Source organism: Sciurus carolinensis, chromosome 2 (genome assembly GCF_902686445.1).
Source record: "Sciurus carolinensis chromosome 2, mSciCar1.2, whole genome shotgun sequence".
In the NCBI taxonomy this organism is placed as follows: domain Eukaryota; kingdom Metazoa; phylum Chordata; class Mammalia; order Rodentia; family Sciuridae; genus Sciurus; species Sciurus carolinensis.
The window spans coordinates 9,279,675-9,423,853 of NC_062214.1; the positions used below are offsets into that span (position 1 = coordinate 9,279,675).

At 46.1% G+C, this 144,179-nt stretch overlaps 1 protein-coding gene across 2 annotated transcripts; it reads left to right on the plus strand.

The window, feature by feature from the left end:
• The first annotated feature begins 28,185 nt into the window (after positions 1 to 28,185).
• Positions 28,186 to 108,087, plus strand: Zfp64 (ZFP64 zinc finger protein). 2 transcript variants are annotated; one of them, XM_047541502.1, is made up of 9 exons: positions 28,186 to 28,359; positions 31,118 to 31,354; positions 45,074 to 45,235; positions 46,280 to 46,342; positions 49,305 to 49,556; positions 100,007 to 100,156; positions 100,632 to 100,694; positions 103,845 to 104,096; positions 106,899 to 108,087. In XM_047541502.1, exons 1-9 carry the CDS (start codon positions 28,314 to 28,316, stop codon positions 107,606 to 107,608), a joined length of 1,935 nt encoding a protein of 644 aa, XP_047397458.1. In that variant the 5' UTR covers positions 28,186 to 28,313; the 3' UTR covers positions 107,609 to 108,087. The 2 variants fall into 2 exon arrangements, with proteins under 2 accessions (XP_047397458.1, XP_047397459.1); XM_047541503.1 differs by lacking the exons at positions 100,007 to 100,156; positions 100,632 to 100,694; positions 103,845 to 104,096; positions 106,899 to 108,087 and adding an exon at positions 55,002 to 58,358 and having other exon boundaries at positions 49,305 to 49,576.
• The last annotated feature ends 36,092 nt before the right edge of the window (positions 108,088 to 144,179 follow it).

The following is a 144,179-nucleotide window of genomic DNA, read 5'->3' on the forward strand; positions in this document are numbered from 1 at the left end:
CCTGACATTGGACTCAGGGCAACACCAGCATTCTGGATCACAACTCTGTGTGGGGCACCAGGCCAGATTCTCACCTGCGTGTGCACCCACCACACTCTGCCTCTGGATGGGGGACAGCGACATGCTGAACAACGGGTCCCTGCTATGGCCTCCCACTCCCTCTAAGGCTCTGTCCACTCAACAGGCAATCCTCTGGGTGCCCTCACTTGACCTTCAGCAAGAGCTTCGAAGGCCATTGCTCCTCACGCCAACCAGCCTTTCTAACTGATGTCTTCACCTCCTGTTTCACACGGTGACAGTGACATAACTTAAGGGTCTTAAGCCTTGCATGAACAAGAACGCTCTTCTGCCTGGCTCTGTTCCCCCTTGGTGTGGAAGGCAGAGATAAGGTCAACATACTAGGAATGCCACTGTCACCCCCCTACAGAGTCACCACTTAAAGAGGAGACAGTGTTGGGAGATATGATGTTCCACACGTATGCTCTGAAGTTCCAAGTGGTCAGTTTAACAAGCCTGGGAAACAAGTAGCTGTTCCTGCCTTCCTGCATACACTAGGCCCATTCCTTTGTGGCCACCATGGAAGAAGCACAGACACAGTCTTTGAGAGTCAGGGGGAGCCAGAGTCACGTGGGCCCAACGAATGAAGCAGCCTCAGGCCTGCAGGTGAGGAGGCATGGGCACCAGGGACACGCAGGTCTATAGTCTTAGTAGAACCAGGTTCCAGAGAGCATGGCAGCCGAGGAACCACAGTGCCGCTGTCTTGTTCCCCTGGTGGGAGACATGGAATTAGCACAAGTCAGTCATTGGAGGAGAGATGCTTCTAGACCTCGGTAGGAGCCAGTTTACATCAGGCACTAATGCAGAATCTGTGCAGGCTCCGGTTGAACCATAAACGAACTCCTCACTAGCTCTTCTTTTCTTCCATGAATCACCACACCTCATACAGGCCCATGAGTTTTGTAGTATATGTTTCTAATCAAATTGCTTATATAGACAAGAATCCTGCCAAAAGCACCCCACAATCCCCAGGGGTTCCCTGATGAACACTATACAAATGGATTCTAATTTCTCAAGAAGTTGACTGTCAGGAAAATGCATTTGAAAGGATACTGATGTAATGACCCCAGAGTTAGCCTAGTGGTCCAGCCATCCCCAGTGCTAGACATAAAGTCAAAGCAAATGAAATCAGTGTGTCAAAGACACAGCTGAACTCTGTGTTCACTGCAGTATTATCCACAATAGCCAAGATATGGAATCAACCAAAGTGCCCATCGACAGATAAATAGGTTTCTAAAAATGTGATAAATGCACACACAGGAATATTATTCAACATCTGAGAAGGAAATCCTGCCATTTGTAGCCACATGAACGAATCGTATTTTAAGTGAAATGAACCAACACAGAAAGAAAAGTGCCACATGATCTTATTTATATATGGAATCTTAAAAAATTGGATTTAGAAGTAAAGAGGAGCTGGGTGCAGGGCCTCACACCTTTAATCCCAGTGACTCAGGAGGCTGAAGCAGGAGGATCACAAATTCCAGGCCTGTCTCAGCAATTTAAAGAAACCCTTCTCTCTAAAGAAAAAGGGCTGGGGATGTAACTCAGTGGTAAAGTGGCCCTGGGTTCAATCCCTAGTATGAAAGAGAGAGAGAGAGAGAGAGAGAGAGAGAGAGAGAGAGAGAGAGAGAAGGAAAGAAAGAAAGAAAGAAAGAAAGAAAGAAAGAAAGAAAGAAAGAAAGAAAGAAAGAAAGAAAGAAAGAAAGAAACAGGAAGATGTGGGATTATCAGGCGGGGAAGGAGAGATGTTGGTCAAAGAATAGTTTCAGACAGAGGAATAAGTTTGGGAAATATACAGTTCAACATGGTAGTTTTAGATAATAACAATTTATTATATTCCTGAAAATTGATTCCCTGAGAGTATATTTTAAGTATTTTACCACAAACATAGAGAAAAGCATGTGAAGTAATGCATATGTTAATTAGCTGGAATTAGACATCCCACAAAGCATACATATTTCAAAACAACATGTGGTACATCATAAATATATACAATTTTTATTTGTCAACTTAAAAAATAAATTAAAAATTAAAGCTGTGATCAATTTTGCCATGGCGACTTCAGACACATTCTCCATTTTTCTTGGTTCCTATTTTACCCTTCTGTTTTCATATGTCCTACTCGACATCAACCATTCCCAAAGGGGCTGGTTCCCAGATGTGTTTGGAGGGGACTCCAGGCTGGCTGGGTCTGGCTGAAGGAAGCATATGGGTCTCCACCCCTGACCTGCTGATCCACCTTGTCCTCTCCGAGGATGTCCCTGAGATCTGGGATTTAGGAGATCCCAGGAAGCCCTGGCAGCCAGGGAGAGGGGCAGCCCTGGCTCTGCAGCTGCTTCCCTGCAGGGCTTCGCACAACTTCCAGAATTAGGACAGGAAAATGTGCTCAATTGAAAATGTTTCAATATGTACCAAATCCAACATTTTTCAACCATTTATGGCAAAATGATGAATGAGGAAATCCATGAGCTTCATGATTTGCTTGTGAAATTACTGATGACATCAAAAAACTCAGCCTTTTAGAGTTACTTTATACTAGGTAGAGGGGAGTGAAGGGAGGGGAAGGGGCTGGGGAAGGAAGGATAGTGGAGGGAAACAGACGTTATTACCTCGAGTACATGTCTGACTGTATGACCAATGGGATCCTGCAACATGTACAATCAGGAAAATGAGAGACTACACTCTATTTATGTATGATCTATCAAAATGCATAAATGCATTCTACTGTCATGTACAATTAGAACAAATAAAATTTATTTTTTTTAAAAAAAAGACTAAACCTTTTAAAAGTAAAACTAGTAGATCCTTAGTAAGGATAAATGTGGGGTGTGGCTATCTAGTTGAGAAAGGAAATCTTACTTAAACTAATTGATTTAAATTAGAATTACATGACCTGAAGGTCCAAGAACCCAAAATTTACCAAATGTTTCCATTAATACCTTGGTCATTATGGGGGAAAAAAAAAAAAAATATATATATATATATATATGTATGTATGTATATGTAGTTCCTCAAGAGGAAATGCTTCCAAAATAAATTCAAATAATAATGTTTTAATGTTTCAAAGATACAACCAAGAATTCAAGAGTCACATAGAAAATACTTGACTTTTTTTAAAAATCCATTCCAGAAAAAAAAAATCCCTTTGGCACAAATAGAAAGATTAAGCAATATTAGTAGGTTGTTTCTATATGCTGCTTTTACTTTTCTACCAAAAATAAATGTGTGTGTGTGTGTGTGTGTGTCAGGCAAATTAAACTGCATAATGCTGAAATCATGTGCCACAATATGCCTGGAAGAGACGTTTGAAGATAAGTAAATGAATAAGCTAAGACAGATCTGTGATTTGTTGAGAAGAGAGGGAGAGAAGAAAAAGAAGAAGAGGAAGAGGAGGGGAAGAGGAAAGGCAGGAGGAGGGAAGTGAGAAGAAAAAACTGACAGATTTTTTTCATACTAAAAGAACAAATTTACACACTCAAAAATTCCTATTTGGTTGTGCCGTAAACATTAAAACCAAACCATAGGAAGTCGCCTCTGACACTTTTGTATTTATCTGATTGACAATCTTTGACTAATCCATAAAAACACCAGCTGAATTTCAAAATGATTCAGCATTGCATGGGGCGAAACTGTACCTGGACTTACCACTTTAAATTATGTGATATGTTACTACCAGTAAAATTGTATCCAATACATGTGTCTAATTTTCACCTACACTGCTAGAAAATAATAGGTAACAAAAGCTTTTAAGAAATACACATTTGTATGAGTTCCATTTTCTTTTCTCGTTATCTATTGATACTATGTCTGGTGCTCTAATGCTGGTGGTTGTCTTGAGGACACAAATTACACAGAAACTCACTATTTTCCCCAAATCTGACCCATCATTCAAATTCCAAAGCAAAGAAAAAGTTGCTCTAAATTAATTTTCAACCTTCTGCTCATTTAAAAGTAAGCAATAGACCTCCAGCAAGAGAAAAATACACTGTATCCTTTGCATAGTTATTTGCAAATATTGTGTGAGTGGGGGCAGGGAGCTGGACAGCACTGGTTTTTAAGTCCAGATCAATAAACATCACCCAGCATAAAAACCACATCACTTCATCTATAATGCTGGGACTTGCCCTAGAATAAGATTTGTGGAGCAAAATCTCCACAAAGAACATTACCACGGGTAGAATTTGGTGTGTACGAGTTAATAAATTTTTTTCAGACCAGCCCTTAGGATTTCTCTTCCATCTGAATTTTGGTTTTGTTTTCTCTCTGTCCCTCCCTCATGGGGTCGGACCTGGAAATAGCATCACTCTTGAGCTCGTTAGTTTGATAAACTGACCTAAGTGTGCAGCGACAGTGGGTACCCCCTGCTCAGGAGCACTTATGAGCCTCCAGGGAATTCTGAAAAACACCAGCAAGTGTTTAGGTACTGAATCACAGCCAAGTATTCTGAATCTTTAATTTTTTTTTTCTATGAGGATGTCAGCATTAAAATATAGAACATGCTTCTCCTGCTTGGTTTCCATTACTTGCAAAGCATTCAGGAGCTGCTAGGCTAGATCTGGCCATCCCAGGCAAGAGAGCTCGCTACCCTCCAAGGGGCATGAGCGGTGCCTCTGCTGGTCTTCTTTTACATTTTCGACCCAACCATATAATAAAAATGACGAAATACTAAACCCAGGTGCCGGCTCCTAAATCCATCATGTTTTGCATCGTATTTTTCTACACGGTGTTCTCACCTTTGGTGCTGAGATAATGCATGTTGAAATCAATTTCCAGAGATAACCACTCTGTTTTCAGCGATGACACATCTATCATCCAATAACCAGGCAATTATGACATGGCAAACCTAAGGAATCAATGATTTGTTTTAAAGGTGGTTTAGGTTATGTTAAAAATTAAAGTTCACACAAAGGCAAAAAAATAAATAAATAAAAATAAAAAGACTAAAACCAGGAAATAATGTCTGTATAAGTAAGAATTTAAAACTTAAATTTGGGTAAGGGTGACTCTTTTGTTGGCTAATGTTTGCTTTTAATCAAGCATGTTTATTATTTATACTGGGATACTTCAGATAGCTGTTAGGGAGAAAGAGAGATTACAACTATATTGTCTCCAATCTTAACCTTACCTCTCTTTGTTTACCATCTGCCCCAGTCTTTTTAAACAAATCACACCGGCAACTTCACATTCAGATATTTATCCATTTATAAATAAGGAAAACTATAAGTACAAAGATGTTGAATGTACCTAGATGTGACATTAACGAATTGGAGACAACTGTCTATCTGCAGGGAATGGCTAATACATTCTGTTAGAGTCATATAATGAGGATATAGAATGTTTTGCAGTCATTGTGAAAAATTGGTAGATCTGCATATGCTGAGGTGCAAGCTTACCAAGGGGACACATCGCTGAGTGGAGAAAGCATTCACATTCAGAAAATAGAGGAGGATTTCATGTATAAATAAGTATCCATAGACACATGTGAGCATTACTTGCATTTTTTATAACAGGAATGCATTTATTTACTCTCCATATTTTAAATGATTCTTTAAGGGATCCAGATGTGTACCAAACAAGGTGTTAATAGTTACTGTGCTGAGCAGGTGTACAAAAAGAATATTCATTCTTTACTCATATCTGTATCACTTTCTAAACCAAAGAGCCTACGTTACTATAAACAATACTCATTTTGTCTCTATACTGTTTTAACAGAGAATGAAAAAATAGCATTCACATGAGGTGCAGAACTATAATGCAAAAAAATATATATATAGGGGATGGGAGGAGAAAATGACAAAAATATCTACTTTTAAAAATGCGTAATAATATTAATGCCATCCAACATGGCAAAAAAGGGTCTCTAAAATATTTCAGCTGATGGTGGGAACAGAACTTGGCACAACCGTCCTAAAGAGCACTTCTGCATCGCTCACCTTGAGTTTCACGCACGCTCGTGTCCCAGAATCAAATATTTTCACTTCTAGAAATTTAGCCTAAAAACAGAAGGATCACAAGTTCAAGGCCAGCCTCAGCAACTGAGCAAGGCCCTCAGCAATTCAGCAAGACCCTGTCTCAAAACAAAAATATTTCAAAAGGCTGGGGATGTGGCTCAGTGGCTAAGTGCCCCTGGGCTCAATCCCCAGTGCCAAATGCGCGCACACACACACACACACACACACATTTAGCCTAAGAAAAGGGTGATGATCATAGTACCACTAAAAACACAGCGGGCAGCAACCTAGACACTGGTGGGCGAGGACCCTACAACTGGAGTATTGTTCTGTGACTCACTGGTTCCACATTGCTCCCAGGGCTTACCCGAGGCCCACTCCCACTCCCTTGCTAACACCCCCATGGGGCATGGCCCACTGTTCACCTTTACAGGTAAAAAAGCAGAGACTGGAGAGGTTTCTGTAACTTGTCCAACATCCAGGGGTGGTAAGGAGTAGGGCAGAGCGCAAACCCTGGCAGTCAGGGCCAAACCTGCGTTCTTTTCTCTTCCACTTAAACCACTTCTTTGAGGCTTGACTGACATAGAAAAAGCTGCTCATGTTCAATGTTTACAGCTGTGTGTTTGGGGGTGAGTATACACCCTTGAGAACCACCACCACCTGCAAGGCCATGAATGAACACATTACCTCCCAAAGTCTCCTCCTGCCCCACTTATTATTATTCAATATTTTTATTTTTTGGTTTTTTGGGTTTTCACTTGCAATGAGAACACATAGTATAAAACCCACTCTTGGCAATTTTCAATATACACTGCAGGACTGTTAACTAAGGTTCTATACTGTATAATACCTCTCCAGAGCTTTTTTATCTTGCATTAAGAAACTTTCCATTTTCTTCTCCCCTCAGCCCCTTACAAACACCACCCTACTCTCTACCTCTACAAGTCTGATTCTTTTAGATTCCATGTATAAGTGAGGTCATTGGTATGTGTCTTTCAATGTCTACAAAACCTACTTTGTTAAACACTGACCTATGTTCATAGAACAGAATTCAACATAGCCGCTAAAGATCATTGGCTGTTACTGACCCAGGAAAGCAGTCATGACTTCTGGTTACATAGAAATAATGAATGCAACACAATATATCTATCATGATGATTCATTGGTAGTGGATACTAACTTGGAAACAGAGAATTTCCTAGAGTTAATAATTTCCTAAAATTATGATCAGAATTAGACATAGAAGTTATCTTAATTATTCTACGCATGTTTAAAAACATAATAATATAAGCAAAAAATGGACTATGCAAATTGCATATGTTGCAAAATAAGATCTCTAATTTTGGGGTCCCAAATCAGCATGCCAATGGGCCTTTCCAATTGATATCTTCCTCTGCCTCCTCTGCCTCCCTGTCTCTCTCTCTCTCTCTCTCTCTCTCTCTCTCTCTCTCTCTCTGACTCTCTCAGGTAAGCAGAGATGAAGTAAAAATACATAAAAATAGTATTGAGCATCCTCCAAAAGTTGGGATTTAAGAGTAATTTTAATGTTTTCATTATACCTGGAAAATATTTTCCAAATTTTTTCAATACAAATGTAGGAACTTTTAATATAAGAAAGATGTTCATATTAATAGTTTAACAGAAATATTAAATTTTCAAACCACTTGAATCTTAGATACGGGACTTAGAGCTTGGACCCAATCCACCATTTCCCCACCCACATATGATGGATGAATATAATTTCCACTTCAGTGGATTCTCCTGCCCCAGCAATGCCACTGAGCACAGAGTTTGGGCATTGAGAGTCCCTAATCCCCAGGCACCCTGCTCCTGCTACCCTTGACTTAGTGAAGTCCCTAATACCTGACACTGTGAATTCCTGGGCCATGCTGGGTCTCAACCTCTGAACCACCAGAATGCTCCCCCTGGGCCAGAACAGCTTGTTTTATACATCATTGTATACACAGTGTGTTACACAGAGTGGGAACTCAATAAAATGGCATCTCACATGACAAAGAGGTTGAGGGTGTGGCTCGGTGGTGGAGTGCTTGCCTAGTATGTGCGAAGCACTGGGTTCCATCTCAGTACAACTGAGAATAAGGAGGAGGAGGAGCAGGAGGAGAAAATTAAGACAGATAGAAGAATTAGAAAACTTAGGTAAGGAAAAGGAAATAGATGACTAACCCACAATCCCAGCACTCATAGTACGGACTGTGAGGACTACACTTAATAACATCATCTTGCATTTGGAATTTTTGGTAAATGAGATTGAGCTGCTCTTGCTGCATTCACACCAAAAGGAAGGGCAACTCTGAGATGATGGATGTGTCAATTTGCCTCATTATAGTAACTACTTTACATGACTCTTATAACATCATTGAATACTTTATTACGACATTTGTGTTTAAAAAATAAGTGATGAGGAAGGCGAAACAATCTCCTCGTCTCAACCCACAAAGCTAAGCTCCGCCCACAGCAAGAAGCACCGCCCAGAGGCCGAGGGCTTGACCCTACAGTCTTTGAAATCGGAAAAGCTGTCATTTCAAAGAAATACTTGAAAAGAGATCTGAACTCACACCCCAGCATGCCTCGCCTCCCCACGCAGACCAACGTTCATCAGGAGTCCACAGCTTCCTTAACTGGCAAACATTTCCTTGTTTTCAGCAGCTCCACTCCTAGGAAGAGGCCTAGCGGGCGTGTGAAGGTGTACCTTCAAGAGTGATGGAGACCCACCACCTCTTACAGCAAAGCACTGAAGACAACAGAGTGCCATCCGTCATGGTTGGTCACATCCCCGGGCTACACCCTGGCCATGAACCACGCTGTGGTCGGGTTCTTTAATAAAGGAATCTGCCTCTGCGGTTGCACACACCACCTTATCCACCCACCCTAGTCCCGAATCCTGCATTCTGGGAGGGGAAGTGGGGGAGGAGAAGGAGCAGAGGAGGGAGAGGGAGAGGAAGCTGCTGAGAGAATGAGAGAGGCAAAGGAAGACAGAGAAAACCCGGGACCCAGAGGCTGGTCCTGGCCTGAGAGAGAACAGCCAGAGAACTCCCCAAGGACTACCCTGCTAAGGGCGGCAGACTGTGAGCCCGCAGGGGACTAGTGAGCCACCCCAGGAGCATGCCTGGGTCGGTGGGTTCTGCAAACGGCCCATTTACCAGCTCTGATAACCCTGCACTTCCTAGAACTTTGTAAAATCACACCAAATTTTGTGCAGTGTGATTTCTTACCAAGCGGCAATAGAAAGGGACTGGGGAGTTAAACTGGGGAGTCAACGTGCTGCAGGCTCCACCCAAATTCCACTTACCCTCCCTGTGCTCTTCAATGAATCCACCTCTCATGAAGGGCGACTGCGAAAGCACCGCATGTGAAAATGTCTGTCTGTAAACGTTGCAAACTAAGGGCAACTATGAGAGAAACAGTCAGCGCATCTCCTCAAATATCATCCGAGAGGATCGCAGAAGAGCATCCCCAAAAATGTTCGGCCAAAATGGGGATGGAGTCTCTGAGATGTCTATTTAAAACAACATTGAAAGAATGAAAAGAAACAGATGCACTTTGGGTTTTAGCTGGATAGATATCCTGGCAAACAAAATTCAAAGATGGTACAATCCTTCTGGTGCAGGGGTGAAAACCTACCAAAAAATGCACACTGTTTTCACATACAATATTGACAGCTTTTGCACGTGGACACTTGCTAGTCATTGATGCATCACCTGAGATAGAGAATGGAATTTCCTCAGACTTGTTGGTCACCATGTTTTGTGAAGAGAAAACTCCCAAGTAACACATCTCAAAAGACAAATAAACTTCACTCCAGAGGCTGAGCATCAGCTCTAACAAGATGCTTAGTATTTCCCGCACACATCCCAAAAATTAATAATCATACACATTAGAAAGGAAGCAGACAAATTACTATTTTGACATAATTAATTTGACATTTTTTCGTTGTTATAAAATTATTATTGTCACATAGTCATACTTTAATGTGCACATGTCAATAAGGCAGGCCAAGGATGGGGATCTTTAAATAGTTTCCAAAAGGAACACAATTAATTTTATGATTGTTGCATAAACATTGCATTAAGTGTCAAAGTAACACATCAGAGGAATTCAAATGGCTTCATGAAATCGAAGGGAAGGAGAATCATAATTACATATATCAGAGAATGATTGACTCTTCTTTTTAACAGCATTTCTTTGCTGAAGATTAATGAACATTGTTTTTTTACTAGAAGGTTCCAAAATGTGCACTATTGTTGGGACTGGAGATAAACATGACTCTATTTTAATAGTTTTATGTTTATTTTTATATATCTTGGAAAGAATCTTAGCATATCAAGCCTGAGATGCCACCAATTTTGTTGTTTGTGATGAACTTTTGTCTGAAGAGAAGTTCCTATAAGTAAAATTGTGCCTAAGTCTTGGTGCAAGCATTATACAGATGATAGACAATGCCATTACACTGCCATATCCCAGTGGGTCCCTTTCCCGTTCTGCCCACAGACCCCTGGAGTGTTCTGATTCCCAACAACCAAGTACATCTGGTTCTCTCTCCATATCCAGCTGCTGAAGCCAGTTTTTCCAGGTGTCAGGGAGACACCCCTTATAACCAATGCCCTTATCTAGTGACTAATGGGTAGAAGGGTAGGAGCCAGCACTATCCATAGGAATAAAGTACCATTTATTTGGAATCTAGTAACTAGATTTTAAAAAAATAAAAATAAAAAATAAAAGGTGAAATAATTTTGATTATACATTTTATTTTGCCCATGGCAATTCAAGTATTATCATTTCAACATGTAATCAGTTTTTTAAATTACCATTTGACATGGCCTTTGTACTAAGTTTTCAAAATCCAGTGTGTACTTCACACTTATCAGCATATGACTTTGGACTTGGTGCATTTTAAGGACTTTATGGCCACATCTCTCTAGGGACTGCAATCTTAAATAGCACAATTCTAGATGACTGCTATGGGACCAACATGTCCCTCGCCTACCTCATACATGGAAGCCCTAATCCCCGGTGCAATGGTGTTCAGTGACGAGGGCTTCCAGAAGTAATTAGGTCATAAGGATGGGGTCCTCGTGAATGAAAGAGTGTCTTTATAGGGAAGCACAAGGAGAATGATCTCTCTCTGCCATATGAGTAGACAGGAAGAGGACTTTCTCCAGCCACCAAGTGGACCAGCACATGGATCTTGGATTTCCCTGACTCCAGATCTGTAAGGAGTAGGTTTTCTATTGCCTAAGGCCCCCAGTCAGTGGCATTTTTGTTAGAACAGCCCAAATTGTGGCCCACGCTGTCTCAGCTCCCCGGAGCTCACCCTCCACAGGACTCAGCTTGGTACAATACCTTTGCTTGACCTGTCACAAATCCCTACTCCACTGGCTTCCCTGGCATCGTATCCTAATCACTTTTGCCACTCTTGTCTCTACCTCTGCCTCTGAGAAATCCAAACCAAGATGGCGCCTGGAAAAAAGAGACAAGAAAGTGGTGTACACCACTAATCCCTGCAGCCTGCACAGCTAAGGCAAGAGGATGGCAAGTCCAAGACCAGCCTGGGCAACTTCGCAGGGCCCCGTCCTAAAATAAATTTTAAAAAAAAAATTTAAGGGCTGGGGAGATAGCTCAGCTGGTAGAGTGCTTGCCTCGAAAGCTCAAGGCCCTGAGTTCAATCCCCAGTACCGCAAAAAAAAAATAAATAAAATAAAATAATAAAAAAAATTTAAGGTCTGGGGATGTAGCTCAGGACCCCGCTGGGTTCAGTCCCCAGTACCAAGGGAAAAAAAGAAAAGTTGAAGTAATAAGCAAGCAACCAAACAAAGAAATGTCTGTTTCAGTACTGCTTTATCAACACATGTGGATGAAGGAAGACTACCTTGAAAATTACTTTGGTACTCACCGACATCTGATTCAACCCTTTTGCCATGTGTATCTGCGAACTTGACCTATAATTGGAATTATCAAAGCTTGTCATGTACATAGGCAAACATGCATAATGAATACCACTATGGTGTAAAATTACAATGCATCAGTAAAAAAAATAACTCTAAAACTATGTTAATGTATACAAAATATAAAACAAGGTAACTGGTGATGTCAATGACATAAATTGGGGGGGAGATGTAGAGTTTGAGTATGTAATTGAATTTGAATTGCTACGAGTTTAAAATAGAGAGTTAAAACTATAAGATGTTTGATGTAACTCCCATGGAAACCACAAAGAAAATAACTATCAAAGATATACAAAATAAAATGAGAAAATAATTAAAGTATCTCTCTAGAAAAAAAAATTAAGGAAAAAAACCACAAAGGCAGGCAACAAGAGAGGAAAAGAAAAGCAAATTGACAAGAAACACATAAAAACAATTTTAAGCACAGCAGTAATAAGTCCTTCCCTCTTAGAATTATTTGTTAGTTTCATTTTATTTTTTGTGGTGTTAGGGATTGAACATACTAGGCATGTGCTCTACCACTTAGCTACACCCTTGCCCCAATAATTACTTTAAATGCAAATGAACTGACCTCCCCAATCAGAAAGATGTAGACTGGCCAAATACATTAGAAAAAATAAATAAAAATAAGATCAGACTATGTCATCTATGAGAAACTCACTCTAGATATAAGAATATACATGGGCTGAGAGCGAAATGATAGGGAAATGTACTTCAAGCCAATGGAAACCCAGAGAGCAAGAGAGCCACACTTTTACAAGATGAAGTCAGAAACTGTCCTAAAGGTAAGGATTTTCCATAAGAGTCAGCTTATCAAGAAGAGGTAACAAGTACATGTAGGGGCATGAACCTCCAGACATATACAGCAAACATGGACAGAATGGAAGGGAGAAATAGTAACACAACAGTCGATTCCAATGCCTGACTTTCAACAACACACAGATCAGCCAGATGGACAAGGAGACAGAGGACTTGAACAACACCCTAGACCCACCCGACCTCACAGACGTATTGAAACGTTCTCCAATAGATCCACATGAGACCACAAAACAGTTTTAACAGATTCAAGAAGAATGAAAATCATATCAAGAATGCTTCCAACCACAATGAAAGAAACTAGAAATCAATAGCAAATGGAAAACTGGAAAATTAACAATATGTGGAGATTAAACAACACACGCTTGAACAACCAAAGGGTTAAAGAAGAAACACAAGGGGAAATTTTTAAAATCTTGATGCAAATGAAACAGAGCAGCCTACCAAAACTTACCAGCTGCCGCAAAAGTAATACCAAGAGGGAAGCTAAACACCTACATTTAAAATAAGAAGGAAGATTTCAAATCAACAAACTAATTTCACACCTCAAGGAACGAGGAGGAAAAGCGATCTATACCCAAAGTCAGCAGAAGAAAGGAAATAAAAAGGATTCAAGTAGAAATAAACAAAATAAAGAATAGGAAAAGATCAATGAAAATAAGAGTCGATTTTTCTTAAGAGACTAACAAAATCAACAAACCATTAGACTGTGAAAAAAGGAAGGAGATTCAAATAACCAAAATCACAAAAAAGAGGAGACACTACAATTGAGGCCACAGAAGTGAAAAGGATCCTAAGGTGTTACTAGGAACAACTACATCCAAGAAGTTGAACGGCCTAGAGGAAATGGAGAAATTACTAGAAACAGACAACATATTCATGCTGTCTTCAGTTTCCTAAGTGAGTGTGACCCAAATGTAGGGTGCCCTGGAGTCAGCAAAGGAGTTCATTGAAAATGCCAAACTGGGGTCTCTCTCTCGCACTTTCCACTCCAACATCGCATCAGTCAGGGTTCTAGAGGAATGGAACCAATAGAATATATGAGTGCATATAATTATGACCTGTATACATAGGCTTATGTATCCACACGTAGTACATTGTGTGTGCATTCAAATATGAAGGGGGATTTATTAGATTGGCTTAAGCCATCAGAGGTGGCATAATCCCACCATGGCGGTCTACTGACTGGAGAGCCTGGGAATCCAGTGGCTGCTCAATCCAAGAAGCTCAATCCAAGAACCTCAGAACAAGAGCCACCAATGATGCAGCCCCAGTTCAAGACTGAAAACCTGGGAGCTCTGGTTTCTCTGCTTTGTTCCTCAGGGGCCCCCAGTCTATGGGACAATGATACCCATGCTTAGGGCAAGTCTGTCCTCTCTCGGTTTGGGGTCCCATGTGGTGATCATCTCTGGACACCTCCATTATTTCAATGGACAAGAGATTCTTAAACTATAAATCATTTGTTCTCAACCAGAGGTAATTTTTCCCCACAGGAGACATTTGAAAATGTTCAAAGACATCTTTGGTTGTCACCAGTGCAGGGACGGGTGTTCCTCCTGGTATCTATTGGTAGAAATCAGGAATGTAGCCAAACATCCCACAGTGTGCTGAATAGCCCCCACGACAAAAAGCTACCCAGCCCCAAGTGTCAATGGTGCCGAGACCAAGAAACCAAGCGTCCCCTAAGGCTGCCGTGACAAAGGACCACTCACTGGGAAGCTCTCAACAACGGAAATGCATTCTCTGCAGTTCTGGAGGCCAGAAATCCACGGCCACAGAGCCTGCAGGGCTGGGCTTCCTCTGCAGGCTGGAAGGCAGTCAGTTCCTGGCTCTTTCTCAGCTCCTGCTGTAGCGGGCACCTTTGACTAGCTTATAGCAATGGTACCCCAATTTTTGCCTCTCCTCACAGCTTTCTCCTTGTGCATCTGTCTCTTCTCCCCTTCCTGTAAGGACACAAATCATACTGAAGGACCCACCCTACTCCAGCATAACTTTATCATAACTTACTCCTCCGTTACATGTTGAAAGACCCTAAGCTATGAAATTTTGGAAATGTAACATATATTTTTTGGGGGGACCACAACAGAAACTATATCCCAAACTAAGTTATTTGCATGTCTCCTTATGCATGTCCTGGGTAGCAGATATGAGGGGGAAAAAATAGAGAATGAATATATGGAACTTAAATCAGTAATGAGCTGCGGTGGGACCTACCTGTGATCTTCTACTGGTCGAGTCCTTTCTTTTTCCCTTTCCACTCCAGACCTGTTCAACTAACCCCATAGACTAAATCCATCTTAAAAAAAAAAAAAAAAAAAAAAAAAAAAAAACCTGAGCCAAATATACTAGGACACAAGACTGAAGAATAATGGCACCTTGGAGTGCTAGATTTGTTTTTTGGGATTAAAAAAAAAGTTGCGTATCTGCCAACAACAAAACTGAAGAGCAAAATTGCTGGAAAAATCAAAAAGGAAGCCGGTTGTGATGTTTCAACGAGGAAATCATCTTTGCACAAAGAGACTGGAGTCAGTGGCTGTCTGGCAGGACTTGGTGCCACCTTTGACTTTCTCTGCGGCTACAGGAGGCCTGCCCAGCCTTTAATGTCCTATCGTCAGACATAAATGCTGACCCAACAAGATCTTTGTTTCTCATACTTTGAGTGGATTTCGGTTATGTTAACAGGAGTTTGGGGACTTGAATACATTTCAAAAACCATATAAGTGATCCTGATACAATAAAAGCTTGCTTTAATTCAGGCCACGGGCTTCACCCTGAGTTATTTATTAAGTTAGTGAGTTATTCAAGCCTTCTCCACACCAAACTTTTTATTTCCCTTTGTGTCCCAAAGCAGAGGGAGGGATATTAGTTTCCTCTGGCTGCTGCAACAAATTACCACAAACTTAGTGACTTGAAGCAACACAAATTTATTATCATACAGCCCTAGAGTCAGAAGTCCTAAATCAGTCTCACGGGGTTCAATTCAAGGTGTGAGCAGGCCTGGTTCCCTGTGGAGAGGTTAGAACCAGCCCCGAGGAGCATCTAAAGAACAGAAACACTCATCAATCAGGAATATTGAAACAGATGTGCAAATAGGTGTGCATTCTACCCGACAGCTGCTGTAACAAATTACTACAGGTTCAGTGGCTCAAGACACTCTGAGACTGATCATCTTACACTATGGAGCTTGGAAGTTCCAAAACCAAGGATGGGAGGGTTGGCATCCTCCCCAGGGCGCCAGAGGAATCTGCCTTTGCCTTTGCAACTTCTAGAGGTCGCTCACCTTCCCTGGTTCTTGGCTCCTTTCTCTACCTTCACATCCAGCAAGGCAGCGTCTCCAAATCTCTCTCTCCCTCCTGCTCCCTCCTTGTCCTCTGCTTCAGTCTTGCCATCACGCTCATCACTCTCTGACTCTGACTCTCCTTCCTCTCTCTTTGGCTTCAAGGACTCTCTTGAGGACCTTGGGCCCACCTGGGTAATCCAGGATGACCTCCCCATCCCAAGATCCTTAACCACATCTGCCTGGTGCCTTTGCCATATGAGATAACATATTCTTAGGTTCCCGGAAACAGGGCCCAGACATCTTTGAGAGGAAGGGCTTTATTCTGACAATCACAGGACAGAAGATGGGAAAGAGAAAACCTTTGTGCCACTAATGTGAGTCAGAGGAAGAGGTGAGTGTAGATCTCCACTGACACGCTTCCCCCCGTCAGAACCCTGCAGCTCACCTTCACAGAGCCCAGCTCTCCGGGTTCCATTTATACACCTTCCCCTGGGGAAATCCTTTTTAATTGTTTTAATTGTTTTCTTTTAATTTTATTTTTCAATTTAAAATACAAATAACTTGCCCCTTTTCTCTGGGCATACAGTTCTATGACTTGCCATGCACACAGAGATTTGGGCCACCACCACCGCTACCATCAGGACACAAAACAGTTCATCCTCCCAGGAAGCTCCCTCGGGCAACCCTCCCCCACCCTGCATGGGGCAACCTTCCATCTGTTCTCTGTCACTGCGGTCTATTCATTTTGAGAATGTCAATATAAAACCTCTCAAAGTCAGATGCTGAAGGCACATGTCTTAGGCTGGGTGTCCTAGAAGCAGGGCCTGAAGTGGAAGTGACTTACTGAGGGAGGGCTGCCAATCAGAGGGGGGAGGGGGTGAGTGAGGACAGCCAGATGGCGCAGAAGTGAAAGACTGGGCGAGGCTGTGGCCTTGGCCCGACTCTGGCTGCAGCTGATGCCCAGGAACTGCAGAACCCAAACGGACCAGTCATTCCTGCACCCAGGGAGTCGTGCGCCCGGGTAGCACAGACTGATGCCGTGGATGGGGAGGGCCATGGAGGGTCCCTTCCAAAAGACTGGGTGCAGCTACGACGACCTGGTATCCGGGAGACGAAGCTCTAGCCTGCCCAGAGGACTTGGAGGCTCCAGCAGGCAAGGAGCAGTTCAGCTCAAACTCCACGCCAGTCCCTGGGAGCCTCCCAAAGGCACACTCCTGCCCGCCCCGAGGGTTGATTCAGTGGATGGAAAGTGAACGTGTGTATTCTTTGGATTCTCATTTGCTCTGGTCCTAACACCCCACAAGTTCTTGTTACCGAGTTCAATAAAATCTTTAATGTATGTTCACTTTTTTATCTGAAGTTAATGATTTTGTCTTTTCTTTTTTTTAATTGTCTTTTGACACTGGAAAGTAGAGAAACAAGTGGCAAATGAAGCAGCAGATCCAACCAAACTGAATCCTAAGCTGCCAGTGAGAAAAGCCAACCTGCAGCACCTTAGAAATGTCTGGAATGACTGGCCCCAGAGAACTCTGCAAGTAAAGGCAAAAGTGAGGCAAGGAATCGTGTGAAAAGTCTGAAGAGTCAGATGCCAGATTTCCTCCCTCTTCTGCCTTTTGGGCACCCAGATCTGACCTGTCCGATGACCACACTTTGTTCTTCGGAGAAGAGAAAACGGAGCGTCTCTAGACAGTGTGTCAGGTTGGGGGGTCTCAAGAGGTGAATGGGGGAAGTTACATACCAAGGCCGAACCTCCCATTTCCTCCCCTACTGTTATGGTTTGGATGTGAGGTGTCCCCCAAAAGCTCACAGGTGAGACAAGGCCAGAAGGTTCAGAAGGGAAATGACTGAGGTAACTGAAGGCTCGTAGGCCGTGGCTGGAGGTGGGTTCCTGGAAGCGTGGCTTTGGGGTAGATATTCTGTATCTGGTGAGTAGAGTCAGTCTCTCTCTCTCTCTCTCTCTCTCTCTCTCTCTCTCTCTCTCTCTCTTTCTCTCTCCTTCCTGATCATCATGCGGGCTGCTTCCCTCCACCACACTCTTCCTCCATGATGTTCTGCCTCACCTTGAGCCCCGAGGAATGGAGCCTGCTCTCTGTGGATTGAGACCTCTGAAGCTGTGAGCCCCCAGATGAACGTTTCCTCCTCTGTGATTGTTGTGGTCAGATCTTTTAGTCACAGTGGCGAAATAGCTGACTAAAACCCCTACCTTGTTCCAAAGGAGCCTGCAGGAAGGACTGGATCCTCCACGTAGGTGAGTGGACAAGTGTTCTCCGGGAAGTCTGCCCAGTGTAGAAAAAGGAGAAGGAAATACACACAAGTCTGGGGGTGGCCGGGACACAGTCAGTCAGGTCAGTCTCCACTGATGCCCAGGCTTGACACAAAGGCACCCCACTGCGATCTCAGAGCTGTCAATCAACCCTCTCATACCCCTTCCTGAAGACTGGACAGCCAAGGGGCATGAGACCATTCAGAAAATCTGAAAGGCAAAGACACAAGGCAGGTCACAGGGAGGAGGCTAAAACCAGAGAGGAGAAAGAAACCCCCTCCCCCCAAACATTAACAACCTCAGACAGAGAAAACTGTCCCCCTTCCCACAAAATATGAATGAGCCCCTAATTTCTTTAAAACTGCAAATAGCAGAAGAGTTCTGGAAATTAAAAATATGAGAGCTGAAATGAAAAACTGGAACTCTTGGAAGATGCAGTTTAGGAAGCTTTCCATCAAGTAAGCAAAAAAAACCACGATATGAAAACTAGAGAGAAATAAATGATCGGTTGAAAAGTGAGAAGACCACTTGAAAAGTGAGCGATCCGATTCCAAACACCAGGAGGTTCAGAAAGAGCACAGTGAAGTCACTAGTGAAAAAAAAAAAAAAAAAGCAAACACCCCAGAATCAGAGGACTTGAGCTGGTGGGGCTCCTCTGAGCACCCCATGCAATGGGGAAATAGATCCAACATAACATCACTGTTCAACTTCAGATTCCTAAGGGACAAGGAAACCCAGCTAAAAGCTGCAAAGAACAGAGTGATCTGAACAGCATCAAGCTAATACCAGCACTGTGAGAGACTCAGGGTCAGTGGAACCACCTCTGAGGGACAGTCACAGTCAGTTCTCCCTATTCACTGAGTTCAGCATTTGAAAATTTGCCTATTTACTAAAATTTATTTCACCAGGCAAGGTGGTGGACACCTGTAATCCCAGCAGCTCGGGAAGCTGAGGCAGAGGATCATGAATTCAAAGCCAGCCTTAGTCACTTAGTGAGGCCCTAAGCAACTCAGTGAGACCCTGTCTCTAAATCAAATAAAAGAAAGATCTGGGGATGTGGCTCAGTGGTTGAGGGCCCCTGGGTTTAATCCCCAGTACCAAAAAAGGAAAATTATTTATAACCCCCAAAACAATACTCTTGACCCTTTTGTGGACAAGTGCAGAGCAGCATAAGTTTTGAATTTCCCAAAGCACATATTCCCAGGTCAGGCCCGACGAGGAGATGCTCCAGCCTCTTGCTCAGGCTCATTGTGTAAGCAAGGGTCCTCTAGGTGGTCGTTTAGTGCTGCTTTTTTTGGTTTTTGTGCTTTCATTGGTGAGCTCACTGTTTAAAAGGACTCCCAAGCTTAACCTGAAGTGTTGTCTGGTGTTCCTACGTGCAAGAAACCTGGCCTTGGGATTAACCTCTTTCAGGTGTGAGTTAGTGTTGTTGAAGACAAGTCCAATGTTAATGAAGCAACAACATATATTAATAAACGAGATGTCTTCAAATAGACGCGCACATAAAGCAAAGTTCTATACTAATCGTTTGATGAAAATGTTGTGGCCAGTGTGCACCGGAGCCTAATTCTGTGTTTTCCCCAGGGACCGTGGTTCAGTATTTAATTCAGTGTTCATGATGGCTTTTAGAACATGAGAATCAACACTGCATCTAACCTAGATGTTTTTGGTTATGGTTTTTTTTTTTAATTTTTTTAGATGTTGATAGACCTTTATTTTATTTGTTTTCTTATATGAGGTGCTGAGAATCGAACCCAGTGCCTCACACATGCTAGGCAAGTGCTCTGCCACTGAGCCACAACCCCAGCCCTCGGTTATGTTTTTAATCTATAATATGAGAACTTTTTTCTTTCACTGTATAGTCCTATGAATTTTAACACAGGTAAGATCGCATAACCTCCCCTGCAATCAGGCTATAGAACATTCCATCACCCCCAAAAGCCCCTCCAGCTGTCCTTTTGCAATCAAGCCCCGCTTCACCTCGAACCTGGCAACCACTGACCTGTTCTCCGTCACTGTCATTCTGGTCTCTAGAGAATGTCATATAAATGCATAGAGTATGCAACCTTTGGAAACTGGCTCTTTTTATCAATACAATGTCTTTGAGCTTCATCCAAGTTTGGACATAGCCTATTTCTTTCTACAGCCTAGAATTTTAAATGCAAATTATCAAAAGTATAAAGATATACATGTGACATCTTAAAACATGCTTCACTTGCACTTTATCACAATAGTCTACTACATCAGGAAGGGAATAACCCACGAAGGTGAAGACACAGGGTCTATAAAACCAGGCACCCGGCTTGAGGGAGAAACATAAGAAAACCAGAATGACAAGGGAGACAGCATTGGGGACAGTCGCTGCTCAGCGACTCCAATCCAGACTGAAGAATCTTCTTCAGTTGACACAAAATCAGTGGAGATGGCTGTATCTGAAGACATTGAGGGAAGACTTACACAATCAGTGGTGAATAATTCAGATGTGTTTATACGTAGAAAAATAAGCAGGCAAACAAAGGGAAATGTTTTTAATGCTAATGAAAACAAAAAGTTGTGCAGAAAAGTAATCAGGACACACCATGGCTCAGCCGTGGACAGTGTTTACATGATGTAAACATTGAGTATTTGCTCAGACATCATTACCCTGTGATTCCTTTGGAGCAGGAGAAACAGGTGAGAAGACCTCTTGTTTTCATAACAAGCCTCGTAGAGTAATTCCTGAACCGTGTGCCCTTCTAATGTAGATAAAATCGAAACAAAATTTAAAATTTTAACATGAAGTATTTTTTTTTGTAAATCAGAGCTAAGAAAGACATAAAGAGCCATTTCCGAAGGTATCATGCCTAAAGTCACGTCTAAGATTAAAACCATACATTCCCTTCTTGATAAGAAGCCAGTTCAAATTTAGGTTCCTCTCCTTAGCAACCAAAAGAATCCTGACAAAAACAGTAAGCGTGGACCCTCCATACTAAAAAGCACTTACTTAGGTCCTCCACTGAACAACACTGCTCTCCATTGCTGCATCCATTGCTCTGTTGAACAGTACGGAACTGCAAGGGCTGGGTCTGGCCAAAGGTGCTCCACCAAGTACCTGTCCATTTCAGCAAGGCTCGCTGCTAGGTACAAGGACTGAGGGGAGTAGGCCTGCTGGAGGGTTTGTGCTCCAGTTGCGCATGGAACATGGCATGGATTAGGGGTCTTGCCAGAATTCCTGGTTGTTTTCCCAGTTTCTATCTTCATATAAACCTATGTGTTTCTGTGCTTTCCCATCTAGGCCTTTTTAATGGCTTCAAGCTTCAGGAAATTCACCTAACCATGGAGAGTTTCATCATTATTGTGAAATATATGATATTGCATCTATAAATCTGATTGGACTTGCAAGCCATCCACATTATCATGAGACATTTCAATATTTGTCAATGAAAGAAAAGGAAATGTTGCTCACAGAGTACTTATATGAAAGGTTAGTGTTGAAATTTTCTGAAAGTTTATCTTAATAATTTGTCTACTATTTTTATATAGCCTCCTTGTACCAACATGCTTTTCATGAATAGTGCTTATCAAACATGTGAGAAGATCATCAATTTTAAAAAAGCCTAAACACAAAGTGCAAGTAGCTACTTTAATCGTAAAATCTGACTCAAAGAAAACTGCATTCGTGGAAGCCAGCTCAAGTTTCTCATATGAAAGTCTGGCATTTTGTAACTATACCGTCATTTGCCCTAGTGTGCTGTACGGTCAGTATCATTTTATCATTTGTCCCAGTGTGGAAGTATTGGGGATAACCAGCTTAAATCATAAGGACATCTTTTATGCTATTTAATCAAAGTCAGGAGGCAGACAGTGGTGGTTTGGCTCAATAGCTCAGCATTATCAGCATGAACCCAGCTTCTCTTCATCTTTGTTCTACACTCACTTAGGTATCCCAGCTTCCTCCCCAAACTTGCCACAAAGTTCCACAAGATGGCGGCTGTAGCCCTGAAACCAGTCCATTCATTCAAAGGCCAGGGCAGAGAGGATGGAGGTAGGAAAGAAGGTAGAACAGGACTTTCTTCTCACATTTTTCTTTCTTTCCAGGAAGGAAATTTTTTCTCAGAAGCCTCCAAGAGATTTCCTCTAAGTCTCATTAAACAGAACTTGGTCACGTGATCTTCCACTGGTAGAACAATCCTTGACAAAAGTAAATGAGATTTTCCTGTCTAGACGGAGACTGGGCACAGCCTCAGAAAAAATTAGCCTTGACCAATGTAACCAGTGCAGGGCCCTCAGTAGCCAGGCCTGTCCAGCTACTGGAAGGTCAGAGGGCGTTGGTGTCTGAAGGCACCCTGAAAAAAAGCTCTCTTGTATCCAAAGGTGTCTTCACTGAATCAGGCCAACAAGTCAAATGCAAAGATACACTGTGGTAAGCACTAGAACACAGCCAGACCTGGGCATCTAGGGAGGCGATCCTAAACCAACCTAGGAGATCCGGAAAGAGGTCTTCATGTGGGAGTTCTGGAGCTCAATGGAAAAAGTAGAAGAGATCCTGGGAAATCAGGTAGGAAACAGAATTTTAGATGGGAAACAAGGACAGAATGTACATGGGACAGAAGCCGAGAGGAGCGTCAAGGAATTCAGTCTGGTAGGAGGGATCTGCTATGCCTGGATCACATCACTGCCTTTGAGACGACTGGGATGGAGGGCTGCAATAAACATGTGGAATATGGGGGAACCAATCCTCACAGGAAGACCCAGGAAGAAAGGAGGTTAGCCAAGATCTCCTCATGATATGTCATCTGAGCAAGAGAGCCTTCCATGACAGAGACAACCAACAGAACCACCTGTCCATCAGCATTCGTCCCACCCCACCATACAATTGTTGCTGCTAAGCTTCCACCTAGGGGCCACCCTCCTCGGCCCTGCCCCCTTGCATTCCGCAGGACCTTGTGACTGGATTCTGCCAGGGGCAGGGAGTAAATTCAGGAAGCAAGTCATCTTCTCAGGCCCAACCTGGGGGAAAGGCAGAGGCCCAGGCAGAAGGGTCCCAGGCTCCTGAGGGAGAACCTCGTGCTGATTCAAAGACAGACCTCAGACTGCTGAGAATGAGAAAGAAGATTCTAGACTTTCAGCCCCCCTCTTTGGATATTTTTTATTTTAGTAGCCAGCTTGGTCCTGACTGAACTATTTCTCAGGACGTTTTAATGAAAATCAGGATTATCAAAACAAGTGCGAGAGGGACACCTTCAAAATGGATTGTGAATTTGGATGAATAAAGAGCCTCTAAGAGTAAATCACCAAGATTTGACCCAGCAATCCTACTTTAGGAAATTAGGATCCAGATACACTCTAACGTACAAATACAGATACAGATATAAATCTAGATATTAATTGCACCTGCATTCGTAATAACAGAAAAACTGGAAACAAGTGTTCCCTCATAGGGATTGCTTAAGTAAACGCCCATATATGTTTTATATACAGTAGAAAGCTGGACTCTTCCTAAATCCAGGAGGCAAATCTACAAGCACTTGTAAGGAGTATTTTCCAAGACACGTTGTTATGCAAGAAAGCGAGGTGTGGGATGCTGATTGCATCCCAGTGAGGTATTTAAGAAGAAAGGAAGAATGTGCATCTGCCATGTGGGTAAGAAAGTTTTTAGAGAACACCCAGGAAACTGATAGCAGTAGTTGTTTCCTGAAAGGGAAACAGGGTGCTGGGAAGGTTGAAGAGGCACCCACTTTTCACTGTACACCCTTTGTATCATTTGGGTGTTTCTGTGTTTGTGCCTTAATAATATAAAAGAAAAAATCAGGCCTGTGCATGCTGGTTCACAGGGAGTTAAATGAGTGAGGATAATATTAAATCACAGGTGTGCCACCTCAGTGAGGAGCCAGGCCAGACTCCAAGCCAATGCTCATCAAAATAATTAGTTGTGTACCCTCCTCTTATTGCCCAACAGGTTCAGTCTTGATCGTATCCCATGACAGAGGGTTTAGTACTTACTTTTAGTGTTTCTTCATCGACGTCGATGTTTATGTAGAGGATTAAAGGCAGTTGCTAAACATGGTTAGAGAATCCATTTTGCAAAAGAAATCCCCCCTGGTCCCCTTCCAAGATTTTAGATCAGGATTTAATGAAGTCAGGAGGAGCCCACTGGAGTCACCTGAGGTGTGGCCCCACACTGTGTGTGCCTGGACCACAGTACATCTGGGTGGTGCCCAAGCATGTGCGGCCTCAGCAAGTTCCCTCAGAGAGTCCGAGGTGCTCCCCAGGTAAGAATCACCTGCAGAGGGATCAGGAAAGCAAGAATGAAATTATATACTCCATACAACTTGGTCCAACTGTGTCTGTCAGGGTCCAGACAGAGCAAAAGAAGCAACTTTGGGACTTCAGCAAATGTAACACAGAGCACTTGATACCCAGGTAGTAAAAGCTGAGAAGCCAAGTGAGATAGTTAGAACTTACGGAAGCCACTGCCTTCTCTGCCCCTGGGGTGGGGTAGGGGGAACAAAGGGAAGGGTGATGTTTCCAGACACACACACCAGGGACCGGTCACTAGCAGAAGATGACACCTTTAGGCCCATTGTGGGACCTGGTGCTATGAAGGAGACAGAGCCACTGCCACTAAAATCCCAGGAGGATAGGCTGGGAATACTCTGACTTCTTCCTTCTATCCATTAACCAGAACTAACAGGAAGCTAGAAGTTCCAGAAGCCTGGAAAGCAGACACAAGGTTAGGCATCCCCAATGTCCCCAACTTGTCCAGCTGAGTAGAGAGTCAACAAACTCTAGGACCCCTAGTCCTTGATTTTCATTGAAACCTGATAAGTTTTGAGTAGAGAGACTGTTGACACGCATATTTTTACGAATGCAAAGCCCTGGGTTAGTCATTATTGCTAACCTTTTTCTAAAAAATAAGGGAAGTCTAAAAATACCAGTTATCATTACAGTTAAATGGAATTCATAATTTTTCTGTATTCTGATATCATATTATGTTTTTGTCTGTGCTTTTACTGAAAAGGGAAACACTTTCCTGAACAAAGGTTTACTTTCTTAGAATCTTCCAAAGCCACCTTGGCACTCCTTAGTCACTCCATCATCCATCCATCCATCCCTGCCTTACTACATACCAGGCGATGTTATAGATACTGGTACACAAGGAAGAAAACAAGCAAGATTTCCTGCCGTGAGAACTTCAGTGTTAGCGAACAACGAATGATTGCTACAGGAAAGCACATTTGTTAATATGCTTATCATGGAAAAAAACTGGCCCTTTGATAAACTATTTTATTCAAAGGATTTCTTTGCTCACAAAACTTATAATAGTTAACTCAGGCGATATGTTCACATTATTTTTGTTATTATAGACATTGCCAGAAAACAAAAAGTGGTGTATTCTCTTAATGATTTAAGAAAACATCTGGAAATCTCCTGCCAGACATTATTTTAAGCAAGGAAATAATTCTAATAGATTGGTCACCTTAGTTAGATACCTTGGGCTCAGTTGGTAGAGTGCTTGCCTTGCATGCACAAGGCCCTGGGTTCAATCCCCAGCACCGCAAAAAAAAGTTAGGTGCCTTAGTTAGATACTGTAAGAAAGGCTCTGTGGAGAGTCCCAGGAAAGAACAGCTTAGATGAAAGACTCTCCGGGAAAGTGCATTGCCTTTGACTCTGCCCCATGCAGTGGCTCTGTTCAGGAAGACCTGGACTTGTCCAGTAGCAAGGAGATGGCAGAGCGCCTGAGCAATGCAGGGGAGAGAGGTAAGATTCACAGTGGGACTGAAGGGCAACCACCGGTGACATCCGGCTCCTGCCGGCCACCAGTTCCTGGGGCTCCAGTTGCCCCACGCACACCTGCCTGCCTCCTCCCAGCTCTTTACTCAAACATGACCTGCTCTCCAGGTCTTCCTCCACCAGCCCCCAGCTCCAGCGCAGCCCTATCCAAGGTCTTTGGAGATTTTATCAAGATCAAGAAATGGCACTGCTGATCGGATTACAGTCACGTGTTACTTAAGGACAGGGATGTGTCCTGTAAAGGACTTGATTAGGCAATTTTGTCATTGTGACTGTCACAGAGTATACTCACACGCTGAGGTGTTGGAGATCAACCAGGGGATGCAGCCTTCCAGGACTAATGAGACTATACACAACATGACAGACTGTTCTGCAGTAAACTTCATCTCATAAGTAGAGGGAGTCCTCTCTAAAATGACAGGTTAAAAGTCTAACAAATGTGCAAACCATTAACAAAACTTTTCTGATCATTATCAAGTATTAGATACTGTACATAATTGTACGTGGGAGGCTGGACTGTAGCTCAGTGGTAGAGTGCTCGCCTAGCACGTGCAAGACCCAGCACTGAAAAAAAAAAAACCAATTTCCATAATTGTATGTGCAACACTTTTATACAATGTCAGCCAGTAGGTTATTTATACCAGACACATGAAGATGGGCAGTTCTGAAGTCACTAGGCAGTAGGAATTTTTCAGCTTCATTATGACCAGTGTCATAATGGTCACTGACTGGACTTCAGTGGACCTTGGCCCTGACCTCCAGTCACCTGGAGGGCTTGTCCCTCCAAAGCGTTTCTGATTCAGTAGGTCCCAGGGCAGGCAGTGCATCTGTTTGGAGGGCTGATGTACCTCCACGCCCCGCACTCAGCCTAGCACACTGTGAACACATGTGAATAAACCATTGCTGGAGAGATAAGCAAACTCCTAAAGGAAGCAGCAGGGGAATTCCAGTAGTGACCAAGACTGATTTATTGAGAGCCTACTATGGTCAAGCACTAGGCCAAGTCAGTCATCCCGGCACATGAGTTTGTTTGCTTTTAATCCTTACTTCATGGGAACTTATTAAAAGTAAGGCAATGGAGGAAATACATTGTTTGAATGTCATGGGAAGACGGAGATACTAAGACACACACTATGTGACAAGTGATAAGTTCTAAGAAGAAAAAGTAGACAGCGGGGAGCCCTGGAGCGGGCGGGCCGAGGAGGGCGGGTTGCTGGACTAGCAGGGGCCAGACAGGCAGAACTCCCTGAGACCCGGACTGGGATCAGGACCCGCAGGGGTGAGGGCGGCGTGGCTGCTGGGCTGGGGAGCCGATTATAACTTCGGCAGGGAGAAAGTGGGCTGGAGGAGAGTCGTGAGAGAGAAAGTCGGGCGGGTGCAGACACATCAGACAGCGCAGTGTCCCCAGAGTGTGGACACCTGCCCACATCGGGGACCTCACCTGGGAAGTTAGAAATGCTCGTTCTCGGGCCCGCCCTCGGACCTACTGAATCAGAAACGCTTTGGAGGGACAAGCCCTCCAGGCGACTGTGATGGGCGATAAAGTTGGATGGCCCTAGAGTAGGGGATCGTCTGCGTCAGGACCCGAGTCACCACCTCTTATCGCCCACCTCGTCGCGGTCCTCTTGACTGTACCAGCTGGGAGGGGGACCCACCCAGGGCTTTGATGATCTGCCCAGAGCCACTGCTCTGCCAGGGTTCCTCCGGGACCCGCCACCCCGCGCCCCCATCCCATGTGCAGCGTGCAGCCGTCTCCCGCCAGCCACCCGGCCGATCGGGACAGCGCGGCCGCACCGCTGCTCAGGGGCCAGACGCCCGGGGCAGCAGGTGCAAAGGCGCCCGGAGCCGCGGAGAGCAGTGGCGTCCGGCGAGAACCGCAGGGAGCGACCGGTCCTCCGGCGGCCGCCTGCCCAGCCTGACGCGCGCAGCCACCCAGAACCCCGGGGGCTCCCGCGGCGCGGGCTCGGATGGGCCGCCGCTTCCCCGGGGAGCGCTGATGCAGAGCCAGGTTGGGGCGGCCGGCCGGGCCAGCGCCCTCTAGGCAGCGGAAGTGGAGCTTGCTTTACATCCGTCCTCCCCGCCTCGCAGAGTTGGGAGAGGAAGGCTGGGGGGGTGTGGAAAAATAAAAGGAAAAGTCCTGGCACCATGTAGAGCAGCGCCCCCCGCCCTGGCACCGCGGCCGGCCGGGGACGCCCCCGTCTGCGGCCATGAACGCGAGCGGCGAGGGCGAGAGCTTCCCCGGCTCGGTGCAAAGTAAGTGCTTTTCCGGGCGCTGTGCGCGCTCCAGGGCCCAGTGCGCGCTCCAGGGCCCGGGCCCAAGCACGTCTGCGACGCAGCCAGCAGGCCCGGGGCCCCGAAATCGGGGTGACGGCGGCGAGCCGCATCTTGGGGAGCGGGCGGGCGCGGCGCAGGGGGCGCCCGAGGGGGCCGGGGTGGGGGCGCGCCCGAGCCGGCGCCAGCTTGGGGAGCCCTGCAGCGCCCCGAGACCCGGGAAGCCGGCGTGGGGGAGGGCTCGCGGCGCGGACAGTCGCCCGCTGGGGCACTCGCGCCCAGCCAGGCGGAGTTTGGGACCGGGGGGAGGCAGAGGGAAACCCGGGTAACCAGGGCAACCCTGATGGGGAAACTTCTGCCCCGGTGGCTCGAATTTGGATTCCGGGAATTGGAGAATCTCACGAGGTCTTGCCGGCGCATGGCAAAGCCTTTTCCACATTAAAGGTGGGGATTTGAATGGGAAATGGGGCCGTGGGTCCCTCTCTTTGAGTGTGGGGTTCCTCTGTATGAGCCTGATGAGGACGTCGACCTTTTTCGAGTCTCTGGTATCGCCCGGGGCTTTGTTTCCCAAAGTGTGGTCGGGGGCTGAGCTCAAACCAACCACCTGGGAGCGAGAGTGCATATTTAAAAACCGAGCTTTCTGCGCCCCACCCAGCTGATCTCGGGGTGGGGCCAGTGATCTGCGGTCCTTACCAGCTGTCTGGGTGACTCTGAAGCACAGGAAGTTTGAGAACCCTGGCGCAGGGGTTTGCAGACACCTGGCACATAGTAAGTGCTCAACTTGCTAGCCGTTACTGTTGACGCTTGGAGACATTGACTCTCAAACTTGGCCGGGTGTTCCCTGCATAATTTATGAAAAGCACAGATTTCCCTGAACCCCAGCCTCTCACTCCCAGACCATTATAACTCAGTGTCTCCTAGGTGGGGTTCAGCTATGTCCATGTTTGAAGAGTAATAACCCCACCAGGTAGCATGCTTTGGGGGAACGGGTGCGGGCCGTTTACCGCCGTTTACCAACACCATCTCATTTAGTCTTCCCAACAACCCTAGTAAGTAGAAAGCTCTCTTCTCCACATTTTGCAGATGAGAAAAGCCAAGCCCAAAGTCACTTTGGTAAGTGACAGTATCAAGATTCTAATGAATCTAGTTCATTACTTGTGCACATCCACATATCAGCAACATTGGTGGTAAAACTCCTTCATCCTGGGTATCAGCCCTACTCCATCACTAAGGAACTCTCTGCAGTGCAAGTCACTATATTTTTCCATTCCTTGTTCACCTGTTAGTCCCATGCAGGTGACTCAGTAGCTGCAGGAGACGGTTTCCTTCCTCCAGCCACTGATTTCAAAGGACTTCATAGGGCCCTCTGCAAGATGACTGATACCACCGTGCTCAGCAGTCTCTGGCCTGAGCAAGTCAACCAAATTGTATCTCTGCACAGAGACCCATTGTCTTAGACATGGAGAAAAGTAGACATCATGTAAATATCCTCAAATTTTTCGGAAAATTATACTGTTTGGATATCAATCATCTATGCACAAAGGTAGTCTTGTAGTATTTAAGTTGGGAAAAGTGAAAATAATGCAATATCTTTTCATTGCAGAGATTATATAATGCACAGGCACCATAAAATTATGTGTTACCATTCAATAATTATACCTATAAGGAGGTTTTTATGATAAAGCACTATGTTTATGCAATATCATGTGGGAGAACGATTAGTTCTATTGTACATCACAATCATGTGCAATTTTAAATTGTAAAGAAAATAAATAGAGAATGTATTTGTAATTTTCATGGGTGGTACAAATGGAAAAAATATGCTTCTTTATGTTTCTTCCAAATTTTCTTTTATAAACATGAGTTTTCTCATAAAGAATTTTTTAAATAAAAATTGACATTCTCTTATTAGAGACATCATATTATTTAACAAGTATTTAGGTAGTGTTTTCAAATATAGTGCCATTATTCTGCGATAAGTGCTTTGCAAATATTAACACAGTATTAACTGTTGGTGTCATTACTGTAAAGAAGTAATGTCCCTGTCAGTTAGGAATGAATTTTGGCTACAAGTAACAGAAACTTGAACTGTACTGTACTAGCCTAATAAGTAAGTCAGGAATTAGTTGATTCTAGGATCAAATTAGGGGCTCAGTGAAGTAAGGGCCAGAATCAGTAAGAAACTTAGCATTTTCCTCATAGTTACCAGATGGCTGCAGAAGCCCCAACTGCACATCTACATTAAAAGCCAAAAAAGAGGGAGCTTCTCCAACTCTTTCCGCACCTTTTTGTCATGAATGCTAACTTTTTCCCAGAAACTCTTCCAACAGTGTGCTGGAAGGGCTCACACATTTGTAGGGGACCAAGATTATTTAGGCTAATGGTTCTTATGGCAGTGGTTGCTTGGATATGTGAGGGGATTGATTTTCAAAATAACCTTTTAGTTGGGGTAGAAGATGTCTGCAGCTTCCTGCCAAGTGAAAGGCAGCCTTGCACATCAAAGAACTTTCTTGCAGAAAGGCGCTCCTGGCAGCAGTGTATCCTGAGCCATCACTTGGATCTGGGTAACTGCTGCCGGGACAGCTGGGATTCGGTGTGCAAGAAAGAAGGGTTTGCGGGTATTGGCCTGGCAACTAGCCATGTCTGCCATCCTGCCCTTTTTCCTACCAGGAATCAGGTTTTGCCATGTAACTCGAAGCTGTTTGGAATTAATCTATGACTTTCCCCTTGTCCCATGAAGTTCCAGGCAGCACAGCGGTGCTAGTTGAGCTGACTCCCGACATCCACATCTGCGGCATCTGCAAGCAGCAGTTTAACAACCTAGATGCCTTTGTAGCTCACAAGCAGAGTGGCTGCCAGCTGACCAGCGCGGCGGGAACAGCCCCCAGCACAGTCCAGTTTGTGGAGGAAACAGTGCCTGCTACCCAGACTCAGACCACCACCAGAACCATCACTTCAGAGACCCAGACGATCACAGGTACAGCTGGGGGGCTCTGGGTTAGGGGTGGCCTGGCTACCTCCCAGATACCTTCCTGGAACTTGTTAAAAATACCTTTCTGGGGCCCAACCCCCTAGGGTTGTAGATTCATTATTTTTAACAAGCTCCACTGGGAAGCCAGCTGCCCAGCCAGGTTTGGGAGCTGCTAGGTTAAAACAGTAAGTGTTAGCACTTAGAAATGTTGTCGTGTGTTAAGCAGGACAGACAAAAACCAGGTTTCAAAAACAAAACTCTATACTAAGAAAAAAGTACTTGCCAGAAATATGTCGCAGTATAAGTGGTTGTCTTAGATGGTGGGCGTTCATGTATGAGCCCTGAGTTTGCTTTACTTGAGTGCTTTACTGTTTGTTTGTTTGTTTTAAATATACAAACAGGCATCGATCTAGGAAAACAGAAAAGCCCATCCCTGCCCTCCATTGTGTCCACTCTGCCAAAACAAACTACAGACAGGTTAAAAATTTAAGTATATGAAATGAAGCCAGGCACAGTGGCACACGCCTATAATCCCAGCAGCTCAGGAGTCTGAGGCAGGAGGATCCCAAGTTCAAAGCCAGCCTCAGCAACTTAGCAAGGCCCCCAAGCAACTCAACAAGACCCTGTCTCAAAATAAAATGTAAAAAAAAGGGCTGGGATGTGACTCAGTGGTTAAGTGCTCCTGGGTTCAATACCTGGTACCAAAATAAATAAATAAACAAACAAAACCATGAAAGCACTAATGTAAATATACTACACAGAGATGTACATACACACGTGTATGCATGCCTATACTTAGACTTATCATCTATCTAATCTGTCTGAGAAACCAGACAGAAAAAGTTTAAAGTAATTTTATGAGAGACTTAAAAACAGTTCTGGGTCCTATAAAGAAACGGAGGTGGTGTTCCTTAAAGGCATTCAGATACAAATTGAAAAAATACATTAATGTGCTTACCCGAGAAGGCAGATTGTGGACCACCCCCACCCCCGGGAAGGCAAAGAGCCATAAATGTGATTGGAAATGAGGTTCCAGCATTCCCAAAGTAAAATCACAGAGTCTAAAGATGAACAAACAACATGGAAAAAAACATTTGCAGCATGTGTGACTAAGACCTAGCATCCTTCCTAGACAAAGAGCTCCCAAAAACCAGTAACCTCAGAAAAAACACAGTAGATGAGTGGGTGGGGGGCATCAGAGACTGCACTGGAGACCACTGAACAGAAGGGGCCACTGCCTGAGTGACTGCAGAAGTGCTAATTAAAATAAGGCCTGGGAGGGGACTCTGCTTGCATTCTGAGGGGGTAAATTCATAAAACCTGGGCAATTTTGATATCTTAGGGATTTTAAATCTTAAATCTCTCAATTTTTAATATACCTAAGTACATTGTCTTATAATTCTACTTCCAGGTATTGGTCCTTTAAAAGGTTGTTCAGGTACAATATATACCACTGAGAAAGTGGAGCCTTTGCATGGATCTTGAGAGAGAGTTAGATGCATGACATCAGAGTGGAGGTCACTGTGCAAGGTGATTTAGCCTGGGAGAGGGGAGCTAGGCCTGTGTCAGGCATAAAGAGATTCTCAAGGTAAGCACAAACAAATACTCTGCGTTTGCACCATGAGGCACTGTACTCCGGGGAAGAGACAGGTGCCATAAATGAGATAGCAAGCCTGCATGTGGGGCACTGGGGTGCCACGGTGACCATGGTCACAGGGGGAGGAAGTCACGCAGGACTCCTCTCCAAGGGTAGCAGCTCTTTGAATCCAGGTGGTAAAATATTTCGATTTTACAGAAAAGTTGAAAATGTGAAATTTCCCAATTTTTAAAACTTTATTGCCCAAACAGATTACATCAACCAGGCTGAGCAGGCCCACAAGCTTATTCTAGCTTTTTCCAAATGCTTACCCAAAGAGATAACCTGGAGTCAGGGATGGGGAGCATTTGAAAGTAGGGGAACTAGCTTTCACTTGATGAGCTCTATGTTGGTATGATGTTGAAAGTTTTTGGCAGTTAGCAATATTTGTGAATCCAAAATGATGTTTTTAAGACATCAAAATAATCGCCTCACAAACCTTAAAGAAACTTGAGATCTTTACACCTTTTCCAGAGTTTCTTAATCCTCATTTTCAAGGAGGTGACCAAAAAATTGTGAAAGCTAGAAACCACCTGGCACCCAGTGAGCCAGGTGCAAGCTTCTTATTTTACTGGACACAGCAAAGCTGCAGGAGGAAGAGACAGGGCCAGGCTGCGCCACAAACTCAGTCCCGGGACAAGCGTCTTTTCGCCTTTCTCTAGTGTTCTTGAAGAGTTAGTGCTCGTCTTGTCCTCAGAAGCTCAGTCCCAGTAATGCACATGCGTGAACCCAGTCTGTCACCCAATGGCCCTAGCCTGTGGGCAGGTCACTTCCTGTCTCTCTCACTGCCACCTGTAATAAGAGGGTGGGACATGATGGGCCATTGCGAGGCTTCTGTAATCATGCACATACAGGGTTCAGTGACCACTCACTGATGCAGGCGGTGAAGGGACGGTGCCATCCACCGTGTCTTCTCTTGGCTCAGTGGCTCCCTCCTGTGTCTGCTCCTGTGCTGGCTAGCCAAGCCCAGTCCTGCTCTCTTTTCCCTTTTACACTTAGGAGGTTTTCTGGGCTCAGCTCCCCCAAGTGTGGGCTTCAGGGTTCCATTATCCAGCAGTTCCCAGCACTACCTGTGGACCAGGATCCCCAGGGAGCTTATTAAAGACACTGGCGCTGGGCTCCACCCCCTGAATCTCCGGAGCTGATGCTCAGGTATCTGTATTCTTAACAAGCCCCTGGGGAGCCAGGCCTCAGCCAGGCTACAGGGTCTCTCACTGCCCAAGGCCACAGCCTGACCCCTTCACGGCCATTCCTACCCCCTCCTCATCCACCCCCGGACTGGTCTGTCCTTGATTGAGCCAAACCCCTCCTCCCTTGGCTCCCAGGTCTCCTCTCTGCGCAGTAATAGTTGAGTATGGAGTCAAACTGATTCTCTGCCTTCTAGCTTCAAAAACTGTCTATTGTTTCACGTATGATTTAATAACTTTCACATAGTAGAAATAAAATACTAGTGACAAAAAACTAGCAACCCACATGCATTTTCTAAATTTGTTGCTCAAAATCATGGGACTCTGGAATCAGATCCCCGAGTTGTATTTTGTGTTTTGGGGGGTGTTGTTCTTTGTGTCTTTTTTGCGGTGGTGGGGGTAGAACCGAGGTCCTTGCACGTGCTAGGTAAGTGTTCCACCTGGGCTTCTAGCCCAGGCCCCTGGGTTTGGATCTTGACCGCAGAGATCCTTAGGAGCCTTCTAACCATGGCAAATCACAAGGGCCCTCAGTGTCTCGTTTAAATGTCCATAGTGAATGGAGAGGCCACAGGGGTTGTTCCTTTAGGACTCTGGAGCCAGGCACAGTGGAGCATGCCTGTAATCCCAGCAGCTTTGGAGGCTGAGGCAGGAGGATCGGGAGTTCAAAGCCAGCCTCGGCAATGACAAGGAGCTAAGCAACTCAGTGAGACCCTGTCTCTAAATAAAATATAAAATAGGGCTGGGGATGTGGCTCAGCAGTCGAGTGCCCCTGAGTTCAATCCCTGGTACCAAAAAAAAAAGAGAATGAAGCCCTGGGACAGACTGCCTCAGCATGTCACCTTGGACAGGTCTGCCTCCATCCCGCCTTTCAGGCTGCAGGAGTCCTCCATGGAAGACACTCCCAGCTGTCAGTATTAGTGCTTTCACTATGAAACTTAAATGAAAAATGGTAGCACAGACACAGAGCAATGGACTTTCCCACCTCTCCTGGCTAATTTCTTCTCTTCAGGCTCAAGTTAAAAAATCTCCTCCACCTAGAAGCCAGCCCTGATTTCGCCTTCTTCCCACACCTGGTTTTCTTGCTGTGCATTTATCACAGGTGTAATTAATTAGTTACTTGGAGACAAGTAGTCTTTAATTAGTGAGAGGTGAGTTAAAAACTGAAGGGACCAATTAATGGCAGGGTGTGTAGTGCCCAGCGTGGGGCAGGGCCAGCGGCCAACAAGCTGAACAAGAGGGAAGAGTGACCCAGGCCAGCCAGTAGCCAGGCCTGCGAGGTCTAGGTGTGGCCAGGAGCTGGCCTGGCTCTCGCTGGTCTGCCCTGCTCTTTTCCTGTTGAATAGAAATAGTTTCTCGCAACATCAGCAGCAGACCGGGACACCAGGACTGTGTTGGAGCAGGACCAGAATAAGACCACTCTTGACTGGCTGAGTTCAGAAAAAAACAGGGACATCGTCTGAGCCTTCCCTACCCCCCATGAATCTGAGTGGTGACTACTTTTGTACCCATTAAAAGCCTTAGCTGTGTTCTGGTCCTCTCTCCCTCTCAATCCTATTCATTAAGATACTACGTCACAGAATCAGAAGCAAATCGTCCTCGTTTCCTGACGAAGCCAGTGCAGGCTTTCCCCAGACGTGTAACCCGGTGGAGGTTTCCTTGCTGCGACTACAGGTGTGTCCCTGGTGGTCCTTGGCCAGAGGATGTGGATGTGAGGAAGGCCCAGCCCACGTAATTGAATTTGAAAGTCTTAGGACAAAATCCGAAGGCCCAATTTGGCCTGTGAGCCCCAAATTAGTAGTTCCAGACTTAAATCTCCCTGCAAGCAGTGCCCGGGCACCAGGCCTGGCACGCCTTAGCCACCCAGTATGTAGCCGTTGCATGAGGGCAGGAAGGGCAGCGGGAAGGATCGAGCCTGTTCATGCATGTGAAGCACAGGGCATGCCCTGGCCCATAGCGAGGGCTCAGGAGGGCAGCTTCAGGCTGATCAGGTGCCAGGTGCTGGGGCTGAGATCCCAGAGGTGCACCTTGCCCTTGGAGATGCCCAGCCCCTTGGAGAAGGGAGGAGGACTTAGTCTTATGACATATAAACCCAACAAGCTGGGACAAGTGCTGCTTTGAAGGTGCACAGAAGGAACAGACGTCTGTCCCGATCGGGAAAGCTGGAGGTGGGGGATGTGGATGAGATCAGATGCATAACAGGCCTGGAAAGGCCCACCGGCCTTCGGGAGGAAGCTGGTGGGAAGGTACCACTTCCTCATGGTCTGTAGGTGGGGAAGCTCAGGCTGAGATCTGGGAACAGTGGCAAGAGAGAAATGGCACAGGGCGTACGTATGTGCTTTTGCTCTGGCCTTTATTCCAGCCGTTGTTGAGCATGAGTGATTTAGTAAGACAAACTGCACTGATTGCAGGAGGATCTGGCAAAGGTAATAATAGCTAATTAATTCTTCTGTAGTGCTTATTGGATACCATGCACTTTTCTAAGTATTTCCAGTGAGGTAGTTTTTCACAACCATAATTAGGTACTAAGAATGATTACCATTTTACCAATAATGAACCCGAGGCATAGGGATTAAATAATTTGTCCAGCCGGGTGTGGTGGCACATGCTTATAATCCCAGCAACTCAGGAGGCTAAAGCAGGAGGATTGAAAGTTCGAGGCCAGCCTGAGCAATTCAGCAAGACCCTGTCTCAAAAATGTTTTAAGGGCTAGGATGTAGCTCACTGGTAGTGTGCCTCCTGGGTTCAATCCCCAGTACTGTGAGTGAATGAATGAATGAATGAATGAATAGATCACTTAGTTCAAAATGACAGGGACAGAAAATGACCCAGGCTATCTGGTTGTAGAATCTGCATCTCAACTTAGTCTCCAGTTAAGGGAAGTCCTCTTTGCGGTGTTAACTCAGACTTTGTTTGTAGCGACCACTTGAAGTTTTGATGAAATGCAGATCCCCAATCCCGGTGGGTCTCGTGGATTCCTGGAATGCTGAACCAGCCCTGGAGTTCATGTGCTTTCTGTGGCTCTTAATCCCACCAAACTAAAAGCAGGATGAACAGTGAAGACTTTTATTTCCCACATCCAGAAGAACAGCACACGCTGATCCCAGGTGGACCCTGTGTCTCATTGCATCTTCCTGTCCTTGGCAACGGGCTCTTACCTGTTGCCTGGCCCCTTGTGGCCACAGATGGCTGCTCCTGCGTTAGATGTCAGGTCTCTCAGCCACTTCCACAGACAGGAAAAGGAGCACCTTACCTTTTTCAGGCAGGAAGCTCCTAATAAGCTCCAGAAACTCCACATCCCATCCACCAATATTGGGACACATGGAAATGACCAGTCACACAGTAATGGAGGTGGCAAGGGACAAAGAAAAGGGTCCCAGCAGGGGAATTCCAAACCCTAACCCCTCAGCAGAGCCCCTCTCCCACCACGGCCCCATTAAACCGACTAGAGCAGGAGTTCTGAAAGAGCAGCGTGTTACCTGGAAAGCTTGTGAAAAATGCTGCCATCGAGCTCTCTCCTGCAGGCTTCACCAGGATCGCTGCATGGGAATCTCAGGTGTGTGATCAGATTGAGAACCACGGGACCAGAAGGGGGAGTTGGGAGGGAGATGCAGGGGCAGCAGCAGCCAGCACATCCAAGTGCCCAGCAGATCTGAGGAATACAGAAATGGGACACAAGGAGCGAGGAGGAAGAATGGGATGTGGAAGGAATCATTCTTAGCGTGGTCCCCTGCACCCCGACCCCGTTTGGTGAGTTCCCATGACAGTGCAGGTTAATTTTCTGTTACTTGGACCTGTTTGCCCAGGACAGCCCCCTCGCTCACCTACAGTTTAAACCAAAGGGCAGATGTCCTATGGAAGGATGGGAAATGATAGGGAAGAGGGCAGGGATGCAGCTGGGTCTCAAAAGCAAGATGGAACTAGAAGCTAGAAGTGAGTTAGGGCGTCCTGGACCCTCCCAGTTTAAAGGCAGGATCTTGGCCCCGTCCTGAACTACTGAATCTGACTTGGTTTTAGTGAGATCCCAAGGTGGTCTGCGTGCACATGACCTCTTGCAGATGCAACGTTCTGCCGGGTGACTGTTCCCAAGGTTCACACCTTCCTTTCACAGAAGGAAAGTCCACAGCAAACCAGGCGGTGATTTCCAGGGCAGCGAGTCTGATTGGCCCAGCTGCCGGGGTCTGCGGCTGAGCCCATCAGCGGTGGCCAAGGGGTGTGATCAGGAACCCCACCCAGAGGTAGAGGTTCACCCTGGGACCTGACAGACCCAGAGGCACAGCATGCGCCAGGACTTTTGGGAACAGCTTACGGAGACAAAGAAGTAGGCTTCCTCTTGAGTCATGCCACACCACCTGAAGGCGCCTGATCTCATCAGTCGGCCTGGAAAGTGAATTCTGAGTTGGCAGTTGGGATGCCCACCCGAGGTGAAGCCTGAATGGAACTCCTAAGCAGGGTGCACGTGGGAAGAAAGGACGGAAGAGAAGATCAAGAGACTGGAGTAGATGGCAGCGAAGTAGGGATCTGTAAAGAACATTTGCAAATCAATGAGAAGATAAGTAGAAATTCTAAGAGGAATAAGATCATAGCAGAACAGGCAGAGCCTTCAAAAAAGAAGGATGTGACTGGATAAAGATGTCGAAAGGGTTCGTCCTGGGTAGTTATCAAAGAAATGCAAATTTAGCTAAAATGGCTCCACTTCAGTCCTGTCAATAATGTCATTGATAGCCAAGGAAAAAGAAAATGCAGACGACTTCAGTTTTCTGAAAGGATCTTATAATTATGCAATAAACTTTCTTACAATTTTGACCCAGTTCTTCAACTTAAAGAAATATACCCAAAGAAGCTAGGGTTAAGTTAAAAATCCTGGAGAAGTGTTATTTATAAAAACAGATACCTAGATGCTGGGCGTGGTGGTGCATGCCTGTATCCCAGGCTGAGGCAGGAGGAGTACAAGTTCAAAGCCAGCCTCAGCAACTTAGCGAGGCCCTGCCTCAAAATAAAAGTTTTTAAACTGGGCTGGGTATGTGGCTCAGTGGTTAAGCACGGAACCCTAGTACCAAATGAATAAATACCTAGAAATCTCTGCAGTGTCCAGGAAAGAAAAATGGTTACATAATCTATGCAATAAGCAAAATAATGGACTATTATTTTGCCATTAGAAATTGTATGCTGGATAAATGATAGCATAGTAAAGTGCTTTAGTATAGCAAACCTGTATAATTGTTTAACACAAAATGAAAAAAGAATATATAGTAATTTAAGCCATGATTCCAGTTTTATACTTCTAAAATCTGCATGCAAAGAATAGCTTAACCATTTAGTTGATCATTAATTCAACAAATGTTCTTCGAGAACCTGCCCTTTACTGGGCTCTGTGGTAGATGCTAGAAGGCAGGGAGAGGGAGGGGGACAAGTTGTGTGTCTCATCCAACCAAATGGAGGAGAGGATGGTCATTAGTTTCTCAGATATGTTTTTATTTGCAGGGGAGTGGGGATACTGGGTCACTTGGCCACTGAGCCACAACCCCAGCCCTTTTTTATGTTTTATTTTGAGACAGGATCTCACTAAGTTGCTTAGGGCCTCACTAAGTTGCTGAGGTTGCTGAGGCTGGCTTTGAACTCCTGATCCTCCCCAGAGGCTGGGATTAGAGGCATGCACCAGGTGCCCAGCTTAGATAATTATTGGATCGCAGTAGAGCTAAGTGGTTTGGAGAGGCAGTGCAATCCATAGCGAACACACAGGATGTGTGCCGCGTGTTATGGCCACAGTTGGGCAGTTTTTTACTTTCTTCTCTGCACTTCTCTGTACTTTCCAGATTTGCTATAATTAGTGTTCACTTTTGTTTTGCAAAAATAATGAGACGATTTTAAGAATAGAAGAGGATTTTTTTAATGGAGTTTTTTAATCGAAGAAGAGAAGGGGAAGCGGGTTGAATTGGGAGAGGTGAGAGCTGTCTTCAGACAGTTGAAGGGTGGCATGTGGAAAAGGAGAGGTGGGCATGTGTGCCCATCAGTGAGGCACTAGTGAGAATGAGCTTTAGAGAAAGGGTGCCAGTCCTCTGTGGAACCCACAGAGCAGGCGTACATTTTAAGCAAATGTATGACCAAATAACTGAAGACCCAGGATGCCCCTGCTGCAAACCAGGACTGAATGTGACAGTCTCTCAGACTCACCTGACCACACAGGAAAGCCAGGGACCTCCCCAGGAGGCAACAGCCAAACCAAAAGCCACATCAGGTGTGTGGGACTGAGCTGCTGGGCCAGGGCATCTTATCTCACTAAGCAGGGACTTGATTTTAAGGGTCCTGCCAGAGTCGAGGGTGAGTCCCTCCTGGTCCTTGCTACTCCCCCTTGGCAGATCTGGGGCTGCCCCTGCTGCCTTCACTGCTGCTGGGTGCCCTGAGATTCCCCAAGGCCAATGCCATTCAGTCTGTAAAACCTAAATGCAGACAAATGAATGATGATCCGTTATTGCATCAAATTCCAGCAATGTCAGCTGACCACTGAGTGTTCCCGCTCTCAGTATGTCTTAAGCTCCTTGAATCTTTACTAGAACTGTAAGATCTCAGCTCTGTGGTCACACCACTAACATTACAATTTGACTGACCAAAAAATACCCTGAAGAGCAGAGAAGTGACTTGGTCAAGGCCCCAAAGCTGGTGCATGTGGAGAAGTTGGTTCAAGGTCAGTCTGGCTTCCGACTACCACCCCCTGCACCCAAGCACACACTCACACCTGGCAATGGGTGGCGACTCCAGCATCAAATCACATGCCAGCACCCAAAGGGGCCAAAGGAGGGAGTTGGTCAGCAGCAGCCCCTTGGTGTTCAAGGCCTCAGGAAGGGTTTCCTGGGTACCTCTGCAGCATACGCTGTCCACAGAGGACCCTAGAGAGAAGCCAGGTGTGGAGGCACAACTCGGATGAAGCCAGCTACAGCCTTTGGCGAGCTGCCTATCTGGGTGACATTTACTGGCACCCACTGCCTCTTGGTTGGGGTTAAATTCCAGATGGCTTCAACAGGAGACTATTAACATAATGATCATATGCTTCCCTGTTTTGTGGCAAGTGCCCCGCCACCTCCCTGCTGGACGTTGCGCGTCCAGCGCGCCTGAACACACCCTGCTTTGCTTTTCTCCGGGGCCTTTGGCACCACCTGGCATGCTGTATATTAAGTTAGTTATCGCCTGCACCAGTCCCAAGGGAACATCAGCTCCATGAGGGCAGGCTTTGTGTCCTTTTAGCTCGCTGCTGTTTCTAGTGCCTGGAACACTGCCTGGCACACGGGAGGTACTTCATGATGCTGATGAATAAGTCAGTGAATAGTAACAAGATTGACAGCAGCTATGCATGCCGGACCTGATCCGCACGGCAGCCCTAGGAGATAGGAATGGGCATTGCGCCCATTCTCTAGTCGAAGAAACTGAACCCCAGGGGAGGCAAAACTCGGCAGCCCCTGCTCTTGAGCAAACGCTTTCTGGTCCAGTGACTGTCTTCTTAGGGTGACACTGGCCACACACCCAGAATGATCCCTGCAGGTGGGCGCTGATGCCCTTTGCTCTGTTTAAGCTTCCCACACTCCATGCCTCTGTTGCTCCCCAGACGACAGCAGCAGAAACGTGAATGGGACCACATCGAATTGCAGAGCTCCCCAGCAGCAAAGGGGGTGGCAGAGCGACAGGGCAGCCTCTGCTCAGCAGGATTCCCTCGTCTAGACAAGGCCAGGGTGGAGTGTACTCTGAGCTACCAGAGCGGGATGGTCTGTGCGGCCATCAGAATCAGCCAGACAGCTGGTTAGGACTCCGGCACCTCCCACACCCAGAGGGGCCGCTGCAGTTCATCTGAGATGCAGGCGGAGAATTTCTCTTGGAAGCAAGTTCCCAGGTAGCTCCAGTGCCGCTGGCTTGGGACCACACTTTGAGAACCACACAGGAGTGACAGACAGATCCCATGCTGTGAATGAAACCCTTTAGGTGGAGGCAGGTGGGGTACGTGCCTCAGAGACTGGGCAGCTTGTCAGGATGACTTCAGACAACTTCCTACAACATAATCCCCTTGAGAAGAATGGGAACCCTGAGTGCGCTCAGCAGCAGGTGTTATTCCTCAGGCCCCGCCACGCCACCTTTGCCAAAGAAGTGGAGGAGCCTGCTGGGCCGGGTGGCACACCCCGCAGCCTGTGATCCCTGCACACAGGCTGGGAGGCTGAGGCAGGAGGATCACGAGTTCAAAGCCGGCCTCAGCAACTTGGCAAGGCACTTAGCAACTCAGCGAGACCCTGTCTCTAAATAAAACATTTCTTTATCATTCTTTTTTTTTAAATTATTTTTACAGACTACATTTTGATTCACTGTATACAAATGGGGTACAACTTTTCATTTCTAGGGTTGTACATGATGTAGATTCACACCACTCATGTAATCATACATATCCATGGAGTGATACTGTCTGTCTCATTCTACTATCTTTCCTGCCCCCACCCCTCCTGCCCCATTTTCCTCTGCACCATCCAAAGTTCCTCCATTCTTCTCTTGCCCACCCTGCCCCTCATCCCCTTATGTATCATCATCCATTTATCAGAGAAAACATTCAACCTTTGGTTTTTTGGGCTTGGCTTATTTCACTTAGCATGATATTCTCCAATTCCATCCATTTACCAACCATAATTTTATTCTTCTCTATGACTAAGTAACATTCCATTGTGTAAACCACAGTTTCTTTATCCATTCATCTATTGAAGGGCATCTAGGTTGGTTCCACAAGCTAGCTATTGTGAATTGAGCAGCTATGAATATTGATGTGGCTGCATCTCTGTAGTATGCTGATTTTAAGTCCTTTGGGTACAAACCGAGGAGTGGGATAGCTGGGTCAAATGGTGGGTCCATTCCAAGTTTTCTGAGGAATCTCCATACTGCTTTCCAGAGTGGCTGCACCAATTTGCAACTCCACCAGCAATGTATGAGTGTGCCTTTTTTCCCCACATTCATGCCAACACTTATTATTGCTCGTGTTCTTGAGAATAGCCATTCTAATTCAAGTTAGATGAAATCTTAGGGTGGTTTTGCATTTCTCTAATTACTAGGGATGATGAGCACTTTTTCATATATTTGTTGCTCACCTGTATCTCTTCTTCTGTGAAGTGTCTGCCCAATTCCTTAGCCCATTTATTGATTGGATTGTTTGTATTTTTGGTGTAAAGTTTTTTAAGTTCTTTATAAATTTTGGAGATTAGTGCTGTGTCTGAAGTACATGTAGAAAGGATTTTCTCCCACTCTGTAGGCTCTCTCTTCACATTTCTAAATAAAGCATTTTTAAAAAGAACTGGAGATGTGACTCAGTGGTTAAGAACACTTGGGTTCAATCCCCAGGTTCCCCCCGCCCAAAAAAAAAGTTTGGAAGACAATGAAGAGTGCACTTAATAAATATAAAACAAAATCCCTGAGAAATAAGAAAGCATTGGGTCATAATGTGTTTTATTGGCAGCATTTTTATTGTATATGAAATAAGGGTACATGATATAATCTAACATCTTGATTCAAAGAAATACCATGTTTGTGTCCAGAGAAAATGTAATTAGCACCTCCAACCTGTAGCAGGTAAGTTATTGCTTTGGGCAAAGCTGAAATCAATAGTGATGTGGGATCTACATGGATTTAAATAAATATATTCTGTACATAAAATTGCAAAAATTTAAAGGCACTTCCTGGGTGACTGGGATTTGGAAAACAATATGACAGCAACTCTCAGAATCACCAGTAGGGCTTCTCAGCTTGACATGTCCACCTGCTGAGAAGCCCCTGTGTACTTCTTCTTTTTTGAAGTCAAATCTCCATGTGACAGATTATATCATTATTATTATTGTTATTATTATTTTAGTTGCTGATACCTTTAATTTTTATTTTATTTTTATTTATTAATTATTTTATTTTATTGATATGCAGAATTGAACCCAGGGCCTCACATGGGCTAAGGAAGTGCTCTACCACTGAGCTACAACCCCAGGCCCAACAGATTATATTCTAAAAAAAAGAAAAAAGTATTTCCAAGCTCCTATTTGCCTGATATCTATCTATCTATCTATCTCTCTCTCTCTCTCTCTCTCTCTCTCTCTCTCTCTCTCTCTCTCTTCTTTTTGCCTCAAAACTTCAGTGAGAATATAGGAATTAGGAATATATGTGGAAAACTCATGCTAAGAAGAATGTTAACCTTGGGGCTGGGGTTGTGGCTCAGTGGTAGAGTGCTCGCCTAACGCGTTGAGGCCCTGGGTTCGATCCTCAGCACCACATACAAATACAATAAAGGTATTGTGTCCACCTACAACTAAAAAACATTTTTAAAAAAGAATGTTAATCAGAATAATTTTTCCCAGAAGTCTTGCTATCAGTACTTTTCTGCTAGTTTGTTGGGATTTTGTGGTACAGCTTACTAAAGTGCCTAGTGCATATGGCTGCATTTAACATAAAACCTTCGTGGTGTGAATTGTACAGTCATTTCTTGTTTGTTCAAGAGACCTGGAGTTGTTTTGGAGTTCTTGCCCAGCGTCTGATTCACTTACCTCCCTATTCTGGTTACTGAATGGCTGCCACAGATCCAGGCATCTCATCCTCTCTCCATCATTTCCAAAGAGAAGAAGTAGGACAACCAGGGCAGCAAGAATGAGCTTTCCTCAACTTTTTCTCTTTCTGCCCCCCCCCTTTTTTTTTTTTAATTAGGAAAGAAACTCTTTTACAGAAGCCCCACAACAAATTCTCTATAGTGTCCCATCAGCTTGAACTGGGTCATGTAATCACTCTTAAGCATCATGGGAGACTGGGAGACTGGGATGCTTATTCTCTACAAATGAAGGTCAGCAAAGAGAACAGCTGGTGGATGTTTATATTATGAAAATTAATAAGTACCATATCCTTTAGTTTCAGCTCCAGAATTTGTTTTTGAACATGGCTATCAAACTTATCTGCCCACGGAAAGCAATGAAAACCAAACGGCCACAGTCATCTCTCTCCCCGCCAAGTCACGCACCAAAAAGCCTGCAACCCCGCCTGCTCAGAAAAGGCTGAACTGCTGCTATCCAGGTACAGGCACCCTTATGCTCTGCGTGTGTAGAGGATGTGACGTTCAGCGGGTCCAGGGCTCTTGACAGACGGACAAGGACATGCCACACACTGTCTGGCTTGAAAATCGGAGCCCCACAGCATGGACATTAGTGGAGACCCCTGCTCTCACTGTCTCTGGTCTCCGTGCCCAGGGGCACTAACTAAGGCTTATAGCCACAGGACGCCTTTCAAAGGGATCTTGTGAGACTAGAAGTTACTGTGAGTTTTTCTTCCTGCTCTAATGCTTAAGAGAACATCCAGAAAAAAGTTTTCTTTCCTTACTTTTGTTTTAACTTTTTATTTGGAAATAATTTCAGACTTTACAGAAAAGTTGCATAAATAGTCCAGAAAAGTCCCTATATACCTTTCATCTAGATTCCCCCAAATGCTGACATCTTACCACATTCATTTCGATTAGATATTAGATAGATATTTTCCCCTAAAGCCTCTTGAGAGTAAATTGTGTCCTGATGGTCCCTTGCTCCAAATCCCTCTGTGTGTGTTTTCTAGAAGCAGGACCTTCTTTTATGTAACCACAGACAATCATCGAAATCAGGAAAGTAACATTCATACATAGCTTATGATCAGATTTACTGACCGTATCCAGAGTTCACTGATTGTCCCCCTCAAGTCCTCCTTCAGAAGAAAAGCGCTTCTCCTGCCTGGTCCAGGGTCTGACCCGGGACCACACATGGCATTGGGTTCGTACGTGTCTCTCATTTCCTCTAATCAGGAACAGTCGAGCCTTTGTCTCCTAGGCACTTGACATATTTTGAAAAGTACAGGCCTTTCAATTTGCAAAATGTGCCTCGATTTAGGCTTGTGTGATGTCTCCTGAGGCTCCACGGTTTTGGCAGGGACTCCAGAAGTGATGCTGTGTCCCTAGTGCATCACCCTCTGTGCCCTTCTGTGCTGCTAGTTTACATGGCTTGGATCAGGAAGTTTCTGCCAGTTTTCTCCACTCAACAGGAGCTGTGTTTCCCTTTGTAATCAATATTTCCTTATTTGTTGGTTTGTTTTTAGGTTGCCAATTCAAGACTGCCTACGGCATGAAGGATATGGAGCGGCATTTAAAAATCCACACGGGTAAGTAACACATCCTTAGCCTCTGTGCCCTGAGTGTCTTTTTTTAAAGAAGAGAAAAAATTCAACACATAGAAAAGAGAAAAATGAGCCAGATGAAGTGGTGCACACCTGTAATCCCAACCGCGTGGGAGACTGAGGCAGGAGATCTCAATTCAAGGCCTTGTCAACTTAGCAAAACCCTGTTTCAAAATTTTAAATAGTTTTTTAAAGGGGCTGAGGGTGTAGCTCAGTGATAGAGTGACCCTGGGTTCAATACCTAGTACACAAAAAGAGAGAGAGAGAGAGAGAAAGCACCCAGGCAGATGGCTTTTCATTTTCATTAATATAGTTTGTTCTTCAGGATCTTCAGGGGCACATACCGTAATTTGAGAATGTTCTAGTTCCCTATAGAAATGGCACAATAGTTGCAAAGATGCACAGACACAGCTTACATATACTTCAGATCACTGCAGATGACTCTCAGCACGCAATACAACATGAATCCTCATGTAAATAGTGGTTTACTGTGTTTTTATTTGTACCTTTTTATTGTTATTGTTTATTTTTCAAATATTTTGGATCCACAGTTGCTTGACTCCACAGATGCATCACCAGTAGAGACAGAAGCCAACTGTGTGTTATTTTTGTCTTTTCCAGATGTTTTGCATGGAGAAAGAATTGCTTTTAAGCTATTTTTAAATAAAGTGTTAGACGTTCATGTTCAAATGATACTGTTACACAAATTCAAAGAGTGTAAATGTGTCTAAGCGAGGGATGCAGCGAAATTTGACTTTATTTCCACCAGTTGTCCAAAGTCTGCAACTGAGCCCCAGCCTTCGGAAGATGAAAGAGCCAACAGTTATTTCTCACATTCCTCAGCTAGGACTAGTGAGTGTGTTACTCCACTGGGGTCACTGTCGTAACCCATCTGCCTCACCGCGCCATGACATGTAGATTTATTTGAATTTTCCAGACCTTAGGTTTCAAGTGTTGGTGAGCATTTTCATGTGAGAAGCAATAAATCCCTCCACGTGGCCTTCATAGGTGGAAGTGTCAGCAAACACAGCATATTTATCCTCTCAGAGAGTTAAGTACAGTGGTTCCTGAGGGTGACTGGGAGAGCATCATAAAAACAAACAAGAAAGACTTCAAGTCTGTTTCTGCAGATCTTCAGAAAACGTGTACGTGCGGCTAGCTACATTGTGCATGTAGGGAAGTTCCCGATGAACGGAACTATCTCCATCGTCGTCTTCAGCCCCAAGAGTTGACTAGAAGGCATCCTTGCTAGTTTCCTCAGAGATGAGGGATGCTTAATAAGCCCCAGGGACAGCAACAGCCACAGGGCTTTTGCCCATAAAGTTGGCCAGAAGCCACCCAGCTGTGCCAACGAGCATGTGCCCATGCTGCAGATTCACAGTGCAGTGGCCACCGGAACCAATGAGCAGCAGACACTGCTGAGCAATTATCATCCCTGGATTTTTAAATTTGACTACTAAAGTTTTTAATAACAAAATGATAATCTTTAAGAGAAATTTTAGATGTATTCTTAAATCCCAGTGTTTGTTCTCAGCTGATAGTACTCAATTTTGGCTGACAATGTAATTCAGCACTTGGCTACGTAGGACTTGGCAGGCACACAGTTGATAGCAATAGTGAAAAGTGAAAATCCAGCTCTCAGACTCTTCTAACCCGTTGCCCCAACTGAACTTAATGGTTCACTGTGTATCGTTCTAAAGAACTGGCCTGCCTATACGAAACGAAAAGCATTTGTGATTTAAGTGGCACCCTGTACCTTGTTCCTGCAACTTGCTTCTCCCTTTGCTACTGGACATCTTCCTACGTCACTGTGTAAACAGCTACTTCATTCTTTTCGGCGACCAAGTAGGGAGTTGATCTCAGTCATTGATGGCACATCTATAAAATAAATATTTCAGGCTGAAAATCATGTTGTGAACATTTAATGAGGTGGAAAAGATGACCAAAGTTATTTAGGTACAAGAAAGTGGGCAATTGGGCGTCACTGTAGCATGAGCCTAAATAAACAAGATGTTCCTGGGCTCTAGTTCCAGGTGTTAGGAAGACTAAATAAAATAATGCAAAGGTACAATGCTGTTCAAAAGGTGAAGCCTTTAAATTAATGTCAGCCAAGAGAATCTTTTGTGTCAAAGAAAGCACACATACACCAAAAAAAAAAATAACAATCATCATAAAATATGCAGGAAAATGAGCAGTTGGTCACAGATTGACATGTGTCAGTGAGGTTCAGATTAAGCTGCTGTGACAGAGAAACCCAAAAACCAGCTCAAGCAAGACAGGGGTTTGTGAGTCTGTCACATAACCATCCAGGGGTAAGCGTAGGTGTCCCCTCTGTCCTACGAGGTCACACAGGGACAGAAGTCCTGTCATTAGCTGCATTGCCCCACCATCTGCTGCCCCCACGTGCCCGCACCTGCTACTCACCGGGTGTCTCAGTTACAGTTGGTGATAAGGAGGAAAGTGGAAGGAGGCAAAGGCCAGCCCTTCCTTTCCTGAAAGGGACACAGGACTTTGTCGCCATTGCCTTTACAGAAACTTTGTCACAGGACCACTCCTAGCTGCAAGCTGAGCTGGGAAATGTCACTTCCAGCTGGTCAGCCATGACTGTTTCAAATTTTAGGGTTTGACTATTGTGAAAAGAAAAAAGAGAATGACAATGGGCTGTCCCCTGTGTCACACAGCCATGCTCTCAATTTTTACTTTGGTTGCCTCTGTTACTAATTAATAAGGAATTCTCATTCATCTCGGAAAGAAGTTAGAAATTTCCAAAAAACAAAATAGAAGAAGAAACTGCCCCTCTCACTCCCCGTTAGCGCTTGTCCATCATCCAACTGGCGGTGGGGATTTTCCAGATCTCTTTAGGGAGCTGCACGGTCCTCTCTTCCGAGTGGCAGGAAATAAGCTGTTTGTTCTTTCGTCTTGCTCCCTGCCGCCCTGGTGCGCGAAGGAGACAAACCCCACAAGTGTGAGACCTGCGGCAAGTGCTTCAGCCGGAAGGATAAGCTGAAGACGCACACGCGCTGCCACACGGGCGTGAAGCCCTACAAGTGCAAGACGTGCGACTACGCGGCGGCCGACAGCAGCAGCCTCAACAAGCACCTGCGAATCCACTCGGACGAGCGCCCCTTCAAGTGCCAGATCTGCCCCTACGCCAGCCGCAACTCCAGCCAGCTCACCGTCCACCTGCGCTCCCACACCGGTAAGTGCGCCGCACCCTGGGTGCGCCTCGCCTCCCGCGCGGGCAGCGTTGGGCCCCGCAGGGCCCCGCAGAGCCTTTGGTCACAAAGGACGGGAGAGGCAAGGAAAGGCGAGGTGTCCGATCCTTCCGCTGTTGCCGTTTTGTTTTTCTTCGGCCTAGAAGAGCCTTTCACAGTCAAATAGGGGAATCGTCAAGTTTACAACTTTACATATATTTTTCTATAACTGTATGACCCTAACTTATTTGCAAATCAAGTGTGATATTGAGGTGTGCTACATGAAATAGAGATATAAGCAATGGATATTTAATAAAATTCTGCTTTATGGCCAGGCATTTTGATGATGTTTAAATTTTCCTCTGATGAGTTCAGCATGGGGCAACTGGATCCTAAGCACACAGCAAGGGCCGGGGTGTGTCCCAGTGGTAGAACGCTGGCCTAGCCTGGGTGAGGCCCTGGGTTCCATTCCAGCACTGCAGATGCCAACACACACACACACACAGAGCAAAGTCAACGGTAAATGACTCAACAAATTGTGTTTTTCTTTTGGGGTGTGTATAAGCTAGCTGTTGATACAATGATGCTGCATAACAACCACTACCCAATCTCAGTGGCTTAATATAGTAAATACTCATTGATCAGGTACTTCAGGTCAGCAGGGGGTTGCTGTTGACGTTGGCTCAGCCTAACCATGTGTACAGAGAAGGCAGTGTCCACAGAGCTTGGCTGGGGGTCTGCTGGCTGCGGGCTCCTGACTGTCCACTGGCCTTGGCTGGGGTGGCCTGACTGTGCTCCATGCATCTCTGATCCTCTTCCAGGGACTGTGGGCTGACCTCACAGTGATGGCAGAGGTACAACAAGCAAGCAGTCCCTGCTGGGTGAGGCCCTTTCAAGCCTCTCTTTACACAAGTCTACTTATGTCACATTGGCTACAGCAAGTCACATGGTTGGCTCTGGTGTCAGGGATGAGCTCACCCACAGTAAGAGGTGACCATAAGATTACATGGCCAAGGTCAGGAATGTAAGGAGAGTGAACCCTTTATTGCAAACGCACTCCACCTTCATCCCCAACATCATTCACATCTCTCTCACAGGTAAAATGCATCCACAACCCCCAAAGACCCCACAAATCTCATCCTGCCTTAGGATCAGACTCGAAGGCCAGGGTTGTGTGGTCTCCAGCAGGTCAGGCTATGGTTCCACTTGATCCAGAAAGAGCCAAAGAGAAGTCCTGTCCCACACACCCAGTGGTGGAGCCTCCAGGACAGCCTCCATCATCCTGCCGTTTGGGAGGGGACAATTGGGAGACCCCAGCACCCAGTGGTCCACAGCATTTCTGAAACCCCTCTGGGCAGCTGTTCCCAGGACCCCCCATTCAGGAGACGGGGCAGGTTTCCAGATGAGGCCTGGGGTTCACCGCCCTGCTTCTTCCCTCTGTGCGCTGAATCATCCTTCCCACTTGTGGTAAAGATCGGAAAACATCCTTTGGGGAGCTTGCTCAGCCTGCTTCCTGCCTACCGAAAGCTGGGGGTCTTTTTACGTTTGGGGCTGGTCTAGGCTGGTGACAGTTTTGCTGGTAGAGCCATCTTAAAAACTTGGCGAATTTCCTGTGTACCTGTATGCCAAAAGCCACACACCTCTTCCGGAGGCTGACTGTGCACTCGGCTGCAGGGCTTCCTTCTTCAATGGTCCCCAGGTGCTGGGAAGCCTTCTGTCCGGCTGAGAGAACTACTTGGAACCAGCTTAATTCCACTGGAGATTTTAGCAGAATCTTCCATCCATACCCTTCATTTCTCATTCGTCTTCACTCTGAGATCGGTTCCCCAAACAGGGTCTTCATCTTACTTTGAAAATCTGGTTGGAGATGAGGAACTATACCCGGCAAATTCCTAATTTTCTATATTCCTTCTCGATTCTGCTTTAGACAGCGTTCAGCTCTTTTTTAAGCTTTTCTTCCTCCTAGTGCCTGATGGTGTGCAGCTTCTAAACACTTCCACTGTTCTGAGGAGAACTTCTCTCTTTCTGAAGCCCCAGACTCACGTGCCTTCTGTCTTCTATGTTACCACAGGTGGCAGTTTCCCCAAACATTTGCCATGAAACGCCTGCCATTCAAAGTGAACTGCCCTCTTTCCCGCCTCCACCCGCAAATCAGTCCCCAGACCAGTGCTCTGCATTTGGGTCCTCTGCCTTGGCAGCACCCCGTTTCTAGATACTAATATCCATATTGTGTTTGTCACAGTAATGCAGCATAATCAAAAAAAAACTCCACCAAACCTTTGTAGATAAGGCAATCTGCCTTTCCGTTGACATCTTCAGGACCAGCTGGAAACCACCAGGTAACAATTGACCTTGACAGGACTCACAGGTCCGAGAACTTGCTGGCCATCAGCTGGTTGGCCACTACCCTGGGCTGGGGTAATTCAGCTCTGCACTACATGTCTGATGTCCTGGGACCAGAGGACCAGGCCAGGCCTGACCACCTCATGGTAAAGACTGAGACACAAGCAAGCGAGCCCCTGTGAGGCCACGTCAAGCCACTCTTTCTGCCACGTGTACTTAGCATACCATTGACCAAACCCAGTGACGTGGTTGAGCCTGCTGCGGAGGTAATGGGTGCTGCCCCCCGTGGGAAAGGGCACGTAATCACACACACAGCAGAGGCCACGGCCACAGGGCGGGAGGTGGGCAGGGGGCTTAGGGACACTCGCACCAACTATTTAAGCAAGCTAAGACATTAGCATAACTCATGCCCCACTGATTTTCTTCAGTATTCTCCCTCAGCCTAAGTTAGAGAAGCTCAAGGACTCATTTGTGAAAGTGGTTCATTGTAACTTACAAAGATGAACTTACCACTTAGAGCAGTATCTTTAAATTGGTCTAGAAAAGGTATGCTTTCTAAAAATATAGGTGTATGCCATTTCTGCATTTTCTCCATGGAATGTTCATTTTCTGTTTTAAGAATCTGTGACACTTGTGAGGTTGTAAATTAGTAGGATTCTGTTTTTACCTTTGAGTTGATTCAATGTACTAAATCATCAGTCATTTCAGTAGCAGCTTAAATTCAAAAAGATCTGCCAGCTTAAACATATCAGTCCCTTCTTCATTCAGCAACATTCCTTAAGCCCCACTGTATGCCAGAGCCTGTGGGGATCCTGTAGTAGGTAGGAACAGTCATTGGCTTTGAAGAGCTGACGGTTCAGTGGGCCTATATGACCAGTACATCTCATTGAAGAAGTAAATTTTTGGTTCAAAATGCAATGACAAAAGGGTTTAGACCTTTGCTTTTCAGGTCAGAAAATACTGTTAAGCTCTGCAACTTACCTCTGACACATGCTTCTCTGGTTTTTCTGGGTTTCGGTTCTTCTGATTGTTCAAGAAATGAAATGACTGTCATAGTCATTTGGGCAGGGAGGTATCTAGAAATCCTAGTAGAACATCCTAAGCAAGGGTTCTTACTCACGATTCATGAATAGAATTTAGGAGGTAAGCCCATGAACTTGAATGTAAAAACATTACCACTTCATTTTTAGAACCTTCACTGAAAGTAATTGTGTCCTTCAACTGTGAAAACAGGCAGTCTGATAACAGAGCACATGAACTCATTGCCAGTAGAAATCACAGATGATTTTATCACAGTCCTGCATCTGGATTAAAATCTCTTCTGCACACTTTTCTATTTAGAAGTTACTGTCGTTATGAGACCCGCCGCTCGATCTTGTTATTTCATACATTGATAAAGCATACACGTGGCCACATCACAAAATTTTTTCTTTTAACATTTTCAGTAACTATTTCAATCTAGTCAATCTCTTGGGTCTTCCTATAGCTTTTTATTTTAATCTATTTTGTGCATGTAAAATATTGTTAGAGGGGTTGTATAGGCTTCACTAAACTGCCAAAAGGGGGCGATGGCCTTAAAAGGTTCAGAACAACACTTGAAGGCAGAAAAGACAAATTTTTTCAGAAAAAGTAACTGTCTTAGACTTTGCAGGCCATGTGGTGTCTGTCAAGCTGCTACCCTCTGCATTGGACTGTGAAAGTAACCAAGGGTATACAAATGGGTGTGACTGTGTTCCAATAAAACTTTATTGACAAAAACAGGCTGTGGGCAGCATTTGGCCCACAGGCTGTGACTGGTCATTGCTTGTTCTAGAGGTCAGTGTGTATGATCTTGCTATTTGTTCATGCAGAGCATTGTTTAGGTTTAGGCTTTTCAGTTTTCTAGAAGCATGTTAAATTGCTCCCTGCCACCTCTAATTGAATTTATTAAGCAGCTCATGATGATGTCGCAGGCTCTATACCAAAAAGCTGGAACATAATCCCAGTCTTTTGAGTATATAGCCTTAGGAAGCATGGGTTAAATGAACAGCTACTTACTTGGCTCCGGAATCAGTCTGGGTTGGAATCCAAGCCCTGCCACAGACCACTCACTGGGTGACCACGAACAAATTATGTAGTCTCTCTGGGTCTCAGGCCTATCTGTACAATAGTATTAGAACTGATATTAATAATAGTGCCCAAAAAATAAAATATAATAAATACTAGCCCCCATCCCATGGGATGTTACCATTGAAGTGAGGCCACTGGTGGAGTGCTCAGCAGTATCTGCCATCCCAGAAGGAATCAAAGACTATTAGCTGCTGTCATTTCATTTGCTTAAGCAATATTGAAATGAAGGGTCACCGATTTGCTTGAATTCTCAGTGCCTTAGATAATTTGGATTTGGCATTCATTGAGTAAATAAATTTTAAAAATCGTGTCCATCCAGATGTTTGCAATTTCACTTTCCCTACTCATCTTTCAGCAGATACGATTTTTTTTTTCTTTGAAAAATCAAGCAGCTGGATTCTGTAACTTCACAAGTAAAGAACGCAGCTGGCAATGTGGGATAAATAAACTTTGTGCAATAAACTTGTCTCTATTAATAAAAATCTGCATGAAATATAAGCTGGTGCTTCCGTCACTATAAAAAGAGTGTCCTCGGATGAATGCAGCACGGAACTGACCCATTTGGAAATGTGTTGTTGAACCTATTACAACATGTAACTCAATCAGAATCAACGGATTATGCAAAATATGCAACTGTGAGCCATTAACTAGCAAAGTGGGTGCAGTAACTATATGAGGATAGCTTGATTGTTTTAAAGAATATAAAGGAGTGTGTTCACAAATCTTTTTTGGGACTATGATCTAGCTCTTTTCCAACTCCCATTTTGCTTCTGGGCTTTCTAAGGGCGGTAGTGTCCAAAGCCCATGGTGGTGGTTCAGGTTCTGGGGAAGAAGAAAAGCCCGGCCCTCCTCCCTCCTCCCAGGGGCTGCTGGGAGCTGCAGTTAGAAGGTCACCTCCCGCCCGCCTTGGTATAAGCGAGTTTCTGGTGTGTGCTGCGGGGGGCTCCTCTGTGGTTGTTGCCTGCCTGTTCTTATGGAAACTCACCTTGTGTTGACAGGGGACGCCCCCCTTCCAGTGCTGGCTCTGTAGCGCCAAGTTCAAAATCAGCTCGGACTTGAAAAGGCACATGCGCGTGCACTCGGGGGAGAAGCCTTTCAAGTGCGAGTTCTGCAATGTCCGCTGCACCATGAAGGGGAACCTCAAGTCGCACATCCGCATCAAGCACAGCGGGAATAACTTCAAGTGTCCGCACTGCGACTTCCTGGGTGACAGCAAAGCCACCCTCCGGAAGCACAGCCGCGTGCACCAGTCGGAGCACCCCGAGAAGTGCTCGGAGTGCAGCTACTCGTGTTCCAGCAAGGCGGCCCTGCGCATCCATGAGCGCATCCACTGCACCGACCGGCCCTTCAAGTGCAACTACTGCAGCTTCGACACCAAGCAGCCCAGCAACCTGAGCAAGCACATGAAGAAGTTCCACGGGGACATGGTCAAGACCGAGGCCTTGGAGAGGAAGGAGTCCGGCAGGCAGAGCAGCCGGCAGGTGGCCAAGCTGGATGCCAAAAAGACTTTTCACTGCGACATATGCGACGCCTCGTTCATGCGGGAGGATTCGCTCCGAAGCCACAAGAGGCAGCACAGTGAGTACAACGAGAATAAGAACTCCGATGTGACCGTCCTCCAGTTTCAGATCGACCCCGGCAAGCAGCCCGCTGCACCCCTCACGGTCGGGCACCTCCAGGTGCCCCTCCAGCCCAGCCAGGTGCCCCAGTTCAGCGAGGGAAGAGTCAAAATCATCGTGGGGCATCAAGTGCCCCAGACAAACACCATCGTGCAGGCCGCTGCGGCCGCAGTCAACATCGTCCCACCTGCCCTGGTGGCCCAGAGCCCGGAGGAGCTCCCCGAGAACAGCCGGCTGCAGATCCTGCGCCAGGTCAGTCTGATCGCCCCTCCTCAGTCCTCCGGATGTCCGAGCGAGGCAGGCGCCATGAGCCAGCCGGCCGTCCTGCTGACCACCCATGACCAGACCGACGGGGCCACGCTGCACCAGACTCTGATCCCCACGGCCGCCGCCGGGCCCCCGGAAGCCCCCGGCAACCAGACGTTCATCGCCAGCTCGGGCATCACGTGCACTGACTTCGAAGGCCTTAATGCTCTGATTCAGGAGGGCGCCGCCGAGGTGACAGTGGTGAGCGATGGGGGCCAGAGCATCGCCGTGGCCACCACGGCGCCACCCATATTCTCCTCCTCTTCGCAGCAAGAGCTGCCCAAGCAGACATACTCCATCATCCAAGGGGCTACGCACCCGGCTTTGCTGTGTCCGGCCGATTCCATACCAGATTAGTACTGGAAACGCAAGGCCCGGGCGGGGGACAGAAATCATGAGTAGTAGTCTGTGGTTGCTCTTGATGTTTTTAAGGCTTGTCGTGACTGCCTCCTGTAATAAATTGTATTTTGTACTTCTTACTGTAATTTTTTAACACTGTAACTACTTTGAGACCACCTCCGAATGGCCGCGTTCTATGGTAGAATCTTAAGTGTTACCAAGATGATTCCAATTAGGAATTGGAATTAAATGGGTTAAGTAGTGGATACATTTATTTGCTTCCAAGTTGATTCTCCAATTGTAATAAAGGCTCTTTTCCATCTCGTCCAATTTGTGTAGTAGATGGTACTTCCTAGCCTCTCTTAAGCTCCATTCTGAAATATCTCCCAGAATTTGGGGTATTAGTGTATTACATGGATACAAATTGATTGGCCTGAAGGACCATTTTCTACATAATGTTACATGGATACTTGAAAAGAAAAACAATGTTAAGTGCTAATGCACAGAAAAGGAATGGTTCTCTAATAAATTGATACCTGGTTAAAATATACTGAATGTTAATGCTTCTTAAGAGTCAAGATATGGTTTGGGGCTGAGGGGTGTAAATCATTGGATAATTAAAGAGAACTTGAAGCAGCAAAGGCTTTTAGTTCTCTCATAAATATTGCTCAAACACTTTACCTCCTTCACAATTATATCAAATAAATGCAGTACCTAAAGTGATCCTTTTTTTTTAACTTCAAACTAAAGATCGTGACATTTTTATTTAAACACAAATATGATGCAAGTTCCTACTAAGATTTGACAGGATTTTTCTAGGCCATATTTTGGTTGCGATATCTGTGCAGATCCAGGCTCCAGAGGAGTGGTTTGGAAAAGCACCTAGGTTTTTCCCAAGCATAGGTTATATTGAGAAGAGGGAAATTCAGATTGTATTGTTTTAAATTGAAATACTACTTGATCAGCAGGTGGCGCCAGAGAGAAGCCGGAATTACCCAATTTATACCTAAAATGATCTTCCAGGTTTTAACATCTCTGATTTTCTATGTAGACCAGGATTGTTGAAGGGGGGTGATCACTAGCCTGAAAGAAGTATATTTGATTGTTATGAGTGTACCTAGGTACATTTTTTGCCAAGTTGTCACTTTTATTCTTTCATACTTTATAAACTTGCGTATATGTAGCTCAGTGGCAGAGTGTATGTGTGATGCCCTGGGTCTCATCCCCAGGACTGGGGAAAAAAAAAATTGTCATATGGATCATCTATTTCATTTTCATATGAAGATGTGTTTTCTGGTTTGGGTACAAACAAGCTAGGGAAACAGTGATGTTGGAAATCTTGAGGGTTTGCCCGTTAGAAATGCAGAGTCCCTGCCCTTAGGGAGGGCCATACAGTCAGAGCAAGTTTGTTTCCCTTCTGTCTTGGATCCTTAATATTTGAGCATAATTCTGAAGACTGATTACTTTACCTTTGCCAGTATTTCTTTATTTTCGTGTCAGTATTGGTAGTAGTGAGTTGTTAACTATGATTTTGGTCTGGAAGAGGAATTCCTGCAGTGTACAGTGTTAGACATTTTAGTAATTTTATCTTTGGAATTACCGTGGTCTCCCCTTATCCACAGTTTTGCTTTCTTGCTTTCTGTTACCTATAGCCAACTACAGTCCAAAAATATTAAATGGAAAATTCCACAAATAAGCTCAAAAGTTTTTAAATGCCTTTATTGCAACATGTAGTTATGATTGTTCTTTTTGTTTGTTATTGTAGTAAACAATACTTCCTATGCCTAATTTATAAATTAAACTTCATTGGAGGCTTATGTGTGTAAAAAAGAACAGTATATATAGGGTTTGGTACCATCTGCAATTCAGGCGTTCAAGGAATGCCTTGGAATGTATCCCCAGAGAGTGGGGGAGACTACTGTATTACTTGCAGTTCTTTAGAAAATTACTCAGCTGCCTTTTAACTGCAAAACCGCTATTACAAGCCTGTTCTTTTATCCCCATTGTTCTTTTATCCCCAGAGTGTCCTTTCTTCAACTTTCAAAAGTTGTTTTTTCCTGGTTATAAATATGATGTGTATTCAAGATAGAAAACACCACAAACAGAATAGTATGGGAAAACTGAAGCTACTGATAACCTTCCTACCCACGCGTAAACCTCGTCACCAGTGTGGTGGACATATTCCAGTCTTTTTTTTTTTTTTTTTCCTATGCTTATGCGTGTACATTTTCTACTGCAGTTACGAAGTTGGGTGGAGTTTACTATTTTCTTTTTGCATTCTACGTTTCTTTTCACTTTCTCGTATCTCCACCTGACAGCCACCACGTGTACACACAGGTACACACCCATACCTATGCATATGCATATGCATATTCTGACGTTGTCTTTTTTCATAAAGGACAACAGTACAAGTTGTTCCTTGCAATAAACTGTACACAGATTGCACAAAAACCAAGCTAACAACCACCAGCCTAAGCCTCCCCACCCAAGATCAACGTTCTGTGTTCACATGTGCATGGATTCATATGAAGATATCATCAAAAAGGGCTTTCCTATTTCTATAGTAATTGTATCATGCAATGCATATTTCTCTACATCTTCCCTTGATTATTCCATTTATTGACAGTCCTGTGGGTCAACACAACTAACACTAGTTTATTTGTTTTTTGGTTTGTTGGTTTGTTTTGGCCAAGGGTGGTAGTATGAGTGTCCCGTGCTCTCGCCAACCATCCCCTCATGCATGGGTAGTTAGGTTATTTAGGGGATTTGCCATCACAACCTGCCACAGTCCAACACCCTATATAATTCTTCCAATTCAGTGCCTTTTTTTTTCTTCTTCAAAGATTAGATGCTTAAAAGTGAGTTTCAGTGAGTTTCTGTGGTTTCTGTTTGCATAGATCCCAATTAACTTTCAAAATGGTAGTCTCACCTGCGGAGTGGGCCCAGCCACCAGCAACCCTGCCTGTTAATAGTCTCTTGAAGTTTGTGGCCTGGTGAGCGAACTAGTTATCTGCTCCTTGTGCTTCCCAGCTGGTGTCTGCATCTGCACTTTCTGTGAGGTCTCCTCCAGGCCTGTGGACCACCTGGCCTTTGAACTGACACTTGCCCTTCCTCATTTGTCTCCTTAGCTTATTTGGAAATTGGAGATGTAAACCCATATCTGTGGCATGCTGCTCAGTTTTCTCCCCTCCTGTCACTTGTCTTTTGACTTGCCCTGTGGTGCTGTGGCCAAATAAAAATGACTATTTTTTATGTAATTGGACAATCCATTCTTCCTTTGTGGCTCTTGTATTTTCTTAGAAGTCCCCTCCTCCCCTGTGATGAAGTGGTTTCTTTCCTTAATATTATTTTGCTTGCTCGTTTGGTTTTAGTAGTACCTTACAGCAGCCAAAATTCCTATCTATATTTTTTGGTGTATGGGTTTGGCTGTCCCCTTGCCATAACCATTTGTTGATAGGATTTTCCTTAGAACTCAAATTCTAATTTTGCCTTTGGTGTAGATCAAGTTCCCAAATATACTTGAATCTGTATTTTGTCACACCGATCTTTACATCTTGCTAACATCAAATATTTGCTAGTTAGTTTTAGGAATACCTTGATCTTTTAGACTTACAAATTCTCCCTCTTGCTATTCATTTCCAAAACATTCTTGTGAGTCTTAGATATTCATTCTTTCAAATGAAGTCATTTTATCCAATACCACCTACCCCTCCATGTGCACACACACACACACACACACACACACATACACACACAAACCCTTCAGGGGATTTGGAGTGAATTGCACCAATGTTGCATATGAAAAGAACAATTTATAGCTCAGTGGTGGAGCACTTGCCTAGCACAGGTGAGGCACTGGGTTCGATCTTCAACACCACATAAAAATAAATGGATAAATAAATAAAGGTACTGTGTTCATCTACAATTAAAAAAATTTTTTTAAATGAATGACTTAAAATGATAGATCTCTCACCCAAAAACCTTTGATTCCTGTCATAAACATTATTTAATAAAATGATGTATAATTTTCTTCATACACAGACTATTACCATATGACTTTAGTTTCTCTTTCTATAATTATTATAATTATGAATAGAAATATTTTCTATTTTAAAATAGTTGTTGCAAGCATAAAGAAAAGCTATTTTTATATATTGTCAAACACCATCACCAAAAATTCACATTCTTCAACATGAGGTCATAGAAACTTCTAACCTGTGATAAATATGATTTATGATGCTTATAAAATAGTCGTCTCATGTTTATACTGTTTATTTTGTTTCCTTGTCCCACTGCATTGGCCACTGTTGATATAGTTGGCATCCCTATTGTGTCCTTAATTTTGACATGATTGACATCAACATTTCCCCATTTGATACAATGTACGCTCCTTTGAGTAATGGTTTCTTATAGTTCTCAGGTCATTTTCTTCTTGTCAACATTTCACTTTAGAGTTTTTATCAGGGTGGGCTACTGAATTTTATCAGTATATTTTCAAGTTTTTACCAAATGGGTTTGCACTGAACTACGTGATAGAATTAGTGTAAGCCACAGCCTGTACTGAATCGTCTCCATGCCTGCGGCAAGCCCACTTGGCCATGTTGAGATATTCTTCTGATCCTTTGCTGAATTCCACTTCCTAATTTTTTTTTTAATTTTTACAACCATATGCATAAGTGTGATTGATCTCCAGTTTTCTTTTTGTGCTGTCTCTATCTGGGTTTTACTTGTTTTCGTTTTAAGTTGTGCTACTCTGATAATAAATCAGAGCTTTTTTCTTCTTGTTCAATGACTTGCAATAGTTTGACTCAGTAATTCTCTGTTCTCTGGGCTAATTCTCTTTTTCATGTTCATTTTTGACAGTTTTCCATTTTTTTCTGTAATTACTGGTCTATTCATGTTGCTTACCTTATCTGAATCAATTTCAGTAATTGATACTTTGCAAAAGGAAAAAAGTCATTGAATTTGCTCTAAGTTTTCATGTCTGTTATCCCATACTTCCATTTAAACATATGTGTATGTATATACATAGTATGTATATATATCATATAGTGTATATAGTATGTATAAATTATGTATATATGATGTGTATACACATATATAGTTATTTTCATCTTCTCAATTTGCAAAGGATTTACTTTGTCATTTGTATTAAAGTGGAAGTAGAGTTTTTGCATTCATTTGTTCTTTCTCTGCCCCTCCTCCATTTTATTTCAGATTTTGACTCTGATCTGTAATGATGTTTTCATCTGCTTTTATTTCAGTTGATTTTGTTATTCTCATTTTCTATCTTAAATTCATTTACTCCTCCTTGAACAACAGAAACATTTAAAGCTGTACCTTTTCCCATTGTAATCCACCTGTGTTAAAAAAAATAATTTTTAAAGTTAAAATCATGGCTTATACAAATAGAGAAGGAACATCTGTCAAAGATTGTATTTAATTCATTAATTCAAAGGGAGTCAGTAAGATATCACATCAGGTTCAAAGGAGAATTCCACCAATGCACATAGACAATCTGTAATGTTGAAATGAATTTACAAACAGGGGCAGACTGTAGTTTCTCTTGTGCTGGGATAGCTCATACACCGGGTAAGGGCACAGAGTCAAGACCTAGACTCCGGGAGATGGGTGGAAGCAGGCTTATGGCGAGCAGCCTGCAAACTCATTGATTGCGAGAACAGCTATACATCTTATAGGTTTCTTGCCCAATCACAATGTGCCATGGGGGATCAGACCACCAGGTGCCTATACAGGTTCCCTTGGTAACACTGGGTCAACCTGGGCAGTTTACTTTCCTAGGTAGCCGAAGCGGATCGCTCCTCCCTGCAAGGTTTCCTCACACACTTGAGACGTTCACTGCTGCCGGCCAAGAACTAGGATTTCTCCCAACAGCAGACCAGATCAGTTCCTCCAGGGTGACTATCAGCTGACTCCACCAGACAACATGTTTACTATTTACTTGTTTACAAATCGCATGCATTATTATATATTTCAGTGACTTACAAAGTTGTAAAAGAACTCAAAACCACGGGGCTGGAGCTGAAGCTCAGTAGTAGAACACTTGCCTAGCATGCCTGAGGCCCTGGTTCACTCTGTGACAGTGCAGAATAACAAAAATAAAATCAAAGGCACCCCCGGCAGAATAAATCACCAGGGTTGGGGACAGTTGACGCCCTCAGTCATCTTTATTGTCTACTTCAAACTCTTTCAAAATTTTTCCTTACATCCATATCCCTATAAATTTTATATGAAATGTCCTTCTTTCTTTTCTTGAATTTCAAGATATTTTGTTATTTCAGTTGTAGGGTTGGTTGGGAAGTGCAGGATCCAAGGGATGGGTAAAGGTAGGTTTCCTATTTTTTAAGTACTTACAATCTATTTCGGTTTTTTTGTTTCTGATGTTAGTAAGACCTCTAAAATACGTGCTTTTTGTAATTTTCCATTTTCCATGTGGCCATTTATGTGGCTAATTTCTGCAACTATTTGGTGGTCATCAAGAGTGTATATGTAGTCTCTGTAAAGTTCACTTTTTCATGAATCAAATTGTCTCTGTTGTTCAAATCTTCAAACCCTCTCTGTTTGGCAAATTGAAAGAAGTATTGCAAAAGCCTCTCGCTGGAATTGTCTTGTGTGTGCATGCCGGGGTGGGCCAGCTCCTCGCTTGGGCCAGGCCTACAGCCCTGGACTTACCTTTTTACCAACTTTTCTTATATTACAGGGACCTTCATTGCATTGTATTTTGCAGAATGCTGTGTGGTACCTGTGGGAATGAGTCTCTTATAGTTCTTTGTCAGCTTTATCTTAGACAATGTTCCTTCCATTTAATAACCTTGGCCTTAACTTGTGCTTTATCCCATGGTAATATTCTAAGTCTTAGTCTATCTCTTATTGTCTTTGCCTGGTCTATCTCCACCCATTCCACTGATTGAAAACCATCAACTTCTCCTCATCTTTGACAGGAAAATTCAGATATTTTGCCTTTATCATTCTATTATTCACTTCCATCTTATGCAATATTACTGTTGATAAACTTTGTGGTTTTCTCCTTTTTCTAAGTTGCCCCATTCTTCCAGATGGTGTTAATATAGTCTCTCTTCTGCTAATGCCTATTTTCCAATTTTCAATAATCATTTACTTGTAAGCTTATGTATTTCCATTGCTATATAAAAAACAAAGTTAACCTTGACTCATTCTTCCATCCTGAAGTCCCCTTCCCGGTGAGAGGAGGCTGCGGGGCCTCATGTCTTCCTCGAACCCTCGTCCCCAAATCTTCCATGTTGCAGAGGTAGCTTTCAAGTTTATTTCCAGGCTTTGGTTAAGTCCTTCTAGAGTGTCTCTTACATTAAAATACCATCTGCACTTACATTCAATCAAAATCTGCAACACACATGGCTCATTACAGTTCTTTGATTCTTCTTCCCCATTCCACGCCTTTAGTCTGATTTCATTTTGTTGGATTAGAGCGATTCCTGGAGTGTGTTTCTCAGAAAGGGCACATAGGTAGTTCTAACACCTTTGCACACAGGATCCTCTTCTCTGCAGTCATCATTAAACTCTGTTCTGGTGGAGATGGGGAGGGAGTTCATACTGATCTGATCCAATTCTCAGATGCCCTAGGTCCTGTGGCCCTGCGAAGTTGAGACAAATGCAGTGTTGCCAGGAGAGAAGTGGGCAGAATCCCATCTTAGCAAGTCAAGTTGAAAAAGCCAGCCCGGAAGCTTCTAGAATGTTGAGAGTGGCTTGACAGCAAGACACTGTGTTGATCCTAAAAATTTCCATTCATCTCATCCTACTTCTCAGCCATGAAATTGTAATTAGATATAAATTGAAAATCATATTTTTTAATTTTTCATGCCCACCGGGCTCCAAGTTTTAAACATTTCTTCTACATAAAATCTTCCTTAGAAAAAAATTGATCAAAACAATATAAATATATTTATACATTATGATAATTATTAAATATAAGCAAAATTTTTACTGAGATTATGTATCTTAATGAGGCAGATAGCCTTGGTTTGGCATCAGTTTATGTATCCTTGGTAAATATTACTTTTTTGAAAAATTCAATTTTTTTTTTTTTATGAGTTGGTACCATGGAATATAATTCCATTCATTTGTATTCCAAATATTCTTTTTTTATTGACGTGAACTCTGAGAAGTTTCATTCAAGCAAATAAACATATAAAAAATAGAGATTGTCTTGTTACAGCAATGCCTCTTCATTATTTTAACTCCTTTTGAATTATTTACCCCCAAAAATCACATATCGGCAATCATAATTACCCAGGTCAATAGTATCAGAAACAGAGAACTAAAAGCCACCTGGGATTTCTTTTCCAATCCTGGAGTCACTGGATTTTGTGACATCGACATCTTAATGTGCCAGAGATTTCTCAGCTCCGTGCATTGATTCCATCTGGTTTTTTCTCAATTAGCCACTGCTCACAACTGGGTATGTTCTTACATTCTCAGTTTTAAGAACAAGTACACATGGGAGTTAAGGATCTGAGGACTGATCCTTTCTCGTGCCTGTGCACCTCTTGAAATGTCTTCCCAAGCACTAGAACCCCGTTGGAAGACCTTTGTCCTAGATTCAGCAAAAGCCAGATGAAAAACATGTTCAGTATTATGAGCTACAGGGTCTCTGTTGCAGCATTCAACTCTGCCTTGGTAGCATGAAAATAACTGTAAATAACATGGAAAGAAGTCGGTATGGCTGAGTTCCAATAAAACTTCGTTTATGGACTTTGATATTTGAATTTCATATAGTTATGTTGCAAAATATTATTTATCTTTTGACATTATTCTCAACCATTTAAAAATGTGAACACATCCTTGGCTTAGACCATACAAAAACAGGTAGTGGACACAGCTTGCCAACCCCTGCTCTGGGCCCCGCCTCAACCTGCAATTAGAGTTAACATGAAAAGTTAAGTGAGTCTCAAAGTGAGACATGCATGAGTCTTTTAATTTACATGTTATGGACTTTTTTTATTGAATGGAGAATTCTGCTTAAATAATTAGAACACCTTTAAGTCTTTTTAATATTGTTAGTGTTATTTTCAGCACCAGGTTTAACAAACATACAGAGTTGCTTCCTGAAATAGTGCAAGTCACCTGCATTCTATTGTGGGATTGACCTATAAACTCCCAAAAAGCCATACAGCCATTTTTTGACTCTTAATTCCACCCTTCCTGAAAGCATCACAGAGAAGCACCTTTACACTAAAATGTTGTAAATGCCCAACCCGCCCTGGCCCGTGTCATGATGACACTTGACTAAATAAAATCACAGAATCCTCACCACCAAACTAAGGCATCTTAACCTCCTACATTTATAAATGAGTGACTGCCATAAAACCAAGCTTCAAATTTGAATTCAACTTTTCAGTGGCTCCTGCAGAAGATTTGGCTTCCAGAAAGGGAAAAGGCAGTTTCTCTACTAGATAAGAAAGTCAGCAAGGAGGTAGCCTGGACAAAATCTGACTCTACCCCACGAGTGGATCCAGCAATTATGGTGTCTGAAGCTTATACAAATTAGGGGACCCTCTTTAAGAAAAAGGAGGTGCTGGACTGGGGATGAGCTCAGTAGCAGAGCGCTTGCTTGGCAGGTGTGAGTCCCTGGGTTTCCTCCTCAGCATTGCAAAGAGAAAAAAGAAAAACTGTAAAATTATGAATACAAAATGGCAAATCAAGAGACTTTAAAAGGGCTTTGAAAGGAAAGGAATTCTAACCTCGGCATCCTCACAGTTAATCTGCCTCCGCATTTGGGTCTCAGCAGGAAGGAAGTAGGGTGTTCTGCAATCAGGAAGGTTCCTTTCTGAAGAAGAGAGAAGTCACTGCTCTCTCATTTAAGGGTGAGGCGAGAGGGCCCCTGGGCTGTGGGGAGCTGGTCGCCTCAGGAGCCCTTCAGACAGCCAGGTCTCACTTCTGCTAGGGAGGGAATGTTATCCCAGAAAGATTCGCCGTCCCCACGCTTGGTAGGACAGCAACACAGGTTTTATGACAAAGGCCGAGCCCTCAGGTACAGCCTTAAAAATTGTCATTGGAAGTTAAAAGAAAAAGACTTTACCCCTCCACTCTCCATATTGTAGGATGTGCTTTTTTCTCTAACTACATTTTTGTCAATAAAACTGAGTATTTTCTACTTCTAAGCCAAACAAATCAGTTGATTGTGCCAGAGTCAGCTCTGTCGGCTGCTAAGTTAGGTGGCCTGTTCATTTCGTGTTTTCTGGATGCCTGACTACTTTTCATTACAATATGACTTTCTCTAGTCATCGTTTCTTGCTGTAAAGCCCAGTTGCAGTCAACCCTGGTGACTATGCTCCCACGGATTCTATAGCTGCGGTAGTTTGGAGCTGGGCAGGTATTTTGCAACCTGAAAATCTAAATTTGAATTTGAAGCAGAGCCAAGCTTCCTTAGAATCTAGCCCCAGCTATTTCATCAGCTCCTTTCAAGGGCTTTGGTGCTTCACAATTGCTCTGAAACTCAGAATCCTCAAGTAAAATGAGGTTGTTTTAGAGCCCTGTATTTCCAATTCATTCCTTGGAAGCGGTGGGGGAGCAGTCTTTGGATACATTCTTAGGAGGGAGTGCTAAAAGCTTATTTTCTTTTACTTCAAGCTTTCATTTTAATGGGAACACTTTTTAAAAATCAGCAAGAGAACCAGGCCTGGTGGCGCAAACCTGTAATCCCAGCAGCTCAGGAGGCTGAGGCAGGGAGGATCACAAGTTCAAAGCCAGCATCAGCAATTAAGCAAGGCCCTGAGCAACTGACTGACACCCTCTCTCTAAATAAAGTATTAAAAAGGGGTAGGGATGTGGCTCTGTGGTTAAGTGCCCTGGATTCAATCCCCAGTACCCAAAAAAAAAAAAAAAAAAAAAAAAAGAATTAGCATAATTATCCTGATTCATCAGAATAACTGATTTATAACCAAGACCACCAAAATACTTCTGTTCTCCAGCTTGCTTTTTCTACAGTGGCTTTGGAGGGATTGCAATCAATAATTTCCTCGAAAATCAAGCAGAAGCATTCTTACAAAAAAAAATTTAGAGACAGAATGTTGCCACACGTGGAAAAATAAGCAGTCTTCTGCTTGAAACGTACATGGCCTCCCGGGCACCCTGGAGAGACAAACACAATGAAGCCCAGAATTTAGATTTGCCCAATGGTCAACTCAGCTGAGGCTGAGAAGCCCTGAGTCAGCTCAGTGTCTAGCAGGAAAGACTGATATTAAATAAAGAAAATGAACCTTCTCTCCATTTTTCAAACGCACTTGTAGCTCCCTTCTGTGTTGTCTCTATTAATTTAGAACTTTCTTTCCTCTTCTCTGCACCAGCCCCTCATCCTGCTGATTCTGGGGGTAAGACAGCTCCCCATTCCTGAAATGTGATTAAGTCCGCACTTTTCTAGGACTCTGTGTTATGGGGCGCAACTTAAGAACAGCCCGATCACCACTGAGAAGTTTGAATTTGAGAGTCTTTATTAAGCTGACCGACTGACTGTCTCACACAATGTCCCCAAAATGGCTATTGGGAGAACAGCCCCGACCACAGGGTTGTAGGGGTTTTTATACCAAAAATCACCTCAATCATAAGTGTCTGTTGCTATGATTCAAAATTACAAACTAACTCATGAGATCATCCACAGAGAGGGAAGTGGGTCAAACTGACCCTTCCCTAGGTACAAACTAAAGAATGGTTGCTAACATCCACACAATTACCATTTACATGGTACATTGGTTACTACATAGGAGTTGCCATTGTATATTATTAAACATGTCACACTAAGTAACTGATGATGGGCACAGAGGCGGGGTGTTCCCATGGGAGAAGCTTATTTCCTACATAACATGGAGTCTCAGATGGAATCTGTTTTGTCATTTCCCTTAGAGTCTGGCCTATAACATTCTCATGGAGCCAGATCTGTCAGCCCATCACATCTGTTTTTTTGTTTTTTTGTTTTTTTGTTTTTTTGTTTTTTGGTACCCTGAACTCAGGGGCACTCAACACTGAGCCACATCCCCAGCCCTATTTTGTATTTTATTCAGAGACAGGGTCTTGCTGGGTTACTTAGTGCCTCCCCGTTGCTGAGACTGGCTTTGAACTCGTGATCCTCCTGCCTCAGCCTCCCGAGCCACTGGGAGACGTGGCCACCACACCTGGTTTAGGACCCTGATTTTATTGGTGGTGTGCACACTGTGCACCTATTTGCTTATCACACAAGGCTCCCAGGAGCTGAAGCATGCTCCGTGAGGACAGGAACCGTGCATCTAGCCCACCATTACCCCCTGATTTGTAGCATAGAACCTGACATGTGGTAGGTGCACAGTATTTATTAAATAATGACGATTGCAATTTTTCAGTGACAAAAGCTAAGATTTATTGTGTCACAGTGTGCCAGCACTTATGTGCTAAACTCACCAAATTATCCCGCAGCCCCTGAGGGAGGTACTGTTAAGACATTGTGCAGAAAAGGGGGCGGAGCCCAACTGCCTGGGAAACTTGTTTTAAATACCTACAGCCCAGTGCAACCCTGGAAGTTCTAATGCAGTGGACCTGGGGCGGGGCCTGAGAATGTGCATTTTAAATCTAGCCCCTGTGGAGACTGCTGTGAACCAGGCATCATGGGACATACTAGGATAAAGATGCAGAGCCTCAGAGAAAGTAAGAGACATGCCCGATGTTGCAGAGCGATTAACCCAAGGGGTTCAAACCTAAAGGCCGCCCTCAGATCGCCACCCTCGTGCTCATTGGCAGGTTTTCACAGGCCACAGCCTGCTTCCAACTGCCTAAATCAGGGCTGCTTCTGTTCACAGGGTCCGCTTCCCCTCTACTCAGACCCACACGTGAACCTCTGTCTTGCCAATAGGGCAGCAGGGAATAAGCAGTAGACCAGGGAGGCCTTTGCTGTGAGGTCACTGTATCTGTCCCCCAGTTGTGACCCACAGACCTATTTTGCTGCATCTTGGTTCACAACCGTAATTTGGGAATTTGAAGGAGGGTCTTTGCTGTGAGCCTCTTACACACGCCACCGTGTGTCAGTGTGTGTCCGCAGCATTCTTCTGTGCTCCATCCAAGTGAGCTGTCTAAGCTTCTGGCATCTGTTTTTACGTGGGTTTTCTCAGAGTCCCAAAATTCAAGGATTGTCCTGGAACACCATTACGCTACGGATCCTAGCTGCTCTGGTGTCTTGGGGGAAGGTGTGTTGGTTTGCTCTTTGTATTCTGCCTTTCTCTGTGTTCTCCTTGGAGTAATGAAACAACGCTTGCAACGGAAATTCCCCTCCAGTCATTAGCCGGAATCGGATCTTCTGGAGAGATTTTGACTGAGGATTTGGAATGAGGCTGCGATGGCTTTTCTCCCCAGCCACCCCGCTGCCCCTGCTGCAGGATTTGGAATGAGGCTGCGATGGCTTTTCTCCCCAGTCACCCCGCTGTCCCTGCTGCAGGTCCAGGGTTTCTGAGTCCTTTTCAGGAACTGGATTCAACCTGCTGGGGCTTTTCACCACTGGGCTCCCTGCTGTCAGGCATGACCCGAGAGTTGCGTGCACACAGCCTGGAAAGGTGAGACCTTGGCTTGAGTCAATCCTGACTCTCAGGTGCTCCAGCTGACCTGCTTCTGTCTCCCTGTGGGACTGGGAAACAGGTCGTGTGGCTTGCCCAGAATTGCTCCGCTCACTACACTTGAGCCCAGGTCCATTCCTAGTGCAGATGCCTCTGCTCCGCACACCTCCCTCCCCAGTGTCTGGCTCTGGGTAACAACCAAAAGCAAGAGGCATGTTCATATTGTTTGGTCTCATTTTCCAGTATTCTTGCTGCTTCAAATGTCATCCTAGTATGGTGGAAGCAAAAGAGGTCCCCACAAGTTTCCAAACCTGAGGACATTGAATATTGGGAGTTGTCAGGGCCATGTTATGATTGTTCAGTGTCCTGAGTGCTTTTGCCAGTGTAAGTCCCTTCCTAAACATACATGCACTCACACACACACACACACACACACACACACACACACACATGTGCATACACACACACACACATATACATGATTATGCACATGCACACATACATACATGCATATATGCATACAACTGTGCATGCACACAAATGCACATGCATACATGTTTGTATACACACAGCACCGACATGGACATGCATGCAAGCATGCACACATATACACATATATGGGCATGCATGTACCAAAATGCATGTGTGTGCACATGCACATGTACAGATTCTTGCACATCACACACAAATACACATACATGCAAATGTGTGTGCATGCAAATGCATGCACACACATGCACCTGCATATGCAAATTATACAGGCAAACGCATGCATACACATGTGCTCACACATTCATGCACATGCATAGATATACATGCATAAACACACATGCACTAATGTGCACACACAATGCACATGTGTACACACATGCACACATCTGCATAAAATTTTCACATATGCCTGCACACATGCATGCACAGATACACCCACAAGCATACACACAGACATACATGCATACAGACACATGCTCACATGCATGCACACATTCACATATATATATATATATATATGCATGCACATGAGGGCATGTGCATACATAGGTGCACATGCATTCACAAATGTGCATTATACACATGCATATGCATCCACATGCATACCTACACGTGTATGCACATATATGTGCACATGCATGCATACACACTCATGCATGGGCACATGCTTAACATGCATGTGTACACATGTGCAGATGTGCATGCACACTGTCATACACACCCACACATGCATGAACATATACAAACATGCAAGCACATGCATGAACTCACACGTGTACCCATACACATTTATGTGTACACCCACATGCACACCCACACAGTTCTATATATTGAGAGATTTTTAATTATATTTTACACTACATGGCTATAGAGATGAATAAATCCAGGCTGCATTCTATTAAATTCTTTTCTTCTGATTTTAGAAGAATTTAAAGCACTTTTTAGGCCCTGAGCCCCATGAGCAGAATAGAGAAGCAACCGCCAGGAGGGTGGGAGATGATGACCAAGGCATATGAAAAATACAAGAGCAGTTTACTTTCTACCAAGAGAAGCAATAGATTGAGCAGAAAGAGAATTCCTTATCTTTGTTTTGGCCAGTTTTTCTTATAACAGCTTTACTGAGATATAATTCACAGGCCATAAAGCCCACTTTTTAAAGTGTACCATTCGCTGGTTTATTGCCTCAGATTTATATTCACAGCAGCTAATTGCAGAACATTTCCATCACTCCGAAAGGAAACCCTGCAGCCCTCGGCAGTCGCTCCTCAGCCCACGCCCTCGAGTGCCCGGGAACCACTCATCCTGTGTCCAGCCTACCCATTCTGGGCACCTACATGAATAGACTAGGCCTCAGCCCGGCCTCGTGGACAGCTTGTTGCACTCACCTCCTTCCTACTGTGTGTATCAGCACTTCATTCCTGTGCATGGCCAAATAATATTCCATTGTATGATCAACATTTTACCAGTGGAATGGAAATGTGGGCTGTTTCTTTTGTTTGCCTGTTTTTTTTAAATGTTGATCTATTCAAGTTTGTGAATTTTTATCACAGTACCTTCTACCTACTGAGACTTTGCTGTGTATCAGTCACATACAATCAAAGGCCACTGCTCTTACAGAGCCTTACTGAACAAAGCTGTTGTTCGCATCTGCATTTTAGAGGCTACAACAGAAAGGGTAGGCAGCTTGCCCTGGACCACACAGCCAGTTTACTTGGGATTTGGGTTGTCACTTGACTTGAATCACCTAGTGGCGAAGGTCTTGTTCTGGAGCTAGAATCCTGCGTTAGAAATCTCGTAGAGGGCACGGTGCGTTCACCCAGACTTGCATAAAGCATGGCGTCATTACTGCCAGCCTAGTGGTCGCTAGGAAGGGAGCAGGACGTGGTGAGCAGTGACACACTTCCCGCTCACGAGGGTGGCAGAGCCTGGGCAAGGGGCTGTTCTGACCTCTGACTGCACTGACATTAATGAGCACTTACTGTATGCCAGGAACTCACTCAGCATTTAACTGATGCCTCCCACAACCAATTCTCGGGACACGGAGGGTGGCGGGAGGAAGACACCTGTCCGTGCTCGGGTCACGTTCCCCGTGCTGTCCCCACAAAGGTCTATGTATTTGCATCGCTCTGACATCTTAACAGGATGGTCAAGATTTTGGAGGGACAAAAATTATAAGTGAGACAGTCCTTTGGAATTTGCTTCTCTGATCCAACCTTTTTTTTCTTTTCTTTCTTCAATTTTGTTAACCATAATTTTTAAAAAGAAATTATTTAGAAGGCAGTTCAGGGTTTAATGCTGAATTTGTGGTTCTTGAGGAGGAATGATTGTCATTTATTTTGGACCATGTTTTTCCGCTATCATCTTGTCCCGAGGGCTACTTCACTCAACTTTGAAGGTGGTGAATTTTAGTTATTAAGAAAAGGAAGCCTACGGCCAGGAGCTACTAGCCATACCGCCGGTTACCGGTGACGAGTTCTGCTCCCTCTAATGTTGAAGTCTGAACACTAGAGAAGCACGCCAAGGCAAGCATATGAAGCAGGTTTTATTTAAAAGTAGTAATAATACAGACTCCTCCCGGGAGGGAGAAGGGGGCCATGGCCGATGTTCTAAAGTCCCAGGAAGTGAGTGCACCCTCCATCTTTTATAGGCTAAGGTCTTTTGTTCTCCAGTTCTCCCCCCTTTATCCCTCCTTCCTGCCTGTGTGCCTAGGCCTGGTTTTGCAGGTGAGATGCATGAAGCGAGGAGCGAATGGGCAGGGGGAGGGCCAGGGTGACTCAGGCAGGCGAGGGCCCAGGGGGCATTCATTAGCAGCTCCTTGCCTGCAGTCCTTGATAAGGGCAGGTGAATTTGGTAATCAGTGGGCTCCGGAGATCCTTGACATTCCATTCTCCCGGGGGCAGTCTCCGACTTCCAGAGGCAGATGGCTTTCATGGCTCCATTTCCTCCATTTGACCCGATCCCCTATTTCTACACTAACTGCCTGTCCCCAATTCTGGCTTCACTAGGGTTTCTTCAATTCATGGGGGGTGAGGGGGTCATTCTGGGGCACACATGTGGGACTTTCCACAGGGCCCAAGAGGACCTCAGGCTTATGGATTGAGAGGTGCTAGCTCGCCGTGGCCGCTCACTATTGATCCTTCGCAGTTTCTCTTCCAAAGTCACAAGGCTGAGACTGACTGACCACTCTAAGCCTGGGCAGAACGGCTCCGTAAATGCTTCCTGAACTCACGTGTTCATCGGGTAAGCGTTTCCTGAGCGCTTACCACGTCCCAGGTGCTGTCGTGAAAACCGATGAAGATCCGCGAACTTGCCCTAGTGATGTCTACCTTCTAGTGAGAGCAGCAGAAGATAAATAATAAGCAGAGTGCGGGAGTACGAGCCAGGGGCCCAGAAGCCCCAGGAGCAGGGAGAGGATTGAGTAGGAGGAGAGACGAGTCAGGGCAGGGGTTTAATTTTAAATAGGACGATCAGCCGACTGGAACAGACTAGAAAGAGGGATGCTGGGAGCCATGTGGGCATCAAGAGGGAGAGCATTCCAGGCGGAGGAAACAGCCAATGGGAACCCGACAGAACCAGAAGATCATGAGCAAAGAAGGGAAGAGAGCAGGAGGGAAGTGGGGCTGAGAAAGAATTACTGCCTGTGTTTTTAAAACATGTCTGACATTTTATAACGATTTAAACAGCACCGTTGCATGAATTTAGCAAAGGCTTACTGCCCAGTGGTCTGCAATTGTGTGACGTGGGGCAGGCAGATCCAGGCCCTCCAGGAGCTTCCGGTCTAATAAGACAGACGAGCAACTTGCCAGGGCTCGTGGGTGCTCTCATGGGGACACCGAAGCACAGCAGGGAGCATGAGGTCGGGTGACCTAGACTTGAAAGGCCCAGGGGAGGCGGAGGCTGGACCACACAGGAGCTGAGTCACAAGGATGAAGAGAAGTTCCACCACGGAAAGCAAGGGACAGAGAAGTGGGGTGAGCCTCCCAAAGTGGACAGGGCCTCGTGGGAGAGGTCATTTGTCATCAGAGCACTTCACTAGAAGGGAAAAGGCCAATAGAAAAGGTTGGCGCTCCTCATGGTGTGTCAGTTCCTGGGAAGCCATTCATTTCAGAAGAAAAAAATACCATATCTATACCATATATATAAGACTCCCTGTCACCCAAACTTGGACACTTTTCTTTTGTACTGGAGATGGAATCCGGGGCACCTAACCACTGAGCTTTTTTATTTTTTATTTTGAGACAGGGTCTCACTAAGTTCTTCAGGTCTTACTAAGTTGCTGAGGCTGGCCTTGAACTTGGGATCCTCCTACCTCAGCCTCCTGAGTTGCTGGGATTACAGGTGTGTGCCACTGTACCCGGCCTAAACTGGGACGCTTTTGAATGTGAAGTGGCACTTTTGATAATGATTCTGGGAGAACAGATGTGGATCAGCCCTTCTTACTGATGGGAGGCCAAGATCAGAGCTGTTAAACGATGCTGAATGCTGCCCCCTTGTGGTGGTGTGCCAGAACACACCAAGGCAACGCTCAACTTCACCCGCCTCTGGTCAGTTTTCAGGAAAAATAGGGAGTCCCATGCCCTAAGGCAGATCAGAGTCTGAGTGCTCCACCCAGTACTTTAGATATAAGTTTATGATTACTATGACTGCGTTGCTATAAGTGTATGGCTCCGTCTTAATCACTGGATCTGACGATATTCCTGTTTTTAGTGTTGGTAGCTGGGTTGATTGGATTATGGGTTTGGACCCTGAACGCCCTCCTGCAGGATGCTCAAGATGCCCTTGTCCACTGGCCTCACAGTGTGGAGTGGGCCTCCTGCCCCCTGGTTTGGGCAAGCTGTGGGGCTTGCTTTGGCCAACGGAGGACTAGCGGGGTGGTGGGAAGAGGGCTTGCGCGTGCCTGAGCCACTCCGCACCCCTCACTCCCGTGCTCGGCTACAGGGGGAAGGCAGCCTGTGCAGCCTCCACCCAAGGAGAAACGAGCATGCGCAGTCAGGTGTCCATCCGACCCACAGCCTAGAGCCAAGCCAATGAGTGACAAAGCCCCCGAAAAAGAAAATAAGCCTTTGTGCAGAAAGCCGCTGATACTTTGAGGTTGCCTGGTGACAGAGTGACAGTGGCTAATACCACAGACTTGGTGAATGTCCTCCACTTACAATCGCCTCCTGAATTGTACACAGCACTCAGCGTGGGATGAATCGTGTTCTCCCTACGCAACCACTTTTTTTTTTTTAATTTATTTTTATTGTAAACAAATGGGATACATGTTGTTTCTATTTGTACATGGAGTAACCGCATCCATTTGCGTAATCAGACATTTACATAGGGTAATGGTGTTTGATTCATTCCATTATTTTTTCCTCCCCCCCCACCCCTCCCACCCCTCTCACCCCTCTTTTCCCTCTTTACAGTCCCTCCTTCCTCCATTCTTGCCCACCTCCCACCCCCCCCCCTTATGTGTCATCATCCGCTTATCAGCGAGATCATTCGTCCTTTGGTTTTTTGAGATTGGTTAATCTCACTTAACATGATATTCTCCAGTTTCATCCATTTGCCTGCAAATGCCATAATCTTATTATTCTTTATGGCTGAGTAATATTACATTTGTATATATGCCAGAGTTTCTTTATCCATTCATCAATTGAAGGACATCTAGGTTGGTTCCACAGTCTGGCTATTGTGAATTGAGCAGCTATGAACATTGGTGTGGCTGTATCTCTGTAGTATGCTGATTTTAAGTCCTTTGGGTATAGGCCGAGGAGTGGGATAACTGGGTCAAATGGTGGGTCCATTCCAAGTTTTCTAAGGAATCTCCACACTGCTTTCCAGAGTGGCTGCACTAGTTTGCAGCCCCACCAGCAATGTATGAGTGTACCTTTTCCCCCACATCCTCTCCAACACCTGTTGTTGCTTGTATTCTTGATAATCGCCATTCTCATTGGGGTGAGATGGAATCTTAGTGTAGTTTTGATTTGTATTTCTCTTATTACTAAAGATGGTGAACATTTTTTCATATGTTTGTTGATTGCTTGTAGATCTTCTTCTGTGACGCGTCTGTTCATATCCTTAGCCCATTTGTTGATTGGGTTATTTGTATTCTTGGTGTAGAGTTTTTTGAGTTCTTTATATATTCTGGAAATTAGTGCTCTATCTGAAGTATGAGTGGCAAAGATTTTCTCCCACTCTGTAGGCTCTCTCTTCACATTGGTGATAGTTTCCTTTGCTGAGAGAAAGCTATTTATTTTGAATCTGTCCCAGTTATTGACTCTTGCTTTTATTTCTTGTGCTATGGGAGTCCTGTTATGGAAGTCTGATCCTAAGCCAACAAGTTGAAGATTTGGACCTACTTTTTCTTCTATAAGATGCGGGGTCTCTGGTCTGATTTCAAGGTCCTTGATCCATTGTGAGTTGATTTTTGTGCAGGGTGAGAGATAGGGGTTTAGTTTCATTCTGTTGCATATGGATTTCCAGTTTTCCCAGCACTGTTTGTTGAAGAGGCTATCTTTTCTCCATTACATATTTTTGGCACCTTTGTCTAGTATGAGAAAATGGTATTTGTTTGGGTTTGTGTCTGCGTCCTCTATGCTGTACCATTGATCTGTCTGTCTATTTTGGTGCCAATACCATGCTGTTTTTGTTACTATTGCTTTGTAGTATAGTTGAAGTTCTGGTATTGCGATACCCCCTGCTTCACTATTCCTGCTAAGTATTGCTTTAGCTATTCTGGGTTTCTTATTCTTCCAGTTGAATTTCACGATTGCTTGCTCTATTTCTGTAAGGTACATCATTGGAATTTTAATTGGAATTGCATTGAATCTGTATAGCACTTTTGGTAGTATGGTCATTTTGACAATATTAATTCTGCCTATCCAAGAACATGGGAGATCTTTCCATCTTCGAAGGTCCTCCTCAATTTCTTTCGTCAATGTTTTGTAGTTTTCATTGTAGAGATCTTTTACCTCTTTGGTTAGATTGATTCCCAAGTTTTTTTTTGTTTGTTTGTTTGTTTTGTTTTGTTTTGTTTTGAGGCTATTGCAAATGGAGTTGTTTTCCTCATTTCCCTTTCAGCTGTTTTGTCACTTGCATATAAAAATGCTTTAGATTTATGCATGTTGATTTTATAGCCTACTATTTTGCTGAATTCATTGATGAGGTCTAAAAGTTTTCTGGAGGAGTTTTTTGGATCCTCTAAATACAGAATCATGTCATCAGCAAATAATGACAGCTTAAGTTCCTCTTTTCCTATTCATATCCCTTTAATTTCTTTGGTCTGCCTAATTGCTCTGGCTAGAGTTTCGAGGACAATGTTGAATATAAGTGGTGAAAGAAGACATCCCTGTCTTGTTCCCATTTTTAAAGGGAATGGTTTCAGTTTTTCTCCATTAAGAATGATGTTGGCCATGGGCTTAGCATAAATAGCCTTTACAATGTTCAGGTATGTTCCCACTATCCCTATTTTTTCTAGTGTTTTGAGCATGAAGGGGTGTTGTATTTTGTCGAATGCTTTTTCTGCGTCAATTGAAATAACCATATGATTCTTATCCTTAAGTCTATTGACATGATGGATTACGTTTATTGATTTATGGATGTTAAACCACCCTTGCATTCCAGGGATGAACCCCACTTGATCATGGTGCACGATTTTCTTAATATGTTGTTGGATACAGTTTGCCAATATTTTGTTAAGGATCTTTGCATCTATATTCATCAAGGATATTGGTCTAAAATTTTCTTTCCTTGATGTGTCTTTTCCTGGTTTGGGTATGAGGGTGATATTAGCTTCATAGAATGAGTTCGGTAGGGCACCCTTCTTTTCTATTTCCTGGAATACTTTGAGAAATATTGGAATGAGTTCTTCTTTGAAGGTCTTGTAGAACTCGACTGAGAATCCATCTGGTCCTGGGCTTTTCTTGGATGGTAGGTTTTTAATGGCTTCTTCTATTTCATTGTTTGATATTGATCTGTTTAAATTGTGTATGTCCTCCTGGTTCAGTTTGAGAGGAGCATATGTCTCTAGAAATTCGTCAATGTCTTCGGTAGTTTCTATTTTGTTGGAATACAGATTTTCGAAGTAGCTTCTCATTATGTTCTGTATCTCAGTGGTGTCTGTCGTGATATTTCCTTTTTCATCACAAATTTTAGTAATTTGAGTTTTCTCTCTCCTCTTTGTTAGTGTGGCTAAGGGTTTGTCTATTTTGTTTACTTTCTCAAAGAACCATCTTTCAGTTTTGTCAATTTTTTTAATTGTTTCTTTTGTTTCAATTTCATTGATTTCAGCTCTGATTTTAATTATTTCCTGTTTTCTACTACTTTGCTGTTATTCTGTTCTTCTTTTTCTAGGGCTTTGAGCTGTAGTGTTAGGTCATTTAGTTGTTGACTTTTCATTCTTTTCTGGAATGTGCGCCATGCAATGAATTTTCCTCTTAGTTCCACTTTCATAGTGTCCCAGAGATTTTAATATGTTGTATCGTCATTCTCATTGACATCTAAGAATTTTTTCATCTCCTCCCTGATGTTTTCTGTTATCCATGTTTCATTCAATAGCATATTATTTAGTCTCCAGGTGTTGGAGTAATTTCTGTTTTTTATTTTGTCATTGATTTCTACTCTCAGTCCATTATGATCTGATAGAACACAAGGCAGTATCTCTATTTTTTTGCATTTCCTAAGGGCTGCTTTGTGGCATAACATAGGGTCTATTTTCGAGAAGGTTCCATGTGCTGCTGAGAAGAAAGTGAATGGATGGAATATTCTATATATGTCTATTAAGTCTAGGTTATTGATTATGTTATTGAGTTCTATGGTTTCTTTGGTTGGTTTTTGTTTGGAAGATCTATCTAGTGGTGATAGCAGTGCATTAAAGTCACCCAGAATTATTGTGTTGTGGTCTATCTATGTGATTCCTGAAATTGAGAAGGATTTGTTTGATGTACAGGGATGCACCATTGTTTGGGGCATAAATATTTACTATCGTTATGTCTTCCTGATTTATGTTTCCCTTAAGTAGTATGAAATGTCCTTCTTTATCCCTTCTGACTAACTTTGGCTTGAAGTTCACTTTATCTGATATAAGGATGGAAAACCCTGCTTTTTTACTGAGTCCATGCGCGTGGTAGGTTTTTCCCCATCCTTTCACCTTTAGTCTGTGGATGTCTTTTTCTATGAGATGAGTCTCTTGCAGGCAGCATATTGTTGGGTCTTTCTTTTTAATCCATTCTGCCAGTCTATGTCTTTTGATTGATGGGTTTAGGCCACTAACATTCAGGGTTATTACTGAGATATGATTTGTATTCCCAGTCATTTGGCTTAGTTTTGGTTTTTAAGTTGGCTTGGTTTCTCCTTTGAGTGGTTTTTCTCTGAGGTAGTTCCTCCCTTTGCTGACCTACATTGTTGTTTTTCATTTCCTCCTCATGGACTATTTTGTTGAGAACATTCTGTAGCGTAGGCTTTCTATTTGTAAATTCTTTTAACTTTGTTTATCATGGAAGGATTTTATTTCATCTTCAAATCTGAAGGTTAGTTTTGTTGGGTATAGGATTCTTGGTTGGCAACCATGTTCTTTCAGAGCTTGAAATATGTTGTTCCAAGCCCTTCTAGCTTTTAGAGTCTGGATTGAGAAGTCGACTGCTATCCTTATTGGTCTCCCCCTATATGTAATCTGGTGCTTTTCTCTTGCAGCCTTCAAAATCCTATCTTTATTTTGAATGTTAGGCATTTTCATTATAATGTGCCTTGGTGTGGATCTGTTGTGATTTTGTGCATTTGGTGTTCTTCCTTCATTTCAAGGATTTCCATTTGTTTCTTTTTTTTTTTTTTTTTTTTTTTTTTTTTAGAATCTCTATCTCTTTGTTGAAATGATCTTTTGCTTCCTGCACTTGCTCTTTCAGCTTATTGGTATTATCATTCATTGCCTGCATTTGCTCTCTTATCTCATCCTTTGCTTCGCGAATCATCTTGATCATGTATAATCTGAAGACCTTTTCTGACATTTCTTCTATGATACTGTCATTGGATTCTATTAATATGATTGGATCATTTTCTTCCCTTGTTTTTACATGTTGTTCATGTATCTTCCCCTCTAGCAGTGCAGATCTGGGGTATTGCAGATTTCCCCCTATAGGCTTATAGTGGCGCTATAGGTTTCCAAAACCGATTCTTTAAGGGGAGATCAATATTAGCAGTGCCCAATTCAGACACATGCAATCCTAGACCAAATAACCCCTATGAGGACAATAACAAAATGTCATAATAAACAGAATGAGTTCAAATATTATCTTCAGTATAACAAACCGATTTGCAATAAGGTCTGCAGTTTCTAATGGAGAGGATGCAGAGGGATGTTATGATGTAGCTGTTAATGGGATAAGAAAAGAATATACAAAGTTCTAGATAATAGAAAGGGTGAGAGTGTAATCAAAAGAAATTGGATGTTAGTATGCAAAAAGGGAGAAAGAGACTCTGAGGGAACAGGCAAACAAAAGGAAAAGAGAGCAAGAAAAGTAAAGAAATAAAAACTTAAAATTGTTCAATAAGAAGAAGAAAGAAAATCTACACTATAATAGTCGTATAGTATTCAAACCTCCCAGAGTTCAGTAGCCTGATGCATGAGAGGTACCTGACAATGAGCTTCAAGCCTCCAGCAGGCGTCTCAGGATGGGATTTGCCCCACCTAAAGATTGGAGCTACGGCTTGCAGGATTATCCAAGATGGCCGCTCTGGCTTCCAAATGTGTTGGCAAATGGGGAGCTGCAGCTCAGGGTGTGGCCGTGGTCAGCTGGAGGTCCTGGAGATGGGATGCAGTTGGTCAGGCAGGGGTCCTGGAGGTCGGGTGTGTTTGGTGTGGTTGTGGGATCCTGGAGGCTGGGTGCAATCAGTCGGTCTGGGGTCCTGGTGATAGGGCACAGTCAGTTGGTCTGGGGGTCCTGGTGGCAGGGAGCAGTCAGTCAATGTGAGGGCCCCAGAGGCAGGGAGTGATCAGTCGGGCTGAGAGATCCTGGAGACGGGGCTCAGTCAGTCCGGCCAGGGGTCCTGTGGGGCCTGGCTGTTGTCTCAAGATGGCGGCAGCCACGTGTGATCAAACCTGCAGGTACTGTGACAGAGAACTTCCAGGCAACAGCAGGCAGCTGGTGCTCCACTGGCGATCTGCGGTCAGTCTGCTGGCAGCAAGAAATAGATTTCCTCTGCTTGAAACTGGAGTTATGGAGCAACAAGGAACGCAGCCTCCCTCTAGTCCGCCATCTTGGATCTTCCTACGCAACCACTTTTAAATCACTTTCAGCACAAGGACGGTGAAAAAGGCATTTGTCCTTGTGGAAATTCTTTCCGTCTTGCCTTTTTGCTTCCTTTCCTTTTTTTTTTTTTTTTTTCCTGGACAGTTCTCTTCACTGCCCCTGGCAGAGCCCCCGCCCTGCCCACCCCAAACCTGCCAGCACCTGCAGCTCCCTGACTTGCAGGAGAGGCAGGATTTCCCATTGGCTGTGGGACCCAGCACCTGCCAGCAGAAGGGCCTGAAAGGAGCAGGTGCAAAAGAGCCCTGGCCTTATGAGCCATGGTGCCTTCCTGGAGAGGAGTCCTCCCGTTTTGGGCTAAATCTAAGCTCCCATGTGTCTCCAGGAGTGCCCAGCTTCAGATTAATGTGAAAGATCAGAGTGTTGACAGCTCTGTGTTTTAAAATTTCTTGCAATTTAACAAACCTGCAGTCATCTTTCTTCTTTTGGTACTGGGAATTGACCCAAGGGCACCTAACCACTGAGCTTCATCCCACCACTTTTTATTTTTTATTTTGAGACAGGGTCTGGCTATGTTGCTTAGGGTTTCACTAAGTTGCCCAGGCTGGGCTCGAACCTGTGATCCTCCTGTCTCAGCCTCCCAAGTTGCTGGAATTATAGGTGTGTGCCACCAGGCTGGGCTCCTGCAGCCATCTCTATAGAGCATCTTTCCGACTAATCCAGGCAGACTGCATAGGCACACCCACATTACCCTTAGGCAGTGAGTACATCACTCAGAGACCTTGTAAGCCAGGGCTAGAGGTTGAAAAGGTCCGGGGAGAACTGGAACAGTTGGCGAGGAGGGCGTTGGTTGAGCCCAAGGGCTGTGAGGTCAGAGAGAACTAGAGGCAAAGCCAGCTCCACATCTTCCCAGACATCTGACCCAGAGGAGTGCTCTAATCTCTGAATCTGTTTCTCCTTCAATACATGAATATAATAACAGTGCCAAGAAGTCCTTTTTGTTTATTTGTTTATTTTATTTTGAGACAGGGTCTAAGTTGCTGAGGCTGGCCTCCAACTTGCAATCCTCCCATCTCAGCCTCCTGAGTCCATGGGAATTACAGGCAGGCACCATCAGGCCCAGCTTCTTTTCCAGAAATTTTATGTGTTCACTCATGCTTATGTGTATATTTTTTTGTTGCTTTTTCTTGATTCTTTTTAATGGTCTCTTACTCTGTGTATTGTTCTGTAGCTTGTCCTTCTTTCTCTGTTTATTTGATAACATATCTTTTATCAGGATGCCTACCATAGAAGTTCACGAAGTTCCTACTGTGTGCCAGGCACTTCTATGTACCAGGTACCCCCAGGGGGTGGGGTCACTCCCTGACTCAGATTCCCAAGTTATTTCACATCAACTCTTGTAAAACCAGTTCATTCCTCCAGGGTCGCTTAGACCAGGCTCAAAGGCAGGTAAGGCTCTGGTAGCAAGAAAAATACAGGAGGGATGTGCAGTGCGCTGCAGGCCCAGCCGGAACTAGGTTTTTAAGTGCCCGGATTTCTTGGGTATTTCCTCGGCCGCGGATGCGAGGGGCCGGCCTGCCGTCTGCGGGGGCCTGTTGTCTCTGTTCCGCTAACCACTCTCCACCTCGCTTCCTCCTTGCACATCTCCTGGCTTCCTCTCACCAAGGGTCCTGAGGCTGGTCCGGCAGGCACTCAGGTCACCAGGGTGAGGCGACACCAGCGGGACGCCACCGCAGGGGCTGCGGCACAGCCTTCCAGCGTCCCTCCGGCCACGTCAGCGAACACGAGTCTCCCTTCCCTTCCCTTCTGGGAAGAGGAGTAGCACGCTCTGCGCGCAGTTCTCGCCCTGCCTCTTTGTTCAGCCTTTGCACAGAAAGAGCGCCCGCCAGCGTTTCTCACGGCTGCTGGGGGTTCCCTCAGCGACTCCACCGTGGTCACCACGAGTGGCCTGCGTACCCTCAGGGCCGTGTCCAGGCTTCTGCAGTCGCACAGCACTGTGTTGAATCATCCCGTGGTTATCCTGGCCGTGTGCCAGGGTATGCAGAGACTTCCCAAGTGTCCCCCGAGTTTGAGTAGGGCACATGGCCACCCTGTCAGATCCCACATGCCCAGACTCCCCGCAGGCTGTGTGGCCACGTGACTAGATTCTGCCCAGTGGGCACCACCATGGCAGTGTCCACCCTTTCCATCCACATAGCCATGGTCCCCACCTCCACCAGTTATCCCTCACTGCCTCTCAAGATGACAGGTTACATACCTGCCCACACCCAGCCTGAGATCTGCATCTAAAGTTCATCAGGAAGGGTAGGTGTCTGAGTTGCTGTGACAAAGTGCCACAGGCTGGGTAGCTTATAAACAACAGAAATCCAAGCCTCATGATTCTGGAAACTAGTCCAAGACCAAGGCCCCAGAGCAGTGACTGGGAAGGCTCCCTTCCTCTTAAGGCACCTTCTAGCTTCACACCTGACCCAGGGGCAAGGTGTGTGGAGGAGGGTGGTCTCTCATAAGGGCTTCCCATTCAGGAAGGCTCCACCCTCAGGCCCTCCTCACCTCCCACGGCCCATAGGGGAAAGGAAGGAGCCGGCAATCCTGTGATCCTCTCCCAGGCCACACAAAACCCTGGGCATCTGCTCCCCTCCCGCCTTCCCACCTCCTGCCCCTGCCCCCACCTCACCTGCTGGGGTTTCTCAGCAGCGCCCTCTCTTCACCCCCTGGGTGCTGCACTCGCCATCCCCCCTCCCCTCCCTTCTTTACCTGCCCGGGTTCCTGGAAGCTGGGCCTGCCTCCTGCATGAACCTTTGTTACGTATCACCAGGGTTGACTTAGTTATCCTCTTGATTGCTCTGTGCCTTCCTTGAAGACTTCCATGGCATTCCTAGAGGCTAGCATGTCCTCTGCACCCAGTGGGGACCAATTAGTCTTTGTTAAACAAAGGAAGGGCTCAGGGATGGCCTAGTCGACTTGTCAGTCAGGGAGACTGCGTGGCAGTACCAGCCCTGGAGATGACGGCTGGTTTGTGTGATTTCGCCGTTGCCACGAAGGAGGACATTTTTTCAGGGGCGGGTGGAACTGCCCACCTCCGGTCCTCCCCGCACTGCTGCGTCTAGAAGCTGAGAACCCGGTGCTTGGAGAACATGCCTCTCCAGTTCAGGAACATCTCCTGGAGGAGCCAGCAGCTGAATTAGAGGCTGTTTTCTCTTTTCAAAGAAAGTGCTTGGTCTACAGTATGTCCCAAGTTATTTCCCTTTTCAACCAAAACTGTGCCTTAGTGACTCTTAAACCATTTTCCAAAGTGTCTTTATCAACTCACTTTCCCATCAGCATGTATTACTTTGTAAATTCCTGGGAAGGTCGGCTGTGACCATGTGCAGCTATTCCACGCCTTCATGGAACTTCTCAAACTTCCTGTGCATAAGAATCACCTGGAGTTGTCGTTAAAATGCAGATTCTGTTTCCAGAGTGTCTCCAGGTTACACTTGTACACAGATCACCTGGGGACGTCGTTAAAAAAGCAGAGTCTCATTTTAATGCTTCCCAAACTTTAATGTGCAGAAGAATCTGCTGCGGGGGTGGGTGTTAAAGGCAGATTCTGAGAGAGAAACACACATGAATCAGGAAACCTGAGTAAGACTGTGCTAACTCCATCGCTCCTAATTACCACACTAGACACCGCCCTTGGCAGTGAGGATGAAGCTGCAGTGCGTTCTGGCACTAAAGGCCTGAGAGTGAGAATAAACAAACCAGAGGCCACGGCCACGCGCTGAAGTTCAAAGATTTAAAGATGCAAAGCTGAAAGAGGCAGAGCGGCGAGGCAACGTGTTATTAGGTGGCAATGTTTTTAAGTAATGATCATGCAAAATTAGAGAAGTGCAAGAGGGTGGCGGCAGGAAGGAAGAGCCTAAGGTTAGGGGCACTGCAGAGTTTCTTTGGCCTGAAGAAGGCTCCATAGCATCAGCAGGTGATGGTCACGGGGGTGTTTATCCTTTAAATTCCACAATTACATTTTACACATTCTTGCATGTCAGCTGAATTCTGTGATCTAAAATCTAAAATCTTAAAAGCTTGCGGAAAGGTGGAGCCAGCTACCCGTCACTTTAACCTCACTGCAGATCCTTCTGTCCTGTCCCCAGGGACAGAGTTACCAGATCCCTGGTCTCCTGTGCATCCACAGCACACGTCTATGTGTCCATAGTCTGGGAAGGGGAGGAAAATGTAAAATTTGATTTAACATTTATATAGAGATGCTATGATATACGTGTTTGTCTATAGGTAACAGTATACTTTATATACTTCCTGTCCTTCGGAGGTTTCACTTCGTGTATCTTGAAGGATTTTCCGTATCAGTGCACAGAGAGATACATTCTGCTTTTCTATAGTTCATAGAATTGGTATGAAGGTACCATGATTTTGTTATTGATTTTAATTATCACTTTTTAATTGTAAATAGATGTGAATACATTCTCTTTTTAAAAAAATAAATATTACTAAGGATAGGATTCTTTTACACACACATGGAAACTTGTTTTTCCAGTTTTTTTAAATAATTATTTTAATATATGTTTTTAGTTGTTGATGGACCTTCATTTTATTCACTTATTTATATGTGGTACTGAGAATCGAATCCAGTACCTCCCACATGCTAGGCCAGCGCTCTGCCACTGAGCCACAACCCCAGCCCTGTTTTTCCAATTTGACTGCCCCAAGCCATGTCCCTCCCCTGCTTAAGATGTAGCCAGTGTACATTCTTCCTAATTTTTTTCCCTGGAGTTACATACATATATATTTCACCATGGAAAACATCATGGGCTTTTTTAACTTTATTTTGGTGCTGGGGATTGAACCCAGGGCTTCACACCTGCCAAGCCTGCACTTTACCCTTGAGCTACACGGCCAATCCCCAACAAACACGTATTTGAACCTGTGTGTAACTCTACGTATCTATGTACATCTTGCCTTTTTCCTTATGCATTAAACCTTGGAGCTCTAGCCATGCATATGTTCACAAACTTGGCTGATTATTTTTGTCCATTGCTTGGCATTTCATGGCAGGGCTACACCCCAGTCTAATCTGGCCATTCCCCTATTATTGGACCTGTAGGTTGTTTCTCAGTTCTTTTGCTATGACAGTGGTGTTGCAGCGAGTATCCTTGGCCATTCCCCTTGTGTGCATGTGCCAATGTTTCCTTGCAAAAAAACAGAGGGAAAGCAGAATTTATAGATCAATGGCACAGTACGTTTTTTATTATAATTTTTATGATTTTTTTTAATTTTTATTTTTACAGACTGCATTTTGATTTATTGTACACAAATGGGGTACAACTTTCATTTCTATGGTTGTACACAATGTAGATTCACACCATTCATGTACTCATACATATACATAGAGTAATAATGTCAGTCTCAGTCTACTATCTTTCCTTCCCTTCCCCCTCCCACCCCATTTTCCTTTACACCATCCAAAGTTCCTCCATTCTTCTCAGAGAAAACACTCAGCCTTTGTTTTTTTGGGCTTGGCCTATTTCACTTAGCATGGTATTCTCCAACTCCATCCATTTACCAGCAAATGCCATAATTTTTTTCTTCATTATGGCTAATATTTCATTGTGTATACCACAGTTTCTTTTGCCATTCATCAATTGAAGGGCATCTAGGTTGGTTCCACCATCTAGCTATTGTGAATTGTGCAGCTATAAACATTGATGTGACTGCATCACTGTAGTATGCTGATTTTAATCCTATGGGTATAAACCAAGGAGTGGGATAGCTGGGTCAAATGGTAGGTCCATTCCAAGCTTTCTGAGTAATCTCCATACTGCTTTCCAGAGTGGCTGCACCAATTTGCAACTCCACCAGCAATGTATGAGTGTGCCTTTTCCCCCACATCCATGCCAACACTTATTATTGCTTGTGTTCTTGATAATAGCCATTCTAATTCGAGTTAGATGAAGTCTTAGGGTAGTTTTGATTTGCATTACTCTAATTACTAGGGATGATGAGCACTTTTTATATATTTGTTAATCATCTATATATCTTCTTCTGTGAAGCATGCCCAGTTCCTTAGCCCATTTATTGATTGGGTTCTTTGTATTTTTGGTGTAAAGTTTTTTAAGTTCTTTGTAAATTTTGGAGATTAGTGCTCTGTCTGAAGTGTGGAAAAGATTTTCTCCCACTCTGTAGGCTCTCTTTTTCACATTATTGATTATTTCCTTTGCTGAGAAAAAGCTTTTTAGTTTGAATCCATCCCATTTATTGATTCTTGCTTTTATCTCTTGTGCTCTAGGGGTCTTGTTAAGGACATCTGGTCCTAAGCCAACATGATGGAGAGTCAGGCCTACTTTTTCTTCTATTTGGTGAAGAGTCTCAGGTCTAATTCCTAGATCCTTGATCCATTTTGAGTTGAGTTTTGTACAGGGTGAGAGACATGCATTTAATTTCATTCTACTACATATGGATTTCCAGTTTTGCCAGCACCATTTGTTGAAGAGGCTGTCTTTTCTCTATTGTATGTTTTTGGCACCTTTGCCTAGTATGAGATAACTGTACTTATGTGGGTCTGCCTCTGTGTCTTCTATTCCGAATGGTAGGGTACATTTAAATGTATTGCCAAATTGCCCTCCAAAGTGGTTGTAAACGTTGATGTTCCCAATAGCAATACATTAGAAGCCCAATCCCTCTGCACGCTTGCTAACATCGATGTTATCAGCAGTCTTGATTTTTACTGATATGATAGATGAGAAGAAAAAGGGAATTTGTGGTTGCTTTAATTTTTATTATCTTATAATTAGTGAGGTTGAATAACTCTTATATGATCATTGCCCTGAATCTGCATTTAACAAGTTCTCTAGCTGATTCCTCTGCACATTAAAGTTTGAGAAGCATTAAAAGGCTTTGCCTTTTAATGAGGTCCCCCAGGTGATCTGTGTTCACCTTTAACTTTGAGACGTTCTGGAACCAGAATCTGCATTTTAGCAAGAACTCCAGATGATTCTTCTGCACTGGAAGTTTGAGAAGTGCCATGTATACGTATGGAATAGCTGGTAATGCTCAGCATTTGTGTTGGGTTAACCTTTTCAGACAGGTGAAAACAGTATTTCGGTTTAACTTCACATTCATTAATCTTAAATGAGCCTGATTTGCTGTTGTTTGGTTTTGGCACCAGGGATTGAATCCAGGGACATTTAACCACTGAACCACATCCCCGGCCCTATTTTGGATTTTATTTAGAGACCGGGTCTCACTGAGTTGCTCAGGGCCTTACTAAGTTATGGAGGCTGGCTTTGAACTCACGATCCTCCTGCCTCTGCCTCTGGAGCCACCATGGCCAGCTTGAATTTGTTTTTACTGTGCCATGTTTCTGTTCCCTGGGAACTCTCTGAATCTCCTTGCTTTGCTTCAAAGACAACAGTGGGTTCTCCTGTAGCATTTTTGCTGTGGCCATCCTCTGGCCCAGGAATGCTGTCTCCCTGGTTCTTCCCATGGCCAGCTGTCACATTCATGTTGGAGCTCAAAAGTCACTACTAGCCAAACTCAGGACCCCTCGCCACCCTCTCTCTCTCAGTCACATCACTCCTTACTCTTCTGATCCCAGACCCACCACTATCTGATGCGAACTTGTGCGTGCGTTGGCGGGTTACTCCTGACCACCCCGCTGGGCCCTGTCTTGGACATCACCTTGTCCCCCGCACTTAGAACCAAGCTAGGCAACAGTGTGGGCTCAAAACTTGTGATTAGATAAATACCTGAATTCCCGATAGATTAGTGATGAGGAAATAGAAGCTGCTCCTGTCCATCTTGATGGCCCTTTAGGGAGTCATTGTTACCTGGATAAATACTGATTTGTTCATTGCTAAATCCATAGTGGAGAGCAGCATTAGTAACAGCAAAGACCAGTGAGGTGGCTCAGGAGAACAGGACCCAGGCAGGGAGCTCCTGCCCAGGAGGCCTCCATATCATGTGCTTTTATCCACATCTGTCCCTTTAAGAAAGAAAGCTTTGCTCATTTAATATATGAATTGGAGCTGGTAGGAAAGCAGGAGAACTCTGTGACTCACCACGTGCTTGTTTGTTTCAAATTTATTTCCATGTAAAAGGGAATATCTGTGCCTCGTTAAGGGGAACGACCAATTATAGATGAGTGTTGGCTATTATGATAGATGACTATAATCCTTACCCTATTATTATAAACAATTAACAGAATTATTAGCAGAGTACTGCCTAACAGACAGTATTCTGTGCATCCTATGTGTCTAAATCCCCTAGTGGAGTGACATAGCCATTCCACTAAGGAAAAAATGGGGCACAGGGCAGTTTTATTAGAGGATCCCACAGCAGGGAAGTAACAAGATTCTTGTTTTGTTCTGGGGATCAAATCCAAGACCAAGACCTTGAGCTTGTTCTTGCACTGAGCATACCCCCAACCCTAGACAGCCAGATTCAAACCCAGGCAGCTTCCTGTCCGCATTTAGTTCCTACATTGTGCTGCCTCTGGGATCTTTATGATGCTTTCTAAAGAGATGCAGAGTGGCCAGGAGACGCTTGTATAATTCAGAGGTGCATCATTTATCCCTTGGCAAAATACCTAAGAGTTATGGAAGTTAGAGATTCTCCATTTTTCTTTTACAAAGTGATAAGGATTGAGAATGTATTAACTTTCTCCGTGAAGGAAGCAGGCTACCTGGCAGTCATTTTTTTTTTTTTTTAATTGGGATAAAGGCTTTCTATTAAGAATGGGGATGTTGGGCACACGGTGGTGCACGCCTATAACCCCAGTGGCTTGGGAGGCTGAGGTAGGATAATCACAAATTCAAAGCCAGCCTCAGCAGAAGTGAGGCACTAAGCAACTCAGTGAGACCCTGTTTCTAAATAAAATACAAAATAGGCTGGGGATGTGGCTCAGTGTGCAGTGCCCCTGAGTTCAATCCCCAGTACCCCACTCCCCAAAAAAGAATGGGGAAGTAACTTGATTTCCACGGAATCTTCCTGTAGAGAAAGAATTTTGAGGGGTGGGGCGATTCCCTTGATGTGTGACGTTGTTGCTGTAACAAGGCGAAGTCGTGGTCTGTGAAAGCCGCCCTCTGCATTTTTAAACTTAGCAACAGAATTTCCTAGTCTGTTCAACTCTTCTCAAAAAAAAAAAAAAAAGTTTACGTGGGTTCGAAGGCCACTTGATAAAGATATAGTGACTGACACACCCTCTTCAGTTCAATTTGCAGAATCCTTATCAAGATGAAAATTTATCAACTAGATTCCAACTAAATGGATAGGCGACTTGTATAATTGTCAAATGGGATTGAAAGGGGAAAGTCATGACGTATTAAGCATAATATATTTTGCTTTCATCTAGATCTGTATAGCTATAATTCATACATATTTTTTCATGATTTTTCAATTATAATACTTAAAATCAAGCCATTAAAACTAAACATATTAATAAACTTAAGACTGGAACTTTGAATCCTTTCAAAAATAAAACCAGTCAATTCTTGCCACTATATTGGTGGGAAATGTTACTTGTTTTTTGTTGAAATAATACGTTCAGGGAAAATGCAAACTGAGGTAAGATACCATTTTTATCAATACAATTAGCAAAATGAAGACTTTATAACGAAGACATTTTCCTTTATGGGGAAGAACGTGGCTGCACATTCTCTTACCCCTTGCTGGGGACATGTAAATTGGCGCAATCACCTTGGCATTCTCTCTTATACCACTCTAAAGTACACATTCACTCAAGAGAAAGCATGACAGTTTTCACAAAGCTCATGGGTCATAGCAGTACTGTGTGCAGTGGCCAAGACCTGGCATAGACCCAAGTGTCCATCAACACAACAGGAGAGTTGATAAACTGTGGTTTTTCACACAATGAAATATTACATATCCGTCAAAACGGATGAACAATGACAGCAATTTGTATGATGTTAGTAAATAATAGCAAGTTGGGGAAAAAGTAATTCCTGGAAGATTACATACCCTTTTTATGATGTTAAAATCATATACATTTTTATGTTTTTTTAATACTCCCAGAGCCAGGAAGCTCCAATAAACATTTTTATGACTTTATTTTTTTATGTGATGCTGAGGATCGAACCCAGTGCCTCACACCTGCTAAGCAAGCACTCTACCACTGAGCCACAACCCCAGCCCCAAAATGACATATATTTTTAGAAATACATACAGGTATAATAAAACTTGCTCAAGAGAGAAGGCAAAGGAATGGAGAGTATGGTTCCACTTGATGGTTATCAAATGGGGGAGAGAGAGAGGAGGGAACACAGGTATAGTTTGAGGTTAAGGTACTAAATTATAGGCAGGGATAATTTCCCCTGGTACTTATATCACAATAAACAAACAGCACACAAGCAACCAGGCAGATTAGATGGGCAATAGTGCAGTAGTGCTCATGTGTCTTGTACCAGGGATGGATTGTGTGCCGCCAGAGGTGAAGTATGCCCACCCACAGTAGACGCGCCCACGTGCACACACACCTGGCAGAATAAAGGAGTGTGGAGCTCCCCTCCTCTGCCCGGGTGCAACACACACACACACCAGCTTCCCCGGAGGCAGTCACTGTTCCCAGTTTATCCAGACTCGCCAGGCATTTTCAGGAGCCACCATAAACAGGAGTACACGTGTGTTCTCAAATGTGTGCAGATGTGGGTAGCTACACACACATCCCCCAAAGAAACTGCAAGTCGCTTTTATAAGTCTTGGGGATCTAACTTGGAATGACTTCACCCAGCATTACACAAACATTCCTAAGTTGATTCACAACTTGAAAATCAAGGGGAACTTTGAGGAAAACAACTCGGCTTTTGAGAAATGTAAAAATGCACTTCTCCCAGGCCCTGCATGGGGGTCGCCAACATAGCCTGTGTAATAGAAGGCCTGTTACAGACGCCCTTGAACCCACAGGGCCTGCAGCCGCCTCTCTCGGCCTCGCCTGCACCGATTTTAAAATCCCAATCTCCGGGCCCTAACCCACGAATTCGGAGCTGAACCTGGATGGGTCTTTAACCACAGGGTCCCCACGTGATTCTCAGGTTCGGGCAAGCTTGGGGCGCAGCCCCGTCTTAAGTAACTCCCCGATTTGAAGAAAGTAAACACCTGAGGGATGTAGGTGGCTTTCTCGCTTCTTGTTGGATGTCGTTCATGTGGTGCAAGGAGGGGTCCCCCTCGGGTCTCCTCAAGGTCCCAGCTAGTCTGAGCATGAACGCCCATTAGCCTAAACCCCCGAGGACCGCGCCTCGTCACCTGCCGGGCGGGGCCGGCGCCCTGGGCCTCAGATGCTTCTCCTGTGTGGTCCCAGGCCGGGTGCGCCAGGGTCCCGGGATAGGGCTGGCGGGGGGCGGCGTGTGGGGAGGGAGAACAACTGAGTCCCGGCCTCCGCCGCCTGAACCCTGAACTTGAGGAAGCTGCATTTTAACTGGCTTCTCCGGGAACCGTTCGCCCTGCATTCGGAGACACTCCGGCCTCCTTTAAATGCTGTACTCGACTCCGCAGCCGGGAAGCACTAGGGGACGTCGTTCTTCGCAACCTTGGCGGCGCATCAGAATAACCCAGGGAGCTTTTTTAAAAAATATACCAACGCCGGGTCCCAGCGCAGACCAATTAAGCGCGAATGTAAAAGCAGGGCCCGCGCAGCGGCGGCGGCCACGACGTCACCTGGGAGCTCGTTAGAAATACAGAAGCTCGGGCCCCACCCCAGACCCACTGAGTCAGAATCTGCATTTTAACGAGCTCCCCAGCGACCCGCGCGCACATTAAAGTTGGAGGAGAGCTGCGCTTCTGAAATTTTAATGGGCAAACGAATCACCTGGGATCTCGTTAAAATGCAGACGTGGTTGCTCAAACTTTAATGTGCATGCGAATCACCTGGGGATCTTGTTAAAATGCAGATTCTGATTCGGCGGGGCTGGGCGGAGCCCGAGAGTCTGCATTTCTAACGAGCTCTCAGGTGGTGCGGGCTGCCCGGCGCGGACCCCGAGTCCGCGGGACCCCTGCGGTCTTGGCTCCCGGCCAATCAGCCGTCAAGACTGGTGCGAAGTCTCCCCGCCCGGCCGATGAGCAGAACTGCCGGGACGTGCGCCTTCCGGCTGAGCTGGGGGTCATTTCCGAAGTCCGGGAATTCGCCGTGGGAAGTGGGCCACTCGTGGAGACCCGCCGGGCGCCTGGCCCTCGCGCCATGTCGCGCCGCAAGCAGGCCAAGCCCCAGCACCTCAACTCCGAGGAGCCGCAGGCTGCGCGCCAGGGGTTCGCCGAGGTGGCCCCGCAGGTGGCGGAGGAGCAGGGTGAGTAGGGACGCTCCGACGTCCTTGGAACCCGGTCGGGACGAGCTCTGGGCAGGGGGCGTGGAATTGCGAAGTGAGCTTCTAAGGGTTTCCCTGGGCCTCGGACCTGGGCGCGCCCGCCCCGGCCTTTGTGAATGACACCCCTTGTAAATGACACTCTTGGAAGGTGACGGCTCCTCCCTGTGCTGATTCCTCCAGCCACTCCCCGCAAGCGCGGCTAAACGCCGGTTCGCGTCCCAAACACGCTGGAAGGACGCCGAGACCCCCTTGGAGGCCGTCTTTGGGGTGCACGGGCTCCGGAGTCCCCCACTTCCTTAACACGTGGGCCGCGCGCCCGAAGGTGCACAGTCCCGGACTTTGCCCAGGGGTGGCTGTGGTACTCCCATCGGGGGCCAGACCTGGGACTAGACACGAGGGAGGAACAAACAATGAACGGGACGAAATTCAGCCTTCCTGCTGCTGGTGCTCCAGTGGAGACCAGAGTGGACACGGGGATTAACCGGTGAAGCGCCCAGTGTCTTAAGAGATCGGCACTGGGAAATCGTGACGAAGCCGAGAAGGGGAGTGGCGGTGGTGGGGAGCATTTCCAATGCGTTGGTCCTGGGAAGCTCTCGCCGATGGGGCGCCTTCGAGGGGACCCGAAGACTGTGCGCAGGCGGTGGAGACAGCGGGGCAGAGCGGTCCCCGCGAGGGAAGGGCAGGCCCGGAGCTTCTGCGAGGCTGGAGGCTGGAGGCTGGAGCCTGGCGGTCAGGGGAGGTCCGAGACCTGATGGGGGCGCGGCCAGGACTGTGCTTCCTACTCGGAGTGATGCCGGACAGTGATAGGGTCGGACCTAACGGGCCCATCCTGGCTGCCACGTGGACTCCTGGCAGAGAGGGCTGGGACGTGGCTGGGGGACTCCCGGCCACTCTAAGCCGGCAGAGCAGCATGTCTCCCCACCCCCGACCCCGGTGATCACAGGATCCTCTTCCTGGGAAGGGCCTGCAGGAGAGGAGCTTTAAGTCGCCAGATTCCGCCGTCACCCTCAGGCACACGCCTCCCGGCCCATCGGAATCTCTGGGGGCGGGGTAGGGGGGGTGTCCGCGCTTCCCCTTCTGATGATCTTGCGCTGGGGCCTCTCTCTGCCTTCCCCTTTCCCTAAGTAAGGGGCTGGGGAGAGGAATTCGCCCTGGACCTTGTCCTCTTCTCCCCTGCGGTTTCCCTGCGGAAAGTGGCGGGCCGAGGGTTGGCCCGCCCTCGGAGGAGGCTCACACCTCCAGCCGTGCTGGCGCCCGTTATCTTCACCAGCCTGCAGGACTCCGGGTGGCATGGGCTGTGACCACACCTTCCCGAGCAAGTGGAGGGAAGTACTTTGAGACTCTTCTAAAGTAATAGTTGGCATTTTGGAAAAATAAATCTTGCCTTAAGCAAAGTACGTGGGGACCAGTGAGTCCAAGAGCCTGTTGGTTGGCACTGTAGGGCCCTGGAGTGGGAGGCAGGGCTCCTGCTGAACCCCTGCATAGAGGCGGGGTGGGAGGTTCTGGAATATTGACTCTTTGCTGGGAGTGATTATGGAACAGAACTGCTGAATTAGCTGGCCTGGAGCTCAAAGTCGGTGTGCTGAGCTACTTTTTATTTCCAGGAACAGTCCTGGTTCCCGGGGTGTAAGAAGGGCCGGGTGTGTTCTGATCAATTCTAGGCGCCCCCCCCCCGCCCCGCCCCGCCCCCCCCCCCCCCCCCCGCAGGAACAGGGCTGTCACCCAGGCCTGCCTAGTTAGTGGGCCTGGCCCCAGGCTGGGCTGCGTTTTATCTGCACATCTTGGGTCTCTGACACTGAACAAAGGGCGAGCCTTTTTATTAAGGTCCAGCTACTCTTGAGTTCCAAGGCCACTTGCAAGTTAAGGAGCTTTTGAAGGAGAATGTAGCGGGAAAGGGTACTTTTCCCATCACCACCAGTGAAAATGGAATAATGAACAGGAAAACAAGCAGACAGCGACTTACCACTTGGGCTGGGGGTGGAACCAGGGCCTGGTCCGGGTCAGGCAGGCCCTCTGGTGTCTGTCAGTCATGGGCACCCCCACTCCCAAGCTCCAAGGGTCTCTCGCCCAGCTGTGCCTCTCTCAGGAGAGTGGGCTTCTACCTGCTTCGGATTCCTAGGTGTGCAAAGGTGGAGGCCCCTCTGGCCTCCCCATCAGAGGCCCTCCTGGGTGTCTTTAGTGTTGGATGCAGTCCCAGGGGCTCTACAGACCTGTCAGAATTCTTTTGCTTCTTTTCGTTTTCATTAGGAATGTGCATTTTCCTCCCCCTGAGAGTTCAGTAGCTCTTAAGTGTACGTCAGTGAATGAAACTCGTATTTATACTGTGCTGACCACGCACCACGTACAGGTACTAACCACTGATCTTCATCTGAGACCAAGAGATAGGAGCCGTACTCTCCATTACAGATGTGGAAACCAGGAACAGGGAGGTTCAGTAACTTACCCAGGGCCACACAACAAATACACGGTGGAACTGACATCTGTAACTCACCAGCTGGCGTCCCAAACGGTTCCCTAAACCACCTTTTACAACACAACACGTTATTTAGGTTTGTCTCCAGTCTAACTTGACTTTGTGGAACTGGAAATCCTCAAGAGTTTAATGGTTTTCTTCTTATGCGAATTGCTGGATAGCACAAGATTGTGTTGGTGCCCTCCCTGGAAGGGCACAGAGATGCGCTGCAGGTGGGGCAGTGTGGGTTCTGATCAGCTGGAATCCTCCTGGGAACTTGATAGAAATAAAAAAATTACTAGGTCTACTCTAGACTACTGAATCAGGAGCTCTAGAGGTGGGGCCCAAACCACCTGGGTCTTAACAAGCCCTCTAGGTGATTCTGATGCACACTTACATTTGAGAACCACCGGCTGCAGTGAGATATTTCACACACGGCATGAGTGTGTGCGTGTGCACGTGCAGATTGCCGAAATTTATTAAATTGGAAAAGATGTTTGGGCTGGGGCTGTAGCTCAGTTGTAGAGTGTTTGCCTCTCGTGTGGGAGGCCCTGGGTTCAATCCTCAGCACCACATAAAAATAATACCGTGGGGCTGGGGAGATAGCTCAGTCGGTAGAGTGCTTGCCATGCAAGCACAAGCACAAGGCCCTGAGTTCGATCCCCAGCACCACAAAAAAAATAAATAATAATGCTGTGTCCATATACCACTAAAAAATATTTTTTAAAAAGATGCCTTTCAGAGGTCCCCAGCTGCATGCTCCTTACTGTCACCAAAGTCCTAGACATCTTCAGGGTAACAGCTGGTCCACCTGTGCCCCTCAGAACACAAATCCTTGATCCTTTGCTAAAAACTTGCTCCATGCATGTCACCCTTTTTATGCCTTTATTTTAAAAGTCTCCAAAATCTACACCAAGGAAGTCACCCATGCATAAAACGGCGTCATTAGTAACTAGAAGAGAACATGGGAAATTGCGTTGAAATGCTAAATGTCATTAAATCCATGGTCGACACAGGGTTCCTCGATGCTTCTCAAATCTCGCATACAAGTCTCCTAGGGACACAGCGAGGGTGCAGCCTGGTGGCGTGGGACCTGAGGTTCTGCAGTATTTTGTTTTTTTAGATACACATGACAGTGGAGTGTAAGGTTTGTATACTTAACTAGCTCCCGGGTGGCTCTTCGGGCACCTCCCTTTGGGGAGCAAGGGCTTGGGGTACTGTGACAGAATCACTCAAGGAGTACCTTTAAAAATTCAGATTTCCGGGATCCGCCCTGACTCTCTCCAACTCCACCTCCAAGTCTTTGAGTCTAGGATAAGGCCTCTGGCAGTGATACTACCACAGGGGTCACCAACATGAGACCGGTCAGCACTGTTGACATGTGGGCCACTTCTTGGTAGGGGCTGTCCTACACATTGTAGGTCCAGCATCCCTGCCTCTACCCATAATCAAAATTGCATGCACACAGATCACAACACTTAAGCGTGTCCCCTGGCACTGCCAAAAGGCCCTCATTTGAGAGCCAGTGAACTCTATCACTTTTCAGACCTTTGTTATGGGATTTCAGCTATCCAGCTGCTTGGACGTGACATCCATGACTACTCACTTTGGCATCTGAAGCCATGTACCTGTGAGCATTTACTCAGTACATTCCGAGAATGGACATCCTTCATCTCCTCAAACTGCAACACTCAGGGATATAAATCACCACTTGCTACAGGTGACTAAACTGAGGCTCAGGTTAAGTAACTTGCCAGTGATCACACAGCTAGCATGCAGCTGAACAAACCATCTTCCTAAGACCGAAATCCACGCTGGCGTGCTTTTGCTTTCTAATGGTAAGGCTCTCGTTGAAGATACACTCCACCTTTTATTATAATCTGGAGCCAAAAGTTCTCAGACCTTGGCCTGTAATTCATAAACTGATCAATATCTCTTCCGGGTTTTGTTTTTCAAAATCTCACCTTGACAGCAATCCCCTTGGATTTCGGTCTATTTGGAGATAAATCCCTCTCAGGTTATTTAGGAGCTCTTAGTCTTTTAGAAATTCTTACGTTTACAAGTGAGATTGACCCACATGAAGTTATCTGACCATTTTGCAGGTAAGGATGTTGATTTCACTTGGTTGAGTAGTAGTACAGAATAATTGCACGAACTGACACGCCATTCCTCGGCTTCCACAGGCAACTGTACATGGGGCCAGGGTGTGGCTAGTGGCAGAGCGCTAACCTAGCAGGCCCAAAGTCCTGGGTTCAATCCCCCACTCCACCACCACCCACCAAAATTTTAAAAAAAAAATCTTAAATAAGCAGCAACAATTCACTACACATGGCCGATGTCATCCCCACTGCACCACCCTGAATAATTCATACCACTGGAACATGTTAACATCGCCCCATGAGAATGTGTTAAACCCATTTCGTCCTCACACCCCCAGAATCTCCAACTCTGTCGCGCTTCCAGGGAGTCTGCACACTCGCTGTCTTAAGTGGATCTTACGGTGTGTTTAAATCAAGACCCAATAAGGCCCTAAGACTTCAGATCCTCATCTTGAGTCCTTCCATCTCTGGTTTCAGCTCTTCATTTTCCTTCAAGTCGTTTGTTGATATAACTGGTTTTTGCTGGAGAGCAAATGATCCTCAAATCGAGGTCTGTGGCCTGCTAACGAACTGAAACAAAACCTGTCGGAACCAAGTGTGATGGTCGCCCCAGCCAGGAGGCTGAGGCAGGAGGATGGCAAGTGCCAGGCCCCTTCCTGGAATATAAAAGGGATCCTGGGGGAAAGTATCAAATCGGGTGGAAGCAGTTAAAACTAGTCCTTGACATCACCAGGGCCTCCAGCTTCCATTCATATCCAACAATAGCGTTTGGACTTTTCTGTCATTTTTCTTGTATTCATGTCATGTTGAACAAAAGTATCAGCCTGTGATAAATTGGGAATTGTTTTTAAAAACCAGGACTGTGTGTTACTTGTGATGTGCTTAAGTGATTTGTAGCTGGGATTGTGCCACAGGTGTTAGTGCCTCTGTCACCTGGGTTTCTAGGAATTGGTAGTTAAAGATTTCTGCAAGACTAGTTAGAATGTACATAGCTTCCAATTTTTAAAATGCTTGTGGGAAGCCAGGCAAAGTGGTATGCACCTGTAATCCCAGTGACTCAGGAGGCTGAGGCAGGAGGATTAGAAATCTGAGGCCAGTCTTAGAAACTTAGTGAGACCCTACGCAACTTAATCTCAAAGTTTAAAAAAAAAGGTGGGGGGGGGGGCTAGAGATGTGGCTCAGTGGTGAAGCACCCCTGGGTTCAGCCTCTAGTACCACACACACACACAAAAAAAAAAAAAAAAAAAATGGGGTGGGGGGGCAGGGAGCCAGGCACACACCTGTAATCCCAGAGACACAGGGAGGCTGAGACAGGAGGATCGAGAATTCAAAGCCAGCCTCAGCAAAAGGGAAGTGCTAAGCAACTTAGTGAGACCTTGTCTCTAAATAAAATACAAAATGGGGCTGGGGATGTGGCTTAATGGTCCAGTGCCCAGGAGTTCAATTCCCAGTACCCACCTCCCCCACCCCTCATCCCCCCTCAAAAAAAACCTTTTGGGGAAAACGGGTAAAGGTGCGATAAGCCACACCTACCACCTCAGACCCGCCTTGGTGATTGTGGTTGAGAAACTAAGTGAAGCTTCATACCCTAATTTCAGCTTTAGAACTGGACAATGATGTTCCAAAGCCAGCCAACCTCCCTGCTGAAGGCAGCGACACCCAGAAGCCTCCCGCCATCGCGCCTCCCTCAGAGTCAAGGGAACAAACGGCCACCCTCGGAGAGAGGACGTTCAACTGCTGCTACCCAGGTAGAGTACAGGGCGCAGGGAGCTCCTTCTCGGTGCCGGGCATGCGCACTCCGTGGGAACGTGCACACGCCCGCCTCCTCCCACGACGTGGGAGGATCTGCAGCCACTCCTAGCCTTCTGCGGGTGCTCCAGGAGTCCCGTGGAGTCCAGAGCACATTGTACCCGACAGCACGTCGGATTCATAGTAGCTTCTATTCTGAGGTTGCAGGTGATGCCCCTTAACTTAGGGCCATGTCTAGATGAATCCATTGAAACGATCCTAAGTCAAAACTGCCTAACTGACCAACTGTCAGAACACTCGCCTTAGCCAAGTCGGGGCACGTAGCCTGTTTTATAACGAGCAGTCATGGCTCATGTCACGTACTGAATACTAGACTGAAAGGAAAACGCTTTCGCTCCACCATCAAGTTCAAAATCACGGGTCAGACCGTTGTAGGTTGGGACTGTGTGTTTAAGTCACTGTCTTCCCTTCTAGGGTGCCACTTCAAAACTGTTCATGGCATGAAAGACCTGGACCGTCATCTAAGAATCCACACAGGTGGGTGCCCCCGCGCGTGTTCAGTCCTTCAGTAAGAAAGTTGGCCGTGGACACGAGCGGGTGGAGGGTACCAGGACTCGGCAAATGGTAGCTTCTTAGAGGTAGTCGCCACGTGGACTCTGCAGCCTCATCAGGGACTTTTACAAACTGCCGAATTCAAATCCATTGGTCTGTTTTGCATCTTGACTCTCGCCCATGCTGTTTTGTCTGTCACAACCACACATCAGTCATTTGGAAGAGACTGGGTTAGCAGTCTTTGTAATTCCTCCAAACATTGACCCATTTCATTATACCACAGGGAAAACTCACTTGTCAATGACTTCTCAGAAAATCTAAGTGCAGGTTGAGTATCCTTTATCCAAACTGCTTGGGACAGAGATAGTTTAGATTTTGGAGGGTTTTTTTTTGTTTTTGTTTTGTTTTGTTTTGTTTTAAGATATCAGTTATTTGCAGAGACTTTACCAGTTGAGCATCCCTGATGGGAAAATTCAAAATACTCTGAGCTCCAAAACTTTTGGAGGAGCCTCATGGTGAATTAGGGGTGCCCCTCAGGTAGGGAAAAGCTGGGCGCCCAGGCGGCAGACTGTCTCCTGGAGTCCTGTCGCTGGAGAGCCCAGGGTCATCATGGCACTCTGATAACGGGGTCACTTGGTCCTTTTTTAAGAACATCTGCCAAATGCCAAATATGAAAAACACTGAATAAAAAACACAGCTCGTCAGTTGCTCTTTCATCAAAACGGTGGGATGTGGAAAGCACTAATGCGGCTACAGTGTGACCGTCGCACGGCTGTGTCCCCGAGACCCCTGGGGAACTTGGGGTCGCAGCAGCAGTGCCTTCTGCTTCCGGTGCCACGGTGCAGAGCCGTAGGCGGGCTCACTGGGGGCCATCAGATCTGTTGTTACTGCTTCCTGGCTGCCCTCCAAGTGGGCCCCTCTCTCTTCCTGGGGGCGTGTGGCTGTGGCCAGTAGAGCAGGTGCCACCGCCTGATGCAGGGAAGACTCCAGCGGGCCTGCTCTGGTGTCAGCACACGTCAACAATGACAAACCGTGATAGTCTGAAAACACGCTGACCACGGCCAGTCTCCAGCTCGCCTCGAGAGCAGTGCGGCAGTTCAACTGCAGGCGCTGGAGAGGGTGCAGAGCCCAGGCAGGTGGCCGAGACGCGTGCCTGCTGCCCACAGGGGGCCCTTCCTAGGCAGGTGGAGGAAGGCTGGCGCCATCCCGCCAGGGAGGTCTTGGAAAGCCAGGCCTTGGCATACATTGGTTCACGTTTTTATTTATTCTAAAGTTAGGTTGGGATTCTAATACCCTAAATGCCAGTTCATCCTGGAGGAAGAAAAGTGAAATAATGTTGAAATACCTGATAGAGATAGGGTACCCAGTAGAAGGGAAGAAGAGCAGAATAAAAATATGCTTTATTCCCGCTGTTTCCCGCGGAAAATCCTGAGGCGAGACGCATTGTGATAACAGGAATTTTTTCTGAATGGAGAATATTAAAACGGCTTACTCTCTCAAGTTCGTATATTCAGAGTATGAGCAAATACATCTGTGTGCATATTCACACACATGGCTTTTATTTTCCAGTTTTTTTTTAATCACTCCAGTAAAGGTGGCTAAATCCTTGTTTGAAGTCACAGTGACAGAGTGAGTTCCTTTTGCCACCTCTGCTTCCGTACCAGCACCCCCCACCTTCCCTGTAATGGAATCTATCTGAGGAAAAGACACATGCCACTAAATTCTTAGGCAACAGCCCATGTACTTTCTAAGAAACTACAGTGCCCTAGAGCTGCAATTCAAGCATGCGATAAACAGGGGCTGGGATAGAGCTCACTGGGGAGCACTTGCCTAGGCCTGAGATCAATCCCCAGCACCTCAAAAAGAAGGTTGGAAACAGGTGTCCATGGGCAAGCTCAGCCCCTAACGAGGGGCATGTCTGGCCATGGGAGAATGGATACGGCCCAGTCAGTAGCCGGTCAGGGTGACTTCGCCTCTCCATTCCAAATGGAGTACGTGAAGCATTAAGGACTGCCGTGTGGTGCACACAGATAGGCAAATAAGCCACAGGAGTAAGACTGACGAAATAGGACTAAATCAAAGCTAAAATGCCCTTTAAAACGTAAACATCCCACAAGAAGACATAATGGGACAGAATGCTCAGAATACATGGTTGTCATGTGATAAAGGCTATGAGCAATGAAGTTCAAGTTCAATGCAGATACCATAGTTCATTCATCAGGCTGGTTGAAATCAGTGAATCACAGAACACCGTATACCACCGTGAATTTACCATTACCACACCCTCCTCCCCTATCTGCCTATTCAGACAGAAAACTGGTTCTATTTAGGGTGAAGACTGGGGTTGGGGGTGTGCCGGCCGAGGGATGTAAAAACTGTCGTGCTGGCAGGTGGCAAAGCTGTTTAGAGTGTCTGTGTGCAGGCTCCAGGCTCCTGGCTGTCAGCCCCACTGCTCTGACGTTCAGGGGGTCCTTGGGGCTGCCTGGGTGGGCCGATGTGTGCAAATGTGGTTTCTTGCCATGGTTACCATGGATTTTGAGTGCCCCTCTGCTGGCCAGCCTACTTAGAAGCTTTATTCCGCCTCTCCTGACTACTTCCATGATCGCAGTGCTTCTGTTTGCTTTAATAACTGCAAGCTCTTGAGCATGTCTTGGATCTAATGTTTATTGGAGCAGCTGAGAATAATGGTCAGGTGGAGCACCCAGATGGCTGGAGAGGTCTGGACATGGGCTTCTCTCCTGACCAGGGCCCTGTACTTTCAGGCCTTGGTGCCCTGTATTCTGTATACTGGAGGGCATCAGCGAAGGAACGAGTCCACCTGAGCCTTCTCGGCTGGTAGCCAGAAAGCTTCCCGACCCTGCCTCCTGCTGGTCTTGGCTTGACTACTTCCATGACCACACCACAACTTGCTTCCGTCTGATTCTTATTTACTGTCCCTTGGGGTTTCTCAGTTTCTCAGTCATCAGCAAATGGCATGCTTTGTTTCCCAGTGTGCTGATTGGGACTTCAGTCAGCATATCCCTGTCTCCAGGCCTTTGGGCAAGAGGAGGAGGCAGCCCGTAGCCCATCCAGGTTCAATCTATGTAGTCATCCTGATGGACAGATGCTTTAAACCTTGCATCCTTGTGTTTGAAGGAGACAAACCACACAAGTGTGAGTTCTGTGACAAGTGCTTCAGCCGGAAAGACAACCTGACCATGCACATGCGGTGCCACACGAGTGTGAAGCCACACAAGTGTCACCTGTGTGACTATGCCGCAGTGGACAGCAGCAGCCTCAAGAAGCACCTGCGGATCCATTCAGATGAGCGGCCATACAAGTGCCAGCTCTGCCCCTACGCCAGCCGCAACTCCAGCCAACTCACCGTCCACCTACGCTCCCACACCGGTAAGTCGCTGGCCCAGAAACCTCGGGACCTTTTCTCTAATTTCTTACCCTTGTACTTAAAACACGAGCAACTCAAATGACTTGGTGGTAGAAGTAAAGGAGTTTGGAGTGTGTGGTTATGTGACTTGTTGAGGTTTTCTTTGCCACAACAACAGCTTTGAGTGAAACAGTCTGACAATCGGTTTTCATAACTTACCTACAGGAACACAGCTCGGGGTGGGCACCCGGTACCACAGCCAAGCAATGAAGGAGACATCTCAAACACCTGATCTGTAAACTGGGTGTTTGGTATTTTGACTTATACTCTGTATGGTTGAACTCAGGAATGTAATTGCAAATCACAAAATTCTAGAAATTTTTCCTTCCCTTCTGTGGGACCCCACTAAAATTCTAACTAAATAGGACCAACCCATTGTGGCACAGAAAATTGAGGGTTTGAAACATTCTTAATGAGGCTCATAATGAGCATTTCTAAAGAATTTATGGATGATGATAAACAGGACTATGCTGACATTTAAAACTGACTAGAGAGAGCTGCATTCCAGTAGACAAATGGAGGCAGCCATGGAGGTGGGAACCAGCCTCTCCAGCTAATGTCTGAATGCCCTGCGAGCTCTGGACTTGGAACTGGCAAGGAGGATAGCCAAGGCCTGTTACCAAACCCAGGCAACCTGCTCAGAAGCAGGTGAAGCTCTTAGGTCTCATCCTTAAACCAGCCTACTCTTCCTAAATATAGTCAGCCAAGGACTGTGAGCCATTTGCAAGAAATGTGTGACATGAAATGTGCCAACTGTAACCAACGATGAATCCCAAAAGTAAGCGTACTTGGGCGATAGAAAAATGTTTGCTTTCTATTTGGTGTCTGCCAACTGGCAGAAATGTTCCATCTAAGCAGCATTCTGTGAAGAGATGGAACAAAGAGACATGAATTAAAACCAAAGCTACTAACTCTAAGGTTAACAGCATTTCCCAGAGATTAGTGAGAGAAATTGGGCTAGAGAACTGAGAATAAGAAACTGTAATTTGGGGCTCTGATGAGGTCTAGGAAGAAAAGAAAATAGAAGTGAGAAAATCAAATGAGCAACAAAAGGAATCCCACAATTGTAATGGACCAGGGAAATGAGAGGGCTCGCAAGAGGTCAGCCAGGCTGAAAGGAGCCGGGAGGGAAGATCCATACCTAGAGAGACTTCAGCAGAATTGCTTCCTAGAGACAGTGCCCTCAAGGTTGAGAAATGATTTTGAACTTAGAATTCTATACCCAGCCAAACTGTCTCATGTATGAGGGTGAAACAAGTAAATATAAGGATTCAAGACTGTACTCTCAGCCACCAAAATAGAAGTTACTAGAAGATACTCTGTAGCAAAAGAAGGGAGAAAACAAAATGTCATGAAATATCTTATGCGTGACTGAGTATAGCTAACTGGGATTGTAGTAAGGAGAGGGATCAGGTTGATGCTTGAACAGAACATTGAGAGAAAATTAAACCAGAAATTCACAAAAAGCATTTTTTTTTTTTTAATCCACATGAAAAGTATACAATTAAGAGACTGGATGACTTTTGATATTATGTGTTTTTTTTTTTTTTTTTCCTCAAAAATGCATAGTCCCAATCAAGAAGCAAGCTAACTATTGGCCAAAAATGAGCATGTAAGGAAAGAACAGTTTAACCTTGATGGTCATTGACACTAGTAATTGGCCCAGGTGTGACTGTGGACCATCTTTGACTCTGACAAATGTCAAATACTCTGTCCTAATTTAAATTACTTGTAGTTTGGTTCCAAAGTTGAAATCTGAAAATGACAGAAGTATGGAAATTCACAGGACAGAATGGAACATTTTTGAGCTTAAATGTAAAAATAAAGCTGCTTTTACAAAGTGAAGCATTAATGGGAAGAGGAGGAGGTATCCTCACAGAACCTCTCACTCGGATGGAACAGGTAAACCCTGTTACCTTTAGCAGCTAACTTGAGAGGGCAGGAGCCACCACCTCCAGCATGCAGGAGGTGACTGACTGGCTAGGATGAGTGACATTCTTATCCTGGCTTATAGTCGTCCAATGACGATTAAAACAACCACCTCCAAAAAGACTGAACAGCCTTAGCAATGCCTCCAGAGAAGGGACGCTAGAGAGGAGGCTATGGCTTTTCCTTGTTTGTCCCTGTCCCTCTTACCACAGTCATGCGTTAACTTTATAAACAAAACTAAATCTGGGGCTGGGGAGATAGCTCAGTCGGTAGAGTGCCTGCCTTGCATGCATAAGACCCTGGGTTCGATCCCCAGCACCACCACAAAAAAAAAAAAAAAAAAAAAAAAAAAAAAAAAAAAACCTAAAAATCTGTAATTAGAAAACTTTTAACTAGTAATGCAAGCCAAATAACTGATTGTAATATAAACACCATGGTCAGGCTGTTCCTAAATCTTAGCTTTACATGGAAAATGTATGTAACCTCTATCTTGCCTTTCTTCCATTTTCAATTCTGAGATGTCAGTTAATGAGTTTAGATCTAAAACTCAACTGTCACCCAGAATAGACTCGGGGGCTGTGAGGCCCACAATCAAATCCCTCTGCTTGAATCCCCTAAGCCTCAGTTGTTCCACCTGTAAGGTGGGTGTAACAGTCTTCTAGGCTCGTGGCAGGGTTAGGTCGGGGTGTGCACGCAGGAAGTGCGTTTTCAGGAAGTTGCCAATAGCTGGAGTTGAAGAGACCCCGTCTCCTAGGTGCGGCCAGGTGTGCGGATGCGTGTTGGGGGAGTTCTGTGTTGCCTGCCTGCTCTAATGGAAACGCACCTTCCGTTGCTAGGGGACACCCCCTTCCAGTGCTGGCTCTGTAGCGCCAAGTTCAAAATCAGCTCGGACTTGAAAAGGCACATGATCGTGCACTCGGGGGAGAAGCCTTTCAAGTGCGAGTTCTGCGACGTCCGCTGCACCATGAAGGCCAACCTCAAGTCCCACATCCGCATCAAGCACACCTTCAAGTGTCTGCACTGTGCCTTCCAGGGCCGGGACCGGGCCCACCTCCTGGAGCACAGCCGGCTGCACCAGGCCGACCACCCCGAGAAGTGTCCCGAGTGCAGCTACTCCTGCTCCAGCGCCGCCGCCCTGCGCGTGCACCGCAGGGTCCACTGCCAAGACCGGCCCTTCAAGTGCGACTTCTGCAGCTTCGACACCAAGCGGCCCAGCAGCCTGGCCAAGCACATCGACAAGGTGCACAGGGATGAGGCCAAGACCGAGAACAGGGCCCCACAGGGCCAGGAGGGGCTCAGAGAGGGCGGCGCCCACCACGTGGCCAAGATCGTGACCCAGAGGGCCTTCCGCTGTGAGACCTGCGGGGCCTCCTTCGTCAGGGACGACTCCTTGAGATGCCATAAAAAGCAGCACAGTGACCAGAGTGAACACAAGAACTCGGACTTGGTCACCTTCCCTCCTGAGGGCGGTGCCTCGGGGCAGCTGGGCCCTCTGGTCTCTGTGGGGCAGCTGGAGGCCCCCCTGGAGCCCAGCCACGACCTCTAGTGCCACCAGGGCGGGCCGTTGGGGATTCCAGGCAGGCCACTGTGGCCATCAGTTCTGGAACTGGCTGTCCTAGCCTCGCAGGTCTCCAGCAGCAGAGGCCGAAGGGACCGTAACATGGGGACATGCGTTGCCAGAGCCACGCCACGGAGACACTCCTTGACACCCTTCGAGAACTGCCTGAGCAACCCGCCTTGGTGGTTCAAAGGTGGGGTCCGCCGAGTCTGCTCCGTCCACTAGACAGGCTTGTTCCTGAGGGATTCTGACTTTAAAACTGATCCGTCACTGACGGAGTTGTCAGGCTCGTTAGAGGACGCAGGAAACTGACTGAACTGAGCCCTGTAGTGGGGAGGGCTCGGAGGAGGACGGGCCGTGCGGAGGGCAGCGGGGCTGGGAAAATTATATTTCTTAACCTGGGTAGTGATGGAAGAGTGTCCGCCTTACACATTTGTGTGGTTTCTTTTATCTGTTTTACAATAAAAAGGCAGACTCGTCTGTAGAATGACAGAAGAGAAACCATTTTGCTTCACATTCCTCTATACGCAGGTGATGGTAGAGGGAGGGCGCCCCCAGCCCCACTCATTCAGTGACGATTGTAAATCACAGGCACGTGGAATTTAGCCTGGCAGTGATGCAAAACGCAGTTTGACCTGGAGGTGGCGCCAAAGATCAAGCTGACGGTAGCACAGCCTGCGGGGTGCGCTGCAGAATTTGAATCACGGAGTTGCGGGGGAGAAAAGTGAAGGGGCGCGGACCCTGGACCCAGTTCTGGGATGTGGGATGTGTGGAACGGCCTAAAGCCCTCATTCAGCCAAACTGGGTTTTGTTTTTGTTTTGTTTTTTGGTGGGGGTGGGGCACACTAGGAATTGAACTCAGGGGCCCTCAACCACTGAGCCACAATCCTGCTGTTTTGTATTTTATTTAGACACAGGGTCTCACTGAGTTGCTTAGTGTCTCGCTGTTGCTGAGGCTGACTTTGAATTCGTGACCCTCCTTCCTCAGCCTCCCGAGCTGCTGGGATCACAGGTGAGCCGCCGCCATTCCCGGCACAGGTATGTTTTTGAAGTGGACATTATAATCCATTGTTGATAAACCAGAAAAAGACAGCAAATTTTCATAGATTGGATACAGGGGACCATTTCACTACAGGATCGCAAGAGGTACGTAGCTTATTTTATGACGGCAATTTGAACAGCCCTGACTTTGTTCAAGTTCTACAGTAGAACCAGGTAACTTATGTTGACACTCGAGTGTCAGGAAAGATTAAAATGCCAGCCACTCCCCATGATAGAATCCGTCATCATGTTACTCTGAAACAATTGGGGTCAGTAGAAGGTTGGGTTGTCGAATGCTGCTGCTGTGGTCGATTGGATAACCGTTCCCCCTCACAGTGGTCACGGTTCTTATCTGCATTTCTGGAAATAGAAGGTAGTTGACCTCTTGAGTGGGAACTCGGATCGAAATCACACAAACGTCCCTTGTACTCGGGTGTTATACCTCTTCAGATAAACAGGAAAGATGTCAGTCTTCTTAGAGGTGGTTTTTGGTAACAGCTGTGTGGACTTCAAGAGCTTTAGATCCATCCTGGTATCACTTAGCAAATTTGGATCTCAGAGTCACAGGTGAGCAGAAAGGTTGGGCCTGGGTATTAAATATTTCAAGTATCATGGAACTATAGTCTCTTTTAAGCCACGTAGCTCTGTGGTTTTAGCACAAAAGCAACCAAAGACAAAGAGAAAAGAAGAAATGTGTTTGTTTTCCAATAAAACTTAACAATAGCGGGCAGCTCAGCGGATGTAGACCAAGGCCCTGATAGGACAAATCTTTCCAGCAACTTCTGGAGCATACCAAGAGGCCCAACTTGCTGGCAGAGCCACAGATGGGATTTGCATAAAGCTGAGAATGTGGCTGAAGAGAATAAGGCTGAGTTAGAGAAGACGGTTTAAAACAGTAATACATTTTATAAGAGAATATTGAGGGCTGGGATTGTGGCTGAGTGGTATGGTGCTTGCCTGGCAAGTGTGAGGCACTGGGTTGGATCCTCAGCACCGCATATAAAAATTTGGGACAGGTGAGAATTCAGAGAAAAGTGAGCTAGGAGGGACACCTAGAACCAGGAAACTTCCGGGAGGAGAGTTGGTTTTACTCCTGCTTTATTGGCAAGGAAATTAGAAGGTAGAATTTGGTGAGGATAAATAAAAAGCAACCAGGGGTGAACCGGCTACACCTGCTAGGAGAGACTTCCGCAGCTGATTGTGGAGCAGAACTGAGAAACGACTTTAATGGTAAGGGCTGCTGACATGACGGATGCAATTTCCATGCCAACCCTAGTGTGGAGAGTCGATCTGAAAGAGGAAGTGAATGAATATTTGCCTTTGACTCCACCTGGACCAGGAATTGCAAACCTTTTCAGAAAAGGATCAGGTAGGAAATGTTTAGGACTTTGTTGGCACCATTCCCTGTGAACACTGCCCAAGCTGCTCCCCTCTACTGCAGTAGCACGGTTACTCCACTCTGCCAGAGAATAGGCGCAGCCTGGGCTGTGCACCACTAAAATTGTATAGAAATAGCAGACCATGATTCAGAGGGCCGCAGTGTGCTGAACCTGGAGTACGAGCAGCAGGCAGAGGGGGAATGTTAAGAACTATGCACTTCCTGGGGCCACTTTAACGAAGATGTCACTTAGTGCCACAGACAAGTGAGCTCCAGGTTAGGTACTAGGAAGGACTGGATTCTTTTTAACTTTATTTGGCTCAACTATAAAATCCCCAGTGAAGAGTCTTGCTCCTTTGCTGGAGGTTTCTTACTGCCATCTAGATACTATAGAATAGAAATTTTTATTTGTCCCTGAATTAATTTATTTAGGAAAAAGCACCAACCTCCGTTCCTGTTGGGACCAGGTGCCACTGAAGTCCTAAGTGAACCAGATTGGAGCCAGGGGCACTTGACCATTGAGCTCAGTCCTCAGCCCTTTTTATTTATTTTGAAACGCTAATTTCCAAGCTAGCCTAGAACTTACTATCCTTCTGCCTCGGCCTCCCAAGTTGCTGGCACCACAGGTGTGTGCCACCTTGCCCAGCTTGGATCAGATCTCTACCTGGGCTCTTCCTTAGTTCTGGCAGGCTGTCCAGAGCTGGAACTGGGATGAGATGGGAGAGGCATTCACCTCGGGTCCCAGATGGAAGGGGACAGGAGAGACTCGGCCACCAAGAAACAGTATTTTAATGCAGTGTGTGTGTGTGTGTGTGTGTGTGTGTGTTTTAAATCGGGAACCAATAGCCCCACCCGTCACTTTGATCTCGTTTGCAGGTCCTCGCAGGTCATCCTGGGTCAGTGAGGCGGGGTTCTGCATGGCAGAGTGGGCTGCTACCTTTATTTAAAATCCCCAGGTTGGTTTGTGGACTGTGGTGCACTTTGGTTCTGAAGCAATCACATTTCGGTATCTCCCTGATCACTGAGATCTGGGCCCCTCCCCCAGTGCGCCCCGCCCTGCCCCTTGCCCAGGTGTGGACCTGAGGAATGACAGTCGCCACAGTCGGTGCCATTAGGGGGCAGCATGGCAGGGAGGTGACAGCAATCCTAAAGAAGCGTCTCCTAAAGACACTCGCTGACAGCAGCGTGTGCGTCCCCCAGGCACCACGACGCAGGGGCGGGGGGGAGATGCCATCTGACGCTCACGGGTTCCCATGGCAATTGGTACCGAGTCTGCCTTCAGCCCAGAGCCTTCCACCTCCTGAGGAAGGTCGCACCCTTCGAGCTCCGCCAGCCCCTGGTGGCCTCCTGGAAGCTGCCCTGGGTGACAGCCGGAGGGGGTGGAGCTCACAGCTGGCAGCGCTATCCGGCTGACACCACACTGCGGATCGTACCCTTTGCCATCTGTAAGATGGGCTGTCGGACTTCCCGCCAAATGATAAAATCTACTGGCCTAGGAAAAAACGGGAGTTGGCTTCCCCCGTGTGCCTCCCTCCACCCCTCTTTTCCTTTGGGGTCGGGGGAGAGGAAGAATAGCCAGGAACTAGTACTGCGCCCATCGGGGCTCGTCTGCCTTCCCACTGCAGCCCACCCCTTCTCACAGGGCCCCAGTGGCAGCCTGAGGCCCCCAGGAGGGCGGTCAGGTCTGCTCCCCATCCCACCTGACTGCGTGGCCGTAGCACCACAGAGGCAGCAGTTCCCTCCAGAGTGAGTGGCTGGGCCGGGTGGGACCTGGGAGGAGATGCTGGACCGAGTGCCCTTTGTCCTCTGAGCAGTAACGCAGGCTGCTCAGGAAACCTGTGTACAAGTCCAGAGCCCCCCGCTGTCCACAGACCAGCATTTCTGTCTTCTCCAGCTTTGTTGAGAGAACCTCTGTGTCTTGGGGTTGTTGGCCCACGGCCGCCCTCCAAGGCCAGTGAGTGCCAGCTGTGCCCACCTGCTGCAATCCCCTGGGCAGCCCTTTGGTGTATGGACTCCATCTGTGAGAGGTGCCTTGGCATCTGCCTTAGTCAGTGTTCCATCACTGTGACAAAGCACCTGAGGTAATTAAGAAAGAGGAAAGGTTATTTGGGCTCACAGTTTCCAAGGTTCCAGCCATGATTGCCTGGCCCTACTGCTCTGGCCTGTGGTAGCATGGTTTGTCAGAGTGGGAGCACACTGCAGAGGAGGCCTGTTCACTCGGGGTGCTAGGGAGTAAAAAGATAGAAGGGGCTGGGGTTCTAGTATGCTCTCCTAGGACGCACCCCAGTGACCTGACGTAAACTTCCACTAGGCTCCACCCCCTGAAGATCCTACCACCTCCAGTAGTGCCAAGGCTGGTGACCAAGTCTTGAAATCGCAGGCTTTTGGGGGACATTCCAGATCCAAATTAGAGCAGCTTCTGCAGAGCTGCAATTCCAGGGGGAGGACTGGCTGTCCCGGACATGTGACCTGTGTCACCACCATCGGCCCCTGTTCTGTTCATGCTCTGCTATCACCATCTGGGTCAGTGTTCTTATTTTGCATCAGGCCCTACAAATTACGTAGCCAGATTCCCAAAAGAAAGAAAAGGACGTACCTAAGAAGGACCTGTTTGCATCTCTGGAAACTAGCAAGTCCTCGACCCTTGAGATCAAGACTCTGGGCTGGGCTGGCCAACCAGGGTCCTGGATGGGAGGAAAACTCAAACTCAGCCAGTGAGTCCCACGGATGCCCTGCGGGACTCCACCCAAACTCGTGATGAACGGCGTTTGCATCCCTTTGCAAGGAAATACCGATTTCAGAGACATGGACTTGGTAATGACTCACAGCTAGTCCAGGGGCCTGGACCCACATGTGCTGGACTCGAGGGCCCCAGGTCTGAGGCTCCACCGCTCCTAAGGCTAGGGTGCGTGTCAACTTTCCATCTCTAACAAAATGTGAGAATATCGACTAGAAAGGTTTATTTTGGCTCACAGTTTCAGAGGACTCAGTCCATGGTCGGCTGGCTCCTTTCCCATGGGGCCAAACATCATGGCGGGGTGGGTGTAGCAGAACAGGTCAGCTCACCTCCTGGCAGCCAGGAAGCAAATTACCTGTCCTTCATCTGCACAATAGAGCAAAACAATACCCGGCCAGACCACTCTCACCCCCGCTTGTGGTTATTAGCTGTTGCCCGGATGCTCCTGCAAACAACCCACCTCCAAAGCGCCAGCTCCCGCCAAGTGCTGCTTTCTCTCACTAGGGTTGACGAGGCTGGCTCAGCCTCAGGCTTCTGAAGGTTGATGGGACTTGGCCTCAGGTTTTAGATCGAGATCAGGTCTCTGCCTTGGATCACCAGTCTCCATTGGGTCCACAGGTACCAGGATCTTCTCATACATGTCACAGTGGTGTGAGAGGGTGGGCCAAACACAAAACTGCCGCGTTGGCTAAAGCCAGCCCACGGACAAAGGGAAGACCGCAGAGTTACCTTGCACAGGGTACAGAGGCAACCAGTTACAGGGAGGTAAAGACTTGGGACCAGCAGTCTAACCCAGAGGGCAGCAAACTGGCCTGCTGCCTGCTATGAAGAGTTTTGTTGGAATTTCAGTCTACCGTTGAGGTCACTGTAGATTCCCATGCACTTAGGAAACAACACAGATCCCTTGTGTCCTTCACCCAGTTTCCCCCAGTGATAACACACCAGTTTGGGGGAGAGGAAGGTAGGCAGATATACAACTTGCTCTCTCTGCTTTATTTTTTTTTCTTTTTTTTTTTTTTTTTTTTTTTTTTTTTTCTTTGCCTGGTGCTTAGGATCAAACCCAGGGCTTCACTCTGCCCCTAAGCTGTATCCCCACACTTCTATTTTGTTTGTTCGTTTTTAAGGGGGTGGGTACTGGGGGTGCAGCTTTACCACTGAGCTACATCCTCAGTCTCTTATTTTTGAGGCTGGCCTTGAACTTGCAATCCTCCTACTTCAGCCTCCTGAGTCTCTGGGATTACAGGTATGCACTACCATGCCTGGCCAAAAAAAAAACCCTTAACCACTGGACATTTGAATTTCTTCTCATTTTTTATAGTTAAAAACAACTGTTTATCATCCTTGTGCATAAAGCTCTTTTTGTGTATCTATTTTCTTCTGATGGTTCCCAGAAATTAAATTACTGGGTCAACATTCTGAATGTTTTTAAGGCTCTTGCCAAATGCTGCCAAATTGCTTTCCACAGCTTGCGCCGGTTTACACTCATCAGCAAAGTTGAGAGTGTGTTTACGGTGCCCTTCTCCAAATCAAGTATTTTTTATTAAGTACTGTACAATTCAGATAAGCTAAGTATCATTACAGCATTAGTAGCTCTGACCAACATTAGTTTTTAAAAATGTGTTTGAGATCATTTTTGCATTAAGTGCTATATTAAATATTAATATTTAATATAGTTAATATATAGTATAATTTCATATCACTAAATTTAGCCTATTTAATAACTTAATATTTATCATTAATATTGAATAACATATGTAATAAATAAAAATTATCCGCCCACCCCTTAATCTGACAGCATAGGAAACACTATAAACATAAAAAATTTGAAATTTCACCACTTTAGTATTTAGTATTACCCAGCGAGAAGGGAAGCGATTACAAATCTGGACTTTCTGCCCCAAGATCGCTGGGCATTTATCCCCTGTGCCTCGATTTGCTTGAACAACATGAAATACAACTTGTATCTAAATCCCAGGACTCAGCAAACACTGGACCCTTTAATGGGACAATGATGCTCAGGAGAACCCAGAACTGCCAGCACAATTGGCTTTTGGTGATGACTCTGCTTGAAATTGGCCAGCAGGGAACCATTTCCAATTGATTACCTTTCATTGCTAATAGCCTCCAACTCCTGGATTTAAATGTAAATCTTGAGAGTGGAACAAAGCTGCCATCCAAGAAGGGTGACAAGGGGTGGGGCCACAATAAAGTAAGTGGACAGCTTGGCAGGACTTCCGGTAACTGAGGGCAGCCTAAATGTTGGAAGTGTGCAGCGATGCTCAGAACCCCTGATGTCAGACAACCGAAGGGGCACCTTGGGGATCGGTGGGGAGTGGCAGAATCCACCCAGCAATCCCTTAAAGCTGGACGTGTGCAAAGCAAGGAAGGAGGAGCGGGAATCCGGCGACTACTCACAGCTGCTAATTGTGCTCTGGTTTCCAGAGTCTCGGTGGATTATTAGGGAAAAGATTCAGGATTACTGCAAAGTAGCTCAGTTTAAGAACAGCTGGAAATGTCTGTTATGAATAATCCAATCGCGTGTATAAGAGGGCGGAGGATTACAGAGGACTTGTCCATTTCCCTCTCCAGATCCAGAATCTGGGCACCCAGCATGATTGGTTTTGCATTCGTAGGAAGGGGTTCTGTGTCATCTATCCGAAAAACCAGCAATTCAAGAACAAAACCATCGGTGGTATTATCTTACCCCAAAATGCCTGTGCTGAGGCTGTGGCTAGCATATGAAGCTCTAATGTTAAAAAGAAACAAAGCGCCTTCTCAGAAATGTTTAGTGCCTAGTGTGTACCTGGCATTGTGTGGAACTACCCAGAGACACAGGAGAGATAACAAAAGATGACCATTACTTTTAAGAAATCCTTTTTCTTTTTTTTTTTTTTTTTTTTTTTTTTTTTTTTTTTTGCGGTACTGGGGATCGAACTCGGGGCTTTGTGCTTGCGAGGCAAGCACTCTACCAGCTGAGCTATCTCCCCAGCCCCCTATTTCTTATTATAAAAATAATGCAGCATATTTTAAGTGATTCAAAACTTACTGTATTTTAAAAAGAGAAATATGGGAGACAGTTGAACAGATGTGGATCAGGAAAATGGCTATTGATTTGGGAAAAAGTAAACTTAGATTCCATGTTTTAGTTCCCTGTGATTACAAAAATAGACGCTTATTGACTAACCTAACCTAAAAAGCCACACTACAATGGTTGTGGTAGAAAACATAGAAGCGTATGTGTATGACTTTATTTTGTCAGTCAGTCAGTGGTGCTGGGGGGAGCCAGGGCCTCACACATGCTCAGCAGGTGCTGAACCACTGGGCTGCATCCCTTGACTTCTTTCTTAAAAAGCACAAAACCCACCAAGTAAAGAGTTATCACCTCCACATTAAAAACAGCAGTAAGAGTGACAAGACAGCATTAGGCAAGTCAAAAGACAAATGGGATTCTAGGGGCCACATCTGCCACCTCTACTAGGCCAGTGGTTAACATCCAGGACTTAGAAGTCCTTCGAGTCAGTAAGGCACTCGCTGGGTGTGGTGGTGCATGTTTATGATCTCGGCACCTCAGAGGCTGAGGCAGGAGGGTGGCGAGTTCAAGGCCAGCCTCAACAACTTAGCATGACCCTGTCTCAAAATAATAAAAGGGGCAGGGGCCGCAGCTCAGTGGGGGCGCACCCCCGGCTTCAGTCCCCAGTATCTAAGAAGGCGGCACCCTGTGGGGGAAACGTGGACAAAGACCATGGACAGACAATGACTGAAGAAGGAGCGCAAGGGTCAGCACCCCAGGAGGCTGGACCCACCCTGACTCGGGGTCATGAATCTGAAAACGACAGGCGAGGCTGCTTCCAACCGTGAGATTGGCGACCCTTTTGCACTTGGTGAACCAGGGATTGGCAGTGTCTAAAACAGGAGCTGGGGACCTGAGGGTCGTCCCCGTAATGTACAAGCTATTTCTCTACTGTGTCCAGCCAACACACACGGACAGCACGGATGAGTTGCCCTGAGTCGTCCTGCCCTGGGCCGTTTGAGGAAGGAGGGTAAGACACAACGGAGGCCCTGCGACTGTGGCGGGAAGGGTGGACTCGCATTTCAGACCAGCTCTGCCTCTTGGCTGAGATGCCTGGGGAGGTTACCCCAGCGCCCCCACCACCGCCCGCACTGTAAGATCTTGAGCAGGTGCCTCAGGAGCTCACCCTCTTCCCCTGCGTGGGAAGAGTAAGAAAGAGAAGGCATCTTCGACAGCAGGTTCAAATCCTCGCACATAGTAGGTGCTCAGCTAATGATGACTGTTATTAGGATCATTGCATTCAATCCTCCATGAATTAGAGACCATGACAACAGGCCCTGGGACAACCCCATGATACAGACTGGCCAATTCTAGCATTTGACCTCAAATGCTCAAAAGAGATTCTAATTTCAGATAATAAACTAAGACACAGACTCATAAGGTTGGTGGCCTCTCTACCCCATGTATTTCTTTAAGAATTTTAGGAATGAGGAATCTAATACTCCTGTGCCTTAGGCATGTCATAAATGTCACGTGTTCTTTTCCCTATAAGATGAAATTTAGGAATGAAATGATGTCCTGGAGTGTCCCTCCTATCTGACATGAAGTGAATTTTACTGCATGCACCTCATGAGCCAATGGACAGATTATGATTAATTGGAAGCATTAAGGCCATTTTTACACACCTACTTCTTTTCCTGCTTGATGACACTGTAGCCAAGCATACTATAACTTTTTTTTTCCCCTCATCCCAAACACCGATTGGCCAGCAATTTTTTTTTTCTTTTTTCTTTCTTTTTTTTTTTTTTTTTGGGACTGGGGATTGAAACCAGGAGCGCTTAACCACTGAGCCACATCTCCAGCCCTTTTTTATATTTTATTTAGAGACAGGGTCACACTGAGTTGCTTAGAGTCTTGCTACGTTGCAGAGGATTTGAACTCACCATCCTCCTGCCTCAGCCTCCCTAACCACTGGGGTTACAGCCACTGCACCTGACATTTCCAAAATTGTATTTCCAAACCAGATCTCTCTTTTTTTTTTCCTTTGGGAGTTTAACTTTCTACTTTGAAATAATTTTAGATTTAGAAAAAAGTTGCGACAAGAATACAAAGTTCCTGCTGGGTGCGGTGGCACACTCCTGTAATCCCAGCGGCTCGGGAGGCTGAGGCAGGAGGATCGAGAGTTCAGCCTCAGCAAAAGTGAGGTGCTAAACAACTCAGACCCTGTCTCTAGGCAAGTGCTCTACCACTGAGCCACAACCCCAGCCCAAGACCCTGTCTCTAAATAAAATACATAAAAGAGCTGGGGATGTGGCTCAGTGGGTCAAGTGCCCCTGAGTTCAATCCCTGGTACCCCAAAAATGAATGCAAAGTTCCCAGGAGAACCTTTCACCCTGCTTCCCCTACTGTCAGCTAGACCGGTTGTGTTCGATGCCATCAAAATGAAGAGTCGCCTGCTTCAGTCCTCTTAGCTCATCCAGAGTTTTGTTGGTTTTCCCACTAATGTTCCTTTTCTGCCCCAAGATCTAATTCAGAATCCGAGACATTCGGTCTTCCCTCGTCTTCCATGAACGTGACGTGTTTCGAGAGTACCGACCAATTATTTTAGAGTGATCTTCACTTTGGGGTTCTCTGGTGGTTTCTCAGGAGCAGAACCAGATGGTGCTGGCTCTTCAGGAGTGTGCACGTGGCTTTCAGTGGCATCTCCCGAGTTGCCCAGAATCGATACGTCTCACTACTGGTGACATTAACTCTGGTCACCGGGCAGGGTCTCCTGGGCCCCTCCACTCTACCGCTGCTCTCTTTACTGTTGTCCTGGATGCCTGCCCTTGAAACGCAGCCTGGAATGTGCCCACCCCGTTTCCCAGGTTCTCTTGCCTGGGAACCATCCATGGGTGGCCCTCGCCTGCAGCGGGATTCCTGAGTGTTCGCCAAGGGCTCGCTTTCAGACCCCACCGCTCCTTGGGCATTTTGTAAGTGGAATTCTTCCGGAAGGAAGCTGTCCTTTCTTCCCTCGCATTGATCTATTCCCTTGGGCTCTGCCGCGCGTCATTCTCGCTACTTACTTGGTTGCTCACATGGCTCCAGATCTGGCTGCGGGAGGTCCTCCAGGTGGGCTCTGGGGTCTTTTCCTCACATCCTCCTCATTCTTAAGGCCCTTCCTTCCTTCCTGGCATCACATGGGGGTTCCAAGCTCACCTTCATATTTCCTGCCTCAGCCCTGAAAGCAGCAATTTCCTGAAGGAACCCTGTTTTGTTATTGGAGAATGGTATTTAGAAGTCAGGATCTGGGCACGGCTGTGCCCATCCCTGCGGATGTCTGTGGACTCAGTCGAGCATCGTCTCTCTCCATCCCCATGGCACCCCCTGCAGGCCATCCTTACGTTCCACGTGGATAGTTGCTTCATTTTTGTCCCCACCTTCCAATCTTGCCTTCTCCCAATTCATCTTCCAAGCAGCAGAAAAATCATCTGTAAAGCAAGTTCTCCCTGGGCACAGTGGCCCACACCTGTAATCCCATCAGCTCGGGAGGCTGAGGCGGGAGGCTGAGGCAGGAGGATTGAGGCCTGAGCTACATATCACTGGGGGCAGGGGGGCTTTATTTTCAGAAACAGGTGACAGAGCCTGGTGTGGTGCACACACCTGTCATCCCAGTGGCTCAGGTGGCTGAGGCAGGGAGACCACAAGTTCAAGGCCAGCCTTAACAAACTAGTGAGACCCTAAGCAACTTAGACCTTGTCTCAAAATAAAAAATAAAAAGGGCTGGGGATGTGGCTCGATGGTGACATGCCCCTCTGAATTCAATCCAGCATTAAAAACAGGAGAAGGCCAGATTTCTTGAGTAATAGATTGTCAGCCCTGATTCAGTGGGTAGTTCTCATAAGCATCCCAGAAGCCACTGGGGACCTTCAGAAAGTGCTCACTGGGCAGCAGCCACCATTAACCTTTGCACACTGCTCCAGGAAGCTCACCCCAACCCCACATCTGCCAGCAGCTGCCTCTAGCCAGCCTCGCCTCCCTCTGGCAGTCTAACCTAAATCCCGCATGGAAGGGTGTGTAGAAAATGTGCAGATGGCACTAGACGCTTCAGCCAGGTGCTTCTGTTTTCCCACAGGCTGAAACCCTCCCTTCCCACCCTGCCTTCCCCTCTTGCTCATTCTCCCACATTGTCCTCAGTTCTTCAAGCCTGCCCATCTGTTCTACCTTGGGACCTTTGCACGTGCTGCTACTTTGGCTTAGAATGCTTCCTTTCTTCTTCCCCAGACTAGCTTTTTCTCTCTTAGAAACTAGAATAGAGATGATTCTCTTAGACATTCCCTAACTCTTTGGTTTAAAATAGACTTCAATTTTATTAGAATTTAGAATCCCTCTTTACTTTTTTTTTTTTTTTTTTTTTTTTTTTTTTTTTTTTTTTTTGAGACAGTCTCACTAAGTTGCCCAGGCTGACCTTGAACTTGGAATCCTCCTGCCTCAGCCTCCTATGTGGCTGGCACATGCCACCCTGCCCACCTCATCTTTACTCCTTAAAGTTAGGGGGTTACAGTACCTGGAAAATGGAGAGTTCCAAACACTTATTTAATGAATGTGACCTGGCTGGCTATTATTCCACTTACCTGTTTACTATGAGATTAATTGACTGACTGACTGACCATCTACTTCCTATCTCCATATATACTGTTTTAGGACAGGGGCTAAGAACTCTGTTACTTATTGCTTCTACCTAACCCCTCATATAGTTCCGAGAACATTGTAGGCCTGTGGTATATATTTTTGAATAAGTAAAGAACGCACCTCACACATTACAAAAGCCCCCTTATGGGACTTGGGCGCGGCTCCAAGGTGGAGCACTTTCCTGGTGTGTGCGAGGTCCTGGATTTGAGCCCCAGCACCACAAAACAACAAAAGAGCCTCCTGTGGCTATTGGAGCCTGGATAACCATGGGGACTGGGTGAAATGACAGGGCCAAACGTTCTTTGGACTGAGTGTTTTCTGACGCCCACCCAACGTCTAGACTCATTTCCAGGTGGCAGCCGCCAAGGAGCTCTGGAGCTCTGGATAGCAGTCCCGCCAGTTCTTTGCCTCACCTTAAGATGTCACTAAGTGCCTTGGGCTGCGGCTCCCACTGGCTGCTGGAAAGGGAGCCAGGAGGCCAGGATGGGAGGGAGGAAGTGACTGGTGTTATGAGCAGGTCCCCACTTCCCCAGCGCCTGGCAGACAAGGTGACAAGGTGCTAATGTCCTCCCAGCCATACAAGCCGGTCATCAGCACACCTGGTCCTGCAGAGCCCTAGAGCTGGGTTTCCTGCTGTAGCCAGAACCTTAGTGAATCAGGCCAGGCCTGATTAGATCCCATCCATGGCGACCGAGCCCCTGTGGCAGGCCCAGCACTGTCCCAGGGCTCAAGAGGGACTCTGGAAGTGTCCTATAATATTTCTGCTCTCAAGGAGTAGTCGGGGGTCGGGAGCAAGACACCCAGGGAAGAAAATTAAAAGCAGTCCAGACCATGTGCTTTCCCGATCGGATCCTGTAGAAGAAAAAAGGACCTCTGTGGGAAAACTGGTGGAAATCCCGTGAAACCCCTGGTTGGGTTGGTAGTGGGGACCAATGTTCATGTCTTAGTTTTAACCAAGTTACTGTGGTTATGGAAGATGCTGACGGACATCAGGAGAGGCAGAGCACTTAGGAGAATTCTCTGTACTATCTTGCAGAACTGATACAAATCTAAAAGGCCAAGATTAAAAGCTTTAAAATTCACAAGATGGCGTTGGCTCCACTGGTCTAGACACACATCACAGGCTCCAGGTGGGGCGGGGCAGGGGTATAGTGTGTGCATCCCTAAAATCAAACAGACCTGGGGAGGATCCCCCATCTTTACCACGTGCCAACTTTGGGCAAGCGACTTAACCTCTCAGGACCTCAGTTTGCTTATTCTAAAACAATGCCCACCTCATAGGATTCCTGTGAGGTTCCACGAGGTAGCACGTCAATGCCCGATGCACAGGGTAAATTCTCCAATCCTGCTAGTTCTTCCTGTCTTGGGTTTTTTCAGAAAAATGAACAATCACCTGGGTTCAACTATTTGGAAAATAAACAGGGAGAGGTGAGCTTTGCAATAAGTCATTGGAGTTGGCCAGGGTTCCAATTAGAGCAGCAGGGACCTGGACAGTAGTCTAGCCTGAAAGGGAGCCCACAAGAGCACTCCTGTCAGCCTTCAGTTCTAGCAAAGCCATGTCTTCAGCTACTGAGAGGAGCCATTTTTAAAGCTGATCTTAAAAACTTGCAATTTGTTTTTTCTCACAAAACTCAAAGATGAGCAAACACTGTGGGTTATTCAGGTGGCCCTTACTCTGAAGGTGATTGGAAACCACTCGCTGCCAAGTAAGGAGGAGTCTGGCTAGTCCATGGAATTCTCTGAAGACATTTGGAAACAAAGCATGTAGCCATAGCTACGGTCGCATGCGAAGACACCTAGGCAGAAGACAAACAAAAAGATTAGAGAATGACGTGCACAGCGTGCTACCACTTGCGTGTCAAAGAGAATACGTAGGACTGGGATGTGGCTCGGTAGGAGCACCCTGGGCTGGCATTGCCCTGGATTCAATTTCCCAGTACCAGCTGCGTGTGTATGAATATTTATGCTTGTGTTTACTTGTTATCTCTGGGAAGAGGCACAAACCTGCTACCAGAGGCTGCTACTTGCTGAGCACCAGAAGAAACCATTAATGTCCCATTGGTCATAAATTTTACATTTCTTTTGTTTGGGAATTTTTAACAAGAATCCGTGGCATATTTACTCTGTAAGTGTGTGTATGTGTATACGCGAAGCAGGGTCTCAAGCCAACCTCCTGCCTCAGCCTCGCCAATAGCTGGAACACCATCGCACCTGGGTTACTCTTTAAGCATGTTCTTAAATTTTTTATTGTGGAAAATGTCAAACACACACAATGGAGTGAAAATTATAATAATCCTCCCTGCACCCAGGAGCCATCTTCCACAATGGCCAAATTCTGTCCTTGGGGAGGACATTCCATCCATTGAAAATAGTGATCGTGAGGGGCGGGCGTACAGCTCAGAGTGGAGTGTGTGCCTAGCCTGGCGGAGGCCCGGGGCCCCATCCACAGCACCTAATCACAGTAGCAATAATAATAGAAATAATCGTAAGAGGAAGTCAACTCTGATCAAAGGAATTTGATTTTTTAACTTATATGTAATCTTCCTTGCTGAGAAGACTGATGGAGTGATCAATAAACAGCTTCAGAGTTCCCCCCCCCCCAAATTATGTTAATATAAAATGTTATGCAGGAAGTAGAATTCAGAAAAATTCATATTATAAAAAATTCAGCTATTTAAGAGCTTTTCTGGAGGTTCTAGCAGGGGAGCGCGGCTACTCGTATAACCTTGACCCAAGAACGGTCCTCCTCTATCAGGAAAGGTCGTCCTCTTCGACCGAGCACACAGCTTCAGGAGGGACGCACATGGAGCGGTGAGGGAGGAAGGGGACACCCGCCTAGCCAGCCAGATCAGCCGAATCAACCCTGGAGATCAATGGGGTGACAGATGTCGCAGCCCGATCGCCCTCACATCCTCAGCTATTTAAAAAAACAGCTTTTCCATGTGTAAATGGATAATGATGGAGACCCAGGATACATGATATTTAGATTACTTTGGATGTATTTACTGTAATGATATGCTGGGCATAGTGGCTCATGTCTGTAATCCCAGTGGTTTGGGAGGCTGAGGCAGGAGGTTTGAAGCCAGCTTCAGCAACTCAGCGAGGCCCTAGGCAACTTAGTGAGACCCCGACTCAAAATATAAAAAGGGGTGGGAATGTGGCTCAGTGGTTCAGCACCCCTGGGTTCAATCTCCAGCACCTAAATAATAATAATAATGCCAACAATAAGAAATATTTACAATACCTTAGCATCCTTTCAAACCATTTAAGCATACAAACATATTTTGGATAACAGCTCTAAAATACCTAAGAAATTACATACTTTATGGGGGAAGGGAAGATGGTGGAATGAGACAGACACCATCACCCTGTGTTCATGTATGATCACACAAACGGTGTGACTCTACATCATGTACAACCAGAGAAATGAAAAGTTTTACCCCATTTGTGTACAGTGAATCAAAAAAACAATTAAGAAAATCAAAACCATGATGAGGTGTCACTTCAAACCCAAGGATGGTTACAATAAAACAGATGGAAAGTTGCAAATAAATAAATAATTACATACTGTAAAGAAATTATTTTAGAGGTATGCAAAAAGTGCTTTGAAGATCACCGTTCTAGAAAATCACGCGCGTTTCCTGGTCTCGGGAGCGTTGTGTTGTATGACAGGTCACCTGGGCTGATAGCCCAGAGAAAGGAACAGAGCCTGAAGCCTGAGGCTCCTTCCCTCCATCCCTGTGACCAGCTCCAGACCCGGGACTCGGCTCTGGGCCATTGTATGCACACAGGAAAAGTAAACGCCTCCTTCCTTTACTCCCCAGCAGCCTGTTAAAGCAACCTCTTTCCTTTTTTTTCTTTTTAATATATCTTTACATATTGATAGACCTTTATTTTATTCATTTATTTATATGCGGTGCTGAGAATCGAACCCAGTGCCTCACACATGCCAGGCAAGCGCCCTACCACTGAGCCCCAGCCCTAAAGCAACCTCTGTTCTCTCTAGAATCTACTTTCTTCAATCCTTGGTAGAGGAGGGTAAGACATGTACCCTAAACACCTGCCGCGTGATGTGATCTCTGCACCTTCTTCCAAGGGCGGTGTGTTGCTCTCTGTGCCATCAGAACCCCTGTGGTCTCCTGGGTCCCAGCATGAAAGGGGCTGGGGGCATGTGGAGAGGAAGGAAGAAAGAAGAGGGAGAGAGGGAACATCAAGGGCAATTATGCCCCGCAGAGCCTGGCCCTTGGGGATGGCACTAAACATGCACCATAGTGACTAACGCTGTGCGCGGGGAGGGAGGATGTGAGCAGGGAAGTACCCCGAAGAGAGAAGAGACGGCTGAGGTCGTGGTCCATGTCCTGCCTCCTGTAGGATGGCCTGTCTCCCGGGCAGCAGCCGCGCGTCTCGGCCTTGCTTCTCATCACCCCGATTCGTTATTCCAGTGGTGCTTAAACAACAGTCTTGCACAGTTGCATATGGCAGTTGAACACTTTGCAATATGAACAATTCATAAGAGGTTTAAGTGTGCTTACGTAGCTTACAGCTCGGCTTGGTGGTGCACGCCTGTAGTCCCAGCAACATGAGAGGCTCAGACTGGAGGATTTCAAGTTCAAGGCCAGCCTCAGTGACTTAGCAAGACCCTGTCTCAAAATCAAAACTAAAGGCCTGGGGATGTAGCTCAGTGGTAAAGCACCCTGGGTTCAATCCCCTGTAAAGTGTGTGTGTGTGTGTATAGTTTGTACCTAAAACTTTTTAAATTAATTATATTTTGGTTTTCTTTCAGTGTAAAGTCTTGATATTAATTTATTATCATTTACCTTTCAATCTTAAATAATTTTGAATAGTTCAAAGAAAAATATGTTAGAACACTTATGGGGTATTTTTTAACATTTGATTTTTAATATACATTTAATTTTTTTATGATTTGAATATAATTGCATATGTTTTGTTTTGTTTTGTTTTGTTTTCTTCTGGTACCAGAGATCGAACTCAGGGGCACTCAACCTCTGAGCCACGTCCCAGCCTATTTTGTGTCTTATGTAGAGACAGGGTCTCACTGAGTTGCTTAGCGCCTCACTTTTGCTGAGGCTGGCTTTGAACTCGTGATCCTCCTGCCTCAGCCTCCCAAGCAACTGGGATCACTGGTGTGGCCAGTGCGCCCACTTGATTTTTTTCATTTTTTAAAAGGCAGTTGTAAATAGGCAAGTTCAGCAGATGGCAGGTGAGTTAGGTCCGCGTTTGCCGAGTGTGCTCCTCGGCGCTACCACGAGCCAGGCCCATCCGCGGAATGCCAGGCTCGTGCGCACCAAGCTCCGCTCTGAAAGTTTCTGACTCCCCATGGCACAGGAACCGTAGCGTTCCGCACGTTCAGCTTCGGTGTTCTGCATGTGCACCTGTCAGCGTAGTTGGACTGGGTGTCCGGTTGGCAGGGGCCTTGCACGTGCCAGCCTGCAGATCTTGGGCTGTGACGGACAAACATGCCAGAAGAGATGCCAGCCTGCTCTGCTCCACCTGGTGGGGGCACTGAGTCCAACCCTTGCCTGGCACTCAACATCGTGAGGCCAGCTCACTGTGGAGCTCAGTGGCGCGGCCAGGGTTCTGCTCCCGGGGTGGGTTTGATGACGCCAAGTTCTCAGCTTGCACATTCCTGCCTGAGAAGCCCCCGCGCGGTGTGGATGCTGCGCTGCATGGGAGTTCGTGGGCACCCGGAGCAACAGGCGGGTTGTGTTGGGCAATGTTTGTACCCCAGAACTCAGAGCCATGCTGGTCAGACCCTGGTTTTCTTCGTAATCCCAGCCACATGTCACAAAGGCTTCGGACGACCGTCCATTCACTCCTTCTCGGGCCTCTGTGTGTTGATCATATTTCAACACCAGGAAAGAGACAGGTCTTCCAATTACCTGTGGAAGGAAAGCAGGTGAGCGGCCGTTGATCACCTGCAGGAAACCTCCACCCCGTGCAGCCGGGGCCAAAGAAGAGGGAAAAAAGAGGGACAGGGGACAGCAGGAGGAAGGCGGAGGAGAGCCAGAGCAGGAAGAGGAGGAGGAGGAGCAGGAGGAGGAGGAAGAGAAGGAGAAGGAAGAGAGCTGGAGCAGGAGGAGGAAGAGGAGGAGGAGGAGGAGAGTGGGAGGAGGAGGGGGGGGAGGAGGGGGAGGGGAGGAGGAGGAGGAGGAGAGAAGAAGAGGAAAAGAAGGGAAGAAGGAAAAAAAAAAAAAAGAGCCGGAGGAGAGGAGGAGGAGGGGGAGAGCCAGAGCAGGAGGACAAGGGACCCAAGGGGAAGAGAGGAGCGGAGGGAAGGGCGGGGGAGGGGAGGAGGACTGGGAGGGGGAGGGATCGGGGGCGGGGCAGGGGGGACGGCCCTCCAGGCTCCGCCCCTCTCAGGTCCCCTCCTCTTCCCCAACCTCCTTCCTCCCGCTGGGCTTTTCCACTTACGGGTGACCTCCTTTCGCAGTGGAAGGAAGGACCAGAGTGGCTGTCACCACTTCCTCAGAGTGAGCCTAGGTGAACTGGAACCTTCTAGCTCTTCCTCCTGAAGCACGGCCGGCCAGAGGGCACCCCATTCGTTTAGGAAATATTCTAGCAGGATCTCTGCCTTTTTAACATTGCTTAAGTTACCTGCAGCACTTTAAAAAAGTATATATATACGCATACACACACGCATATATACACACACATACGAAGTCACATTCAAATTCACTAGCATTTTGCCACATGGAATTGGAGCCAAGAGAGCTGAATCTCTTTTGCTTTGCTTTTGTTGATTCCATCAGGAGGGCTGGAGGGGGGCTTTTTTTTTTTTTTTTTTTTTTCCCCTCTCGGAAACATGTACTTTTTAAAACTCAGGTGCGTCTCCTGACCCGCTGGGACCGTGAAGCGCTTGTGCGCCTGTAAATTAACTTCCCTCCACCGTGATGTATTTTGACGTCTATAAATTCAAAAGAAGGAGGGAGAAGGGTCCCTCTAAGCAGACAGAAGCCAGCTGGTGAAGTCTGCAGTGGTTCAGGAGCCGTATGGGGCTCCTCCCCGGCACCCCTTAGAGACCGGCCCTTGGCAGTTTAAATGCCCCAGGCTTTGCCTCTTTGTCCGGTCTCGGAATGCCATGATACCGTCTTTGTGTTTATAATTGTTTTAATTAGCCACCCAGCAGGGGCGTCTCTCCCCGCTCCTATTGTGGACAGGACAGTAGGACCCCTTTAAAATAAGGCACCGACCTATGGCTTGCCTAATTTCTCTAATGGCTTTGCTTTTTAAGAATCAGAGTATGGCAAACACTCAGCCTTGGTGCCACCAGAGTTCAGGTCTCAGGTAGGAAAACAGTGCAACGCGCCGTGCCCGCTGCTCCCGCTAACACTTGATCAACCCCGAACGAGGTCACATCTCCCGCCACTCCTCGGACCTTGGTGTCAGCTGCTTGACTTTGGTGCGTGGAGGGATGGGAAAGTTTGCAAAAAAGGAAGGAGGAAAAAAAAAAAACTGACGGTCTCTGTGGTTCCGTGTGTTATTTGATCTTATGGACCACATCCTCCTTTTGTGGATGAAAATCTGGGGAATCAATTATGATGCAGATCTCATACCATTTCCATGTGTGGGAGCAGCAAGGCCCGGATGTGTGGACTTTTGAAAATTCTTGCATTGTTCAAATCGACTACCGCCTCCCCCCGGCCGGGAGCATGCACATACGACCTACAGCATTTCCTAAGAATGAACAGAAGCACAGCTTGGCTTGTGGCTTGGAACAACGGCCAGGCGCTCCCTCTGTTTGTGACTCTCTAGAACTACCTGTCTGGAAGTTAGACGGAGCAGGCATCCGACACAGCGTTTCTAACTGGCAATCTTCCTGCACTTCATGCAAATATTCTAGTTTTATTTTTGTGTGCGTAGTAAAGTCCCAAATAACCCATTTAAATTAACTATTTTAAATAGTTAATTGAATTTTAAAATGCAAAAGAAGAGGCCTTGTTTTTTTTTTTTTCATAATTTAGTGCATTTAAAGGTTATTAAATGTTGTTGAGCCACTTTTATTCTAGATTTTCAATTGTTGGTTTCAAATCTATTCCCTACCAAACAATCTGACACAGGAGGGGCAGGGGAATTCTTTTGAGTCTGTATACAAAGATACAGCATCAGGGACCTGTAAAACCAAATACGGTTATAATTAAATTTTCCTCCTGTCGTCTGGATTATTTTTGGGTTTGCAACCTGTCAGAGTCCCAGACGTTCACTTGCTTTCTAAACCAGTCACATATCAAAGAGACTGCGAAGAAAGACCCAGAGCAATTTGTTGGGTGTGTTATTAAGCTTTGAAATTCAATGACAAGATTTAGAAGAGGAAGATTTAGAAACCCAGTATAACCCAGCAGCCCAGAGATGGGAGATACCTGCAGGAACCTACTGTGCTTGAGGGGCACTAAGTGACTGGAGGCTAAAATAGTGAGGCTGGTCTTGCTCACAGTCTTCATGTTCGACTTAAATATGTCCATGAAGATACAGTTTGGTGGCTGCACGACATTGCACACTAAGTGAACTAAGTGTGCAATGGGATTGAACCCAGGGGTGCTTAGCCGCTGAGCCACATCCCCAGCCCTTTTTATGTATTATTTTGAGACAGGATCTCCTACGTTAGGCCCTCGCTAAGTTTCCCAGGCATCCCTCCAACTTGCGATCCTCCTACCTCAGCCTCTGGAGCCACTGGGATTACGGCCATGCGCCACCACGCCCAGCCAACAAGATCTGTTAATTGTAGACTTTAAATGGCTAATTATATGTTATGTGAATGTCATCCCATTAAAAAACATATAAGACAATCTTTTAAAAAGATTATGGTAATTAAGATTTGGAAAGAACTTGAAAATATACATGTTTTTAAACATGAACTGACCCTCCTCAGCGGATGGAAGGTCCCCACGTGGAACATTCATTTTGTAGCTAAGAAGGGGGAACCCGACTCGCCGACCTTTGCCCTCCAGGGAGGTATCAGAGCACTCTTGGGGACTTCCTGCTCTGACTAATGGCACATGCTCCATCAACATGGCAGCTGCCCAATGGCGGCTCAGTTTCCCCTGTGTAGACTTAGAGCCTGGATAATTTCGTGTTGGTTGAAGAGGTTTGGTGGGGGAATGCTGTGCTCAGGAGCCACACAGAATCTCAAGGTGGCTTGCCCTGAACTCCCCAGCCCCATCTCCACCTGGAGGACCAAGTGCCACCCCACCCTCCCAGGGCAGCCTGATGGTGGGCTTCGGGCTGTCTCTCGTTGAGCAAGGCCTTAGCCACAGATCGTTTCTGTTTCTATGCTTGTTGCTCCCGCTGTCCCTGCTGTTAACATAAATGAGCCCATGCTCAAAGTCAGAGAAGTCTTGGATGTCAAACCCAGGGCCTCTAACACGGCAGGCAAGTGCCCCACCACCGAGTCATATCCCAGGCCCGGAACACTTAACATGAAATCTACCCTCTTGAGAAATTGGGAGTGGGAGGCTAGGGCTTGAACCCAAAACCCATGGGTGCTTTACCACTGAGGTACATCCCCATCGCCCCCCTTTTTTTATACTAGGGATTGAACAGGGGTGCTTAGCCACTGAGCTATATCTCCAGCCCTGTTAATTTTTTTGAGACAGTGTCTCACTAAGTTGCTGAGGGCCTCACTAAATGGCTGAGGCCAACCTCAAATTTATGATCCTCCCACCTCAGCCTCCTGAGTCTCTGGGATTACAGGTATAAGCCACCATGCTCAGCCCCACTCTTTTTTTAAGTTTTTTTTTTTTTTTTTTTTTTTTTTTTTTTTTTTTTTAATTTTGAGATAGGGTCTCACTAAGTTTCTGAGACTGGTCTTGAACCCAGGACCCTCCTGTTTCAGCCTCCCATATCACTAAAATTACAGGTGTATACCACTATACCCAGCTTAAATGTTTAAATGTACAACAGAGTAGTGTTGACTCTAGATACAACATTATACAGCAGCGCTCCAGAATTTATTCATCTTGCTTAATTAAAACTTTGTTGATTATTAACTCCTTGTCCCCCTCCCCCAGTCCCTGGCAATCACCATTCCAGACTTGGATTCCAGGACTTTGGCTGCCTTTGATAGCTCTTGGAGGGAGAACCCTGCAGTATTTGTCTTTCTGTGACTAGCTTAATGTCCTCTAGTTTCATCTTCATCATCTCAGATTACAATATTTCCTCCTTTCTACAGCTGCATAATATTCCATTGTATGCACAGACCATTATTTTCTTTATCCATTCATCTGTTCATAAGAGCAGAACATTCCTTTAAGTGTACTGGAGAGTTCAAAGTTTCAGCAATTTTAGGGCTAATTCTGTCTAAAGCTGTAAGGAATATTTTTTGTCATTTATTTGACAGATTCTTATCCCCTTCACAGATGTTCTTGAGAGTCTACATCCACATGTGGGTTTACATGGGTACATATACCTACCCCAACCCCCACCAATTTATGAAACAATCTGCTCATATGCATATCAGAGAAGAAAGCAGGCTGTCCTTGCTGCTGGCTTGTGGGACTCCCCCTCGTCCCTCTCTGTGTGCCATGTTCTGCTACCTTGATTTAGTTCTTCTGTATTCTTCCTCCAGATCTTGAAGCATGCCAGGCACGGAGCAGGCCCTCCAGAGAGATGTGCCAGACGGTTTTATACAGTAAATGCATGATCAGAAAAGTAGTGGAGGAAATATTTACTTACTTGCATACATAAAGTAAGCTTCATTTAATGGCTGCCCTTTTTGGCATCAAGAAACTACCCAGCACTGGTCGGATTTCCAGCATAGCACGCTGGGTCTCCAGCTCGCGCGCTCGCTCTCTCTCTCTCTCTCTCTCTCTCTCTCTCTCTCTCTCTCTGTCTCTCTGTCTCTCTGTCTCTCTCAACTTTCTTCTCTCTCAATCTCCAACTGAAACACAGAGAGGCCCACGTTCTTCAGAATGTATTGAGGCCACTGAGTTCTAGGAGACGCAGGCCGCACGGATCTGGTGGGGACTCGGTTCTATCAGCAGAGGGACATCCTGGCTTCAGGTTGCCTGGCCAACTCCAGACGATTCGGGCCACACTCAGGAGGTCCCTCTTAGTGACAGCACTCACGTCTGTGGCGACTTAAGCCTCCTGGGTCTTTGAAAATGGAATTTGAGAATATGAAGGGTTTATACTCTCTCAACTAATCAGCAGGGCCAGCAACCTGAGGAGGCCACCTTGCCCTCAGGAGGACACTCCATTTAGCTGGGAGTCCCCCAAGCCAGCCAGCCGTCCCCAGCCGTCCCCAGCCGTGCGCCCGCCCCACGGGGGGAGGGGGCCTGCACTTTTTAAACAGAACCGACCAAGTCTGAGTTTTTAAATATGATTGACCTGGCAAACAAACGGAGCCTCTAGAATTAGAGAAACGGACTTTAAAAGGAAAAGCTACACAGAAGGAAGTTCAATGATATGCAGCAATCCATCATATCAACATTTTTTTGGTGGGGGGGTACTAGGGACTGAACCCAGGGGTACTTAATCAATAAGCCACATCCCAGCCCTTTTTTATATTTTACTCAAAGACAGGGTCTTGCTGAGTTGCTTAGGGCCTTGCTGAGTCACTAAGGCTGGCTTTGAACTCACGATCCTCCTGCCTCAGCCTCCCCAGCCGCTGGTATTACAGGCGTGCGCCACCGTGCCCAGAAGATCAACATTTTAAAAGAGGAGATGCTAAGCAGCTTTTCTCACACAATTGTAAGATATTTAAAAATATATTTACAGTATAAATCTATGCTACGTTCCATTTTAATGTGGAACAACCTGGAAGGTATATTATTAGATGAAGAAAGCAAGGATGGAGTCGTACATAAAAGCAGGTATGTAGGCAGTAGGTAGATACATATCTGCTTGAATTGGCCTAGAATATTGTTTTATTTACTTTTTTTTTTTTGTGGGTGAGGTGGGGGATCAGACCCAGGGCCTCAAACATGCTAGGTACACATGCACTGTGCCACTAAGCTATCACTAGACTCCGACACTGTTTGACTTCATTTTTATCCCATGTAGGTGTGGCCTGTTCAAACAGGAGAAAGGACGTAAAGGCATGTAGTCAGAGATGGTATTTGGGACCTTTTGCATTTGTGGCTCTTAATTTGGGGGGACGAGTATTGATCCCACTGAGAATCTGATGCAAGCCGCAGCCCTTGGCATGTGCAAACTATATTCTGCCTTTAATTGAAGGGGCTTCACAGACCCCCTTGAATGCCGTCAAGACTTGCAGAGTGCTGCCTAGGGAGAGCTTCCCGCCTCACACCATGTTCTGATTTAACCCATGTCTTCCTACCAAAAGAACTAAACATCTCACTTTTATTTTCAATGTCTTTTAAAAGTGTTTCTTGGGACTGGGGCGATAGCTCAGTTGGTAGAGTGCTTGCCTCGCAAGCACAAGGCCCTGGGTTCAATCCCCAGCACCCCAAAAAAAAAAAAAAAAAAAGGTTTTCTTGAGTGGCAGGATGTATGTTGTCATTGTGGGGACAAACAGCATGTTCCTCCCCAAATGATCTCGACTATTTCTGGGGTCATTGGCACTCTTCCAGGGATCTGCAGAATCCCCCAAATGAATATGTCCCAGGTGAGGCCGCCTCTTAAAAAGGAATTCATGCTCCAAATTTTTGTTACATCAAATTGCAAGAGAAGAGTCCCTTCAGTCCCTCATCCATCAGGGCTCTAGACCAGGGTTCCTGAATCTCAGCGCTGCGGGATTTTCTGCCGTGGGCTCTTCTGTGCACTGCAGGATGTTTAGCAGCCTTTCTGGTCTCTACCGTTAGATGCTGGTCAAAGCCCCTGTTGTGAAAACCAAAATATATCTCCAGACACTGCCTTACAGGGACAAAATCTCTCCCACCTAAGAATTACTAGGGAATAGGGCACCAGGGCACATACCTGTACTCCTGGCTACTCTGGAGGCTGAGACAAGAGGATTGCAAGTTCGAGGCCAGCCTCAGCAACATAGTGAGAACCCGTCTCAAAAAATTAAAAGGGTTAGGGATGTAAGTCAGTTGTAGAGCACACCTGGGTTCAAACCCCAGTACAAAAAAAACACAAAAATTGAGGAGAGAGTTTGAGCCTCCTGCAGTGTCGTCCTCACAGGAAGACTATGCCACTTCTGAATTCACAACCCTGGACGAAGCCCTCCAGCCCACTCTCCTCCTGAACCATCCCCTTCTTCCTATGCCACCTCCAGGAAGTCTAAACTCAACCTTGTTAACACTGACTGGGTAACGTCATCTGGTTTTCCTGATCCCCGGCCTCCTTCCAAGTCCAGCCCCAGAACGCAGTAGGTTGTGTTGAGTGTAACTCGAATCCCAACCGTCCACGCGAGGACGCCTTTGCCAGCAAGACACCTAACGTCTCCCGGCTCGAAAGTACCCGTCCTAATGGGGCTTAACGGAGTGTACCCAGCAAGTGACACGCATGGTCACCGTCCCCTCTGGAAATAGGACCCTGTGGGGTGGTCACTCACTGGCGCTGCCCGGGGGTTCCTGCAGGGGAAGGATGTAATCTGCTTGTTGGAGTTTAAGATTCCGAAGAGGGAGGACACCTTCGAGTTTCACCAGACAGAGTTCTTTTATTCTTTCTTTCCTTTTGCAGTTAAATGCTTTTTTGTGTTTTCCCGTGTATCGTTATATTCATTTTAAATAAGTTTCCCCCACTCTTGGTCACTGAGTAAATACACATGGAGCACAAGAAAAAATCTTGAAGAATACGAACGAGGTCCCAAGGAAGCAAAGAAGTCACTGTGAAAACCAACACGCAGGAAAAACCACAGAAACACTGGTGGGTCCGCCTGCACTCCAGGGTGACCGGGAAAACTGGGCACAGCGACCCCAGTGGACCCTGGACCTGGGGCCAAAACCAAGTCCACAAAGACATTAGCTTCCTCAAGTGAATTTCTTCACAAAAGTCTGATGTTCTATCGCAGCTCAGAGTCCGAGCAAAATTCTAAGCCATCATTCTCTCTCTCTTGGTTTTTAGTTTTTATTTTGGTGCTGGTGATTGAACCCCAGCCCCTTTACTTCTTTGTTTTGAGACTGGATGTCACTAAATTGCTTAGGGCCTCCCTAAGTTGCTGAGGCTGGCCTTGAACTCTCGATCCTCCTGCCTCAGCCTCCTGAGTGGCTGGGATCACAGGCTTCTAAACTACTCATTCTTAACTTTGTTGGGCTAAGATACCTTTAAGAATTCTATGTGAATTTAGTGTTTGGAATTTTCGTTTGTTGACTTTTTCTGCTGCTTGTGCTGGTCAGCTATTTATTTAAGAGAGGTGATCCATTCACATGACTCATTATTCAAAAGGCACAAAAGGCTACGCAGTAGAAATGTGTTCCTTGCCTTGTATCCCAACCCCCGGTTCCCACCCAGGGGCAGTCGTCATTATGAGTTTCTTGGGGACCTTCCTGGAGATTATTATACATGCATAAGCAAATATTTTTACACGGTCTTTATTTGTTGTTACAAATGAAGCATATTAAACACACTGGTAGAGATTTGCTTTTTTCTCTCCATGTGCAACGTGGAGGTTGATCTGCATCATCAGAAGAGAGAGAGCCACCTGCCGCATTTATTTTAAAAGCCTAAAAGGGCGCAGCATACAGGGCGCTGTGCAGGGTTCTGACCGCTGGCCTGCTTTTCTTTTCTCCCCTATAATCACAATGCTGCAATGACTCTTAAATGCAGAAAAGCGTATGGTAGCAACAGCCTGAACACGATGCAAACCACTTGAGCTAACAGACTCCTTTACAATGCACCCTGCATTAAGAAAGTCGTTCTAGAATTTTTTAGAAATTATTTAAAACTAAACTACACACACACACACACACACACACACACATAGACACACACGCGTGGGGCTGAGAATATAGCTCAGTTGATAGAGCCCTTGCCTTGCATGCACAAGGCCCTGGGTTCAATCCTCAGCACCAAAACTAAAAAAAAAAATAGACTATATACATGTGTATATTATGCATATATATATTCATGTTCTTAGTATTTAAGTCAATGTTACTTGTACCTAAAACTACCTAATGGGCACAGCATCCCTGCAAGCTGGGCTTCCTTACTCTGGCTCATGGATGAGGGAGCCAAAGCACTGAGAGATTAAGACGCCCCAAAGCAAAGCAGGGTCCGCTCTCAGGTCTGACCCTGGCCTTCCGACTGTCCCTCTCTTCCCCTCCTGCCTCAAGGAACAAATAGCTGGTCTCTGCAGGGCTTCCGGCGTCCCAGGGCTTCAGACGTGTTGAGCCTTCTGGTCGTCGGAACCACCCAAGACGGTAGGTGGACCCACTGTCACCAGGTCTTTCACAGATAAGGACTGAGTTGCTGAGGACGGGTGAGAGCCGCAGTCAGCGAGCAGCCGGGAGCCTCTGCCCCGTGCTCTGGAGCGTCTTGCTCCTTCCGCTGCCCTAACAAAATACCAGAGGCCCCAGTGGTGCGAACAACAGAAAAGCGTTTTCTCATGGTTCTGGAGACTGGGTGTCCAGGATCATGGGGCCTGCAGGGCCGGTGTCCAGTGAGGGCTCTTTCCTTGGGTGGCAGATGGCTGCCTCCTCACTGTGTCCTTGCCTGGTGGAGAGAGCTCTGGTGCTGGTGCTGCTTTGACAGCCGCCACCCAACCACAGCAAGCTTTTAACACTACACTAGGTCAGACCTGGTAGGGTGGCACGCACCTGTGGTCCCAGCTATTTGGGCGGCTGAGGCAGGAGGATCACTTCAGCCAAGTAATTTGAGTTTTTTGTTGTTGTTGGTGGTGGTGGTGGTGGTGGTACTGGATTGACCCAGGGGTGCTTTACCACTGGCCACACCCCATCCCCAGCCCTTTTCATTTTGATTTATTTATTTATTTACTTTTGAGACAGGACCTTGCTAAGTTGACTGAGGCTGGCCCGGAACTTGGCAATCTCCTGCCTCAGTCTCCCCAGTCCCTGGGATTATGGGCATGCACCACCATGCCCGGTTCAGCCCAGTAATTTAGGACTAGCCTGAGAAACACAGTGAGACCCTGTCTCAAAAAAGGAAAAAAGAAAAAAAAAAAACAAAAAAAAACATGTTTTTCGGCTTCCTGTAAAGATTCTCATCATACCTAATTGCCGACTCTGGCCTTGAACTTGTCCTCCTGCCTCAGCCGCCTGAGTCACTGGGATCAGGCGGGCGCCCTGTCCTGGGCTGCAGCTTATTGTGAGCCGTCCACGCGCCCTCTGGCTCTTTCATTTTCCTGTTCAAATTGACCCCTAAATCCATCCAAATTGGCTGTCATCGGCTGGAATACTTCGGACTCCTCCCACGTCTTCCTCCATAGCTCTCTCAGCAGTTACACATGGAAACAGGTCCCTCTGGGCAGCCTCCCTGCCCAGCCTGGCCTCCCCAGCCCTCGGTCGGGGCTCTGGACCTCCCCTCACAGAGGCAGAGGCCCTCCCCAGCATTCAGCAGCAGGGCCACAGATTCACCTGACCTGTGTGTTTCTCCATCGCCCGGGGCTGTGGGCTTCTGAGCACCAGGAAGGCTGGCCTTGCTCTCTGCATTGCTTGGCATACGTTCTAGAAGACAGGAAGTGATCTGGGTGTGTTTGCTGGATAACAAGGAAAAGAAGGAAGGAGGGAGAGAGGAAACAGTTCTATGCAGAGCCTCATTTAAATATGCACATGTTAAATGGCGTTGAGGTTTCTTTTGGGTTTGGATGGACACCTTTCGGAGTCACTAGAAAGCATTAGCTCCACGTTTCGCTTGTTCGTATGTATATTATTTAAGACCTTGCGGGAGAGTTTGAAAACCCTGGCATATTGTGGACAAGCAGCGGAACTGGCAGAGGTGAGTGGTCACTGGGGCGCAGGCGCTGGGGAAGCCATTCTTTGGACAAACTGCGCCCGCCCGTCATCAAGCTGCTCACCTGCAGCAGAGAGACCAGCCGACAGGTGATCCCGGGCCGGGGACCAGGTGTCTGTGGAGTGGGGCAGAGCCAAGGAGCGTCAGAGCTGGTGTGTTGTCCGGACATGTCACTTCCTGGTGACAAACGGCACCAGGAGGAAGGGGGATGGCCACCTCCCCCAGAGCAGCAGGACCAGTGACTGGGGCTGGACACAGTGTGTGAAGCCCTTGGCCGTCCATCCAGGGTCTTCAGACATGCCATCCTGGGGGCGAGTCCATCCCAGATCTGCCAAAACACTCCTGGCCTGGCCACCCTTTGTAGGGGGTAGAAGGTGGGTTTCCCTAGGTCATGGGCAGCGCCCCCGGGAGCTGGCTTTATAAAGGCTGTTTCCTTAGATTACAAAAGTAGCCAATGAACATGACAAAGAACCTAAAAAATACAAAATATAACACATAAGAAAGAAAAAACTTACCCTTTGTCCTAATAACCACTGCAAGATGCCAGGGTCTTTTTTGGTTTTTGGTTTTGGCGTTGGGGATCCAGCCAGAGCCTGGCGTGCTGGGCAAGCAGTCTACCACTGAGCCCCAGCCCCAGCCAACTCTGTGTCCTCGCTGCCGACTCCGGTGTGAACGCCTCTGTGTCTTAAGAATACCTGGTCACTCAGGTGTCACCCTCGTTTCCTGGAGCAGCCACAAGAATGCAGCTGGAACACAAGAATGCAGGCAGATCACAGCCTCTCTACTTGAAGCCCCTGGTCTCTCCCACCCCACTCAGGGTCCAACCAAAGCCTTCACAGTGAGCTCGGAGGCCCTGCAGGATGGGACCGGCCCTCCCCCTCCCCCTCCTTCAGTTCTGGTCACTTTCAGCACTCACCCTGGTTCAGTCGCGCTGACCTGCTCTGCCCGCACCTCCAGTGCACTCCTGTCTCGGGAATTTTGCACTGACTGTTCCTTCTGCTTATTCGCTGTTCCCGCAGTCATCGATCCGTGACCTCTCCCCTTCAAACCTTTGTTCAAGTGTCACCTTCTGGATGATAGTTCTGACCCCTTTATTGTAAGTGACACCCCCACCACACCACTGGACCCTGGGTTCCCCTTATGCTGCTGTTTTCCTGTACCCTATACAACCTTGGAACCCAGGGCCCTGCACATGCTGGGCAAGCGCTCCACCACCCAGCTCCGCCCCCGTCCTCAGGTGCTGCGGCTTATGCAAAGGCATCCGCGATCTCAGACACAGCAGCCCCGCATCTCCACGCTGGCGCGGTGACAAACAGTAGCCTCCCAGGTACCTGCTCTTCCTGGCCACCACTTCCCTTTCTCAGAATTAAGGGTGTTTTACCTTGAACTGGGTTCACCTGTCACTCACGTCTCCTCCCCTCCTGGCCCATCAGGCAGCAGGATTCATAAGGAAGCATCCCGAGCACCTAGAACACAGGTACCAACAGAGGCTCAGTAAAACCTTTATTAGTGAATAAATGCACAGCAATGAAGAGATGGATTCTGTTTGGGTCCCAGCTCCACCACACTCCAGCTGGGTGACCTGGAGTAAGTTAGATTTCTGTGCCTCGTTTTAAATGGGGAGGAGTCCTGTGAGGACTGTGTAAGTTAATGCATGAGGAGAGCTGATGACGTGTCTGGCTTACAGAAACGAAAGGCAGACAACTCTTCGTCAATGTATCACATTGCTCTAAATGACATGCGATGATTGATTTTTTAAACAGCTGGATATTTCCTTTGCCTCCCATTTTCCACTGGTTTATACCACCCTGTGTGAGCAACCTGTGGTTAAAACTTCATGCATGTCCTTAATTATTCCTTTACAGAAAAATATCTGTGGCGACTTCTTTCTTCTTTCTTGGGCATAAGCTTCTCTCCCCAGCCTGGCTCTTTCTCTTTGGTGGATGATGATTTCGTCTTTGTTTTTCTAGCACCAAGTGTGTCCTATCTCACAGGTTATAGAAATAGCACGTAAACAATAGTTGTTGAAAGAATAAATACGTAAATAAATAAATACATAAATGAATAAGAAGTGTACCCCATTTTCCTGAACACTGTTACTCAGTGTTTTGTAAATGGTACATCTTAGGTCCCTGGGCTAGCAACTGCTCTTACCCCAAGGCACCTTTCTCTTCTTCCATATAAACAGAAATCCTGACTGTTAGCAGGATACACTGCTGTTCAGGATAAAGACTACATTTCCCAGCTTCCCCTGCAACTGTTGTAATCATGTGATTAGACTCTGGCCAGTGAGGTGTAGAGGAGAATTTCACTTGCAGCTTCCCAGCAGCAGCCTCAGAGAGGGAGAGCATGTCTCTCTGGTCCTCCTTTTTGCTCCTGGGCAGAGGATGATAGGCTCCCTGGAGCTCATGCCTCCCTCCTGAACCGCAGGGGGAACCACCCCTGGAGAACAGTGAGCAGACGTGGAGAACCAGCCTCCGTTTCTGACAACCAAGGAATCCCCGAGTTGGCGCCAAACTGCCTGCGTGTTCACAGGGAATACACGTTTGTGTAAACCACTCATACTTTGGATTTTCTCTCCTGTCCAGCCAGACTTAATCCTAACTCATTCTGGGCTCAAAAAATACTTGTTGACCAATGGATAAATAAGGTATGCAAACATGCCTAGCTTTGCATCTTGCAAAGCGTTTTCTCAAACGGTAACTTGCTCAATGTGATAATAGTCAAACACTACTTTCCCAACCCCGTACCTTCCAAAACCTACCACTACTAGGTATTTTCTACAGTGTGCTGTATCACGTACACTGCATTTTTATTCAAAGGTCACATGGTGTGAATCCCCCTCCCCCAGTGCTGCTATGCTACCCAGGGCCTCACATATTCTAGGCAAGCGCTCTATCCCTGAACTACATGCCTGGCCCTTTATTAATTTTGAGGTCAGGTCATGCTAAGTTGCCTCAAATTTGTGATTTAAATGAAATCAGTGAAAGATATTAACAAATACGATTTTTTAAATCTTCGATAGTGAAATGTGCCAGTATTTGAAAGATTTGTGTAAGTCAGTTCAACGATATTTTCCAGATGACCAAAAAATTTTGTTTCAGAATCCTTCCTGGGTAAAAGATGCACTCAGAGTACCAGACAGAGTGACAGAGTTTTACTTTGATTTTTATTTCTTTTTGCCGTGCTGGAGATCAAACCCAGAGCCTCGTACATGCTAGGCACAGTCTGTGACCCTAAGCCATGCACCAGCCCTGAAGGGTAGATTTTAGTGCAACAGACATCACCAAAAGTTCAGCAATATAATTTAGAGACTACATTAAAATTAGCCTTTAAGAAACCCATTCCCTGGGAGCTAGGGGTGTAGCTCAGTGCTAGAGCACTTGCCTAACACCTGTGAGGCCCTGGATTTGATGCCTAGTACTGCCAAAAAAATTTTAAAATGTGGTCAGAAATTGCAATTGGGCAAGTCAAGTATCAAGATAGACTTGCAACAACTGTCTGAAAAGACCACTAAAATATTCCTCTCTGGGCTGGGGTGTGGCTCGGTGGTAGAACATTTGCTCAGCAAGCACCAGGCCCTGGTTCCATCCCCAGCACCAAAAACAAAAATGGCCACTCTTCCCTTTTCCAAAAATCCAGATTCTTTTCTCATACTTCAATCAAAACCACATCGCAATAGACTGAACCCAGAAACACAGGTGAAGACCTTACTGTCTTCTAGTAAAACTGGACACTGAAGGAATTTCCAAAACATAGAAAGGACTGGGGACTAACCTTCTCACTAAATGCTTTTTGGAAATATAGTTGTTCATAATATATTTCAGAAAAACTCTCACATTCACTACCACTCAATGGGATTTTCACTGTTATTTTAGATGTATTAACATAAGATTTTTTTAAAGGAACTTATCTATTTATTTATTTTGGTACTGGGGATTGAACCCAGGTTTGCTCTACCACTGAATTACATTCCCAGCCCTTTTTAGTTTTTGAGACAGGGTTTAAATTGTTCAGGGTCTCATTAAATTGATGAGGTTGACCTCGAACCTAAGATCCTCCTGCCTTAGCCTCGGGGTTGCTGAGGTTACAGGCATGTGCCACCGCGCCTGGCTTAGCATCATTTTAAAAACTTTTCTTCATTTTCTAAGTTGGTGGCTTGAGACAAAAACTTTGAGAACTGGTCATTTAGAGGAAACCAGGAATTAGTCACCATTTGCTTTGGGCAGAATCAGGAATGAGAAGAAATAGCAATCAGCAGGCAAGCCTGGCTGACTCCACACTTGTTAGAAACTCAGATTGGGAGGAGCATACATTAAGTACCTGTGTCTGTTTTTCTGTCAGTTCAGTGTATGACGTATGTTAAACCTCTACTTCACATCACTGAGCTTCTCAGAGAGTAGGCCCAACAGCTCTGGCATTAATTAGTCATACAGCCTTCAGCAGCATCCTCACCTTTGGGAACCTCGATGTCCTCCTCTGTGGAATGGGGTAAGGGAGCACTCTTCCCAGATGCAGGCTGCTGGGTACAGCAGGCACGTGGCATTAGCTCTTGTTTTTTTATGGTTTTGCTAATGTTCTAAGTCACAGTCATTCTTGTAGACTTTCAGTTCCATGAGAAAACAGGGCTACCAAGGAAGTGTTTTATTGTGCCATGCGCTAAAATTGCCAAGTCTACAATGACCTGAGGGCCCTCACAGTCACAGAACCGAGTATTTCACACACGCAGGCAGCGGCAAATGACTCCTCCCTTCTATTTCTGTCCCCAGTCAGCTATTTCATCTATCAATCATCCCCCCACACACATGTGCACACTCACAGCTAGTGCCAGGCACGGTGGCACACTCCTGTAATCCCAGTGACTTGGGAGGCTAAGGCAGGAGGATCGCAAGTTGGAGGCCAGCCTGGGCAACTTAATGAGACCCTGTCTTGAAATAAAAGCTAAAAAGGGCTGGGCAGGGATCAGCTCAGGGGCAGGGCACTTGCCTAGCATCTGTGAAGCCCTAGGTGCAGACCCCAGTGCTGCAAAAACAGTCAAAATACAGAGACCCAGTGACTGCAGTCTCCCCAGGGAAGCACGGGGCCCCTCGAATGCTCAGACTCCCTCACCTTAGTGAACCCTCCTCCTGCTGGACACAGTCGGACTCGCCTCCTCTGGGATGGCCTCATGCAGCTGCCTGAACCTCCTCTAGTCCCTCCCAGCCTGGCAGCTGGAAACAGTACAAACTCACCAGAGGACATCCTATGGGAAAAGTGCTACAAAACTGTCCCAGCTGCTTCATCTTTTGCCAGAACGCAACAGTCCCCCCCCCCCCCAAAGCATGACAACCATCACCTTCCAAAGCCACAAAGGAAGGACACTCACAGATGAGGCTTAATTCTCCCTGATTTCAAGAGACAGGGATGCCTTTCTGGCACCTCTTAGAAATTCAAGAAGTACACTAACCCTCCTCGAAGACCTGCCGTTTACTTACTGTCCCCATGTTATCAGGGACCCCATAAAGTCCAGTGATTTCCTCTGCTTTTGTCCAGGCCTCTAAAGAAAATGATACTTAATCACCTCAAATTCCCTTCTGTCTGTGGTCCCCTCTGAGAAATAAAGCCATAAATATGTTCAGTTCTGTTGACATTCACACCGGAAATGGCACAGAGTTTCCTATTTTATTACCCAACAGCAAGAAAAATGGCAGAGGGTCTTCGCGGCGTTCAGGGTAAGGCAATGAGTTTCTTTTTTTCTCTCTGAGAGTGGGGGACTATCTCGTCACACCCTTGCCAAAGCTAGAGCTTCTGAATGAAGAGGCAGCTCAGAGCAGAGCGAGCACCAGCCCCTGAAAGCAATGTCCGGCATGACCTGCCCACGGGCAGTGGGGATTTGAGGCCCTGGGAGGCCTTCGGGAGCAGAGGCTCGGCCTCCCGCCTCCCAGGCTCAAGGTTGAAAATATCAACAACATTCCTGCCCACTGTAATCAAATACTTACGCAAAAAGCTATGGAATGTGCAATAATTTGTCAGGCATCCTTTTAGCAGAGTCCACTCAGCAAACTCTGGTAGGGCCCCTTGACCCTGGAGAGTGTGCCCTTTGACCTTATTTGGGCCTCTTTTATGCGAGGCTTCACTCTGACCAGATGGCTAAACTATCAAAGGATTTTATGAGTAAAAACTGCTTTCTCAACTCGCAAGCTGTATATTTCTTTCCATGCTAATGTGAACTATCCACCCAGAGGCTTTAAATTGAAAACACAAGAGGTGTCCCCAGCGGGCCCGCCCCACCCCCGCGCTGTGTGTGAGCACAGGGGCCATGGGTGTTTGCAGAGAAAACAGCTGATGCCCAGATGAGGACAATTTCAGCTAAATATTTAAAATAGCCATCAAGAGAGGAATGATTGATTGGTTTTTTTGGTTCCAGCCATGATCTTTTATCAAGCTGCCCGCAAACATGGCTTCTTGTGTAAATTCACACTCTCTCTTCCCGTTCAACCTTTTCTGGGCCTCCACCTTTCAGGAAGGCTGGCTGGCAAATTAAAAATATTTTGATCTAATTGCATTTGGAGTTGAAAATGACGTCATTTCTCAATGTTAGATTTCAAGTTCAATGATCTGAGACCTCGCTTTGGCAGGGTGTGTGCACTTATGGGTGTATTCCTGGACATTTGCATGAGAAATGATCACCACAGCCTGGTGAAGTGGCGCACACCTGTAACCCCAGCTATTTGGGAGTCTGAGGCAGCAGGATCTTGAGTTCAAGGCCAGCCTGGGCACCTGAGCAAGACCATGTCTCAAAAAAATAAAAGGGGCTGGGAATGTTGCTTAGAGGTAGGGCGTTTGCCTAGCGTGCATGACGCCCTGGGTTCAATCCCCAGTACCAAAAAATAAATGAAATATGCAATAAACA

Coding starts and splice junctions, on each gene's coding strand:
- Zfp64 (XM_047541503.1), top strand. CDS start 28,314: ATGAACGCGAGCGGCGAGGGCGAGAGCTTCCCCGGCTCGGTGCAAA. Junction 45,236..46,279: donor GCTGAACTGCTGCTATCCAG/GTACAGGCACCC, acceptor GTTTGTTTTTAG/GTTGCCAATTCAAGACTGCC. Junction 46,343..49,304: donor GCATTTAAAAATCCACACGG/GTAAGTAACACA, acceptor TGGTGCGCGAAG/GAGACAAACCCCACAAGTGT.